Source organism: Macaca mulatta, chromosome X (assembly GCF_049350105.2).
Source record: "Macaca mulatta isolate MMU2019108-1 chromosome X, T2T-MMU8v2.0, whole genome shotgun sequence".
Taxonomy (NCBI): domain Eukaryota; kingdom Metazoa; phylum Chordata; class Mammalia; order Primates; family Cercopithecidae; genus Macaca; species Macaca mulatta.
The window spans coordinates 75127697-75271875 of NC_133426.1; the positions used below are offsets into that span (position 1 = coordinate 75127697).

At 47.3% G+C, this 144179-nt stretch overlaps 2 protein-coding genes across 11 annotated transcripts; both read left to right on the top strand.

Annotated features, from left to right (window-relative positions):
* Window positions 1–31535: 31535 nt before the first annotated feature.
* STARD8 (StAR related lipid transfer domain containing 8) lies at window positions 31536–110993 on the top strand. 10 transcript variants are annotated; one of them, XM_028842495.2, is made up of 15 exons: window positions 31536–31796; window positions 50425–50458; window positions 98092–98163; window positions 100493–100574; window positions 101558–101621; window positions 102400–103805; window positions 104401–104574; window positions 105440–105599; window positions 106100–106298; window positions 106719–106929; window positions 107229–107343; window positions 107604–107828; window positions 108802–109019; window positions 109121–109297; window positions 109480–110993. In XM_028842495.2, exons 1-15 carry the CDS (start codon window positions 31752–31754, stop codon window positions 109595–109597), a joined length of 3300 nt encoding a protein of 1099 aa, XP_028698328.2. In that variant the 5' UTR covers window positions 31536–31751; the 3' UTR covers window positions 109598–110993. The 10 variants fall into 10 exon arrangements, with proteins under 10 accessions (XP_028698328.2, XP_028698327.2, XP_077845820.1 ...); XM_028842494.2 differs by having other exon boundaries at window positions 31546–31796; window positions 102388–103805; XM_077989694.1 differs by lacking the exons at window positions 31536–31796; window positions 50425–50458 and having other exon boundaries at window positions 98131–98163; window positions 100424–100574; window positions 102388–103805.
* RPL6 (ribosomal protein L6) lies at window positions 41546–42420 on the top strand. Its single transcript, NM_001193555.1, has one exon. It carries the CDS (start codon window positions 41546–41548, stop codon window positions 42410–42412), a length of 867 nt encoding a protein of 288 aa, NP_001180484.1. The 3' UTR covers window positions 42413–42420.
* Window positions 110994–144179: the final 33186 nt, after the last annotated feature.

Genomic DNA, 144179 nt, shown 5'->3' on the forward strand with positions numbered 1-144179 from the left:
CAGGGTTTCATTATGTTGGCCAGACAGGTCTTGAACTCCTGACCTCAAGTGATCCACCCGCCTCAACCTCCCAAAGTGCTGGGATTACAGGCATGAGCCACCATGCCCGGCCAAACCTTTCATTTTGAAATAATTATAGATTCACAAGAAGACACAGAGATAGCACATTCAAAAGAAGACGCAAAGATAGTACTGATTTCATTTTACTTAACTATAGAACAACCAGAAAACTGAAATTGGTCAAGACAAGGAAACTGAAATTGGTACAACACTTGTGTATAATTCTGTGTCTCTTTTTTTCTCATGTATATATTTGTGTAACCATCACAGTAATTAAGAGACAGAACTATTTCATCACCACAAAACCTCCTTCATATTATCCTTTATAGTTACATAGAACTCTTTGCCACATCCCTAAACTCTGGCAACCACTAACACTAAACTGTTCTCCATCTATGTAATTTTGTTATTTCAAGAATGTTATATACATGGAATCATGCAGTGTGATCTTTTGATATGGGCCCTTTACATTCAGCACAATATCCTTCAGATCCATTTGAGTTTTTGTGTGTATCAATAGTTCATTCCTTTTCAGTGCTGAATAGTAGTCCCTGGTGTATGTCTTAGTCCATTTTGTGTTGCTATAAAGGAATACCTGAGGCTGGGTAATTTATAAGAGGTTTTATTTGGCTCACAGTTCTGCAGGCTGTACAAGAGGTGTGGTGCCAGCATTCACCTCTACTGAGGACTTCAGGATGTTTCCACTCATGGCAGAAGGTGAAGGGGAACCAGCCTGTACATAAATCACATGGTGACAAAGGAAGAAAGAGAGAAGGTGAACATGCCAGGTTCTTCTTAATAACCAGCTCTTGTGGAACTAATAGTGAGAACTCACCCTCCCTCCCAGAGGGGGCATTAATCTATTCACAAGGGATCTGCCCCCATAATACAAACACCTCCCACTAGGCCCCACTCCCAACAACTGGGATATAATATCAACATGAGATTTGGAGGGGGCAAACATCTCGGGGTGTTCAATCTTTTGGCTTCCCTGAGGCCACACTGGAAGAATTGTCTTGGGCCACACATAAAATACAGTAACACTAACGATAGCTGATTAGCTTTAAAAACATCGCTAAAAAAATCTCATAATGTTTTAAGAAAGTTTATGAATTTCTGTTGGGCTGCATTCAAAGCTGTCCTGGACCTTATGTAGCCCATGGGCCATGGGTTGGACAAACTCGATCTAAACTATAGGAGTATAGACATGCCACAGCTTGATTAACCATTTACCTATTGAAGGACATTTGGTTGTTTCCAGTTTTTGGCTATCATAAATAAAGCCACTATTAACCATCATATGCAGGTTTTGTGTGAATGTAAATGTTCGTTTTTCTGGGATAGATCCCCAGCAGTACAGTGGCTAGGTCATGTGGTAATTATATGTTATACTTTTGAGAAACTGCCAAACTATTTTTCAGAGCAGCTGTACCATATTAAATTTTCACCAGCAATGTTTGAATGATCCAATTTCTCTGCATCCTTTCCAAAATTTGGTATTGTCACTGTTTTTCATTTTGTCTACTCCAATAAGTGTGTAGTGATATCTCGTTGTGATTTTAATTTGCATTTCCCTAATAGCTAGTGAAGTTAAATATATTTTCGTGTAGGATTTTTGCCATCTGCTTACCTTCTTTATTGCAGCATTTGTTCAAATCGTTTGCCCATTTTCAAATTGGATGTTTGTTTTCTTGTTCAGTTTTGAGAGATCTTTATATATCCTACATATGAGATCTTTGCAAGATTGGCATCTTGCAAGCATTTTCTCCTAGTTTTTAACTTCTCTCTTAATCTTCTTAGCAGAATGTCTCTCACAGACTAAAAGTTTTAAATTTTAATGAAGTCCAATTTATACATTTTTAAATAGATTGTGCTTTTGGTGTCATGTCAAAAAATTCTTCATCAGTCACTAGGTCCCAAAGATTACTGATAGCTTTATGTTTTGTATTTAAATCTTGATCTATTTTGATTTCAGTTTTATTTTTTGCCTATGGATATGCAGTTGTTCCAGCATCATTTATTGAAAATGCTATCCTTCTTCCATTAAATTTATTTGCACCTTTTCCAAAAATCAGTTGAGCATAATTTTTCACTTCTATTTATGGGTTCCCTGTTTTGTTCCATTCATCTATATGCATCTCCCTCTGCAAGCACCACACTTTCTTGATTCCTCTAGCTATATTGTAAGCCTTACAATTGGGTAGAATAATTCCTCCTACTTTATTCTTCTTTGTCAAGATTGTTTTAGTTATTCTACGGCTTGTGCCTCTGTGCATAAATTTTAGAATAAGCTTGATTATAAAAAAGTTTTGTTGAGATTTGACAGGAATTGTCAAATCTCAACAAAATTGTCAACTAACCTATAAATCAGTTTAGGGAGAATTGATGTCTTTAGTCTGTTGAATCTTCCAATCCATCAGCACAATATTTCTCTCCATTTATTAAGATATTCCTTAATCTCTTCATCAGTGTTTTCTTTTTTAGAGACAGAGTCTTGCTCTGTTGCCCAGGCTGGAGTGCAGTGGTGCAATCATAGTTCAATGTAACCTTGAACTTCTAGGCTGAAGTTGTCCTCCTGCCTCAGCCTTCCACAGGCACTCACCACCATGCCTGACTTTTTTTTGGGCGGGGGCGTGGGAGTGGTAGAGACAAGGACACACTATGTTGCTTAAGCTGGTTTCAAACTCCTGGCCCCAAGCAGTCCTCCTGCCTCGGCCTCCGAAAGTGCTTGGATTATAGGCATGACCATTGCACTTGGTCTGTTTTGTATTTTTCAGCATATAAATCCTATACATGTACTTTTGCTTGTTTGTTTGAGACAGGGTCTTGCTGTCACCCAGGTTGGAGTGCTATGGTGCAATAACGGCTCACTGCAATCTTGACCTCCTAGGCTCAAGCAATCCTTTTATCTCCCCAGTAGCTGGGACTACGGGGCACGCCACCATGTCTGTCTAATTTTAATTTTTATTATTATTTTTTTAAGTAGAGAGGAGGTCTCATTATGTTGCCCAGGCTGATCTTGAACTCCTGGACTCAAGCAATCTCACCACCTTGGCCTCCCAAAGTGTTGAGTTTATAGGCATGAACCAATGTGTACAGCCTTACATATGTTTTTTTGAACTTATACTTAATAAAATTTGAATACGTGTTTCAAGTTTACTTATCTTAAATTGGCATACACAATTTCAGATATTGCTTCAACATACTTATTTCATTTCTTTTGGAAATGTACCCAAAAGTGGGTTGCTGGATCATATGGTAGTTATAATTTTAATTTTTTGAGGAACCTCCATACTGTTTTCCATATTGGTTGTACTGATTTACATCTCCACTAATAGTATACAAGGTTCTCTTTTCTCTATATCCTTGCCAATATTTTTTAAATCTTTAATTAAAAAATTCTTTCATTTTAGTGTTTGTGAGTACCTAGCAGGTACATGAGATGTTTTGATACAGGTATGCGATGTGTAATCACATCATGTAAAATGAGGTATCCATTCCCTCAAGTATTTATCCTTTGTGTTACAAGCAATCCAAGTATATTATTAGTTATTTAAAAATGTACAATTCGGCTTTCGGAGGCCGAGGCAGGTGGATCATGAGGTCAGGAGATCGAGACCATCCTGGCTAACACGTTGAAACCCCGTCTCTACTAAAAATACAAAAAATTAGCCGGGTATGGTGGCAGGCGCCTGTAGTCCCAGCTACTCGGGAGGCTGAGGCAGGAGAATGGCGTGAACCCTGGAGGCGGAGCTTGCAGTGAGCCGAGATCGCGCCACTGCACTCCAGCCTGGGCGACAGAGTGAGACTCCGTCTCAAAAAAAAAAAAAAAAAAAAAAAAAAAAAAAAAAAAAAAAGAAAAAGAAAAGGAAAATAAAAAATGTACAATTAGGCTGGGCGCAGTGACTCACGCCTGTAATCCCAGCACTTTGGGAGGCCTAGGTGGGTGAATCACTTGAGGCCAGGAGTTTGAGACCAAACTGGGCAACATGGTGAAACCCCATCTCTACTAAAAATACAAAAATTAGCTAGGCATGGTGTTGCGCACTTGTAATCACAGCTACTTGAGAGTTTGAGGCATGAGAATTGCTTGAACCTGGGAGGCGAAGGTTTCAGTGAGCCAAGATTGTGCCACTGCACTCCAGCCTGGGTGACAGAGCAAGACTTGGTCTCAACAACAACAACAAAATAATAAAAAATAAAATAAAATGTACAATTAAATTATTACTGACAATACTCACTTGTGGTGCTTTCATATACTAGGCCTTATTCATTCTTTTTATTATTTTTTACTCATTAACCATCCTCACCTCATCCACAACCCTCCACTACCCTTCCTGGCCTCTGGTAACCATCCTTCTATTCTCCAGCTCCATGAGTTCCATTGTTTTGATTTTCAGACCCCCAAAAGAAGTGAGAACATGTGATGTTTGTCTTTCTGTGTCTGGCTTATTTCACTTAGCATAATGACCTCCAGTTCCATCCAAGTCATTGTAAATGGCTGGATCTCCTTCTTTTTAATGGCGGAATGGTACTCAATTGTGCAAAGTACCACATTTACTTTATTTGTCTGCTGATGGACACTTAAGTTGCTTCTGAATCTTGGCTATTGTGAACAGTGCTGCAACAAACATAGGAGTGCAGATATCTCTGGTATACTGATTTTCTCCCTCCCCACCCCTCCCCTCCCCTTCCCTCCCCTCCCCTTCCCTTCCTGTCCTCTTTTTGAGACAGAATCTTGCTCTGTCACCCAGGCTGGAGTACAGCGGCATGATCTTGGTTCACTACAACCTCCACCTCCCGGGTTCCAGTGATTCTCCTGCCTCAGCCTCCCGAGTAGCTGGGACTACAGGCACCTGCCACCACGCCTAGCTAATTTTTTGTATTTTTAGTAGAGAAGGGGTTTCACCCTGTTAGCCAGGATGGCCTCGATTGTGATCCATCTCCCTCAGCCTCCCAAAGTGCTAGGATTACAGGCGTGAGCCACCACACCTGTCATGGTTTCTTTTCTTTTGGGTATATATCCAGCAGTAGGATTGCTGGATCATATGGTAGCCCAATTTTTAGTTTTTTGAGGAACCTCCAACTGTTCTCCATAGTAGTTGTACTAATTAACATTACCACCAACAGTGTACAAGGGTTCCCTTATCTCCACATCCTCGTCAGCATTTGTTATTGTTTGTCTTTTGGATAAAGCCATTTCAACTGGAGTGATGATGAGATCTCATTGTAGTTTTGATTTGCATTTCTCTGATGATCAGTGATGTTGGACACCTTTACTTATGTCTGTTTGCCATTTGTAAGTCTTCTTTTGAGAAATGTCTATCCAAACCTTTTGCCCAGTTTTTAATCGTATTATTAGGTTTTTTCCTACAGAATTGTTTGAACACATCTATATTCTGTTTATTAATCCCTTATCAGATACATAGTTTGCAAATATTTTCTCCCATTCTGTGGGTTGTCTCTTCACTTTGTTGATTGTACCTTTGGCTGTACAGAAGCTGTTTCACTTGATGTGATCCCATTTGTCTATTTTGCTTTGGTTGCCTGGGCTTGTGGGGTATTACTCAATAAATTTTTGCCCAGACCAATGTTCTGGAGAGTTTCCCCAATGTTTACTTCTAGTAGTTTCATGGTGTGAGGCCTTAGATTTAAGTCTTTAATCCATTTTGATTTGATTTTTGTATATGGTGGGAGATAGGAGTCTAGTTTCATTCTTCTGCATATGGATATCCAGTTTTCCCAGCACCATTTATTGAAGGGACTATCTTTTCCCCAGTGTACATTCTTGGCAACTTTGTCGAAAATGAGTTCACTGTAGGTGTGTGGATATGGTTTTGGGTTCTCTATTCTGTTCCATTTGTCTATGTGTCTGTTTTTATGCCAGTACCATGCTGTTTTGGTTACTTACAGCTCTTCAGTATAATTTGAAGTCAGGTAATGTGATTCCCCCAGTTCTATTCTTTTTGCTCAGGATAACTTAGGCAATTCTGGGTCTTTTGTGGTTCCACATAAATTTTAGGATTGCTTTCTTCTATTTCTGTGAAGAATGTCATTGACATTTTGATAGGGATTGCATTGAATCTGTAGATTGCTTTGAGTAGTATGAACATTTTAACAATATTGATTCTTCCAATCTACGAACACGGAATATCTTTCCATTTGTTTGGTGTCCTCTTCAATTTCTTTCATCAATGCTTCATTATAGAGATCATTTGCCAAAGATGATTAACCAAAGATGATATGATTAGTCATTAACCAAAGATGATATGATTAATCATTAACCAAAGATGATATGATCTTTGGTTAATGACTAGATATTTAATTTTATTTGTGGCTATTGTACATGGATTACTTTTTAAATTTCTTTTTCAGATTGTTTACTATTGTCATACAGAAATGGTACTGATTTTTTATGTTGATTTTGTATCCTGCAACTTTACTGAATTTATCAGTTCTAGTAGTTTTACAGTGGAGTCTTTAGGTTTTTTCAAATGTAAGATGATATGACCTGCAAACAAGGATAATTTGACTTCTTCTTTTCCAGCTTGGATGCCCTTTCTTTCTCTTGTCTCATTGCTCTAGTTAGAACTCCCAGTGCTATGTTGAATAACAGTGGTGAAAGTGGACATTCTTGTTGTGTTCCAGATGTTAGAGGAAAGACTTTCAGTCTTTCCCCATTCAGTATGATACCTACATGTGTGTTTGTCATATATGGCTTTTGTTATGTTGAGATATGTTCCTTCTATTCCCAGTTTTCTGAGGATTTTTTATCATGAAGGAATGTTAAATTTTAATAAATGCTTTTCAGCATCAATTGAAATGATCATATGGTTTTTCTTCTTCATTCTGTTGATATAATGTATTATATTGATTGATATGCTTATGTTGAACCATCCTTGAATCCCAGGGATAAAACCCACTTGATCGTGATAAATGATCTTCTTAATGTATTATTGAATTCAGTTTGCTAGTATTTTGTTGAGGATTTTTGCATCAATATTCATGAGAGATATAGGCCTGTAGTGATCCTTTTTTTGATGTACCCTTGGTTTTGGTATCAGGGTAATACTGGCCTCGTAGGATGAGTTTGGAAGTATTCCCTCCTCCTCTATTTCTTGGAATGGTTTGAGTAGGATTGGTATCAGTTTTTCTTTAAATGTTTGGTAGAATTCAGCCATGAAGCCAACAGGTCCTGGGCTTTTCTCTACCAGGAGACGTTTTATTTCTGCTTTGATCTTGTTACTTGTTATTGGTTTGTTCAGGTTTGGGATTTCTTCCTGGTTCAATCTTGGTAGGTTGTATGTGTGTAGGAATTTGTCCATCTTTTTTTTAGATTTTCCAATTTATTGGCATGTAGTTACCCACAGCAGCCACTAATAATCCCTTGAATTTCTGCAGTATCAGTTTCAATGTCTCCTTTTTCAACTCTGATTTCATTTATTTTCGTCTTCTCTCCTTTTTTCTAAGTCTGGCTAAAATTCATCGATTTTGTTTATCTTTTCAAAAAAAACAACTTTCTGTTTCATTGAGATTTTGTATTCTTTTCTTCCTTTCAAATTCATTTATTTCTGCTCTGATCTTTATTATTTCTTTTCTTCTACTAATTTTGAGTTTGGCTTGCTCTTGCCTTTCTAGTTCTTTAGATGCATTATTAGGTTATTTATTTGAAGTTTTTCTTTTTTGATGTAGGTGCTTGCAGCTATACATTTCCCTCTTAGTATGGCTTTTGCTGTATCCCATAGGGTTTAGTGTGTTATCTTTCTGTTGTCATTAATTTCAACAAATTTTTCAATTTTCTTCTTAATTTCTTTATTGACCCACTGGTCACTCAGGAGCATATTGTTTAATTTCCATGTATCTGTATAGTTTCCAAAATTCCTCTTGTTATTGATTTCTAGTTTTATTCCATTGTGGTCAGAGAAGATACTTCATGTGATTTTCAATTTTTTGAATATGTTAAGACTTGTTTTGTGACCTAACGTATGGCCTATCCTTGAGAATGATTCATGTGTTGAGGAAAAGAATATGTATTCTGCAGCCATGGATGAAATGCTCTGTAAATATCTATTAGGTCCATTTGTTGCATAGTGCAGATTTTCTGGTGTTTCTTTGTTGATCATCTGTCTGGAAGATCTGTCCAATGCTGAAAGTAGGGTGTTGAAGTCTCCAGCTATTATTGTATTGAAGCCTGTCACCTTAGCTCTAACAATATTTGTTTTATATATCTGGGTGCTTCAGTGATGGGTGCATATATATTTAAGATTGTTATATCCTCTTACAGAATTGACACTTTCATCATTATATAATGATCTTCTTTGTCCTTTCTTATAGTTTTTGTCTTGAAATCTATTCTGTCTGGTATAAATACAGCCACTCCTGCTTTCATTTTGGTTTTCTTTGGCATGGAATATCTTTTTTTATCCCTTTATTTTCAGCCTATGTGTGTCTTTATAGGTAAAGTGTATTTCTTGTAGGCAACAGGTCATTGGTTTTGTTTTCGTTTGTTTGGTTTTTTGTTGTTGTTGTTGTTGTTGTTTTTTGAAATGGAGTCTTGCTCTGTCACCCAGGCTGGAGAGTGCAGTGGCATGATCTCGGCTCATTGCAACCTCTGCTTCCCAGGTTCAAGTGATTCTCTTGCCCCAGCCTCTTAAGTAGCTGGGATTACAGGCATGCACCATGATGCCCAGCTATTTTTTGTATTTCTAGTAGAGACGGGGTTTCACCATGTTGGCCAGGCTGGTCTCGAACTCATAACATCAAGTGATCTGCCCATTCTGGCCTTCCAAAGTGCTGGGATTACAGGCGTGAGTCACCACAAGATCTTGGTTTTTATCCTTTCAGCCACTCTATTTCTTTTGATTCAAGAGGTTAGTACATTTTCATTCAGTGTTATTATTGATAAGTAAGGACTTTCTGCCATTTTGTTATTTGTTTTCTGGTTGTTTTGTAGTCTTCTCTTCTTTATTTCCTTTTAGTGAAGGTGACTTTTCTCTGGAGATATGATTTAGTTGCTTGCGTTTTATCTTTTTGTGCATACATTTTATATTTTTTGGTTTGAGGTTTCCATGAGACTTGTAAATACTATCTAATAACACATTATTTAAGCTGATAACAACACTGTTTTTATAAATAAGCAAATAAACAAACGAAGAAAAGTAATGAAGACTTTTTGCTTTTACTTCTTCCCTTGATTTTTAACTTTTTGTTATTTCTATTTATATCTTCTTATCTGTGTCGTGAGAAGTTGTTGTAGTTATTATTTTTATTAGTTCATTGTTTAGTCTTTGTACTTAAGAGTAGTTTACATACCACAGTCACAGTGTCATAATATTCTGTGTTTTTCTGTGTACTCACTATTACCAGTGAGTTTTGTACCTTCAGATGATTTTCTATTGCTCATTAACATCATTTTCTTTCTAATTGATGTACTACCTTTAGCATTTCTTCTACAACAGGTCTGATGATCTTTCATCTTTTTGATAATAGCCATTCTAACAGGTAGGAAGTGATATCTAATTGTGGTTTTAATTTGCATTTTCCTGATGATTAATGATATTGAACATTTTTTTCATATACCTGTTGACCATTTGTACGTCTTCTTTTGAGAAATTTCTATTCAAGTCCTTTGGACATATTTTAATAGGGTTATTTGTGTTCTTACTTCTGAGTTGAGTTTCTTAAATATTTTGGATATTAACCCTTTATCAGATACGTGCTTTACAAATACATTCTCCCAATTTGTAGGTTGTTTCTTCATGCTGTTGATTGTTTCCTTTGCTTCACAGAGGCTTTTTTATTTTATGTTATCCTGCCTATTTTTGCTTTTGTTGTCTGTGCTTTTGGGATCATATCCAAAAAATCATTGTCCAGACCAAGGTCATGGAGGTTTTCTCCTGTTTTCTTATAGGAATTTTATAGTTTCAGGTCTTAGGTTTAAGTCTTTAATCTGAGTTGAGTTTTGTACATGGTGTGAGATGAGGGTCTAATTTCATTCTTCTGGATGTAGCAATTGCACTATTTTACATTCCCACCAACAATATACAAGGATTCCAGTTGCTATTATCTTTTTTTTTTTTTTTTTAGACAGAGTCTCACTGTGACACTCATGCTGGAGTGCAATGGTGTGATCTCAGCTTATTGCAACCTCTGCTTCCCAGGTTCAAGTGATTCTCCTGCCTCAGCCTCCAGAGTAGCACTACCATGCCCGGGTAGTTTTTGTATTTTTAGTAGAGATAGGGTTTCACCATATTGACCAGATGGTGGCTTACACCTGTAATCACAGCACTTTGGGAGGTCGAGGTGGGTGGATCACTTGAGGTCAGGAGCTATTGTCTTTTTTATTCTAGCTCCCCTAGTAGGTGTGAAGAATATCACATAGTAGTTTTGATTTACATTTTCCTAATGACTAGTAATGTTAAGCATCTTTCTATATGTTTATTGGCCATTCATATATTTTCTTTGGGGAAACACCTATCCAAATCCTTTGCCCATTTTTATAGTAGATTATTTGTCTTTTTGTTGTTGAGTTGTAAGAGTTCTTTATATATTCTGGATAGTAGACCTTATCCAATATGATTGGCTAGTATTCTCCATTCTGTGTGTTGTCTTCAGTATCTTGATAGTGTCTTTTGATGCATAAAAGTTTTAAATTTTGATAAAACCAAATTCATTTATGTTTTCCTTTGGTTCCTTGTGCTTTTGGTGTCATATCTAAGAAACTATTGCCTGATCCAAGGACACTCAGATTTACATATATGTATTATTCTGAGAGTTTTATAGTTTTTGCCCTTACATTTAAATCCTTGATTATTTTGATTTAATTTTTGTATAGGTGTGAGCTAAAGATTCAACTTAATTCTTTTGCATGTGGATATCCATTTGCGCCTGCACTATTTGTTGAAAAGACCACTTTTTTTCCATTGAATATTATTGGCACCTTTGCCTAAAAGGTATCTCAATTATATTACATTGGTCTATGTATCTTTCTTTCTTTCTTTCTTTTTTTTTTTTTTAAGACAGGGTCTCACTCTGTCATCCAGCCTGGAGTGCAGTGGTGTGATCATAGCTCACTGCAGCCTTGGCCTTTTGGGCTCAAGTGATCCTTCCACCTCAGCCCCCTGAGTAGCTGGGACTACAGGTGCACAACACCATGCCCAGCTAATTGTTTGTTCTTTTTTGTAGAGACAGGGGTATCGCTATGTTGCTCAGGCTGATCTCATACTACTGGACTCAAGTGATCTGCCTGCCCTGGCCTCCCAAAATGCTGGGATTACAGGCGTGAGCCACGACACCCAGCCTATGTATCTATCTTGATTCCAGTCCTATATTATCCTTTTCTCCAAAATTTGTTTATTTTAAATCAAGACATAAAATTATATGTATTTATCATGTGTAACATGATATTTTGAAGTATATATACATTGTAGAATGATTAAATCTAGCTACTTATAATATGCATTACCTCACATAGTTATCATTTTTGTAGTGAGAACATTTAGCATCCACTCTCTTAGCATTTTTCAAGAATACAATATATCATCATTAACTTGTAGCAGAAATAGAGAGTAGAATGGTGGTTACAAGAGGCTGAGGGAGTTGTGGGGGAAGGTTGGGCAAATGTTAGTCGAAGGATACAAAATTACAGTCTTATACTATCTTTATTACTATAGCTTTGTAGTAAATTTCAAAATCAGGAAGTCAAATTTCTGTAACTTTTTTTTTTCTTTTCTCAAGATTGCTTTGGCTCTTCTGAGTCTTCCATTTTCATATAAATTTTCAAATCAGCTTGTCAATTTCTGCAATAAAGGCAGCCAGGATTTTTATAAGGATCGCATCTAATCTTTAGATCAATAGGGAATATTGCCCTTTTAACATTATTAAATTTTCTAGTTCATAAACATGAGATATCTTTTCATTTATTAGGTACTTAATTTCTATTAATTGATTAATTAATTTATATATTTTAGAGCTGGGGTCTCACTCTGTCACTCAGGCTGGAGTGCAGTGCCACAATTACGGCTCATAGCAGCCTCAACCTCTTGGGCTCAAGCAATCCTTCCAACTCAGCCTCCTGAGTAGCTAGGACTACAAGCATGCACCAACACACCTGGCTATTTTTTTTCTTTTCTTTTTTTTCTTTTCCTTTTTTCTTTTCTTTTTTTTTTTTTTTTTTTTTTGTAGACAGGTTCTTACTATGTTGCCTAGGTTGGTCTTGAACTCCTGGGTTCAAGTAATCCGCCTACTTCAGCCTCTGAAGTGCTGGGATTACAGTTGTGAACCCCTGTGATGAGCCCTTATGTTCCTAATTAGGAATTAATTCCTAATTCCTAATTTAATGATTTTTTTCATGAAAGGGAACTGAATTTTTGTCTAATCTTTTTCTTCAATTTTTTAGATGATCATATGGTTTCTGTTCTTTATTTTATCCATATGGTGTGTTTCATGCACTGATTTTTATATATTAAACCAACCTTACATTCCTGGGATGAATCCCACTTACTCATTCTTTTTGTTGTTTTGTTTTTGAGTTGGGGTCTCACTGTATTGTCCAGTCTGGAGTGAGTGGTGCAATCATGGCTCACTATAACCTTGTCCTCCTGGGCTCAAGCTATCTGCTGGGACCACAGGCTTACACTTCCACGCTGGGCTAACCTTTTGATTTTTTTAGAGACGAGGTCTCACTATGTTGTCCAGACTGGTCTCAAACTCCTGGACTCAAGCAATTCTCTCATCTTAGCCTCCCAAAGTGCTGGGACTACAGGCATGAGCCACTGCACCCATCCATTCATTGTTAATCATCCTTTTTATATGTTGCTGGCTCGGTTTGTTAGTATTTGGTTTGGGATTTTTGCATCTATATCCATAAGGAATATTGTTCTGTAACTTTGTTCTTATGATGTCTTTTTCTGGTTTTGGTATCAGGGTAATACTGGCCTCATAGAATGAGCTGGGAAGCATTACTTCTTCTTTGATTTATTGGAAACATTTTTAAAGGATTCGTGTTAATTTTTCATTAAATATTTGGTAGAATTAACTGTTGAAACAATTTTGGTCCTGAGCTTTTCTTTGTAGAATTTTTTTTATTATTAATTCAATAACTTTGCTTGTTATAGATCCATTCAGATTTTCTCTTTATTTTTTTCAGTTCTTTTTGGTAGTTTGTGTCTTTTTAGAAATTTGTCTAGTTCATCTAAGTTGTCTAATACTTTTGGCATAGAGTTGTTCATAGTATTCCATTATGGTATGGTTAATATTGAGTGTCCACTTGATTGGATTGAAGGATGCAAACTATTGTTCCTGGGTGTGTCTGTAATGGGATTGCCAAAGGAGATTAACATTTGAGTCAGTGGACTGGGAGAGGCAGAACCACCCTCAATCTGGTGGGCACCATCTAATCAGCTGCCAGTACGGCTAGAATACAGCAGTCAGAACAACGTGGAAGGACTTGACTTGCTGAGTCTTCCAGCCTTCATCTCTCTCCCATGCTGGATGCTTCCCGTCCTCGAACACTGGACTCCAAGTTCTTCAGCTTTTGGACTCTTGGACTTACACCAGTGGTTTGCCAGGGTCTCTTGGGTCTTCAACCACAGACTGAAGGCTGCACTGTTGGCTTCCCTACTTTTGGGGTTTTGGGATTCGGATGGGCTTCCTTGCTCTTCAGCTTGCAGACAGCCTACTGTGCGATTTCACCTTGTGATCGTGTGAGTCAATTCTCGTAATAAACTCTCCTTCATATATACATCTATCCTATTAGTTCTGTCCCTCTAGAGAACCCCAATATACCTTATAATCCCTTTTGTTTCTGTAAAGTTGGTAGTAACATCCTCTTTTTTATTTCTGATTTTATTAGTGTTCTCTCTCTGCTTCCCCCTCTCCCTAATCTGTCCAGTTAAAGGTTTGCCATTATTTTTGACCTTCAAAGAACCAACTTTTGGTTTTGCCCCAGGGCACCCTGGAAGGAGGAGCTCTGTGCTGAGCTCAGAGCCCTGGGCTGGCAGTGAGGGACTCTAGAGCACAGGCCCAGCCAGGTCCAGGCCAGAGGAGATTAAGGGGTCACTTAACCTCTCTGCCCTTGCCCTCCCTAAGCTCAGACACAGAGGTGTGGGGCAGCTCATGACTGCCTCCTGGCACTTGGACTGGGCAGGTGGAGCTGGATAACCCAGGCCTGGCTCTTTCCCAGACATGTGGGGGCCTGTCATCTCCCCTGAACCAACACCAGGCAATATGCCAGCCTGATGGAAGGCCGGGCCCCAACATCCACTCTAGACTCCTGGGCCATGACAGTGCCACAGGTCCCATTTCATACCCAGGATGGGCCTCCGGACTGACCTTACTGGCTTATCTCCAAGTGGCCAGAGGTTTTCTGCTACAGGCAGATGGAGCACCCCCCATACGCCTCCGGGAAGTCTGTCTGCCCAGCCCTAACAAATAGGTGGGGTCACCCTGGACAGAGCACTTGGTGACCGTGGTGGCACAGACGCTCAGAGCAGGATGTCCACCCCAGTGCCCCACCGCATTCCTGCCCTCTAGAAGAAGGTCACAACGTGCAGAGGGGAGATGAGCAAAGACAAGACCGCCTCTGACACAACCCCACACCCCACACACAGCAGGCGAGGACAGGAGCACTCCTCTCCGCCCAGCTTAGTCTCAGTCCTCAGACCTGGAGCTTGCTCCTCCCTGGCTAGGCCCACTTTCCTCATCTGGAAAAAACGGGATGGGCCCTGGTTCTAGGGTCCCTTCCTTCCAGAATGCTCTGCTTCTGTGAGCTCCTCTGTGTGTTCCCATGGGGGTGGGGCATCTGCAAGTCCAGCATGCACAGGGCTTCTGCAGAGCATAGGCGTGGGGGTGGCATGAGAGTCCTCTGAGGATGGGGGGTACCTGGGGCCAGGGGAGGAAAGTGAGAAAAAGGAAGGGTGGGGAGCCTGAGGGGAAAGGCAGGAAAAGGGAGGGCTGAGGCTAAGCCATCCCACTCCTGGAGCCCTGGTCTCTGCCCCCAGCATTGCTCCCAGCTCACTCTGGGGCTATGGGTACCCAGAGTCCTTGAACAGCCCTCAGGATCCTGCCTCCTTGCCTGGGATCCTTTCAAGTGTCCCTCCAGGGTTGCAGCTCCCAAGGAAAATACCTGGGAAGGGGGGGAGGATCCGGGGAAGCAGAAAGAGAGGCTCTTCCTTCCCACTCACAGGCTCCATCGTCAGCCCCCGCCAAGGCCTGACCTCACACTGCCACCAGACCTGGCACCCTGGAAGCTGGAGGGCTGCTTGTGGAGAGATGTGTGGCTTTTACACACCCTGTCCCCAGCCTGGCCCAGCTCAGCCCTGCGGAGAGGGGTCTCTAGGGCCTGACAATGTCATTTCAGGCTGGCTGAGCCTGCCCCTGGCAAACCACCCCCCCGTCTCCTGACAGGCCCCAGGATGACATTGGAAAAGGGCATGGGATGTGTTTGGATGGTTGAGGGCCACTCAGCAAAGGGTTTGGCTTAGTCTTGGAACTCCTCTGCCTTCTCAGCAGGCCCTTCCCTAAGCACAGTTCCCCCCATTCCCTTCCATACCCACACACTTACTAAGTAAGAGTTCTGATTCACCCTCAGTCAGGGCTAGAACTTCCCCACACCCATGCATCAGCTGGTCCCGTAACATCAGTAGGCATGGGCATATACCAGGATATGCGGCACATCTCATGGAAGTGTCACTTCTTTATGTTATTCACCACATACTTTTCACGTACACTGTAAGCAGGTCTCCACATGGCACCTTGTGTGTATTTTCACCTTTATTTTGTGGAAACTGAAGCTTAGAGGCATGAATGTGAATGGCAGAGCTGGGCTATGACTCCCAAGGCCACACAAACTTGATTCCAGGCTCAGAGCCAGAGGGAGATAAGGAGCGTATGGTTTGCTGGAGCTGTCTGTGAACCTCTCTTCTCCCTCCGTATGAGATTTCCTCGTCCTGTGGTGTAGATTGGCAGAGAGCCTGGATCTGTGGAGATGGCTCCAGGTTGGGGCTGCAGGACTGTACCCTTCCTCCGTTCTTCTCCTTTTCCTTGATTAGCCCTAGGTCTGGCTCTTACACTCTGATCATGAAAGCAGGATAGAAAAGGTGGAATGGGAAACAAATCATGGAAGAAAGCTGCAAACAGTCCAAAAGGCAGCATTCCTCCACGGGTAAGCAAAATGGAATGATCTGATTATTACACAAGGTGGCCTGTAGTATAAAATAATTTACTGCAAAGTGAAATGCCTTTTTGAAAAGTTCCAGATGAAGAATAAAAACAAAACAGGCTCAAATATGTTCAAAATTCCAAAAAGTTAGAAAGTGGAAGGCTCTGTGAAGTGATTCTCTCTTTCTTTTTCTCCTTCTACCAAGAACTTTCCATCAATCTTCCCTGCAAATTAATGCTGTGCAACAATAAAGGATACTTTTAAAAGTGCTTCTTATAGTATAGGGGGTTCTCCTGTTTTATTTTGAAAAAGAAATGTCTGGGAGACCAGAATGGAATGATAGAATGAGCTGTGTCTTGAATCCATAAGGAAGCCTTAGTTTGAGCTCTAGCTCTGACACTAACCTGCTCTGTTAGCCAGGTCAGTTCCCTCTGGGTCACTGTGAAATGGGAGTGACGGGGGAGATGGTAGACTAAGTGATCCTTAAAGTCTGTTCTGGTTCTGTAGGTGATGCTCAGCCTGTCTCTTCTATCAAGAGTATAGTTTACTTGTTACAAAATTGAAGCATTGGGTTATATTACCTTGAAGGCCTCTGCCAGTTCTTTCATTTGTGGCCTGAGATGAGGAGATATTCCTGGCTCAGCTGTCTCCTTTACCAGCTCCCCACATGAGGCACCATGCTGGATAGCTGGTTCTTGAAGCTGAGGAAGAACTCCAGAAGAATGGGGTGTGGGTGTGTCCAGGCAAGAAAGGGAGGAAGAATTATGGCATGGTGTGGGAACTGCAGAATGCAGAGGAAGACAGACGGGTTCAAAATCTAGCTCCACTACTTTCCAGCTGTTGTGATTTTAAGCAAGTCACATGACCTTTCTTAGCCTTAAACAGCCATGCTCTTCAAACTTTCATGTGCATGGGAAGAACCTGGGGAATCCTGTGAAAATGCAAGTTCTGATTCAAAGGTCTGGTTTGGGACCTGAGATTCCACACTTGTAACAAGCCCCTAGCACATTGAGGAAGAAGTGGCTAGGTGACCTCACTGGGACCATGTACCCTGAGATGATTACTTCTTTCTTGAACAAATGATTGAGTGCTAACCTTTGTTTTTCTTCTTCAACTCAAAGGCAGAGCCTAGTAGTGAGGAGAAAAGGGAAGGGACAAGGGAGTGGTGACGGAGCTGCAATATGAATGGAATGAAGTCCTATCTGTAAAGGCCTCTCCTATCCATAGAATTCTCCCCTTTCCTGATTTTTTTTTTTTTTTTTTGAGACGGAGCCTTGCTCTTCTCACCCATGCTGAAGTGCAGTGGTGCGATCTCGGCTCACTGCAACCTCCACCTCCCAGGTTCAAGCTATTCTCCTGCCTCAGCCTCCTGAGTAGCTGGGACTACAGACGCCCGCCACCATGCCCAGGTAATTTTTGTAGTTTTAGTAGAGATGGGGTTTCGTCATGTTGGCCAGGCTGGTCTCGAGCTCCTGACCTCAGGTAATCCACCCTTTCCCGATCTTTGAGGGTTCCAGCCAGCATGGGGTGAAGCGAGGCACTCAGAGAAATGGGCGTTTACCATCTCCCTACCAGCTGACTTGGTCAGTTCATTCATTTCCTTATTCATTCACTAATCCATTTAACCACCCCCTCCCCCACCCCATATGGCAGATGCACCTGAGAATAATAAATTAAGCATACCCTGAGAATGACCCTATGGTCTAAGAAGAATGTGTGCTCAGAGTTCCAAGCTAAGGAATCCAGGAGTGGCCAACCCGGAGATTCATTCCTTATCTATGAGGAACATCTCTGAACCCCTGGCCCAATTCTTGGAACACAGGACATGCAAGGAACCGAGGCCCTTTGTTTTGGGTTAGACAGAGGTTGCTAGGGGAAGAGTGCAAAGTAAAAATGCTGTATAAACTGCATGCTTTTTACAAACGGTATTGGTTTTCCTGTCAAGCCCACCACTCCTGGACCACCCTGTATGTAAATCTCCAATAAACCCTATGTCTTGTTTACCGGATCCAGCTCTCTTCTGTGGCCTCTCGGACACAGCGCCATCGCTACTGGAGTCAATAGGGGTCTGGCTTGACCCCCACTCAGTAAAAATTTACTAAGTATACTCTATTTCAAGCCGTGTGATGAGCACATTCATTCAGAAATGAATCAGATATAGCCTCATCCCTCAAGAAGCTCACAGACTAACAAATAAGTTGCAATTCAGTATGATACATTTTATAACACAATATTAACAAGATGAAACAGATTCATGAAGGAGGGGGATGTTTACCATTTCTGGGTATAGGATGATGCTTAGAAAGGCTTCATAGGGTAGGAGGTGATACTTAAGATGGGACTTGATGTAAGAGTATTTGTCATGCAGATACAGTGGAAATACATTCCAGGCAGAGAGAGGCACCAGCATACACAAAGGCATTTACTAGTGTGTTAGGCAACCATGAATGGGTGGAATATGGTATGTATTAGTTTGGATGCTTTCAATCGCAAGTGAGTGGATATCCAACTAAAAGTATGATGAACACACGAACACATTGGCTTATTACCTCACATGATAGGTAGTCCAAAGGTAGGTGGTTCCCAGGCAGGTTCAGTGGCTCAGTGATGATGTCATCAAAGATTCAGAGGGTTTCTTATCCTTCTGTTCAATCATCCTTGATTTGTCAATGACATGCCTCTCTTTTTTTTAATTAAAAAAATTTTTTTAGAGATAGGGCCTTGCTCCATCACCCAGACTGGAATGCAGTGGCACAATCTTTGATCTGTCTTTTTGATTGCAAGATGGTTATTGTGTTGCATGCAGGCTCAACCACATACAGTGAAGAATGAGAGGACCCCTTCATTCCATGTGTGTTCTTTTTTTTTTTTTTTTTTTTTTTTTTGAGACGGAGTCTCGCTCTGCCGCCCAGGCTGGAGTGCAGTGGCCGGATCTCAGCTCACTGCAAGCTCCGCCTCCCGGGTTCACGCCATTCTCCTACCTCAGCCTACCGAGTAGCTGGGACTACAGGCGCCCACCACCGCGCCCGGCTAATTTTTTGTATTTTTAGTAGAGACGGGGTTTCACCGTGATAGCCAGGATGGTCTCGATCTCCTGACCTCATGATCCGCCCGTCTCGGCCTCCCAAAGTGCTGGGATTACAGGCTTGAGCCACCGCGCCCGGCCCCATGTGTGTTCTTATAGCAGGCAGGAAAACCTTTCCCGGAAGCTCCCCATCAGACATTCCTTTCCCATGCCCTAAATTCAAGAAAGACTAGAAAGGTAAGTTTATGGCATTTTTAGTCTTTATAGTGGGAAGTGTACCACAAGGAAGGGATGGCAGGACAAAAGTCTGAAGAAGTCAGGTCCCGAAGACCCTGTTTGCCTGGCTAAGAATTTTGCATTTTCTTATGCAGGCTATTGGAGAGAAACTGGATCACAGTAGTAATACAATCAAATCTGCATTTTGGAAAGATCATATTGCTAGATATATACATATGTTTGAAAATATATAGAAAAGGCCTGGATGACCAATGTCAAATGATGATTATCTCTGAGGAGGGGAGTGGGTTGGCAGAGCTGAAGGGGGATGTGCACTTTTTACTCTTTAGCAATTATTCCCAATGGGGGGAAATTTTGCCACCCAGGGGATATTTGCCCATGTCTGTAGATGTTTCTTAGTTATCACAACTGGGAAAGTGCTACTGGCATCTAGTGGGCAGAGACCAGGGATGTTGCTAAACATCCTGCAAGACATTGGACAGCCCTCACAACAAAGAATTATCCAGTCCCAAATGTCAATAGTGCTGAGGACAAAAAAAAAAACCCAGTCTAAAGAAGTCTATAGACTTCTTTATTGTTGATACTATTTGCTACAAAAAAGCTACTCATGTAGTATTTATATTTTTAAAGTGTTTAAAAGCCGAATTGCCTTACCCACAATCTGTAAGCAGTGTTGGAAAGCAGATTGGAGGGGTGGAGGATGGAGGCTGGAGGCAGGGAGAAGAGTTAGCAGGCTGTTGTAATATTTAACTGAATGGCTTATTTTTTATGCTGCCAGATGAAGTCCCTCTCCTCCCAAGAGCCTCTGTGTGGGAGGGCAGTAAGTCCCTCTCCCCACTAGTGGCCCGACCTAGTGCAGCTTGGCCTCCTTCTCTGAGGACCTCGGGTGGACCCAAGGAACCCATCCCATCCCAACACTGTGGCAATATATGCTCACCTTTGATGCCCAAATGACTTGACCTTCCAGACAATTAGGCCCCACTGGAGTGCATAATTCCAAATTACAGGATTCTAGGAGGAAATAACACATTTCCATGGTGTTTTTCAATTTAAAAAAATTAGATGCATTGACTTATTTAGTCCTCAGGATTAAGAACAGCTGAAGACCAGTGAGAACAGTACTGAATTGTACCCAGGTGTTTGTATATTTAAAAGTCAAGTGTGAGTTTCATTTGATTTAAATGTTTAACTTAGTAGAGGCTGATGTTAAAACCAAGCTGCTCTCATAGAGTTCCAGTCTTCTGAAAAAGGTATACATGAGTTGAAAAGCACAACGCTTTCCTTGTCTCAGTTCACCTCTCCCATAGCCAGCTTAGCTACTGGGACTACGATAAATCCCCCCTCCATTTGCATAGCACTCACAGAGCCTCAGTTTCTCTGATATCCTTTTTATCATATCATCATAAAAATAACCACTTAGGAGGTGCACAGGACATAGACTTTTTTCCAGATTTTTCAGAAGAGGAGACCTGGAATGATGCAGCCTGGAGTGATGCAGAGATTTGCCCAAGATTTCCCAGCTATCAGGGGCTGGGCTAGGACTATGAGGTACGCCTACTGCCTCTAAGCCTAGTCTTCCTTCCCTTCTAATATAAGGGTCTGATTTTCTACATATTTACTTTTTGTGTTTATAGTTTGTCTTCCCCACTGGAATGTAAGCTTCAGGAGGGCAGAGGCTGTGTTGGTCTCATTTACTATTGTGTTCTCAGTGAGTAGAACAGTGTCTGGCATATAATGGTAAATATTTGTTTAATGAATGAATGAAATGTATACATGTGAGAATTGAACTCCACAAAGAAGTGCTTTGTCCAAAATCCCATGGCCAGGCTATGTCCTTCTTCCTCCTAACTGCCAGAACAGTGCTTTCCCTGCTCGCATGGGGTCAGGACTTAGCTCTAAAACTACTCTCTGTCGATTTGGGGGCCAGGACACTAGAAGAGGGGCATGAGGCTTGGTGGTCAGGTCCCAGTGCCAACAAGATGATGGCAATTATTGCAGTCTTGAGAAAGGCCACTGTGCCTTTGATAGAGGAAAGCTCTGGTTTTGGCCACAAGCTGAGCCCCAAGGCCACTCAGTAGTCTGGGGAACTGAGGTCATCCATGGAAAGTGTTTAGAGTGGTATCTGGCACACAGTAAGAACTCAATGCATGTTAGCCGTGGTTGTGGTTATTTTGTTAGAATTCATCATTATACTTTCTTCTTATTGTTCTGTTGTTATTTATTTTATTTTCACCATCCTCATCACTGCTCTTATTACTTAGTTTGCTTTTTTCTCCTTCCATGTACTCCATGCATTTTTCTTCCTCCAGCTCTATGGATTGATGGTATATAGAGAAATGGAAGCATATCAGCCTAGCAATGGCTTGTTCCGGGTCTCATGATTCATCAAGTCACCAAGAAGGCCACAGCTTCACAGCTCAGGGCTTGCTTTTGCTGCGGCTGGGCCTCTTGGGAAGCCTTCTTGCCACTACAGCATGGTCTGAGTCAAGCTGTACAAGCTGCGTTGTGTCAAATATGGGGGGGCAGGCACTTTTGGACTGACTTTTGCCCTGTGGGATGTCTACTAACTAACCTTGCCTGGTGCCCGGTTGCTGCTCATCTCCTTCCCCCATTGCTGAGAACTTCTGAGCCCCGCTTCAGGCCTAACTCCATCTCTGGCCCCCATGCTGACACTGGGAAGCCCTGGGCCCACCTGCTGGCCTCCACATCAGACTCTTGCCATGATTTGGCACTGGCCCTATGCCCTGGTTCTAGTCACTGGGCTCTGACCGGAAACAATAGCCAAGTCCCCACCTTGCCCACACCAGCTCTGATCTTTGGGTTCCATCCATGGTAAAGTGATAGCTGAGCTCTAGTTTGCTATTGCCGATCCTCTCACAGACTTAAGTCTGGTCCCTTTTCCTCCAGCAAGGTCTTGCTGCCACCTGCCCCTGCACACACCCCACTCCCTGCCCGCCCCAACTGTCTCCTAGAGTATTTGGCATCACCCATCCCTGGACTCCTCATCAGTTGCTGTGTCCTCCCCAAGACATTGTGTGAGACTGAAAACTTCTGCTGTTCCCTTGGGTGTCCCCACTTCTGGCTATTGCCTCAGCTCTCTAGAGAGCCTGTTCTATCTGTTCTGCCTGCCTGACTGCAAGTATAGCAAAGCCTGCCCAGGTCCTTCCATCTCTCAGGGCATCTGGGCTTGCTTCAGCAAACTGTGGCCATGATAACCCATAATAGGAAATCTGACTACCCACCAAGCCTAGCACAGGCTCCCAGCATTAGCTGACACTAACTCGGGCTCTCCCTGAGCTCTGTTAGGCCTTGAGACATGCCATTGGGCCATCCAGGGGCCCTAAGAGGAGGCCTAGAGTGTCACTGACCCAGACCTTGCTCCAAGCCAGTCTGTTTCTTTCTCCTGCCCCGTTTCTCAGCCCCCCTCTCCCGGTATTTGACTCCTCCCTTCCCCCCACACACCCTGCTCTCTCAGCCCTGCCAGGTTCTGGCTGACCTGTCAGAGCCAAGACGACAGCCCTGATACCAAAGCATTTGGTGCCACCACCTTGTGCAGAAATTGCTCACGTGCTGGGCTGTTGATAACCTACAATCCTACTGACAGATGCTTAGGGGATTCAGCCTCCAGTTGCCACCACTTCCTGTGAGGCCCAGCAGGATTGGCCTGTTGGCAAGTGGGCCTCTTGGAGAGGTAAAGTGGGTTGGCCCACGGTGGAGGCTGCCAGGTCTGGCTAGGAAACATAGCAGAGCCTGGTCTTCGGGGATCTCATATCCCCTGCCCTGACTCTAATTCTCAGTATAACAAGCTGGTTGGAGTAGGAGCCACAGGAGCTATGAGGTGCTGAGTTGACCTACTTATGGGCAGTAGCCACTGTGGCGGGAGGCAGAGGCCTTGTGTTCCTGAGCTGGGAAGTCGACATTTCCCACCTCAGTCCCTGCTGTGGAAGACCAGACTTTCTAACAGCAGTAATTTCACTTCTCCAAGGAGTATCTCATATCTTTTCTAGAGATCATGCTTAGGCCTGCCTCAGTTTCAGGCCGTTGGTCTTGATGGTCCTGTGACACACTGACCACCAGTCTCCATCCCATCCCAAGAAACTCCTACAAGGCAAGGGACATTTTGCACACACACACAAAAATGATCAGCTACCTCCTATCTGCCAGAACTCCCTGTAGTATGGGCATTTGACATGGGGCCTTCTGGAAGCTGGGAGAGGAATGGAAGGGGAGTCCCAAAGTCTTTTATAGAAATGGTTGGGCCTCACTGGTGAGGGAAACTGAGGGAAAGAAGGGACTCAGGGACTTGATAGTATAAAGGTATAGCCTACCTCTCTGGTATGATCACTCTTGAACCAGTCACAAAGAATATTGAAGCTAGAAGGATACTTAGAGCCACCTAGCCCATTGGTTTTCAAACTTAGATGTTCATCAGAATCACCAGAGAACCAGATTCTTCTCCCTAAGGTTCGGATTCAGGAAATTTGGGGAAGAGTCTGGGAATGTACACTTTGGAATATAGTTGTGCACTGGGTTTAGGAATCATTGGTCTAGTCCAGTGCTCTCACATTACAGGTAGGGGAAACTGAGGCTCAGAGAGGCAAGTTTGCAAAATCATCCGGCAATGACCTAACCTGATGTTGAGAGTTCTGTATGATCTGATTTCAATCTGCCCTTTCTCATTCTAGCTTCTCATTTATGCATTCTTGGGGTTGCTGTATAAAATATAGGACCCCAGTTAAAGGTGAGTTTCAGACACACTTGTATTAAAATTTATCTGAAGTCCAACTTTAACTGGGCACCTTGTACTTTTATTTGCTCAGTATTGTGATCCTATGAACCCTATACTGGAGACATCTTGAATGAACTTCTTCATATGTAATTTCTGAATTCCTACTTTTAGACCTTTGCTTATGCTGTTTCTTCTGTCAAGAATACTCACCCCATCACTTCCCCAAAACCTGCTCATCTATCAACACGAATGTCACCTCTTCCCTCAAGCTTTCTTATTCCTTGAGTTGACCCTCATCTAGCTTCCAATAACACTTTCTCTGACTCTCTGCTTCCACCCCCTCATGCTGTATTTTGGATCAAGGCTGTTTGTCTGGTTGGCTTAACTCTCCTGTGGAGCATGAGTCAGCCCTTTGCCAGGGTGGGGGTCATATTTGAACAGTCAGCAAAGTGTAAAAGAATGGGCTCTGGAGTGGGGTGGCTTTTGCTTGAACCCCAGTTCTGTCACCTACCAGCTGTGTGACCTTGAGCAAGATTTCTTACCTCTCTGGGACTCAGTTTTCTCATCCGTGAAATGAAAATTATAAGAGTAATTTCTTCATAATGTTACTGTGAAAACTAAATGAGAGTGCTTAGAATTGAAAGAGTACACAAAAATGCCCAATAAATCTTAGCAATTGTTATAAATCATAATCATCATCATCATCATCATCATCATCATCATCATCATCATCATCTCTGTATCCTCAGCGCCAAGCACAGAGTGCTAATCAGTAAGGTCTACTGAATGAACACATGGGTGAAAGTAAAAGGCCTGGATATAAGATCCTGTGACCTATTAGCAGAAGGCGCTAGATGCTAATGTGTATAGCTCTGCATTGAAAATACACATGCCTTGGAAAATCATGTTCCCTCAGGAGGAAGTTTCTGCCCTTGAGGAGCTGCGTAAAATACCATATTTCTCTCTAGGAGAATAAGCTGTTGTTTGGAGATTGTTACACAAATGTTTGTCTCGTAGGAGCACTTCTATGCTTCTATTCTCTACAGTAATGATTAGAAATGGAAATCAAGACTTACGCCTTTCTCAAGTCCCTGCCTTCCTGTGGAATGCCAAAAACTTTATTTTCTTTCCACCAAGCTTAGCTGTTTCCCTCTGTTATAGTGGAATGCATTAATTAAAAGATTGGCAAATGCTCAGAGACCAGGAAAAAAATGATGAAATACAAACACCAAGTTCTGTCCAAGTTTACTTTTCTGATTCTTCACTATTACTCCTATGATGGTTAATTTTAGGTGTCAACTTGACTGGATTATGGAATACCTAGAAACCTAGTAAAGCACTATTTTTGGATGTTTCTGTAGGAGATCAGGGCATGCGTCTGATGGACTAGGTGGGGAAGATCCACTCTCAATGTGAGCGGGCACCAGCCAGTCTGCTGGGGGCCTGCAGAGAGCAAAAACAGAAAAGGCAGATATGATGAATTACCCGCTGGAGCTAGGATACAGTCTTCCTCTTTTGTCCTTGGACATCAGAATTCCAGGTTCTCCAGCCTTTGAACTCTAGACTTACACCAGCGCTTCCTCCACAACACTGGGGTTCTCAGGCCTTCAACCTCAGACTGAGAGTTACACCTCAGCTTCCCTTGTTCTAAGGCCTTCAGATTTGGACTGAACCATGAACGTTACCAGCATTCTAGGGTCTCCAGCTTGCAGACCTTGCAGACCCTGCAGGCAGCCTGTTGTGGGACTTCTGAGCCTCCGTAATTGCATGAGCCAATTCTCCTGATATATATATATATCCTATATATATAGGATATATATATATATATATATATATATATATATATATCCTATATATATAGGATATATATATATATATATATATATATATCCTATTGGTTCTGTCTGTCTGGAGAACCCTGACTAATATACCCTTAAACACACTCAGTAATCAAGGGTTCATTGGGTTCATGGTACTCACTAAAATGAGCATAAAATAAACAGGTAGAGATTGAAATAAAAGGAGATGAGAAAGGTACTTTTCTAGCGCAATGAGATGTATTATTCTCATCTGAAATCACTTATGATTTTTATTGGAACAAGGCACCCAGCAAATTGCCTGGCATAGAGTAGATGTCAAATAAATATTTGTCAAATGGATGAATGGATATTATTGAATGAAAAGTAGAATGTAAATAGATACATAAATCATTTTTAACAAAATAAATGAGGAAGAATTCTTCTAATCTTTTCCTGCCTACCATGTCCCTGGCTCAATGTGGAAAAGTGACTGATTTGGCCCTGCATGGGAACCCTGCCTGAACTGTGGAGTAAGTACCATTTATAGTCACCTCTCTTAGACTCTTGAACCACCCAAGTGGTTAGCTGAGTCAACCTTTTCCTCATCTGCATCTAGTGACAGGAAACTCACTACCTTATTGGCATCCATGCTATGATTCTTGGATGCTCTAAAAATATATGACTGCTGCATCAATTACTAGCAAGTAATTGCTAGTAATTGTGCTAGGACACAAGCCTCTCTATTATCCAGACTCAGGTACTCTCCAGTGTATCACAACTGACACCCTTAGAATATATAGCTGTATTTTATTCAAAGGTGGTGGGAAAATAACTTTCCTAGGAAGCAGGAAACCTGGATCCAACTCTGAGCTCTGCCACTGACTTGCTGTGTGAATTTGAGTATTCTCCTTCCTTATTTGGGCCTCAGTTTCCTTTTTTTACTCAATGAGGGGGGTTTCAAACAGGATGCTCTGCAAGACCTCCAGTTCAGACATTCCAGGCCAGGACTCTCTAATGAGGTCTAATTAAGATCTTCTAATGCAGTGGTTCTCAAATTGTGGTCCAAGAATCCCTGGAAAGCCTGGGCGACATAATGAGACCCCCATCTCTAAATATATTTATATAAAAAAATACATTAAATATATGCTATATTAGTGCACCTGTAGTCCCAGTTACTTAACAGGCTGAGGTGAAAGAGTTCGAGGCTACAATAAGCTATGATCGTGCCGCTGCACTCCAGCTTGGGTGACAGAGACCCTGTCCAAAAAGAAAAAAAAAAAGAAAAGAAAAGAATCCCTGAAGGTCCCTGAGAATCTTTCCAAAGGTCAAGGAGATCTTTTCAAACTAACATATCCGCAGGAGGCAGAATTTTCTTCATATACTTCAATACATAGCAGAAGCAGCTATGAGAATCCAGCTGCTTCTGAATCCAGCCAAATTATCAAAGAGAATAACAACAAATGTAAAACCTCCCCACTCTTCTCGGTAAATTTATTTTTGTTTTGTAAAATATTGTTATACTTCATAAAATATTAAAAATATATTCTAAAATATGTTATTTATATTAACATGTTTAATTTTTAAGCATGACTTTGACAATGAACAAATCAATCAAGCAATATTCCTTAAATGTTTCCATCTTAATTTCTAATATAGTGAATATGGATAGATGTAACCCACATAAATAAAAACTCCATGAAATCCTTCATAACTTTTAATAGTGTACAGTGGTCCTGTTCTTGTAGGTCTGACTTCCTTTCTCATTCCATATAGTTTTCTGTCTGGTCCCCCAATGGTCACAGATGTGCTCTGCTCAATATCTGGCACAGGAATGGACACAGTAACTTTGGGAGAAAGGCCATTCTTCCTTCCTCATGGGCCTCAGCCATACCGGGCCTGGCCTGTCTTCTCCTTCACCTGGGTTCCTTGGCATAGACCGGTGACTTGGGCCTTAAACAAGGCACCCCCTTGTGGGCAGTGCCAGTTCCCGAGTGGAGAAATCAAGCAGCTGATCAGGCGAGGTTGATGTGCTAGCCTCCCCGCTTGCCTGCGCACAGTTGCCCAGCCCCTCCGGGTTCCAGCTTCCCTGAATGCTACACTCTCCATACCTGCCACCCAAAGAAAGCAGATTTCATGACTGCTATGCCAGTTGTCAGGCCTTGGGTGTGAGGCAAGGGAGAACCTGCCAGATTCAGAGTCCCCATGGGGGTATGTGGGGAGAAGGGAGATAAGGAGGGAGAACTTGTGTTAACTGAGAGAACCACTTCACATCAGGTCCTGCATGTTCCTTCTTTCTTTGTTTGAGACGGAGTTTTGCTCTTGCCGCCCAGGCTGGAGTGCAATGGTGCAATCTCAGCTCACTGCAACCTCCGCCTCCTGGGTTCAAACGATTCTCCCGCCTTAGCCTCCTGAGTAGCTGGGATTACAGGCACCCACCACCACGCCCAGCTAATTTTTTGTATTTTTAGTAGAGACAGGGTTTCACCATATTAGGCTGGTCTCGAACTCCTGACCTCAGGTGATCTGCCCATCTCGGCATCCCAAAGTGCTAGGATTACAGGCATGAGCCACCGCACCTGGCCTGTTCCTTCTTTCTTAATGACAAACCTGGGAGGTGAGCATAGATCTTTATCCTTATTCTCCTGTTATAGCCATGAAAACCGAAGGTTCCAGAGGTAATGTGACTTGGCTAAGGTGGTTACACAACCAAAAAAGTAGCTGGGCTTGGATCTAAATTCACATCTAATAATGTCAAATCAATGCTCCTTCTGCTTTACCAGAAGCAGGGAGAGCCAGGAGCATTCAGGAGAAGACGAGAGAGGAAGGGAGCTAACATTTATTGAATACCTACTATGTGTCAAGCATATGTTATCTCATTAACTCCTAACAGCAGTCCCCTTATGTAAGCAGTGACTCTCAGTTTACAGATGAGGGAACAGGCTTAGGGAAGGGAAGTGGCTTTTGTAAGGGTACACTGCTAGGAGGTAGCAGAACCAGGATTCAAATCTAAGTCTGTCTGGCTCCAAAGCCTCTGCTTCTTTAATAATACCAAAGGAGATTTATTTTTATTTGTTAATTGTTTATGAAGACAAACCATTTCTTAGCCCACATATTCATATTTCATAGTTCAGGAACACAGGTCAGTGACAAACTTCTGTAATTCAACCCAAAGAAATTCTTTATATTCCAAATCACTTTGTACCAGCCTTCCTCATCTCCTCAAAATCTTTTATGGAATCATAATTTCTGCAAAAATTTGCGCATGCCTTCTTCCTTGGTTTGGTCAGAGCAAACACAGAGAGCTGCAACCCTCAGGGAAGCAATAAATGCTCCAATAATATGAAACCCATGCATCTGAGGTTTCATCAAAGCACTGGAAGCCACGGTAGTTATTATCCTTGATAGATATGTCAACCTTAACACCAACATCCTTCCTGGCTGGTGGAGAATGAGCCACAAATAACATTTATTGAGAACTTACTTTATGCCAGACGCTATACTACATGCTTTAATTCATTCTGTTTAAACCTCCCAAAGGAGGTAGGTACTATTATTATTGCCCATTTTACGCATGGGAACACTAAGGCAGTAACAGGCCCAAGGTCACCAGTTAAAGAGCAACAACTAGTTTTTGAATCCAGGCAGTCAACTTCCGAGTTCATGGCTTAAAACCACCTCAAGACTAAACTGTTGTGAGAGACCCAGAACTGAAACTGAAGTCTCCTGGTTTCTTAGCTTAATGTGGTGTGCTGTGCACTAATGCCTCCTGAATGAATGCCCAAGGGCGTGGCTGACACATCTCCCAGGGGCCGGAATGGAAAGAAGGAGGTGAACTCCAGAGAGCGAAAGACTATGAGGCCATCCTAGGAGGGCAGGCAGCTTTTACTGTAATAGTTGCTTCCCAGTTCTCCATCCTCAGGCCTCTGGCTGCAGGGCAGGAGGGCATATGCTCAGAGAAAAGTCTCTGAGCTCTGACTCCTCCCGTTATTCCGCCCCCACATGCAGAGGGCTTCCCCCTTATAAGCCTGTGCTCAGCTGGAGGTGGGTGGGAAGCCACTTATCTTGGCTCTTGCTGACTATCTTCCCGACACAGCCCAACAAAACTCACATCTGAGACACCCTTGAGGTCGGTGCTAGAGAGAGGGTGAGGTCAGTGATTGTAGCCTCCTTGGTATAAACCAGGAAACTGAGGGCCACAGAGTAAGTTGTAAACAGAGCTGGGGGGACCCTCACAGAGCCTCTGGACAAACCTCCAGACAAAGCCACTGATGAAGAAAGGCCTCGAAGGCAGGCAGAGGCTTGCTTAAAGCAGCCTAGGACCTTCCAGGGACCCAGGACCTGGCTGTTTGCCTGACTAACTTGGGTCTCTGAAACAGAAGTGAGGCCAGGGAGAGTAAGTTATTCTGGGCCTCATGATGACATGTGCCTCCAGAGATCCAAGCCTGGCCTTTTGCCATGGGGTCCCTGGGAGCCTTCTGGCCACCAGCCATGGCACCCTGCCTGCTGATGCCTGGGGAGGGGCTGAGAGAGGGGGAGGGTCAGTGCTTCCTAATGGCTTCCTGCCCAGAAAGCCTCTAGAACTTCCTACTGCTAACTTTCTTTCCTCTAAAAGAACCGACTTGAGGGCATCCAGAGGGTTCAAGTTTAGATTCCAGGCTAAACTTCTAGGCTTAGAGGGTCCTGAGCATGGGACTGGATAAAGGAGGGAAGCCATCATCTCTTCAGAAGATGTTTAGAAAAGGGCATACACCCAGTCTATCTGAGCTGGGAGAGAGCTGTTATGTCCTGAGGCAAGGGGATGGATGAAATGGCATTTTAGGGCTCCGATTCTCTTTGGGGCAAGACCTGACTTCCTATGGACTCCCAGGAGCAGCAGGGGAGTTCTGACAAGAACTGTGGTTGTCCAGAGTGAAGTTTCTTTGAGACTTGCCCTGTACCTAACCCCGAACAGATTTGAGACTTAGAGACCTCTAACCAGGCATCTCATTGTACAGCTGGGAAAACTGAGACCCAGGAGGAAGGGGCCTCTCCGAGATGCCACAGTGAGTCAAGAGTCCTCACTTTAGAGGGCTGGAGAATGATCCACTGAGGCAGGGCCAGGGCTCCTGTCTGAGAGGGGCTCCTGAGGCTGCAAGCTTTTCCCCTTCCGTGGACTGCATTCACACCTTGTTCGGTCCTGCTGGGGTCGGGGCTCTCCTTCCTTGCCCCCTTTCCTTGGCATTCTTTCCACAGGCCCTGTGTGGTCTGGGCTCTACCGAGAGGTCCCCAAGGAGAGCTGGCGCGTTAGTCAGCCAAGAAGCAAGCAGGCAGGCAATGCCAGCATGCAGGTGGCGGGGCTGGCAGGGGAGCCGGCAGGAGGGCCGGACACCCGGAGCCGGGGAACTGTAATGTTCAGGGAATTTCAGTTGGCATTGCTGTCCCGTTCCAGCCAACTGGCTAACGGTGCCGAGTTTGAATCAGTGACCCGCCTCCTGGTCCCTCCTCCTTAGCCAGCCTCTCTCTCTCCCTCCCTTTTTCCCTCCCTCAGTGGCCCTCCAGGAGGCGGGAGGCGCCCGCTGTCAAGGCAGCTGAGCCCCGGCAACCGCTGCTCTCCGCTTCTCCCCTCGCGGGGCCGCCTCATGGAGCGCAGGGCCCGGGCTGGCTCTCGCTGAATCCCGGGCCTCTTTTAGCCTCATCCCCAGAGTGGGAGGGGACCGTGCCCGGCACAGCCCTGCCGGCCCTAGCAGCTCCCCACACGCCACCATGCCTCTGCTGGACGTTTTCTGGTCTTGCTTCAGGAAGGTGAAGGTAAGTGACTGCCCAGCCCCAGCCCATCCCGCTGCTCAGGGGGGAAGGAGGCAGACGCGGACCATTGCGCGCCAGCTGGGAAAACGGACCAGATGGGCTTCTGAGACTACCTGAGGCTCTCAGAGTTAAAAGGGATTGGGTTCAAGTCTCACCTTTGTTACTTAACCAGTTCTGTGACCTTCTGTTGCATTCCCATAAAAACAAGTCGGCTAGTTGGTTCTTTTTCATAAAACTTGCCTCTGTTGCTTCCTGGATCTTGCCACAAAGGCAAGATGCTTAACCTCTCTGAACCTCAGTTTCCTCTCAGCTTTAGAATGAGGACCATAGTAACACCAACCTTATGGGGTAATGAGGTTGGTGTTATTGTTTACATAGTAAATGTATGCAAATCCAGGAGATAATGTGTGTAAGGTTCCTAGTAGGATGCCTGGTGAGGAGCATCCACACAAGCAATGGTATCTATTATTATTATTATTATTATTATTATTAATTTCTATCCACATATATCAAAGCACATACTCTGTGCTAGGCACCATTGGAGCTACACAAAGACAAAAAAGGGCTGGACACAGTGGCTTACGTCTATAATCCCAGCATTCTGGGAGGCCGAGGTGGGAGGATCACTTGAGGCCAGGGGTTTGAGAGCAGCTTAGGCAACATAGGGAGACTGCCATCTCCATTTTTTAAAAGAAAGCAAAGAAGGACATGGCTTTTGTCCTCAAAGAGAATATAAGAAAAGTGACAAATATTTACCAGGCACCTACTATATGCCAGACATTGTGCTAAATAGTCAGTTTGTCAGTAAATATTTGTTGAGTGTCTACTATATCCTGGCCATGGGGGATACATGAGCACAGCCGAACTCACAAGGGTGTGTAAAGCATGATTCCACTTTCAAGAACCAAGAAACTAATATTTATTTAGTATCCACTATGTACCAGACCTAGGCACTTTTAATTCATTCATGTGGTGGTGATCTTCAGCACAACCCATTGCTTTCCTGCTTTTATAGATAGGGAAAGAGCACTGTGAATAGTTAAGAAATATTTACAAGGTTGCTCAGATATGACCGGCAGAGCTGGGATCTGAGCTCCTAAGTCCATGCCTTTCTTGACACTGTGTGGTTTCCCACAGTACAACCCAGGAGGAAGACTTTCAAACGACTAGCCTGACTGACTGTAAGACAGGATGAAAGAATGCTGGGACCTTTGGGAAGGAAAGATCCATTCCACCGGGAGGGACTTGGAGAGATTTCACAGGAGGTCACATTTGGGCTGAGTCTGAGGCTTAAAGGAAGAGAAGAGTTTGTCAGTCCAAAAGTGGGGGAAGGGCATTCCAGGCATGCCTGGCAGAGGGAACTTCATGAGCTAGAGTTTGGAGGCAGTCAAATGGTAGTGGGCTGGGGGAAGGGCTTCTTTCGTGATGTGGCTCAAATGTAGGGTTAGAGGGGATAGGAGCTTGAGAAGGGGAAGCAGGGACTACTTCCAAAAGGGTTTGGAATTGGTCTGTGGATTCATGGTCCTCACCTAGTGGGGGTCCCGAATGAGATTTTTCAACCATCTGTGGTGGAATGAGAGAAAAGTAGGGATAATGTCGTGCAGTGTTCATAAAACTAAATTAATTCCACTCAAAGGACTATTCTTTATTTGGAGACTGTTGTGTCCTTCCTGTGGGGGTGGGGATTCAAATGATCTTTCTCCTACAAAATATGAGTGAGAAATTTTTTAAATGTCTGCCCTCAGCAAAATTACAAAGTTTGCAACATGCTGATTGTTTCCCTATTTATTTATTTAAGAACGTTTTCCTCATCCATGAAATCTGAAACTCTGGTGACTACTGTTTTGGGGAATAAGGGGCTGATTTCAGTACAATAGGGATATAATTAAGTGGACGGTTTTAGAAAAAGCACTCCAGCAGTAGTGGGCAGGGATGGTGCGGAAAGGCCCAAGCGGAGGTGCAGAGGCCAGGAAGGAGGCAGCTGCAGTGGAAATGAGGATGGGAGAGGAAGAAATGATGGAGAGCTGGATGGAAGGAGAACGACGGGGGAAGGGAAAATTAAAGCGCCTTTGAGGTTTGATGCCTGAGAGGCACCTCTGTCCCCTACCCCGGTTGACTGTTCTAGGTGCTTGGCATGGATTTAAATCTCTTTGCACTCATTCCCCCAACTTCTCAGATACCCAGCAAACATGTCCTAACCCCTGTCAGCCTCTTAGAAACTGTTGGGCTAGGTTTAGGGCGGTGGCTCATGCCTATAATTCTAGAATTTTGGGAGGCCAATGAGAGAGGACTGATTGAGGCCAGGAGTTCCAGACCAGCCTGGACAATATAGTGAGACCCTTTATGAAAAATAAAAAAATTAGCTGGGCATGGTGATGCATGATGGATACCTGTAGTCCCAGTTACTTGGGAGACTGAATTGGGAGGATTGCTTGAGCCCAGGAGTTCAAGGCTGCAGTGTGCTATGATTGCACCACTACACTCCAGCTTGGACTACAGAGTGAGATCCTAACTCAGAAGGAGGAGGAGGAGGAGGAGGAGGAATAGTAATTATAGGTATGGTGTCACACCTGTAATCCCAGCACTTTGGGATGCTGAGGCAGGTGGATCACTTCAGTTCAGGAGTTCAAGACCAGCCTGGGCAACATAGTAAGACTCTGTCTCTAGAAAAAAAATTTAAAATTAGTCAGGCATGGTGATGCATGCCTGTTTTCTCAGCTACTTGTGGGCTGAGGCAGGAGGATAACTGCAGTGAGCCATGATCTCACCACTGCATTCCAGCCTGGCCATTAGACTGAGACTATGTCTCAAACAAAACAAAATAAAACTGGTGGGCTAGGACAGCCCCAAGAGAAGGTTGAGGATCTCTATCCCGGGTCCCAGACATTTGCACACATTCACTCATGTGCGTGTCCACAGAGGACATACACGTGCATTTGTGCACATTCAGCCCCACACACATATGCACAGGCACACCATTCAAGTGTGCGTACACACATACACACATAGAGACGAACACACATATACCGTGGCACAAGCAGGCAAATGCACATGTACACACAAACAGTGCACATTCCTAGCATGATGTAGACTCACACACATATGCATGCATGCATATACAGAGGTAGGCACACAGGCACATCAGATACATACCCTCCTACGCACAAGCTTGGGGGACACACAGAGACACAGCCAGGCACGTCTCCAAAAAGCCTGTAGACATACAAAAGCATGCACACGGCGTGAAGGCCCATGTGCATGCGCATGCATACACACAGGTCTGTGGTTGCGCATGTCCTTGGCAGATGTGAATCAACACACGGCTGGATCTCAGGGCTAAGAGGCAGCCTGCCAGATCCACACACACACTTGGACTGCGTGCTCCCTTTTCCAATGCTGCTGCTTCAAGGCCCCAGTCAGAAAGGCAGGCTCTCTGGGCTCGGGAGCTCAGTCAAGGGCACAGGCTGCTGTGAGCCACCTTCCCTCTCTGAGCCAGGCCCCCTGAATGTGGGAGACTGAGGGGTTTGAGGGGTGGGGAATGCCCAGGACAGATCCTGTCAGAGCTGAAAGGGCCCTCTCAGATCATCTTATTCAAACTTCTCATGGTCCTGATAGGGAAACCAAGCCCCTTGCCTCCCCCACCATATGGAGCCCCCCATCAGCTGAAGAGGTATGAGGAAGGGTGAAGCAGACAAACTTAGGTTTCAATTCCACCCCACACCCACAGGCACACATACTAGCTGTGGGCCTTTGAGCAAGTCTTCTCCGAGCCTCAATTTCCTTGTTTGCAGAATGACACTAATCAGTGCCTGCCTCATAGAAATGCCACGAACATTTGGTGGGTGGGTTGTGTGTGTGTTGTTTTTTTTTTTTAACTGAGTCTCGCTCTGTTGCCCAGGCTGGAGTGCAGTAGTGTGATGACTGCTCATTGCAACCTCCACCTCCCGGGTTCAAGCAATTCTCCCACCTCAGCCTCCCGAGTAGCTGGAATTACAGGCGCCCGCCATCACCTCCAGCTAATTTTTTTTTTTTTTTTTTTTTTTTGGTATTTTTAGTAGAGACGGGGTTTCACCATGTCGGCCAGGCTGGTCTCAAGCTCCTAACCCTAAGTGATCAGCCCGCCTCGGCTTCCCACAGTGCTGGGATTACGGGCCTAAGTCACCACGCCCAGCAAAGTTGTGTCTTTAAAGTGCCTGACATGGAGTAGGTGGTCAATACACATGATTTGTTGGAAGCTGCTTCCGAAACTGTGTAGTGGAGGCATCACAGCAAAGAACGAGGGTTATTCCATATTTGAAAATTCCAGGGTTAGGGTCTCAGGTCTCGTCTGCTCCTTTGCCACAACTCGTCCTCAGCCCTTTACTTTGACTCTGCCTAGGTCCAGGAACAGAAGTGATCCATTTGGGAGATGAGGACTGACACCTCAGAAGCCAGGGATGGTGGGAAGGTGGCAAGAGGCCAGGTCAAGGCTCAGGATTGCTTTGAGCTGCTCTTGTGTTAGGGGCAGCCAAGGGACAAGACATTTAAGTGTGAGATGAATCCAGTATAAATAGTCCAATATGTGTCTTCTGTGTCTTTCCCTTGAGGCCACTCAGGGCCCAGAAGGTATCCATGGCCGCTTGGTACAACCAAGCATGCATATGAGTCAGTTTCTCACCCGCTCCCCCCCAACACACACACACACCCCACACTCACACTCCACACACACACAGCACACACACCAAATACACACCATACACACACACCATACACATGCCACACACCCCCCACACACCACATCCCACACACACACCCCACACACCACACATACACCACACACACACACCCCACACACCACACACACACCACACACACACCACACACACCACACACACGCCACACACACACACCCCCCACACCCCACACACACAGCACACACACCAAACACACACCACACACACACCATACGCACCACACACACACACCCCACACACCACACACACACCACACACCACACACACACCACACACACACACACACCACACACACACCACACACACCCCACACACCACACACACACCACACACCACACACACACCACACACACACACCATACACACACCCCACACACCACACACACCCCACACACACCCCACACACCACACACACACCACACACCACACACACACCACACACACATCACACACACCCCACACTCCACACACACAGCACACACACCAAACACACACCACACACACACCATACTCACCACACCCCACACACACACCCCACACACCACACACATACCACACACACACACCCCCACACTCCACACACAGCACACACACCAAACACACACCACACACACACACACCATACACACACCTCACACACCACACACACCCCACACACCACACACGCCCCACACACACATCACACACCACACACACATCACACACACACACACCACACACACACCACACAGACACACCACACACACACACCACACCACCCACACACCCCATACATCACACACACACCACACACACACACGCCACACACCACACACACCCCACACACACATCACACACCCCACACACACACCCCACACACACACCACACACACACACCCCACACACCACACACACCCCACACACACCACACACACCACACACACACACCACACACACACACCACACACACCACACACACCACACACACACACCAAACACACACACCACACACACACACCACACACACACACCCCACACACCACACACACCCCAAACACACATCACACACCACACACACACACCACACACACACCCCACACACACACACCCCACACACCACACACACCCCACACACACATCACACACCACATACACATCACACACACACACACCACACACACACCACACACACACACACCACCCACACACACCCCATACATCACACACACACCACACACACACACGCCACACACCACACACACCACACAAACACCGCACACACACACACCACACCACACACACACACACCCCACATACCCCACACACACACCACACACCACACACGCACCACACACACACCCCACACCACACACAAACACCCCACACCACACACACACCACACACACACACCACACACCACACACACACCACACACACCACAAACACACACCACACACACCACAAACGCACACCACACACACACACCACAAACACACACACACACCACAAACACACACCACACACACACACCACACACACACCACACACACACACCACACCACACACACACCACACACATACACACCACACACACACCACACACACACCACACACACACACCACACACACACACCACACACCACACACACACCACACACACACACACACCACACCACACACACACCACACACACACCACACCCACACACCACACCACACACCACACCACACACACACCACACACCACACACGCACCACACACACACCACACACACACACCATACACACCACACACACACCACACACACACACCACACACACCACACACACACACCACACACACACACCACACACACCACACACACACACCACACACACACACCACACACACACACCACACACACCACACACACACCACACACACACACCACACACACACACCACACACACCACACACACACACCACACACACACACCATACACACCACACACACACACCACACACACCACACACACACACCACACACACACACCATACACACCACACACACACACCACACCACACACACACACCACACACACCACACACACACACCACACACACACACCATACACACCACACACACACACACACACACACACAGCACACACACACCACATACATACAGAACCATTTCTTTGATATGTCCTTTGCCCCCTTCCAGCACTTAGCATGGTGTTACGCACATAAGGGGTGCCAGGAACACAAATCCTCCCTCATGTTACTTGGCTTCAGGTGGGCATATCAGGTCCTAGAGGGCACTGACTTGGGAGGTGGGAAATCTACCTGGAGTGCCATCTCAACCACGACCTCTGGATGACCTTGAGAGGGTCAATTCTCTCTCCTGTCCCTCAGTTCCCTCCTCTTATAACATAGGTAGATAATCACACAATATCAGAGATGAAAAGGCCCTTGGAGGTCATCTCTTCCTCCTTCTGTGTTCCTCTCTCCAAACTACCAGTGAGGAAACTGAGGCCCAGAGAGGGAGAAATATGGCCAAGGTCTCAGAGGGCGTCAGGACACAGCAGGATTCCAATGTGGTCTGTGTAATATACCATAATCTCCCTACTCATTCTGTGACAAAATCCAAACACAACTTGTCTCTGGTAAAATCTAAAAGCAGTAGTAGGGGGGATGTCTCTACACATGCCACACACACGCATGCAAACACATATGTGTTAACAACCCTGCCGCACCTACCCATAAAGCTTCTATGGGAGTTAAAGCAAATCATGGACAGACAGTCGTGTGGACTGGGAAGGCTCATAGAGGTGAACCTCCCAGTCGTGGGCCAACGTGGGACCCCATGCTTTTCCCTAGGCACCATACTTACATACTTAGGTCTCACACATGAGTGTGTATGTGCACAAGGGCTTTCCTGAGCTCGCCCAGGCACACATTCTCAAGCACCATCTCCTGTGAATGCTTTCGTCCAAGTATGCATGAGACTTCCATGTGGCTGCTCTTATACCTGGCTTCCCAGGCACCTGTTCATATGAGTGTGAGCTTTCACGACCCCCTGTGCAGGCTCACATTCATGTACACACACGCACACACTTGCAAGTGAGGTGAGCATGCATCCTCCTTATGTGTGCTTGCCCACATCCCAGCCCCTCTCTGCCCCTAGGCCAGCTCTCAGCTTCCCAATCTGCCTAGGAGCAGCCTGGCAGGATATGGGGTGAACGTGTGACGATGATAGGGTGATTCAGCAATTTCACTCCCAGCCTCCAGGATGTCTCTCCTTTTTCATTCCTTTGCCCTTGTCATCCCAAGCAAATCCAATTTGCCACATGCAGTGTATATTTGTTGTGGAAGGGGCAGGGGGAGTATAGAGAATTCAGGGGTGCACATGAATGTATACAAACTCCTGGGGCTGGAAAAGGGACCTCAGAGACTCCTCGATGCCATCACTACAGAGTTGCCTCTATCACATCTTACCAAAAGAATGGCCAGACACTTGCACACCTCCAGTGATGTGGAGCTCACCACTTCCTCAGGTAGTCTCTTTTATCTCAGGACACTGTTGCAGATCCCTTCATCAGTCTGATGTATGTGCGTGTGTGTGTGTGTGTGTGTGTCTGTGAATGGAAGTAGTAACGTACATGGGTACATATGAGACAGTATGTACAGCCAGCCATGTCTTAACTACTTGTTCCAAAGAAATAAATTATGACATAAGACTCTCAGGTCATGGAAAAACCACTTAGAGGGGGAAAGGCAAGGGCCTATACTGCACAGAAGGAAGGTTCACTCGGAGGACCCTCTTGGCAGAGTTCCACAGCCCACTCAAATAACGTGTCAGTTGGGTGATAGGTATTGGCCCCGTATACGTGCGAAAAATTCAGACTGTGGATTGTCCCTGACATGGTTAACTGTAAGATGCCTAGATACTGGACATATGCTGTGTATCTTTGAGGCACAGGCCCATGGACTAGAGCAAAATAATAGGTTGTGGTAAGGTTATTGGCATAGATGGAGCTCAAGAGATTTGTGAGGTGGTTTCTGGGTGATCTAGGAAGCTTTCTGGGAGCAGTTTTTGGGACCAGAGTAGAAGGCAACTTAGTGTTGCCAAAGGAGTACTGGACACAGAGTGAGACTGACCTGGATATTATGTCCACCTCTGCCACATCTAGGCTGAGTGCTCCTGGGCATGTCACCTCTCCTCAGTGGATAAGACTTAATGGAGTTGCCAGCGAGATGATGTCTATAAAAGCCTGTTACAAGGTAGATGCTCCATTGAATCTGAATCTGAAGGAATGACCTTTGGAAGAAAAGGGCAAAGAGTGTTTTCAAGGCAGAATGAGGTTGGAGACATGTGAGGGAAGAGTCACAGATCCAAGGGACTTGTCCTCAGTGGAGGTGTTGGGAGTGAATGGAAATGGGAGGAGAGGGAAGAACAAGAGACTTTGAAATTTGTGTGTGGGACTTTGAACTTTGTGTTCTTGATGCAGTGAAAAGACCAAAACATCTACATGGAGTCAAGCCCTTCACCTATCTGAGCCATGACTTGCTAGCTGTGTTGACCATGAGAAAGTTACTTCACCTTTCTGAGCCTTAGTTTCTTGCTCCCTAAAATGTAGATAATAGTAGTACCAACCTTACAGGGTTATTCAGAGGCTTAAATCAGTTAATATGTATAAAGCTCTTAGAAAAGGGGCACATAGTAAGCACTGACCATTTTTATTATTTGTACACTGGGAAGAATGATAACTCCTACCTTATAGGGCTATAGTAAGGATCAAATGAGATAATGATCCCAAAGCCTGTTGAAATGTTTATTTGTTGTTATCTTGGACAAAATGTGAGGGGGTTTCTTAGGCTGAGAATAACCTTAAGTAATTCATTCCTTCACTAGTTCAACCAAGCAATATTTATTCAGGGCCTACTATGTGCCAGACACTGTGTTAGATCTTAAGGAGATAGGTAATGGTGAGCAAAACTGCTGTAGGTCGGCTTATAGACTGGAAGCCGAGACCTTAGTTCTCTTTCCCATCTTGCAAGATGGCGGGTGAAAAAGTTGAGAAGCCAGATACTAAAGAGAAGAAACCCGAAGCCAAGAAGGCTGATGCTGGTGGCAAGGTGAAAAAGGGTAACCTCAAGGCTAAGAAGCCCAAGAAGGGGAAGCCCCATTGCAGCCGCAACCCTGTCCTTGTCAGAGGAATTGGCAGGTATTCCCGATCCGCCATGTATTCCAGAAAGGCCATGTACAAGAGGAAGTACTCAGCCGCTAAATCCAAGGTTGAAAAGAAAAAGAAGGAGAAGGTTCTTGCAACTCTTACAAAACCAGTTGGTGGTGACAAGAACGGCGGTACCCGGGTGGTTAAACTTCGCAAAATGCCTAGATATTATCCTACTGAAGATGTGCCTCGAAAGCTGTTGAGCCACGGCAAAAAACCCTTCAGTCAGCACGTGAGAAAACTGCGAGCCAGCATTACCCCCGGGACCATTCTGATCATCCTCACTGGACGCCACAGGGGCAAGAGGGTGGTTTTCCTGAAGCAGCTGGCTAGTGGCTTGTTACTTGTGACTGGACCTCTGGTCCTCAATCGAGTTCCTCTACGAAGAACACACCAGAAATTTGTCATTGCCACCTCAACCAAAATCGATATCAGCAGTGTCAAAATCCCAAAACATCTTACCGATGCTTACTTCAAGAAGAAGAAGCTGCGGAAGCCCAGACACCAGGAAGGTGAGATCTTCGACACAGAAAAAGAGAAATACGAGATTACAGAGCAGCGCAAGATTGATCAGAAAGCTGTGGACTCACAAATTCTACCAAAAATCAAAGCTGTTCCTCAGCTCCAGGGCTACCTGCGATCTGTGTTTGCCCTGACGAATGGAATTTATCCTCACAAATTGGTGTTCTAAATGTCTTAAGAACCTCATTAAATAGCTAAGTACAAAAAAAAAAAAAAAAAAAAAAAAAAAAAAAACTGCTGTAGGTCTTCATCTCATGCAGCTTACTGTCTAGTGGATATGAGTTTTTCACACTCAACCCCAAAGTGCCCTGTTGGTGGGCATGATTGATTTAGTACAGAAAATTTCAGTATATGAAACTGTTCAATGCGTTAACAGTTCTAGTTAATCTAGTACCTGTGATTGGAGATGCCACCTAATCCTTAAGGCAAAGGGATAGCCATGCTGAAGTCTGAGTAACTCCTGTAACAGCAAAGTCTGGAACGATCTTAGGCTCAGCCTGGGAATGGGGATGGGGACCCGCTGCCAAATTTGCCTGATCCGAAGCTCCTAACCCTTGCCCCATCATCACAACTGGTGTGTTTTCCTCGAGTCATGTGAGATTGGATAATATTTGTTCTTGGGAGTGGGAGAAATAGGGGCGAGCATTGGGAAGGTGAGATGGGAGCAGGAGGCAAGGCTTCAACTCTGACTTAAGTCTCTTTGGATACAGATTCTTACCTTGCTTTTAGTTTCTTTGATGCCAAAAGGCATACAAGTGGGAGATCCCGGCGGGGTGGAGGATATACCTCCTATGGCTATGGTGGAGGTTGGGGGAAGCAAAAAGGAGTGGAAGGGGCTGCAGATTGGCAATACCAGACTTCTCTTTCATCCCCAAAGACTAGAGGAAGTTAGAACTAATACTAGCTAATATTTGCACTTGATCGTAGCCAAGAGGTCGGGAAGCGATACTAGCTAATATTTGTAGAGCACATACTATGTGGTGTACACTGTTCCAAACCCTCCGCATATATTAACTCATTTCACCATCACAATAATCCTGCAAGGCAAGCTATCATTTTCATCATCCTCATTTTACTGAAACACAGAAAGGTTTAGAAATTTATCCAAGATTACACAGCTATTAAGTGGTGAATTGGGGATTTTTAACCCAGGTAATCTAGTTCCAAAGTCCACTATGTTCATGTAATCTGTGCTGCGTTCCTCCACTTGTAAAATGAGGAGGCTGGATTGGTTTATCTCCGAGAGTCTTTCCAGCTCTGACAGTCTCATTATATTTCACATATACTTCTATGAACTTCCAGGCCAAATGAAAAAAAAAAAATTCTGCTCCCAAATGTCAGTGATTTCCACTAAAGTCCCTCAGGAGAAAAGCGGGGAGCCCAGGCTCAGGGAAAAGAGCCGACACTGGAGCTTGGTCTTCCCAGCAGCCTCCAGGGCCTGAGAACAGCTGGGGGCCTGGGAAGCTCTGGGAGCCAGGGCCTGGCCTGCATTTCCAAGTCACTGGTAACAATAACAAGGAGCAGCAGCTCAGGCAGCCTCTGCTGGGATTTGGGGTCAGAGGTTTCACAGTGGGTGGGGAATAGAGCTCCTCAACTCCATGCCTCTGGGCAACCCTTGAGCTGTTGCTGCTGCTGCTGCTGTCAGGGCCCTTAGAGTCCAGGTCAATCAGTAGTTCCAAGGCTGAGGCTGCCAAGGGGCAGAGGAAAGGAAGTCCTGCACTTGGGGAACGGGAGTTGAGGCCCTGGATATGGATGAGGCTGACTTTCCCTGGCCCTTTCTTCTACCTTGGGTTGGGTGCCTTCTGGGAGCTGGAGAGAAGAATGTAGTACGATGATATAATGTTGTAGATGGAAATAGGACACTGATCTAGCAGCCCAGGTTCTGCCTCTTCTTCTCTTCTCTAAGCCTCAGTTTCCTTACCTACAACATGGGGAGAATATTCCCCATTTCATAATTGATTGTGATGATGACCTATGTGAAAAGGCCTGCCACACAGTGGGTGCTCAGTAAATATGAGTTGAATGTAAAAATAGTTGATTGATTGCTCTAAGTGACGCTGGGCCCATAGGTTGGACCCTGTTTGTTCATCTATAAAATGAGGAAAAATTTTTACCTGCCATTCCCTTCATTCCCTGGCTGAGGAGAGCCTAGAATTGGGGACATCCTGTGGAAGTGAAAGGACAGTAGAAAACAGAGATGCGACTACCCTGAGGTTGACGAAGTGGGTTGTTTAGGCAATTTCCTCATTCCTCCTATTCCGGCCCCTGCTCCCATCCCTGGTCAGACTAGTTCAGACTCTGGAAAAGAAGCTCCATCCCACACTGGAATCCCCATGTCTCTCTCCTCCAGCCGCTTCCTACACTCACCCTATAGGGCGCCTCTCCCGGAAAGACTCCCAAGTTCTGGGCAGGAAGGAGGGTCCCTGTTGGCTGGTGGGAAAGTCAAGTCTTTGGGATATTACATTCCTGAGATTATCCAGAGAACCCCTGGGGGTTGCAGCTGCTGCTGACTCTCCTCCCTGGCCCTACTCTTGGCCTGTGGACAGTAGGGCCCAAGGCAGGAGAAAGATTGGAGGAAAGGCTCAAAGGCAAAGAGTCAGGCCTGGAGCAGCCCTGCAGGCCAGGTGAGGAGTCAGGATGGGGCAGCAGGAAAGGATGTCCTGGCAGCACTGGCAGGAAGGAATTAAGGGGAAAAGCATCCAAGGCAGTAGGAATTTTTGCCAAGGGGTGACTTATAAAACCATCAGCATTCCTGAGGCTATAGGTTGGGGGCCCTTTTGGGGGGTGGATGAGTAGGTATTAAATCACAGTCATCCTGGGGGGTAGAGACGGAAAATCAGGCTTTCTGAGAGGCCTTCTGTGAGGCCCACATACTCCAAGCCAGTGTGGGACAGCTTGCACCCTCGGAGGGAGACAGACGGGAGACAGGCGCTCTGGGGGTTCCTCAGGAGGCTGTCCCAGACTCTGAGTTCTATAAAAGCCTTTTAGAATTTATTCCTTCCATTGCTCTTTCCCAACTGGGAATGTTCCTCATTCTCTTCTTTGTGATGGCAGACTAAGAATCGTCAGGCACCCCCCTCTCATTAGGTAACAAGTCTGAAGCCCAGCAAAGAATTGGTCAAATGTACAGGGTCAAGCCCAGAATACCTGTGTCAGTCAGTCCTTCTTGAAACCAGCTCTCCTCTGCCCTTTTCGGGGACAAGATTGGCATCCTTCAGGGCTGTAGCACTCCATCCCCAGCAGACCTCACATCCCGAACATGAGCACATGTCTCCAGGTCATTGACATGGGGTTTAAAAGTGGCACCATGACACCAGTACTCCCACTTAGGACCTGGAGGTAGGCTCAATTGAGCTCCAACCCACATACCATCCTCCATCTCTACTCAGCTGTCTCTGAACTGTGAGCTGCTCTAAGAAACCAGCCTGGGTCTAATCGACCCCTGTGTCTTGTCACAGTCTGGCTCAACACAGCCCCTATTCTAGGCCTAGCCTAGAGAAAGTTTGCCAAGTGCATAGAACACACATGAACTCTCATGCACGTACAAGTGGCCAAAGCCACTGTACCCACCTTCCAGCTGAGAGACCCCCAAGAGAGAGGAGTCAGCTCCAGAGTGCTCAGGAGAGCCTGCTTTCCACAGTGGCCATGGTCTGTGCTGGCAAAACTCAGGATAGGCCTGGGGGTGGTGAGAGCCCACTATGGAAGAAGGGAGGGCCAGGCTGTGAATAGGGCTCTGTGTAGCCAGGCTGAGAAGGCTGGGGGAGGCTGGAATGTGAAGAACGTGCTCTCATGACTGTGGCCCTAGGCCTGAGTCTATGGCACAGGGCTGGCTAGGAGTGACGGGTGGGGGTGTTGGAGGTGGTTAGGGAAGGAAGGGAGAGGTGGAGCAGAGAAACCAGGCAAGACAAGGACAAAAAGTCTCTCCAGACACACCTCAGATACCAGGGCAAGGGCTGGTCCTAGAGCCTGGAGGCTGAGCGAAAAGGATGCTGGGAAGAGTGAGCTCCATCCCAGCCACTTGTGGCTGAGGATGGCCCAGTTCTGGACAAAGCTTGTCCATAGCCTTTGCAGCTTGTCTCCAAACTACCCCTCTCAGACCTCCCTACTTCTCATCCAGCAACCATCTTTCTGTTTTTATTCTCCTTTTGGCTCTGGTTTTCTCCTTTGCACTCTTTCAATGTGTTTCCCTTTTCTCTGAAAAAACTCATGATCTGCCTTTATTTATTTTTTTTTTTAGCTGGCAACTGTATCTCCCACTAGACTGAGAGCTCCTCCAGGGCAGGAATCACATCTGCTTTTGTTCATGTTTGCATCTGCAGGTCTACCCCAGTGCCTAGTGGACTGCTCAGAGCAGATGCTCCACAGACCTTTTTGAATCCAACAGATCTAAGGGAAAATTCGTTACAACAGAAAGATTCCCCCCGTATACCCACCAAATCACTTTTTCCTCTGTTCCTGACCTCAGTTAATAGCATCACCATCCACCCAGTTGCCAGGCCAGAAGCATTGGGGTCATCCTTGACTCCTCTCTTATCCTCCCACATCCTTTCATTTACTTTGGTTCTACCATGTAAATTGTCCATATATTGGTCCCCTTCTTCCTATCCTAAAGACCACTGCCCCACCCAGAACCTTACCATTAACTCTCGTCTCCCTTTCTTTTCCTTTCTTTCTTTCTTTTTTCTTTTTTTTTTTCTTTTTTAGACGGAGTTTCACTCTTGTTGCCCAGGCTGGAGTGCCATGGCGCGATCTCAGCTCATTGTAACCTCTGCCTCCCAGGTTCAAGTGATTCTCCTGCCTCAGCCTCCTGAGTAGCTGGGATTACAGGCATGTGCCACCACACCTGGCTAATTTTTTGTATCTTTAGTAGAGACAGGGTTTTTCTATGTTGGTCAGGCTGGTCTCGAACTCCTGACCTCAGGTGATCTGCCTGTCTTGGCATAAGTGCTGGGATTACAGACGTGAGCCACCGTGCCAGGTGTCTGGTCTCCCTTTCTCTGGTTTTGCCTGAGCCCCACATTCCCAATCCATCTTTCACTCTACAGTTAGAGTAACATTCTGAAACATAAATCTGACTACATTACCTCTCTGTTTAGGCCCCCTCAATGGCTCCCCATTGGGCTCTAGATAAAGTCCCAAGTTCTTAAGATGACCTACAAGGCCCTTCACGATCTGGCCCCTAAACTGCTGCTTCAGATTCATTTCCCACTCTCTGTCTGGCACTCTGCTCTCCAGCTAGACCAAGGTCCTAAATGTGACAGTTCCGGGAAATTAGGAGATAAACTGATGGGTAGGACAAACCACAGGCTTTGATACCTCCTCATCCTTTTCTAGTCTCCCCCTTCTACCTGCCAGGCTCTTTGCCCCCTTGTCTTCTTGATGAACAACTGCTTAGCTTTCAAGACCTGTTCTAAACGCTACTTCCTTCATGAGGATCCTTATGACAATGTGCCCCCACTCCCAGCAACAACTTACTCCCTCTGCTCAGTTCCATAAAGCTTTATACTTTCCAATAGCACTCACATTGAATTGTGATGATTTGTGCATGTAATCGACTTCCCCTCTGAGCTGTGATTTCCTCAAGGGCAGGGAATATGTCTGATCTATATGAATCCCTGAGTACCTAGCACAGGGCTTAGCCCTGAGGAGGTACCTAGTGAATGAGTGAATAAATAAATGAATATATGAATGAATGACCCACTAGATGAGAAGATTGTCACCACTAATCCTGGTCTTCTTCTAGAGTGGCTGTCTTTGTAACTGTTGGATTTTTGGCTTCTGGGTTCAGAAACTCCAAATCAGAGGGATATGTTCTACAACAAGGAAACAAAAAGGGCCTTCACTTTGTAGCAGAACTCTTTGATGCAAAAGTTCATAAGCTATCTTCCCCTGTAAGTCTTTCAGCTACCAAAATAGCATCAAGATTAAGGTCAAAAGCAGAGTGGGACTCATGGGCCTGATCCAATCCAGGTTATTCTGGACCTCAGAGAGAAAAAAATAGAATGCCATAAAATTGGGAGCCCTATTGACCTCAAGCATAGACTGTTGGTTCTGACACTTACCTTGACCTTGAGCAAATCATTTCACTTCTAGGCCCCATTTGCCTTATGTGTCTCATGAGGATAATAAAATCTACCATGCAGGATGGTTGTAATGGCCAAAGTAGGTCACTAATTTGTAACCTATAAATCCCTAAATTTAAGGCCTAATTATTTCCTGAACTATCTGTAATTCTGCTACAACTATGATGGGTTGGGCTGGTAGGGTGGAGAAGTAGGAGATTTAATATGACTAGAGCATAGAGTACAGTCTGTCCCACCCATCAGTTCATCTCTTAATTTCCAAGAACTGTCACATTTAAGACCTCACAGGGGCCTGCTTTGTCCTTCTCTTCTACCCTCTCATCCTTTCTCATTTTTCTTTCCTCCCCCTTTGTCCACCACTAAGAATTATATTGACTTGCTTAATCATAGTTCCACTTTGTAGCTTTGTAGCAAACTTTCATATCTGTCGCTATTGGTCTTTCTCCTCTAGTCACGCCGATCTCATTCTAGAACTTTTTGTCTCCTTCACACTGACATCCCTCGAGGGTCTTGCCAGTGAACACTTGGGAGGACATCCCCCATCCCTCCTCTCTCCTGTGGCCCATTGTGGGCTACAAGGGTGGATCAGACCTTTAGTCATTTTAGGGTAATCTAAGGCTGAGACAAATCTTTTAGGATTAGGAAGCATTGTGGTCAAGTGTCTGCAGCTGGTATGGCAGTCATTGTGCAGAGGGTAAGAGATAGACACATACTATGGCAACTATTTTCCTGGTAACCACTTGGTTGGTTTAGAGGCTGGCTGTGTAAAAGGAGAACAGGCAAGAAGACCCTTCTACCTCTAAGAGGTACCCTTCTTTCCTTCCTTCTTTCTTTTCTCTCCTCCTTAACTATTGAATGAATGTCTCTACAACTACCATTTTAGCCCAAGCCACTGACATTGTTTGCCTCAACTGCTGCAAAAGCCTCCTAACAGATTTCCCCACTTCCACCCAGGCTCTACAGTCCACTTCCTACCCAACAGCCAGAGTGACCTTTTGAAGGTAGAAATCAGATCTTGCCATTCTCCTGCTCTATATCCCCCAATGGCTGCCTATTATAATTTGAATCAAAGTCCAAATCCTTGCCCAGGCCTTCAAAGCCTCTCATAATTTGGCCTTCGTTTCTCTCTTCACCATCTTCCTGAAATGCTCTTCACCTAGCTCTTCACACTGCTGATAACTTCTTGCCATCTGGGTCTCTGCTCAAAGTTGAGCTCCTTAGAGAGACCCGTCTGGTCACCTCTGTATTCCCCCTACTCAATCACTCTCTACCTCATCCTGTCTTTAAAAGTTTCTCCTTCTTGGTTCTTAGTGATGCCTGAAATTTCTTATTTCTTTGTTTACTTATTTATTGTTTGTCTCTTCCTACTAAGAGTTCAGCCGCATGAGGATCTCATCTGCCTAGATCACTGCTATATCCTTAGCATCTAGCATAGTGCGCCAAAGGGCATTGGTACTGTATAAATATTTGTTGAATGCATGAATTTAGAGTGCTTAATCTTTTTAAAAAGTGTCTTTATGTATGTTAATTTGTCACAAAGCCTGTGAAGGGGGATTATTGCTCTCCTAGTCTTATAAATGCAGACACTGAGGCTAAAGAGGTTACGAGTGATGTTCAATGTCACATAATCAGTAAGCAGGGGAAGGTGGCCCTGAACTTGGGCTCTCCAATTCTAAATACTGCCCTTGCCACCAACACACCCTGCTTCTAGCTTTGTTGATGCTATACCAAGGATGGTATGTGCCAAGCAAAAGTTAACTCATTCTTTGATAATCTTTCTTATCAGGCCTTGGAACGGTACTGTGAGCTGTGGCAGAGTGTCTCCAATCCCCTGACCTGGGGGCCTTCTCCATTCAGGGAGAGTGAAGTGAACCGGCGGGATCAGCAGTGGGGTAGCAGAAAGTACAGTTGTATGGAGTAGGCATCCAGGAGTCTGTGTCTGGGCTCCACTTTGTTCCTTACTTCATTTTCCTTTTCTTTGGACCTCCATGTGTCTTTCCATAAAATGGGTGGATCGAGCTTGCTAACTTTAAGATCCCTTTCAGTTCGGATATTGCATCTCAGCAATGCCTTAACCTCTTCTCTGTTTCTTTTGCAGTGTTTCCCATTGCTGCAGGTGAAGAAGAATGCTGGTAAGTACATGAGGGGGGCATCACAAGTGGCATACAAAGAGACTGAGCTTCTCAGTAGTCCTCATGGGGCAGCCGATCAGGTCCCTGGGCAGCAGAGCCAACAGCTGAGATGCAAAAGCCGGAGACATCCTCTCTGTCTCCCTCCACTGGGCATTTGCTGTCTTCCTCGGGCCCTGCTTTTTGGCTCATGTGCAGAGCCTCTTCATTTCTCAGCTGGAGGTTTTGCTCTTGTCAGAGAGCCAGGGGAGGACTTCCCTCCAGAGCTTTCAGCAAGTGGCAGCCACCCATATACTTCTCTTGTTCTCAAATGCCTTATTTCCACTGGGAAATGTATTAGGGGTGGGAGATGCCTCAGAAGAGAAAACAGGTAAGTGGAGGGTAAAGGAAGGAGACTTGGCATTTGGGGTTCAGTGTCTGTTATACTCCCAGCACTTGCTTTATCTAGAAGGCTTCCAACAGGAGGTAGGCTTTGGAGTTCATTAGACTGAGGGGATATATGTAGCTTTTTCCTTTTGCTCTCTCACAAGTTTCTTTGAGCCCAACTTCCTATCTGCCTGGTGCCTCTGGTGTCCTACTTGGGTGTGGATAAGTGAACGGCATACTGGGAGCACCTACCTTCCATTGAGAAGGACACAGTTTTCTAGAGAGGGATAACAGCTTTGTGGAGGAAGAGAAAGAAGGCTACTGGCCAGGGAAGAGTTTGGTGCTGGAGCCTGAACTCCTGTATCAGCTGGGCTTTGCTGAGGTCATCAAGGCCATCCTCCTGGCTCTAGCCTGACTTCAGTCATTCCCATTGGCTCCAATTTTTCATCAGGATGAGCTCATGACTTGAATGAGCATAGCTGCTGGTGACAGGATTGGGGCTGCCAAAACAGAAAGGCATCAGTTAACAAGTGTCATGCTAAGGGTCTGTGCAAGCCATCATGGGAAGACGTTGGAAGAGAAAACCAGAACCCTTACTAATAAGGACCTTCCAAAGTATTTGGAGCTGGTTTGGGCAAATCACACCAGGATAGAGAGAGGGGATTCTAGTGACTTCCCAAGGACGTTTCCATCTTATGACTCTGAGTTTTTGGGTGGTGGCTGCTACAAAACAAGAACTGATAGGGTGGGGGGTTTATTTGCATTGCCATGACAGCAGATAAGAGAAGATTTATTTTGAAACAGGAACACTGCTTTGATCAGCATACAACATACATCTGCTTCTCCACTTCCCCACCCTGCCTTTCCCCGTCATCATCATTCCAAGGCTTCTTGCTGGGCAGTTTCTGCTTTGCAACAGAGACTTCTGGGGGCACAAGGTCTGTGCACTGCCCATACTAGGGGAAGGGCACACTTCTCCATTTCAGAGACACCAGCTGCAAAGGCTAAAAAGAAACCCCTCAGGCCTTGAAATAGTGACCCCCTCAGACGAATGCACTCACAGCTGCCAAGTTACCTCTTTAGAATGTCTGTGCCAGGCAGAGGTGCCAGCACTGAGCTCTGGGAGGGTGGGCACCAAGTGGCTGAGTGGTCTGTGGCTTCCAGAGGAGACAGGAGTATCTTTTAGGGGGTGGGGTCAGGCAGAGGAGGTTGCCATCTACGAAGTTGAGATGGGACTGGTCTTCCTGCTATTTCTTAGGTTAAAGTTTGAAAATGTCTATTTAAAGGCAAATGGGAACACGTTGTCTCAGGCTGATTCAAAAACAATCTGGCATAAATTATGAGTTTATGTGGATGTGGAAATGGTAGCAGCAAGGCACTGGGAATCAAGGCACCTGGATTTTAGCCCAAATTTCATTATAGATTCACTGTGTGAGCCCAGGAAAGTAGCTTCCTCTGTCTGGACTGGTGTCCACATCTACAAAATGGAGCTTATTGCATGGGACTCTCGTATGGATCACAATAGACAGCACATTAAAAATGCCAAAGTGCTGAACAAATGTGATTGATTGTTTCTGAAATTTAGGTCGTGGGGTGAGCAGAATGCTTCATTGTTTTGTTCCGTATTATTTGAGACATAGGTAATATCTTCACAGGTTTCAAAATTCAAGAGGTACAAAAATACAAAGTCTCTTCTCACCCCAAGTCCCCAGCCACCGAGCAAGCCTCTTAGAGGTGATCAGTGTTAGCAGCTTCTTGGCCCTCGATGAGTTTAGAAGGTCTGAATCAAGTGAGCTGTGTTAGATGGGACTGCGATGGGAGCTGGCACTGCCTGACTGGCCTGGGGGTGGGGCTGAGGGGAGCTGCAGAAAAGGTCATGGAGCAGGAATCCTGGGGCAGGAAATATGGGCTGGTAGAATCAGCATTCTTTTGGGACCCAGTCTTGACTGTGCCACTCATGGTGGAATGATACCAAGTAAGGGCCTTCCCCTTTCTGAACCTCAATGTTCTCATCTATACATTGAGCCTGTCCCATTCTCCTATGCCATTTCTCCCAAGTGCCACCAGAGCAGAACAGAAGTGGTAGAGGAGAGGACTAGCCAGGGACTTCTTAGTGACAAAAAAGCCAAAATACTGACTCCAGGCTGAGAGTTGTATATAATTTCTTTCTTTCTTTCTTTCTTTCTTTCTTTCTTTCTTTCTTTCTTTCTTTCTTTCTTTCTTTCTTTCTTTCTTTCTTTCTTTCTTTCTTCTTTCTCTTTCTTTTCTTTCTTTCTTCTCTCTTTCTCTCTTTATCTTTCTTTCTTTCTTCTTCTCTTTCTCCTTCCTTCCTACCTACCCTTCCTTCCTTCCTTCCTTCCTTCCTTCCTTCCTTCCTTCTTTCCTTCCTTCCTCCTCCATCTTTTCTTTCTTTCTTTCTTTCTTTCGCCTTCCTTCCTTCCTTCTTTTCTTTTTCTTTTTTTCTTTGAGACAGGGTCTCTGTCACTCAGGCTGAAGTGCAGTGGTGCAACATAGCTCACTGCAACCTTTATCTCCTGGGCTTAAGGAATCCTCTCACTTCAGCCTCCTCAATAGCTGGGACTACAAGGCTGCATCGCCATGCCCAGCTCATCTTCCTTCTATTAGGATGAATCAAGCAAAGATTTATCTGACACATCATTGCTTTTGTTCTAGTGATCCCACTGATAGAGGAAACCTTGTAAGGGCTGTCATAGGATCACTTGGTACCACCTTATAGGAGAGCATTAGGAATATCCAACTGGCTTCAACACATGTGGTGCTGCCCAGGCCCAAGAGAATGACTTTCAAAGGTGAATTACCTTTGAAGTCCCTGCTATGACAGTCCAAGAAGCCACTAGTACAGTGTTTCCCAAATGTCACTTATTTGTGAGCCAACTTCAGAATTTTTGCCATCACATCATCCATGCCATTAAGTACTTAATATTTTTCTTTAAATCAACCTGATTTTAAATAATAACCTCACCCTAAGCCATAAAATCTATAAAATTAGGTTTTGAGGCACTAGTTACATTTTTCCTGATATGTAGTAAATTAAATATATATCTATCATGATGCAGATGCCAATGTACCACCCCAAATCATCCTATGTCAACATATATATCAAACACTGAGAAACACAGAGCTAGCGGTAGTAAAACCAGCAGCTCAGGAGGAGGTTCAGGCCTTAGTGACTCACTCTAAGATGTGCTACATGCTCTCAGGCTCCCATCTTCACTTCATATTTCTTTTAGGCCTTCACACCCTGTTGCTTGAGCGCAAATTGCTCCTAAGATGGAAAGGTCCTGGAGCCTAAAAGGAACCCGTTTCCTCCAAATAAAACCCACAATTCAAAACTGCCTCTTAAGTGCTGAAGTGAGAATACTTGACTGGGGCCCGAAGCTCTAGGTTCCAGTTTTGGCTGTGACCTTTGCCAGCTGTGTGTCCTTGGGCCTGTCCCTTTCCCTCTCTGGGCCTTAGTGACTCTAACTATAAACTGAATAGCTTGCTTTAAATGACCTCTAAGGTATCTTGCTGCTCTGAAATTCAATGACTCCTTGACTTACAAACCCCATACTCCGCGAAGTTCATTAGCTCGCTTCCCAGCAGCCCACAGAGGTGAGGAGGCTGCTGACCTTCCCTCCCACCGCCTTTGCGCCAAATCTTCCCCAAGGTCCCCTGCTCCCAGTGCACAAAGCTCCTTTTGTTGCCTGGAGCCATTTGAGGCTTCACTCCAGGCTCCTGCTGAAGTGGCTGAGGTGGCCTGGTGGGGTAATAGTTTGCCTGTAACAAGAGCCCCTGCTCGCAACCCAACTGGCTCCAGTCTGGCTGCAGGCTTGGCCTCAGCATCAGACTCATCCATCAGCTGCCCCAGACCCCTCCCCCAAGCTCTGAGGGAGCGGGGAGACAGATTTGAACAGTAGAAAATAGAAACAAATACATTTATTTAACATGCTATTGGGTGTCTGTCACCTCCAAGGCTCAGAAGGGCAGTAGAAAAAAATACTAAGCATATGAAAGTCATCAGAATAATAATAATTCAATCCACATCCTTTCTTTTGAAAATGACCAAATCATTTTGATAACTAAGTCTTGACAGATCTGGTCATTTAACATTTGTTATTTTACAAAGAACAGTTGCAGGGCATGGCTTATCTAACATTTGACAGATATTTTACCCAGCAACTTGGAATAGTATAAAGATCTACTTAGTTAGGGAGCATCTGGAATTTATTATCATTTGAGACAGGAAATCTTTTAACCATGATCTACAGTGAATTCAGCCAAGGTAAAAATGCTGGACTGTGACTTGAGACACCTAGGATCTAGTCTCATGTCCATCATTAACTCCTTCTGTGACCTTGAGTTAGTCACCTCTGCTCCCTGGGCCTCAGTTTCCTCGTCTGCAAAATGAGAATGTTGAACTAGAAGGTCTCAAGATTTTGATTTTGCGCCCCGGCCCCCTCTCTTCCAGAAGTCAGGCTGAAAGGAAAGGGAGGTGGGGGTAGGGTCAGTGGAAAGGGCAATTTCAAGATGTTCTTTGGCATGGGGGAAGGGTTTCCAGGCCTGTGGAGGAGTGTAAGGGCTTCCTTTGTGGCCCAAGGGGCTGGGAAGCCCAGGTTCTCAGTTGCTTCAAGAGTGCAAGACAGAATTAGAGAGGCAGGTCAGGTATATCTCTCGAGGTATAGCCTAGATGACCATTTTCACAGTGTAGGCCACTCCAAATCAGGGGCTGGAGAGGGCGTGGGAACTTCAGGTGGAAAGACAGTTCTGAAAAGGACCTGGGAAGTGTTATTGGACTCTTCCACCAGAAGGTCCTGTGGATCCTTCAAACTCAACACTAAAGATCATAGTTCTTTATAATTTCTCTGGAAACCTCCTCTTTCTCCAGAATCTGCTTTCTTGGTTAAAGCAGCCCCATGCACCCAGCCACTCGAGCAAGAATCACGGGCGTTACCTGGACTCCATCTTTCTAATTTGCTGCCATTTAGTTGTGTGCATGGGACCTCTTTATAAGGCTTCCTAAATCTACCCCTTTTTTTTGTCACTCACACTAACATAGCCCTCCATCTGGGCCCTAGCAACTCTGGCCTTGATGGTTGCGACCACTACCTAACTGGTCTTCCTGCCACCATGCTCGCCCGTCCAGTTCACCCTCCATACTGCTGCCAAAGTTCTCTCTTTAAAAGAAAAACGTAGGTATCCTCAAAAATCTTTGGTTGTTTCCTACCTTTGGTCAAAGTCCAACTTCTTTGCTCTGACATTCAAGGTCTCTCAAGCTTAGGCAGCCTATCTTTCTTGCTTCCTCTCCCACCTCGTTCCTATATTTCTGAGCTCCATGGGACAACTCGCTATTTCCTAGACAGACAGTGAATTCTCGTATTGGACTCTCCCCTGAGTGTGTTGTTGCCAGCCCCCTTCTTGGCCTGTCTAACCATGCTCTGGCCTCCCTTCCCATCTTGTCCGTAGCTATTATATTATAAAACATCACACTGTTCTGCATTGGCCTCTTTTCTTTCCTGTCTCTCCCATAGACCATGAGCTCTTGGTGTACAATGGCTACATCTGACTGACCCCTGGATTCCCAGAACTAAGCATAAGGTCTCACATAAACAATGAGTCTGCCAAGAACTGGCTTTTATTTTTGATGGCATAGCAAAAGAACTTCTGGTAATCAGACTGGTGACTTCTTCCTTTCAGCAGACTTTCTTCCCTATCATTTCAGCTCTGAACTAGCTATTACAGATCAACATAGAGCCCCACTGGCTCCAGATGACAAAACCTCTTGAGACAGGGCCTTGAGGATCCAGTGGTTCCAGCCAATGGTGCAGATCCATGTAAAACACATTTTCACCAAACTCTCGAAATTTGGAGGTCGCCCACATCTCAAGGCAGGAAGGACACTTAAGGACTATATTAACCTGTGCTTTTGAAACTGAGTACTAAGGAACCCTAGTGTCCCCAGAGGTTCCTTAGGGGACATGAGAGAAAGACAGAGTTATGGGATATCTCATTCCTGCTCCATTCAACTTAATCTATTTCACTTTTCGAAGGTTCCATGAACATTTCATTTGGAGACTGTAGTTGACTGCATTAAAGTTTCATTTGGAGACTGTAGTTGGCTGCATTAAATGTTGGCAATCATAGCTCAAATCTGGTGTTCAATTTTCCCTTTTTTACCTTTCCTGCTACATGCCCAACTTGGGCTTTGACCAAACTCTTCAGGTATGGTGAAGCATCCTTTTTCATTCTATACTGTTAAAAGTTCTTTATATTGAGCCAGAATCTGCCTTACAACAACTTCCACCCAGTAGCCCTATTTTCACCCCTTGAAGTCCCTTGGAAGTAGTGTGTTCCTTCTTCCTTAAGGCCAATCTGCTGGCATTTAGAATCTCCCAAAATCTAAGGTAGGAGGGATCTTATAGCTCATACAGTCCAATGTTCTCGTTGCAGTTGGGGAATGAAGCCCAGATAAGCTAAGTGATCTGCACAACAGCATAGAGCTAGTTGGCAGCAAAACTGAGACTAGAACCCAAGACTCTACTCATCTATAATGTGCTCCCCAGAATCTGTCCTTTCCTAGCTCCTAAAATCATTTCTCAGAGTCCTGGTCACTCTTCCCTACACGTACTCCTGACTGACAGTGACCAATGACTGAACATCAGCAGCTGAGTTTGTGAAAGCTCCATGGCTCCCAAGCCTTGGTCTGCCTGGGGAGAGGGCAGAGGCAAAGAAGAACAAACTGGTGTCAGAAGCAGAGCCATTCCCTCACCACAGCCTGAAAGTCATTCTCCTCATCCTCCTCTTCTTTCCATAAAACTAAATTCCATTCCAACAGCCCTCCCTCAATGGCAGGGCAGCCAAGGGGCAGCTTTCAGAGGCCCCTTCTGACCTGTTTGCTAAAGGGTTCCTGCTGTGTGACCTTCCACATCCCAAGCCCAGAAACAGGAAGAGTTAGTTTGGTTTGCGTTTTGAGAAGAAAAATGAAAACATAGGAAGTAGGGCTCCTGAGAACAGAGGCTTCCAACTCTGTGTCCATTTGTCCCTGGAGCAGGATATTTCAGGGAATACATTCCACAGGGGAAGGGAACAGCCTCCCTTACTAAAAACAAAACACAAAACCCTTCAAGGTTTGGAAAAAGAAAAAGGCCAAAAGGAGACTCTTAAGGAGGGGAGGGGGTAATTGTTTTATAATCCCCAGCCCTTCACCCCCTTGGCCACTTGGAGCTGTCATACTTTGATCTCACTACCGTTATCAGCACATCTGGCCCCCAGAGATGTCCTGCTCCCTTTAACTTATGGCCCAAGAAAGAGTCCAAGTCTCCTTTCTTGTTTCCCTGAGGATGGCCAAAGTAGGCCAGCACTCAGAGCCTTCAATTAAAACCAAGAAAAAACAGACAGAAATTAATTACACAATGCGCAAACAGCAGAACAACATTCAGGCCTTACCAAGTACGTGCTTTTTGTTTTAAGAAGCCCAGCAAAAGCAGAGAAGTGCTTTGTCAGTCCCCAAATATCTCCCAGGATAACCACTTCATTGCCCCAGATGCACTGCAGTAAGTTTGCCTGACCTTCTCCCGTCTCAGCTGTCAGTCACTGGGAGGCAGGTGCCATCTTGTTTCCCTACCACTGTTGCTAGAAGGACCAATACAACAGGTCTTTTACCAGCAACAACAACAACAAAACAACCTTCCAGGACCCCTACGGTTCTTTTCAGTTCTAGTTTCTGGGCTGAGGAACATGGCTAGTTCACAGATAGTTGCCAGGGTAAAAGTGTGGATCATTTTGTGGTGCCAAAGAAACATATAGCCCTGCAAGGAAACCAGCTCTGCCTACAATCTGGAGCTTCTACAGGTACACATGTACATGTGTCACATGTGTAGTGTGCAAACACACACATAGTCTATTTGCCAAAATTTTAGTTTCATGAAATAACAAGGCCTTCACCATACGCAAACATACCATTGTCTCCCCTGAGGTTATGGGTAAGCAAAACCTCTTTCTAGAGGATGGTTCCAAGAGCATCTGCCTGGAATGGCTTGTTTTTTCTATAAGATCTGGGGGCGAAATTTTCATATTAAAACAAGCATATAATTGTTGTGGAATAGCATAAAAAGTTCACATGAATTAGCTGGGCACGATGGCTCACACCTGTAATCCCAGCACTTTGGGAGGCCAAGGCGAGTGGATCACCTGAGGTCAGGAGTTCAAGACCAGCCTGACCAACATGGTGAAACCCCGTCTCTACTAAAAAAACAAAAATTAGCTAGGTGTGGTGGTGGGCACCTGTAATCCCAGCTACTCGGGAGGCTGAGGCAGGAGAATCGCTTGAACACAGAGGCGGAGGGTGCAGTGAGCCAAGACTGCACCATTGCACTCCAGCCTGGGCAACAAGAGCAAAACTCCATCTCAAAAACAAAACAAAACAAAACAAAACATTCACATGAATTCATAAGATAAAGGTGGAGACTTGAAAAAAAATTCTCACTTGTGGTTGGCTGTGTGAGATTCTCCTCCAGCTCCTCGGGCCTGTGTGGGGAATAAATTCTTTGTGTTCATTGGAGGTACTTTGGGGATGCAAAAGTCTGAGAGTCGCAAAGTAAAACAGTAGGCTCCTTGAGGGTAGAAATGTCTCATTTTTCTCTGTATCCTGACGTCTGAAACAGAGCCAGCCACAAACAGAGTGCTTGGGAACTATTTGCTCCATCCATGCATCCACCTATCCATTCATCCATCTATCCATCCTTACCAAGAAACAAGCTAAAAAGGTAGCCTTAGAATGGTGGAAAGAACACAGTTTCTGGAAAATTCATAAACCTCTGGGTCTGAATTCTGACTTTGTCACTTATTAGCTGTGTCATCACATCTCTAAGCCTCAGTTGTCTCAGGGTTTTGTGTGTGTGTGTGTGTGGTTTTTTTTTTTTTTGAGACGGAGTCTTGCTCTGTTGACCAGGCTGGAGTGCAGTGGTGCAATCTTGGCTCCCTGCAACCTCCACCTCCTGAGTGCAGTAGATTCTCCCACCTTAGCCTCCCAAATAGCTAGGATTACAGGCGTGCACCACCATGCCCGGCTATTTTTTTTTTTTTTTTTTTTTGAGATGGAGTTTCACTCTTGTTGCCCAGGCTGGAGTGCAATAATGCGATCTCGGCTCACTGCAATCTCCGCCTCCCAGGTTCAAGCGATTCTCCTGCCTCAGCCTCCCAAGTAGTTAGGATTACATGCATGCACCACCATGCCTGGCTAATTTTTGTATTTTTAGTTAAGACAGGGTTTCGCCATGTTGGTCAGGCTGATCTTGAACTCCTGACCTCAGGTGATCCACCTGCCTAGGCCTCCCAAAGTGCTGGGATTATAGGCATGAGCCACTGCTCCCAGCCAAATTTTTGTATTTTTAGTAGAGACAGGGTTTTGCCGTGTTGGCCAGGCTGGTCTCGAACTCCTAACCTCAGGTGATCCACCTGCCTAGGCCTCCCAAAGTGCTGGGATTGCAGGCATGAGCCACTGTGCCTGGCCCTAGTTTTCTCAGTTTTAAAATAAGAATCCAAATACCCAACTCCTGGGTTGTTGTGGAACCTTAAGTGTGATAACGGGAGTGGGAGTGCTCTATAAGATCCCAGACAGTACAGAAATTACAGTTATTTCATGACTATCAAATTACCACCATGACTAGCCCAGGCAGTAGGGTGATGGGAGGGGAAGATGTTTTCTCCAGCCAGAAGTCTGATTTGAGATTAAGAAAGCAGGAACTGAGACCTCAGGAATGAGCCCCCGGGCCTCTGGGATGGAGAGGGCAGATGTTGAATCCTGGCTTCAGCTCCACCCCCACTCCAGGAAGGCAGTATGCAGGCCAGAGGGGAACTTGGGGTGGAGTGATGGAAGGATCAGATGTGCCTCATACACTTCAGGTCTCCAAAGACCAGATGTGCTTTTCTTCTCGTGTCTGCCAATGAGCCCCTTTGAGGCCCAGTTTGCAGCAAGGGTCATTCATCACTGGGGCTGAAATACAACCAGGCATAATGTGTTGACTTGGCTGCTAACAGACTCTGCGTCCTTGGGTAAGCCCCTTTTCCTCTCTGGGCCCCAATTACCCTATCATTAAAATGAAGGGATTGGATTGGGTTGTCCCTCAGGTCCTTTGAGCTCCTACACATTATGTTTAAGACTTTTTCTGGCCTTGATTTTCTAAAAATGTGAACAATGTGATTTGCCAAAAATATAATTGGTCTGATCATCTGATAGTTGGACACTGAATCATGGATGGGTGAAAAAGTTCAAAGCAATTGTGGGGCAGGGGATAGGCCTGGCTGGGGCTCTCTTCTGTTTTTAAGTCTGCTGGTTCCTGTGGCTCCTTCTGTACGTGTCTGTGTCTGGCCAAACTGGCCCATCTCGGCTGGACATCTCAGAGCAAGCCAAGGTTGTAGCCCAGGTAGACGGCTTATGGATACAGCAGGTGTTTCCTAAGCCCCGGGATCTGGCTCAGGTACCTCACAATATAAAATGAGGCAAGGAAAGAAAACAGGAAATCCTACCCACTATATGCAACTAATTGTTCAGGAAGAATTCCTTCTAGGCAAGCCTGTTGTCTCAGAAGTCAGCAACAGCTGCTGGGTTGGAATGGCTAACTTGTGCGGTCTCTGAGATCCTCAGGCTCCCTCCAAACCCCATCTCAATCTATTTAGACCTCTGCCATTCTCTGAAGCTCAGCTCAAATACTGTTCCCTCCCTCTTTCAAATCCCCATCATACTGTGTATGTCTTACAGCATGAATCATCCTTGTATTTTGAGCTATTTCCTTTCACATATGGATTAAAAGTAAAATACATGTTCTGAGTGAAAATTCCAACCCATAATCTTTCATTCTCACTTTCCAGAGTTAGCCACTCTGAAAAGGTTGTTGTTTTTTTTGTTTGTTTGTTTGTTTTAGCTTTCCAGAAATCTTCTATTGCCAAAGGTATTGAAAATGTGAGGTTGGGCGTGGTGACTTATGCCTGTAATCCCAGCAATTTGGGAGGCCAAGGTGGGAGGATCATTTGTGTCCAGGAGTTTGAGACCAGCCTGTGTAACATAGGGAGACCCCGTTCCTACCAAAAAAACAAAAAAAAAATTAGCCAGGTGTGGTGGTACATGCCTGTAGTCCCAGGTACTCAGGAAGCTGCAGTGGGAGGATGGCTTGAGCCCGGGAGGTTGAGGCTGCAGTGGGCCGTGATTGTGGCACTGCACTCCAGCCTGGGTGACAGAGTGAGACTCTGTCTCAAAAATAATAATAAAAAAAATGTTTTGAACAGAGCGTTGGTTCTGGAGTCTAAGCACTTAGATTTAAGTCTCAGCTTTCCGCTTGCTGGTCAGATCAGCTTCAGCAAATTCTATCACCCCTTTAACCCTCAGTTGTCTACTCTGTAAATGGGATAAACATGTCCTCTCCTCCTGTCTCACAGGGTTGGTATAAGGGCCAAATGAGAAAAGAGATTGAAGGCACCTTGGAAACTGTAAGGTGGGCCCTATTTATCTCTATGCTTGTCACTGCAACTTGACTGTAAGCACCTTTGAAACAGAAACTTGGCCCCTCGGGGGCAGTGTCCCCATTGCCTTTTGTTCCAGTTTGTCCAGAATGGGAAGGTGGTGATGCCAGGAGTATGGAACTGAATCCCCAGGGTCGTGCTACACCTGGAGGTGCTGATGCTCTGCTCCTGCCCTGGTTCTGGGCACACACCTCCTTGACCTTCCTTTGAAGCCAAACCCAGCTGAGAGGACCATTTTTCTAAAGTTACTTGGCTTGCAAAATACTGCTCCTCCACCAAGTGGGCATTGGCCCAGCCTCACTGCCCCAGTGTGCTTTAATTACTTTGAAAATTCTGCAACTCTTGTTTCACCCCCTCTACCTCCTTCAGCTCCTAGTTCCTCAGATTCTGGCTGCAAGTAACGATTTCAAAGTTCCCCGTGCCCCCTACCCACCCCGCAATGTATTATACATATATAGAGAGAGAGGAAGTAGAAAGATGTGGCCAAGAAAATTCAATATTCTCAATGGATCAGATGTAAAAGTGTTGGAAATTACAGCTGGAAAGCTCCACAGATAGCATTTAGTCCAACCTCCATCACTCCCCTTCAACCTTTGACAGACGGGAAACTGAGACCCAGAAAAGGGAAGGGACTTATGCAGGGCGTCTGTGGCTCTGACCTCCAACTAAAGGTAGGAAAGGCAAGACTCTGCAGTTTGCCAATGCACTGCTGAAAAGGTTAAAGTCAAGGAAACTAGCCTGGGGAAGGTGGGTGGGGTCCAAGAAGAGATGAGTGTGGCCAGAGAAGAGAGGATCAATCAGGAGAAACAGTCGGGACCAGCTGCAAAATTCCCCTGGAAAGTGGAAATAGAAGAAATATGAGGGTTGTGGTTTAACAAGTTATTATGAATCTCACTGAGCAAAGAGAGGGAATAGAGAGGAAGAGAAAAGTAGAGGAGGCTGAAAGAGGAGTAAAAAGGGAAGGAGGAAAGCCAAACCAGACGAATGGAGATTGAGAGTGATAGGGTCAGTGAGTGCTTAAACGCAGCAAATCAGTAGAGTCCTGTCCCATGTGGGGCATCCAGCTACCTTATAAGTTACCACAAGCTCTGCTGCCTGGTTTCTTCTTCTAGGCTCCGAGCACATGAGCCAGTCCTTACTTTCTTAGCAAACTCAGCCCTTTTTCACTGTCCACTGTTTGGAGAGGCAGTTCCAGATGGTAGGCTTTTTACCTCAGTAGAGTTGGCACATCAACACAAGGGCACCGTGCAGCCCGGCCTGGCCGCCAGAGCAGGCTCTAGATCGCCCACTCCACAGTCATAACCTGATTTTAGTCACACAGTCATACTGTGAGTTGAACTCAGCCCATTTTCGGATGAGAGGTACAATAATTTTCATATGAAAACAACAGCAATAAGAATAAACCTAGATATATATTGGCAAATAATACATGTACCGATTAAGAATGAGAGCGCTAGGGCCAAATAGCCTGTATTCAGATCCCCATTGTGCCCCTCATTAGTTGTGTGATCTTGGACAGGTTGCCAAATTTCTCTGTGCAGGTTTGAAAGGATCAAATGAGTTGATCCAAGTATATAGCCTTTGAACAATGCCTGGCACATAGTCAGTGCTCAATAAATGGTGGCTATTCTTGTCATTGTCATTAGTATGTGCCAGATGCTGTTCTAAGTGTTTTACCTGTATTATGTTATGCAGTCACCACTCAGAAGGTAACTGAGGCTCAGGTGCAAGAAGAATATATCTGGTTCATTGGCTTTTAAAACTTCATTAAATGCAGACTTCTACCTCCAAAATTAAATCCTATGTGACACCCCAATATATAAAACAAATAAAAACAGCATGGCTCTGATTGAAGCAAGGTGGGGTAGAAGTGGGGCCTGGAGACTCCTGGCTCAGTGTTCCCTGTTCTCCCCTCCCCCAGCCTCCCTATGATAGGCTTTGAGGCTCTTCCCCAGCCACTGATCTAGTCCATCTAACCTTTTTATGCTCAGATAAAGATATTGTAACTCTGAGAGGGCAAATAACATGCCCAAGGTTAAACAACAAGTCGAAGGCAGAGTAGGGTACCAGGCATGAAGGGACAATCACTTGGTCAAAGAGAACAGTCCCCTTGGTTAAATTAGAACACAGAACATCCTGAGCTTGGGCAAAGAAGAGCTAGGAAAGGAGAGTGAGCAGGAGGGAAGGGAGGTCCCCGATGTGAGCAGCCCCACTGACTATTCATATGCTGCTGAGGCCACCCCAGACGTCAAGATAAGACAAAGCCCTATCCACATGGGGCCTCTCACTGCACAGGGTTTGGGGTTCTGTTGTGACAAGGCATGTAGCCTACTCTCCCTTAGGTGTCCGTTCTGTGGGATGCAGCTGACTGGGGCCAAATCCCACCGTCCAGGCCTTCTGATTGGGCTCCTGGCCTGAGCTGGCATTATCACAACTCTCCTTCTCCTCCAGGGTTCTGGGATGGCAGCCTGACTTCCAACCCATTGTTGTTGGCGTGGGGGAGGTAAAATGGGGAGACTTGACGCTCCACCCTTTTCACAGCTTCCATGTATGTGTGCCCCTATCTGTTCAAGGCACGCCACTGCCAACGCTGTTTATCTAAGAACCTGTGCGTCGCCAACTTTTGTTTCCAGGACTTTGGCACGGGTTACCTGGGGACACCGCCCTGAGGAGAAATTATAGGATAAATTTTTCCAGAGAACTTCTTCGGGAACTCAGGACTTCTCTGGAATCCCTTCTTCTGACTTGATCCTTTGAGCTACTCAGGTTCCGAGCAAGCCTTGGAAGACAATCTGCAGGGCCGAGAAGGGGAGGGGCAAATGCTGGAGGACAAAGCTCAAATGCAAGGCCCTGAGTTCCTTGCTTCTGTTTGGATGGGCTTCAGGATCTCCATCTGTCCCATGTGGGGCGGGCATGGATCAAGATGCTCTCTGAGGAGCCACCAGCTCCAGGCTGGGCTTGCGTGGAAGCCCTGACCACTCGGTGCTCTCTCAGGCACTGGCCTAGAATCCGAGAGGGACACACCAAGTGATGGAAACAAACAGGGCCCCCTGGCTAGTCACAAGAGGGCAAGGATGAGGACACAGGAGGCAGAGTACTGACCTCCAAGCTGCAAAATGCTCCTCTGACACCAAAGTAGCTTTTCTTTCTGGCAAGGCCAGTTTGCATGAATGGACAGAGCCCTGGAATCCTGAGCCAGACTGCAAGGCATGTGTTACCGTGTGTTGGTGCTATGCCCTGCCAGGTGACAGGAAGAGGAAAAGGGGCTTATGCAAGTTCTGACTGAGGGGAAGGTGTGTGTACTAAGGCCAGGAAGTGGGGGTGGGGACAGTTGTGGGTGGGTACTGTGACTACTTCCCAGATAAAGGCAAAAGGACTTAGTGAGCATCAGATCTGAGCGGCCTACGTGATACAAGGGCAAGAAGAAAGCAGCGAGGCAGGGTGAAGGGGTAAGTGGTGACTTTTCTGTTGACAAACACTTCTTTCCACCTAACAGTTCAGGGAGCTAGGTGTTACTGTCACCATTTAACAGGTGAGGAAACTGAGGCTCAGAGGAGTTCTATGTCATGTCATCTAGAAAGTGTTGAAGCTGATGTTCACATTGAAGGCTGCTTTGAGAGTTGCAGTTCTTAGGGGCCCCTTCTGTGAAGCTGGTAAAATGTGCACACATGTACACTGTTTCTGCCATCCAGCAACCTAAGACTTGGCTGCAAAGGGCTAGGAATTATTCTTCCCATTTTACTAAAGCCCTGAAAAGGTGAATGATTGGGCCATAGTCATCCATAGCAAGGTAGAGACAGGCAAAAGGCTGAGACTGGGGGCCCTCTGTTGGAAAGCTGCTGTACACTGCTAGAAGTAGCACTCCCACTGTGGTTCCGCCTGTGTCTGGTCATTTTTCACTTACGAAGTGCTCTAAGATCCGTTATCTTGAAGTTTACAGGGCAGAAAAAATAATCTTCCATTTTCTAGGTGAAGAAACTGAGCATCAGTTACTTGCCAAAGGTTACACAGCTACTGAATGGCAGACTCAGGACTTGAGACCAGAGTTGTGTCCAAACTCCCCTTTACTTTTCTGCCAAGTGCATGTGGCCAGCAACGGAAGGACAGAGTAAGTTCACTGAAACATAATGTTTGAGACCAAAAGCAACAAACCCCAACTCCCTGGGGGAGATATCTAAGCCCTTCTCTCTTTTCCATATGAACCTCTGAATTGCAGAGGCAGGCTTGCGGCCTTTGAGGGGGAAACAGAGAAGCCAGTGAGCTCAGTTCTCCAGAGCAGACCCCAAGAATTGCTATTGCTGGCTTTCGTCGCTAACTAGATGCCTCATCGGCCCAATGGTTTTGTGGTCAGGGTGCCAGGGTTGGTCCAGCCACACCAATGGTGGGACTGGGGGAGGTCTTCTCTCTCTTCCCCTCTCATCACCTGTGGTTGCATTTCATGCTTGGTCATTGAATCATTTTTATGCTTCTTTCCTCAGTAACATGGGGGAAAGAAAACCTCAAATCTCTCAGCCACCATTTGGTCTGGTCAAGGTTGCTCCTGGGCTTTCCACTCACCCACCCACCTACTCACTCACCCTTCAATTTTTTTTTTTTTTTTTCAAACAGAGTCTTGCTCTGTCACCCAGGCTGGAGTGCAGTGGCATGATCTCGGCTCACTGCAACATTCGCCTCCCAGGTTCAAGCGATTCTCCTGCGTCAGACTCCCGAGTAGCTGGGATTACAGGCACACGCCACCACGCCCGGCTAATTTTTGTATTTTTAGTAGAGACGGGGTTTCACCATGTTGGCCAGTCTGGTCTCAAACTCCTGACCTCAAGTGATCCACCCATCTCAGCTTCCCAAAGTGCCGGGATTACAGGGGTGAGGCACTGCGCCCAGTGCATTCAATCTTTTAATGAATATCCTCTCAAGTACTAACGCTGTGCCAAATCCCTTCCTGAGCAATGGATATGCCATTAATAATAAAATACAGCCCCTGGCTGACAGAATTCAAACCCTTATTGGGCAGGAAGACATAGATAATTAAACTCAATATAGAATGATTGCTGATGTAACTGAGCTGTGGAGTCACCCAGAAAGGGAACAGCTTATGCTATTCATAGGAGATACTGTACTAAAAGGGTATGTTGGACTTTACCAAGTACAGGAGATACGGCAAATAATTTAATCTCTTCGTGTCTTCGTTTCCTCATCTGTAAAATGGGATAATAGTACCTACAGGGTTTCTGTAAGGACTTTATGAGTTAAAATGTGCAAAAAGCTTAGAATAGTGTCAGGCACATTGAAAGCACCATATAAATGTTTGTGAAATATGTAAAGGAAATAAGGATGAGCATTCTTGTGAGAGAGAAGCACACATGTAACACATTTGGTGGGTTAAGGAGGTGTGTTCTGGGAACGCCACCTGCGTTAACCAGGCAGGCTTGTGTGGTGCTTTGAATGCCAATCTCAGAAGTGTGGACTTGTCCCTGTAGATGATGGACAGCCATTTCTAAAGCTAGATCTTTGCCACAGAGGGTGGCAGAGGACTCCTGTGTGAAATGCTAGTGCTGTATCCACCAGCTCAACAGGTGCTAGGCCCAAGAGACTGCCACCAGCCAGGAAACAGTCAGTTGCCAAATCTGAATGCTGGACCAGCCCTGTGCATGGCCCAGTCCCAGGCTTAGCACTGATATGGGGAAAGGGGCAGTAGGGAGCCCCCTTGTCTCTGCCCTCAAGGAGCTGATCTTCTAATTGGAATCAGGCCTGCTTCTGCCAAGAATCAAATCAATCATCCTGGTGGGAAGTGGTGGAGGTAGGTAGGTAAGAGAAACTCTCATGTGACCTGAGAGGCAGTGTGTATAGTGGTTACTAGCTAAAGCTGACAGTTCAAACTGTATGACCTTGGGCAAATTATTTAACCTCTCTATGCTACAGTTTTCCCATTGAAAATGGTAGCAGTGGCCGGGCGCGGTGGCTCAAGCCTGTAATCCCAGCACTTTGGGAGGCCGAGACGGGCGGATCACGAGGTCAGGAGATCAAGACCATCCTGGCTAACACGGTGAAACCCCGTCTCTACTAAAAAGTACAAAAAACTAGCCGGGCGAGGTGGCGGGCGCCTGTAGTCCCAGCTACTCGGGAGGCTGAGGCAGGAGAATGGCGGGAACCCGGGAGGCGGAGCTTGCAGTGAGCTGAGATCTGGCCACTGCACCCCAGCCTGGGCGACAGAGCGAGACTCCGTCTCAAAAAAAAAAAAAAAAAAAAAAAAAAAAGAAAATGGTAGCAGTAATAATTCAGCCTATCATAGAGTTATATACGATGATTAAATCATATGTAGAAAGTGCTTAGAATGCTGGCTCACATGACAAACACTCCATAAACCTTAGCTATTCTCAGTGACTAAGGGCCTATCTTTTACTGAACCAGGTGCCTGCTACCCCTGGGGTGCAAGGCCATGGCCTGGAGGCATATGAAGGTACTAGACTGGTATGTGCCCTCTTCCTGGAGTGTACATTTTCCTCAAAGGCTTAAGGAAGAAAAAGATGAATTTTAATATGAAAACAAGGATGCATACGAGAGTTAACTGAAAATTCAAGTGGATGTTTAAGATAAGAGTTGGACTTCAAAGACGTTCCCACTTGGAGCCAACACTTCAGGTTTACATCATCAGCCCCCCAAGGTTTCACCACATTCTTCCCTCGCAGCCCTTAAGGGTACTTGAATACAAAAGTTACAGTAACACAAACACTTGTGAATTCAAGTAACTCTCAAGGGGGTCAATCATTCTCTGGGGGTAAGGATGATTATTACCATTATATATGGGTGAAGATGGAGGTTCAAGGTCCCAATCCTGCCACTGCCACTTATGAGCAATTTGGATTACCTTTGCTGCTCCTGAGTTTCTCCATCTGTAAACTGGGGTGATGATGATGATATATATACTTCAGAGCATTGTGGTAAGAATTAAATAAGCACTTAGAACAATGTCTGGTATAGCTTGTGCTCAATCCACATCAGCTTTTATTCGATCCATTCCTGCATCCCCTCTCACAGCACCATTGTCAACTCTGTGTCATATTATGTCCATTATCTGGAGGAGAAACTTGAAGCTGTGAAGGTTTAGTAAGGTGCCCCCTCTCCTCCTCTTTGCTAACAGCAGGCACTCCTGCCTGGAGTGGGGAGGAGGCGGGAATAAATAACCTCGAAGTTCCTTCCCAGCTCCAGGGCTCTGTGATTCAAGTGAATCTTCGGAGCTCTGGCTGGAGCTGAAGCAGCAGAACTCAGGAAATAGGAGCAGAACTGGACAGGGCGGGAGATGCCTTAGCAGGGTGGGAAGTGACTGCTGCCGCCCTTCCTTCTAGGCTGCCGCCGCCGCTGCCTGGGGCTGTGTCCCACACTCCCGCCCAACCGGAGAGCAAAAGGGAAACTCCTCTGCCTGGAGGAAGCTGACTGAGGCCTCCTTTTTCGTGGGCAGAGCGGGGGGCGGGGAGGTGGGGCTGCCCCTGTGACAGGCGCAGTGCCACGAGTCAACAGAGTGGCAGCAGAAAGTTGGACCCAGAGAGGGGCATCCCGGTGACTGTTTGTCCTGCCCGGGCTAGTCCAGAATGGGGACTGCTGATAGGCCAGAGGGTGCTGGGAGAGAGAAATGGGCTTCCCATTGATTTATGGTCATTTGAAGGAAAAAGAAAAATAATTCCGTGAAGTAGAAATGACCTAGTGGAAGGAGGAGCAGAGTCAGATATGCCTTGGTTCTGAAACAACTCACTGTGCGACCTTGGACAAGTCTTCTTCCCACATGAAGAATGCATTCATTCAGACAGTAAATATTTTGTGAACACCTACTATATGCCACCATTGCCGTGGGGAAAAGGGATGCACGACATGAAGATCAACATGTTAACCGCTAATTTCCTTCCAGCTCTGACACTGAGTTCATGAAAAGTGGGTGCAAATATCATGCAAATAAGCACAAATCAACTGGAAACTGCACTCCCTTTTTCTAGCTTATCCCTCACAAATGGATTAGCTTAGCTCTAGATTCCAGGAACAAGGTATGGAGACAGTAGAGGGGAGGGGCTGTGACCTTCACCCATGTACCCCTTTATCGTTCACAATGCACATTCATTATTCCCATCGTGTCATAGGAATATTACCCTCATTTTACAGATGAGGAAACTGAGACTCAGAGAGGAGAAATCACCCAGGTTATGCCACAGTTAGTGCAGAGGCCCTATTAGAATCTTGGTCCCTTTACTGGCCACCAACAGAAGTAGAATGGAAATGACCTGGTCTGAGAGCTGTTGGTAACTTTTGGCCTTATCTCCATTGTAAACAAATTTAGACAGGACCCCCCACCATCCCCAAGTCAGGTAATGCAAGTTTGCTTGCTGTAGTGGGGATTACCTATTAGAGAAAAGGTTATGTACCTTAGAGTCCTGGTCCAGGCTTTTTTTGTGGTACATGCCCGGAGGCTAAACTCTTTGAGAACAAAAGCTAATCTTTCTTGACGGAGACTATACTCCGTGCCAGACACCATGATCAATCCTTCAGATCCTTACAACAGTCCTGCAACACAGAGATAACTGCCCCAGCCTAGATGAAGGCCAAGTCATTTGCATTCTTGGGCCTCAGTTTTCCATCTGTAACATAAGGGAGTCTATAAGGACTGTTTCCACTTCAGGATATTCTTGGTACTAGAAAGATTTCAAAGTGTCGTTGGTGGAATCCAGCTGGTCAGTTGCTCAGGCCAGCCAGTCAGAAAACGGGGTTGCGGGGAGGAGTGAAAAGCAGGGGGCGGTAAGGGACGCCGAGGAGTGAGTCAGTCTGCCAAGATGGCCAGAGCCATTGTTTCCTTCTCCATCTGGCTGTTGCACAAGGCCTTCCTCCACGTCACATGGTTGGTGAGATTTGGGGGCAGACAGGAGGTGGAGGGGCTGACCCCATAACTAGGAAGACACCCGCACTATCTTGCACTGAGGTATGAGAACAGAAAGGGGAGTAATCAGTGGAGAGCCAACTCTCGAATGGGGGCCAAGTTGGAAAAGGCTGGAAAGAAGGTGACTCCAACCTGGAAGAAGGCGTCCAATGGTGATGGGGAGGCGGAACCGCTAAGTAGATGACTGGAGGCTAGAGAAGGGGGAGTTCCTGCTCAAGGTGGGGGCATGGAACTTTCTAGTCGCGACTGAGGGGGCGGGGAAACACAGCCATCATCCGCTCAGCCCCTCCCTCCCCGGGCTCCCCGCGGGTTCGCTCAGTTCTGGCGCAAAACTACTCGAGGCGCCAGCGCTCCGGTTCGCCAGCTCGCTCTTGGGCTGCTGAGTCGCCTGTCGCCGCGCGGCGCCCGCGGACACATGGCCCAGGCGCGGGGTTGGGGTCCGGTGTTGCGGCTCCCGAAGCCATGGACGTGGACTCAGTGGGGTGTGAAGGGCACCCAGTGGGACGCGCCGCGCTGGAATCCAGGTGAACTGAGAGCCAGGCAGCCCCGGGCGGGGAGGTCAGGGCTGCGCTGCGCTTCGCGGAGAGCTTCCCGCACTGGCTCTTCGAAGCTCCCTGCTCCCCTCTGCCTTCTTGTTTGGTTCCAGCCCGGTTTTCATCGTTGAGTCCTATGTCCGTTTGTCTAAAACCTCACTCCTGGCCGGTAGTGCCCCCTTTTGAGGCTTTCCACCCCGCACGCCTTCTTTCTTCTAACTCTTAGGCAGCTCTTGCCCCGCCCTATGGGTGCCCCATCCTCTTATCCCAGTAGTCTATCAGGTTTCGTCCCCACACGCCTCTGTCTACATCCTCTGCTCAAAAAGAACACCACTTTGGTTACTAACACATGGTAGGCGTTTAGTAAACAGTATGTCCCTTTACATCCATTCCTCCCGCACCTTTGTCTCTGCCTTTGGTATCTGCCTGTTCCCCCTCCTGTCTTCCTGTCCCACTATATGTCTAACCCTCAGCCTATATTTTTTCCTTGTCATTGAGTTGTCCGTCTGTCCTTTCATCTCTTATTTATTTATTTATTTATTTATTTATTTTTGATCTCCAGATCCTTAAGTGTTATCACCTACACAGTACCTCCCTCCCTACATCCCCCTATCACTCCAAAGGCCCCTTAGGTTCCTACTCTGTACCCCAGGTGCAGGACACAGCCCAGAAACCCTGGCAGCACCTTTATAACCAACTCGCATTGCCTGAGAGCTCCATCCCAAGGAATGGGACTCTGAGGGATCTCCCAAAGTCTCCGGCACTTTGTCTTTTTAAAATTGAAAAAAAAAGTTTTGGGGTACTTATATTTCCAGGCTCTGCCCACTACTTCTGAGTAATTCTCATACTCACTGTCTCTCTCTTGAGATTCGAACGTCTGAACTCAAGCAACCCTCCTCAGTCTCCAAAGTAGCTGGGATTATCGCATACAGCTCTAATTTACTCTTGATTCCACTCAAAGGGCAGGGAGGAAATAGCGAACTGGGTTGGGTTTCTCATAGATTTAACATGGAATTGAGCACGCTGAAACACAGGACCCTTGGAGATTCTGAGAACACTCTCTCTGATTGTACTTATGTGGACACAGAGAGCCAGAGAGGGCAAGACTCTCAGCCAGGTCACACAGCTCCTCCGTGGTAGAAACAAAGTAGAAGCCAGAGTGACAGCTGCCTGGCCCTGACCCAGGAGCCTTGGGTGTCGGGGGCTAGGACCGTTTCCTTGGGGGCCTGTTGGTATAGAGTCATCAGGTCCCATCCACCCTGGGAGCCTGGCTGCCCATCCCTCCCTGTCCTCTGGGAACTGACCTGGCTACCCACCTGCCTGGGATGGGTGTTCTGTGTCAGGGGCTGCCATTGCCTCCCCCACTGACATGGGAGCTCCAGGAAGGCAGGGACCCAGGCTGTGGGCCTCCCCGCCCCACTCTCTGACCCTGTCCCTTGCCCAGTGCCTAGCACAGACAAGGTCTGGGTAACCATGTTACGGGAATGGCTGATGCATGTGTATGGGGAAGTTCCAGCCCTGGCTGAGGGCAAATCAGAACTCTTGCTTAGTAAGTGTGTGTGTGTGTGTATGGAGGGGAAGGGGGGGAGTTGCGCTTTGAGGAAAGGCCTTTTGAGAGGGTAGATGGGCTCCAAGGCCAAGCTGAGCCCAGAGCCCTTTGCTGAGTGGCCCTCAACCATCCAAACACATCCCATGCCCTCTCCGATGTCATCCTGGGGCCTCTGAGGGCTGCCCTTCACTGTCAGGAGACAGGGGTGTGGTTTGCCAGGGGCAGGCTCAGCCAGCCTGAATTGACATTGTCAAGCCCTAGAGACCCCTCTTCACAGGGCTGGGCCAGGCCAGGCTGGGGGCAGGGTGTATAAAAGCCACACACCTCTCCACAAGCAGCCCTCCAGCTTCTAGGGCGCCAGGTCTGGTGGCAGTGTGGGGTCAGGCCTTGGCGGGGGCTGACGATGGAGCCTGTGAGTGGGAAGGAAGAGTCTCTCTTTCTGCTTCCCCGGATCCTCCTCCCCTTCCCAGGTATTTTCCTTGGGAGCTGCAGCCCTGGAGGGACACTTGAAAGGATCCCAGGCAAGGAGGCAGGATCCTGAGGGCTGTTCAAGGACTCTGGGTACCCATAGCCCCAGAGTGAGCTGGGAGCAATGCTGGGGGCAGAGACCAGGGCTCCAGGAGTGGGATGGCTTAGCCTCAGCCCTCCCTTTTCCTGCCTTTCCCCTCAGGCTCCCCACCCTTCCTTTTTCTCACTTTCCTCCCCTGGCCCCAGGTACCCCCCATCCTCAGAGGACTCTCATGCCACCCCCACCCCTATGCTCTGCAGAAGCCCTGTGCATGCTGGACTTGCAGATGCCCCACCCCCATGGGAACACACAGAGGAGCTCATAGAGGCAGAGCATTCTGGAAGGAAGGGACCCTAGAACCAGGGCCCACCCCGTTTTTTTCCAGATGAGGAAAGTGGGCCTAGCCAGGGAGGAGCAAGCTCCAGGGCTGAGGACTGAGACTAAGCTGGGCGGAGAGGAGCGCTCCTGTCCTCGCCTGCTGTGTGTGGGGTGCGGGGTTGTGTCAGAGGCGGTCTTGTCTTTGCTCATCTCCCCTCTGCACGTTGTGACCTTCTTCTAGAGGGCAGGAATGCGGTGGGGCACTGGGGTGGACATCCTGCTCTGAGCGTCTGTGCCACCACGGTCACCAAGTGCTCTGTCCAGGGTGACCCCACCTATTTGTTAGGGCTGGGCAGACAGACTTCCCGGAGGCGTATGGGGGGTGCTCCATCTGCCTGTAGCAGAAAACCTCTGGCCCCTTGGAGACAGGCCAGTAAGGTCAGTCTGGAGGCCCATCCTGGGTGTGAAATGGGACCTGTGGCACTGTCATGGCCCAGGGGGTCTACCGAGTGGATGCTGGCGCCCAGCCTTCCATCAGACTGGCACACTGCCTGGTGTTGGTTGAGGGGAGATGACAGGCCCCTCATGTCTGGGAGAGAGCCAGGCCTGGGTTATCCAACTCCACCTGCCCGGTCTAAGTGCCTGGAGGCAGTCATGAGCCGCCCCGCACCTCTGTGTCTGAGCTTAGGGAGGGCGAGGGCAGAGAGGTTAAGTGACCCTTGAATCTCACCTGGTCTGGGCCTGGCTTGGCCTGTGCTCCAGAGTCCCTCACTGCCAGCCCAGGGCTCTGAGCTCAGCACAGAGCTCCTCCTTCCAGGGTGCTCCGGGGTGAGGGTGGAGGCAACCGTGAGAGTCCCCTAGGCTGTGGGCTGCGAAGGGGTGCTCCTTCCAGGATGTAGCTTTCTGTCTCCCATCCACACTCGGCAATGTATAGACAGTGAGGTGTCTGTGTGGCCCTCACCTTTTCAAACCCTTCCCCACCACTGTATGCCCTCTGTCCACATCTGCCCCTGCTTGGGCTGTCTTCTTAGTGTAAATCTCCCTCCTATGGCTACAGCTCCTCAGGAAGGTTTTTTTGTTTTGTTTGTTTTGTTTTATTTGTTTGTTTGTTTTAATGAACCATGAGTATCCTATGTTGTGGGACCTGATCAATAGCCCCCTTTCATGAAGCTGGCCGGGGGCCCCGAGCCACCAGGGAGCAGGCTTCGGTGAGGCATGCAGGAATGCGCGTACAAGTGTCAGAGCCTGTGTGTGAGGCCACCCGTGCTGATGTGCTGGGTGGGGCTGGTCTGAGTGTAATTCATTTTCCCCTCACTGCTCTAACCCCTTTTCTAAAAACTTCCCAGCTGAATTCCCTGAAGTGATTGGCTGCCGTTTCTTTAGCTCCTATGGAAAAGAGTAGTAGAAGAGTCTATCTGGTTCCTTCTGGATGTTAACCGAGCCATTCCAGAGTGGGGGCATGGGTCTGCTGGCAACAGCTTGAGCAACTCCCATTCCCAGGCAGGGAGGGGGTGGGGACTGCTGGGAGTCCTTAGGTAGGCCCTTATTGGGACCCAAGCGTCTCAGAGTGAGGCTCAGGGGAATGGTATATGGAACTGCTCTTTGTCATAGCCTAGGATAAAAGGGCTGATAGGTCCCCCAAAGGTTAGCTCTATAGCACCTTCAGTGCCATCCTGCCACCTGCCACAGTCCTTTAAGGTATACTTTCACATGTATTGTCTCTACTCTACCCTGTGGGTATTATACTCTAGTCTTGTTATTTATAGGTGAAAAAACTGATGGCTGGAGTAGTACAATGACTCGTCTTGGGTGGCATAACAAGAAAGTGGTAGAACTGGGGCCAGCATTTAGCTCTACTACTTCCTAACCCAGGGTTCATTCTACTATTGCTCAGTGCTTCTCACCATATCTGACGCTTATAAGCACTTACTACGTGCCAGCCATCATTCTAAGTGTTTATTTAGCCTAGTGGATCTGCTCTGCAGCGATTTAAGGTCAGTGTTGTGATGATCATCTACACTTTCCAGATGAGGAAACTGAGGCAGAGTCACACAGCTAGTATGTAGCAGAGGCCATTTGTACCCAGGCCATCTGGCTCCAGAGTCCATTATACTCCCTCCTGTGGGACTTACGTAGTCTGTGGTGGTGGTAGAATGAGGAAAGCCCCATGCCTCAGGCATAGAAATACACACACAAAAACACACACACAGATACTTTTTTTTGCCAGTCCTTGACCTGCTTCAAGCACTCTACATTCCCCTGCCTGATGACTGAGCTGGCATCCAAGGCAGCAGCAGTAATGGTACTGTAGGACACACAGGCAAGAGTGAGGTCTTGAGGAAAAGGGGAAGTCAAGAACCTAAAGCTTCCAGTTACCTCCACAGTCACTCAGGTTGCAACCTAGAAATGGGCCTGTGAAAAGGTACTCTTTTTCTCATCCATTCCAGGCATGATTAATCCTTGCAAGACTCAGGGACAGGGAGCAGGGGTTGGCAGGGGTATTGAGGGGGATGAGCTATCTTTGCCCTGCTGAACAGGCTGAGCTCTCCTGGCCAGAATAAAAGAGGGAGATCAAAAAAGACCAAAAGAAATAGCCCTGATATCGCTTGGGCCATTTCAAAATGTCACAGTGTGTGTGGCAAATATTATGATTGTAGCTTTCCCTGACAGTTGTGTTCACTGTCATTCGACAAGCATTTTTATTGAGCATCTACTCTATGCCAGGCACTGCAAAATTCTCCTTCTAAGTATTTATAGCAGTGCCCCATTGTTTGGTAGTTTTTGTGCTATACTCCCCTCCTTTTTTGTTTCCTGGTTTGATGGCTTTAAAAAAAAACAGCTGGTGTCTCAGAACCCATGATATCTGATTCAGTTAAATGTATCTACTAAAAGATAAGTTGACTTTGCTTATTAGTCATATGATTGTCATTTATTTTTGGTTGTGCTTTGAATATCTTTCAACATTTGTTCATTCATTAGCAAACAATAGTGAGGAAAGTACTGTAAGCACTGTGCTTGGTGCCTTGGAGTGGATGGAATTGACTTTGACAGGGTTTCTTGCCCTTAGGAAAATGATAAAATCATTGCAGGACCCCACTTTTTGTCCTTTTTAGCACTGTGCACAGGCCAGATGCCTTTGGCTGCAACTCAGAGCCTTAAGGATGCTTATAATTGTTAAAGCCTAGCCTCAGGAAGGAGGTCATATCCCTTCCCACCCACCAGAAGGATTTCGTTTCTGGGACTAACTTCTGGTGTACAGGCCTCATCCACAGATCCACAGGGACTTGGCTCACCTTGAACAAATTGCTAGAGGATACGAGCGGCAGTCCTGCCATCAAGAGGAAAAGAGGGATACATGGGATACACACAGTGGTGGTAGTGTCACTTTATCATTGCTCCTCTGACTCTCATCAGGGCCAGCAGGGAAGGAATGTGGGAGAATTTCAGTTTGGCCTAGTGAACTGAAGGCTAGACAGCAGAGGGGCACTTGGAGCTGGGTTAGGTCTGGCTCTGTCTTTGCCTGGGTGACCTTGATAAAGTTGCTGCCCTCAGAGACAGATATTTTTGCTCTCATCTGTATTGGATACTCTAACAAGCAAGTTAGATGGACGCAGTTCCTGCCTTCTAGGAATGGTATGGAGAAAATAACCAGTGTACACGTATTGACCCTGCCATGGATTTTCTGGGTAAATCATTTGAGACCAGGAGTGTGAGACCAGCCTGGGCAACATAGCAAGACCTCAGCTCTACAAAAAAAAATTTAAAAATTATCTGAGCATGGTGGCACGCACCTGTTATCCTAGCTACTCAGGAAGTTTAGGCAGGAGATTTTCTTGACCCCAGGAGTTCCAGGCTGGGTAGCTTTAAGTGAGTTATCTCTGCTCAGTTTCTGTCTTTGTAAATGTGAGGGATAGCAGTTGAACTGCATGAGGTCCTGGATACTCTCAGTCCTGACTAATAGGAATCCTCAGTTCAACAATGAAATCAAGGTTGTGAACTTGTGTTGGACCCTTGCGATGAAAGGCCAGAGAGAAATCAAAGCTGAAGGCTCTTGTTTCTTACTGAATTTGAATGGGCTTTCTGGTGGTGCTTACTATCAGAACTCCTGGAAGCCCTCCCCTGCCACGATTAATGTTCATGCCCCAAGTTTTCCATGCATTTCTCTGCGGAGGTAGAGTTTGGACTTGGGGTAGGGGACAGAAGCCTGGGGTATTGGAGAAGTTGCAGAGCCACTGGGGCCTGAGCAAGGTAGGAATGGCAGCTTCCTGCTCAAATTCCTAATCATCGGGTTTTCCACTACCAGCTGGAGATTTCACCGAAGTTAAGTCTTCTGGACATCCCATAAACTATCGAGCAAGTCACTGAATTCTCCCAGGCACATGGCATATGTGTTTAAATCCCCCAAACAGTGCCAGACTCATTCATAACTCAATAAATATTAGCCTGTATGCCTGGCCAAGTCGCTCCTTGAGCCTCAGTCGTTGGGCTTGCACCTCCTCCCTGGCAGCGGTGTGACCCCAGGGAAAGGCAGCGGCGAGGGCATTGGAGGACCGGTAGGCAGTGACCCGCCCACCCAGATTTGGGGGACTTTCTGGCGAGTCCGGTGGGCCAGACTGCGCCCCCATTGGCCGAGGGGAGGTGGGCGGGGCGTCCCTACAGCCCTGCTCGCCCACGCTCCCTCCCCACCTGCGCTGAGTGGACTCGGGTTGATAACGGCTTAAGCAGCCGCGGCAGCTGCTCTTCTGGCTGGCACCGTTACCCCTGCCCGACCCCAGGCCCCGCGTGTGCCCCGGACGGAGCAGTCCCTCCTGGGCTCGCCTCCTGCCGGTTTGCTCTGAGTCAGCTCCCGAACCCAAAGGGGTGGACGCGGCCTCCAGGTAGGAGTAGAGGCGACGGCAGAGGGAGATCCGGACAAACTAGGGCGCCTGGGCTCCCTCTCCCCGCCTTGCCTCTCTGGCGCGCTCCGGCTCGGCCCCTCTCCTAGCGGTTCCGCCGGGCGGCGTACGCAGGACACAGGGAGGAAGCGAGCTGAACCACCTCCGCCCCTGGGATTGGGGGGTCAGAATCGCCGAAATTGGGGGACCCCCGAGCGCGCCAGCCGAGCGTCTTCCAGCGAAGCCTCGCGAGTGGGGCGGTGGAAGGCAGCTGTCCGCCTGTTACCGCCGGGCCCGTGGGTCTCGCAGCAGTTGCTTTGGGGCTTTGGAGGAGGGTTGCAGCTGGGCGGGGGCGGCAGGACTTCAGGCCCTGTGGCCGGGTCGCGCCGGGTCGCCTGCCCTCTCCTTTCTCTGCTTTCCGGGGCATTTCCAGGAAGCCCCCGTCCGGCTGTATGGGTTTTCCCGTCGGCCACTGCCTCATTGCTTTCCCTTCTGAGAAACGCCCAGGACTTCTTGGTATTAAGGTAGCTGCGGGGACCAAGCGAAAACGTTTGGACACGTCTCATCTTCATAGGTCTCATTTTCCCATAAAGTCCAAACTGGGTTTGGATTAGAGGAAAGGCTTTTCAGTGGAATTTTTGGGATTTCCAAATTAGGTAGTGTGGGGTTCACGTTCCTCCTGACACTTGTAAAAGTTGCTCGCTGAATTACGACTCAGAAAACTGGGGTTCAGCCAGTCCATGTGACCTTAGGCGAGTCATACTACTGTGTGGGCCATAATGTTTTAAGCCACACCTCGGGTGGCAGCTTGATTTCAGTATCTAAAGGGCCCGGTCTCTTTCACCCTGACATTTGGTTACTTGGTACCTGGGGTCAGGCTCCTAATTGGCAGGTAAAAAGTTGTCTCTGAGACGCTCCGGGTGGCAGCAGCTATGCACACGGGGAGCTTTGTGGTGAGTATGCAGCTAAGCCAGCTGGAAAACTAGAGTGTGTGTGGAGGGGTGGGCGACAGCAGCCAGACCAAGGTAGGGAGAGGTGGGAGTTTTCTTCCAGAGCCTGGGGCCACAGAGGTTGGGGTCCTCAGAGATTGGGCTGGCTTGGAGCCTATGCTTACCCCCAAGTCCCAGGGCCCTGGCTTCTCTCCCAGTCAGAGCCTAAGCGGGGAGGAGGAGTTAATGAATCACACTCAGGGCTATTTTCAAACCCTGACTCCTCGGGTGCGACCTGCTCCCTCCCCACTCCTCGGTTTGCCGCCCCCTCTCCTCCCCCCACCCCCGCACACCTGTATTATTGCCCTCTGAGTTTTCCTCTCATTTTCATCCTCCTGGAATGAAAGGGGGACAAATCTTGTCTGCGGATGGGATGGGAAGGTGGGCAGCCCAAAGGCGTGGAGAAGGCGGCTGCAGGTGATTTCTGGGTGGCTTTCACAGCGGGAAGAGTGTGATGGGAAGGGTGGTGTTTCGCTATGAGAGTATAGGGGTCGGTAGTGAAACTTTTTCACTCTAAAGGTACAGCTGCCATCTAGCTGGACATTCTGGGCTGGTTTTCATTTTAGGGACGTGACTTTTTGTTAATGTGCTGGACTTTGGATTTTGGATTTCTGCTCCCTAGACCTCTATATTTAGTGCTAGGAAACACCACACTGGACACTGCCTCTCCTGTTTTTGAAGTATGCTAAACCTCTCTGTGCATCTACAGCTCCCCTCTCCCACCTGGAGAGGAGAGGCTGCCTAGAGATGATATCTGGAGGTGTTTAGAGCAAGAAGAGGGGCTGAACTGAAGGTGTGCAAAGCAAAGGGGCTGTGTGCCCTATGTGCTTGCTTGAGACAGGGTTTGCAGTGAGTCATGTGGGGAGGATGGCAGAGCCTTCCTTATTCAAACACAATACCTCCTGAGTTCCAGCAGAGAAGCAAAGAAGTGGCACCAAGAAGGCTTGAATGTTGTCCCTCTCTGTCCTCTTGAAGTTTTAAAATTCCATTATTGGGACTACAGATTGGAGAGGGAGCAGAGGACCCCTATGTCCAGGTTTAGAGGATAGCAACAGGGACACAAAGGCAAGAAGGTCCCAAAGGGAGGAGGGGATGGAGTCTCCAATTGGGAAGCTGTCACAGCTGCAGCTGCTTTGCTGCTAGGAGACTCCTGGAGTTCCTTATTTGAGCCATGGAAAGTTCAGGTTCAACAGATGGCAGGTTTATCACATGCAGGCTGTGCCCTCACCTCTTTTCTGGCTAGAAGAAAGAGTTGCCTCTGCCATGAAAAGAAGAGAACGACCTTTTCCCTCAGGCTCCCAGTTTGGGTAGGATCAGGTGTCATGGCCATGAGCTTTAGGAAAGCTGTTCAGCAGATAAAATAGGGACAGCAGATTTCAAAGATGCAAGGGCTTTAGGGTGGGAAGTATGAGCTCTCGGAGATCTAGGTGAGTTTTCCGTTGTTCCCCACCCCACAACAGGGTAGTTGAGCACTGGGCTGGGCACACAGTTGCTGGTGTCAACTGTTTATTAAGGGGTCTTGGTTTTGTGTGTGCACACTTGTGCATGGGCATGCATTCGGGAAGGGTCCTGGTAGATAGGAATCAGTGGACTGGAGGCCACAGCCTGGGCCCTTGTCACAAGTCTGAAGTGCTGTGTTTGTGGGTGGAGTTTCCTTTTCCCCAGTCCTGCAGGTTGGTAACTTGCATGCTAAACAGTTGCTGTTCCTGTTTACATCGACCACACACAGGAATTTTAGAACTGAATGTTAAGTTCCCTAGGAGTCCAGGGTGGCATGGAGCAAAGAACAGGGGACTGGGAGTTGGACATGGGGAGCTTTAACTCCAGGCTCTGCTGCCCCCTCAAATTCTCCGACTCTGGGTTTCTCCTCATTTTTTCCACTTCACTGGATTAAACTAGGGGATCCATGGCTAAGTGCTTTGTAAACTACCACGTGCTGTATAAATTATTAGTCATTAGGTTTCAGCTTGGTGCTAGGTCTTGTGGAGGACACGGAGTTAAAACCCCCAGCTCCAGGGAATCTACCATCTAGTTTGGGGGTTAGTGGCATAAATAATACATGCCACTAATTATTTATGTATTAAATAATAATACCTTGGTGATGGCTTTTAAAAAATTATTAGGAATAATTTCAAACATATATAAAAATAGAGACAATTAGTGTCCTAAGACCCCATGTACCCATCACCCAGTTTCAACAGCCATTAGCCCACGGCCAATCCTGCCCTGTCCGCACTCCTATCTACATCATGCCCTTGTCATTTTGAAACAAATCCCAGATACCTTATCAGTTCATGTATACATATTTCAATACGTATTTCTAAAAGATAAGGATTCATAAAAACAGCCATTATCACACCTAAAATAATTTCTTAATATTATCAAATAACCGGTAAGTGTTCATATTTCCAATTGTTGAGAAGGACTTATTTGCCCTGGGCGTCCATTCTGCCCTGGGAATCCATTCCAGGGAGTGATTGCTTTTGCCTGAGGGGAAGGTGACAGATCGAGGCAGTGACATTTGAGCTGAACCTTGGACGAGAGGCCCAGGAAAGGTCCCAGTCCAGATGTTAGCCGCCTCTAGGGCTCCAGATCTGGAGGCTGACCCATGGAGGCTTCTTGCGGAGACTTCCTGCCTTTGTTTCTCTAGCAGTAAATGACATTCTCACTCTCACACTTGCTTCCCCAGTCCAGGGCACCCAGGAGTTTGGGGTCCGCAGGTCTAGGAGAATTCTGGGAGGCTGCTCTCCACCTAGGCCCCTCCCCTGTGCCTGACCCCCGAGGCCAGTTCAGAGCAAAACAGGATGTATTCAGGATGAACGTCTTTCCCAGCTTGTCATCTAATCACCAAGGCCCAGCTTGGAGCTTCCTCTCTCATTCATGATAAAAACCCTCACTGTCTCTCTTTTCCCTTCCGCCCCAGTAAGGGTGTGCTGACTTCCTCCATATCCGGGCCAGCCCTCTACCCTCATGCGGGGCTGAGGGAGAGATTCCCTCAGTGCAGGCCTCTGCCCCCACCCACCTCACCGCAGCCTGTCGGAGAAAGAGAGAGAAAGACCCCAGGAATGTTCTCCCTGACTGCAGGTTCCTGCTCTTGGGCTGTCCTTGGGAAAAGAGCGGCCTCCTTCCAACAAGCCTGGGGTCCTGCCACTGCTTGGTTAATCATTGAGCCACATAATAACCACCTTGGAAAGTCATCTTTAGGGGATGGTCATTAACTCACTCCCTGTCCACCCCAGGCCTTAAAGAGACCGTGTCCTGAACCCTCACCTTCCCCCAAGGGAACATTGACAAACATTCAGTCACGGGACCTTCTGGGGCCAGTTAAAAGTCTGCCCCTTCGTCCTTTACTTGGGCAAACAGAAGCAATTATTCACAGCATTTGAAGGACATGGGTTCAGCTTGGATGGTATTGAGAAGGGAAGGGGAGTGAATTGATGGGGATTTGGATGGGCAGTGGGGTCCAGGATCAGAGTTAAAAAGGGGTAGGGGTGTTTCTAGGAGTAGTTGATGCCCTCATCTCAATTTGAAAGTCTAAAAGAGCAAGAAATGCCCACCCAAAGGGTCTGCCGATGCTGGGGATGGAGTTAGGCTGTCTGAATGTGTGTCTGTTTTCAGTACAGCTGTGGGTCCCTCCACACCAGGCTGCAGTGGGAATGGGGACAGCCAACCACATGGTTGCTGCTGAGAGGCCGAGGGGCTCTGTAAGTGGAGGAGGATGCCTTCCTCTGGGAGCCTGTATCTAGACAAGCAGTGGTACCTGGGAAGGGTTGGGCCAGGACCCAGACCCAGACCCAATTTAGAAAGCTCCAGACCACATGCAGTTTTCTGCAGTTTCAGTAGGAAGAGAAGGAACCACCCCGTGGGCCTGCTACAGAGTTAGGAAACGGCTTCTGGTTCTGCCCCCTTTATAGCTTTCTCTCAGTGAGTGATTTTTGCTTTCTCTGGGCCTCAGTTTCCACGACTATAAAGTGGGTAGGGCAGGTGGCAGGCAGACTCAGTGGTCTGTCAGCCTTCCTTTCAGCTATGCAAGTATGCCTCCCCACTCGAGACCCTTTTCTTGTCTTCTGGGCAATGGTGAGCTGGCTTCAAATTCATCCAGGCCCAGACACTGAATGTTCTCAGCCAGCTGGGTCAGTTTGAGCTGGCCAAGCCCTGAATTGCCACAGCTTGGGTTCTCCTTGTGCATGGGCTTTTCTGCAGTTTGCTCTCTGGCCCCTCCCCAAGCCTGTGTCTGTCCCAAGCGGCCAGCCACTCTCTGACCCATTCAGCACAAGTTAATGAGTGAACTGCTCCCCCTCGGTCATACCAGCCCACGGTGCTCCTGGGATCCCAGGTCCCTGTGGGAAGCAGCCAAGGGCCTAGCCAGCTCCAGTCACCTTTATGCTCTCTCCCACAACCCCTCTAGAGGTAGGTATGCAGGCAGAGCTCAGGGGAGAAGGACCTTTAGAGGGTACTAGGTCCAACTTTCCTTCTGAAACTTGGGGCTTCCCGACAGGTACTCGTGCAGTTCCTGCTCATTCATGTTCAGTACGTGGGAATGTGGTATGTTTCAAGCAAGTTGCTTTCGTCTTTGGAATGTCTGAAAGCTTTTCTCATGTTGAACTTAACTGTGCCTCCCTGAGGCTTCTAACCCTGGGTCCCGACTGTGCCCCTTGGGACCACCTGGACCCTGTCTGCTCTCTCTGACCTTCAGGAGTCTGAGGACGGAACCCAAGTGCACCTGTGTCTTCTCTAGGCCAAACAGCCTTCAAGCATCTGTGCTGCTCCTCAGACCTGGAGCAGCACCCTTCCCAGCCTCATCATTGTCCTCTGTCCTCCCTGCCTGCTACTGTTTATGGCCCCCTTAACATGTGGAGACAGGAAATGGGGCACTGGAAACCCCTCACTCCCCTTAGTTTATTTATAGTCTGAACTTGTTCAGATGACTTCTCCATAATCCTTTTCTAGTTACCCCAGCGGGTAGACTCCTAACCCCTAGAATCTTGGGTGCAAATACCTTAGACAATGCTGATTTGTTTATTGTTCAGGTCCAGCCAGCTCTCATGATTGGAGAGCCCTTGGAAGGTAGGGCCTTCTAATTGGTGCCCCCGTAGTGGAGGACAAGCCTGGTGTTAGTAGGTGTTCCCCTTGATTAGTTGAATACTATGTAATATGTGGGGGGCTTCCAGCGTACCCTGCTTTCCTGCCACTCGGTTTTATCTTTGGAGTTGGTGAGGGGTGGAGGGAAGGGGATATTTTAGGGAGTACTGAAGCCGGAAATGAGTATGAGCCATGCCCACAGTGGGGCCTAGAAGAGTGAATCAGACAGGGAGAAATACCAACTTAGCCATTCCTTCCCCTAGCAGTTGATGATGACGACTATGAGTCCTCCCATTTCTTCAGTTTTCAAGGCACTTTCACTTCCATGATCCCACTGTGTTCTTTGAGCAGCCCTGTAAAGTAAATGGTATGATTTCCCCAGAGTGATCTGTGGTGGTCTCCACCTGAGGCCCAGGGAAGGGAGAAACAGTCTCCAGTGAGGGAGGATTTGGAGCCCAGGTCTCCTGACCCTCAGCCCTCCCTGTTTTCCCCAAACCACACCCAGCAGCCATGGCAGCCGGGGCTGACTCGGCAGCTTCCCCACCACAGAGGAACTCCTGCCCTGGCTGCAACTCTGTTCCTGTGAGAGAGTGAGCTCCAGGGGAGGTGGCCTAGGATTTCCTGTCCTTTATCTGGGCTGGCCAAAGGCTGGCCTGTCTGAGGTGTGAGATAGGCACCTGCAGCCAGCCTTTCTGCTCCAGACTGAGGTCAAGTCAGGCTGTGGCAGAGGCTGTTGAGCTTGTGGGAAGAGCTTGTCCCCAAACATCTGTCCTGAGCAGTGCCCACACCAGCAGGGCCTTCTAAATGGGAAAAACAAAGAGGAGAATGTGGAAAAGGGGTCAGAGTGGAGCAGAAGTAAAATACATCCTGAGCTGTACACAAGCTCTCATGTTCACAGTGCTGGGAGACTTTGGGCAAATTACTTAACTTCTCTGAGCCTTCATTTTGTCAGCTCTGAAATGGAGATATGTACCCACCTCATGGGGTTGTTGAATATTAAATCCAACAATATAAATAAAATTATTGCCATGATTGTTGCTTGGTAGTACCTTCTGCAGTCCTGTCATTTTGCTGTTTTTCACTGACCTGGGGTTGTGCAGTCCTCAAACCTGCCACCTCCTGGGCATTCGGTCTGGACTTTGCAATCATTTCAGAGTCCACCTTACCCAGAAAAGCCCCTTTGGCCATGCCCACCCACAGGGCTCCCTTCCTCTGGCCTTCTTTAGTGGCATTCACGACACTGCAACAGTTTTCAAGGCTGTGTCAATAATTTAGAAGAGTTCACTATTATTATTGGTGTCACCAATAATAAATTAACTTCTTTAGCATTCATGGCAATTCTGTAAGGTAGGTACTGCTATCTTTGTCTCTATTTTACTTGTGAAGCAACTGAGGTAAGTAGAGGTTAGATAAACTTGCCCAAGGTCACATATCCAGGGAGTGATGAAGCTGGGATCAGGACCCAGCTGGTCTGACTCTACCTCCTGACATCTTTAATGACTGGGCCATGCCTCTCTCCAGATGCCTGGCCAGGAGGCAAGAGCTGAAGTTCGGGTCTCCTTCCCCTCCTGAGTGCTCATCACACCCACCAGTGATTAGTCACTTCTGGACAGGCAGTCCCCAGGTCCTTGCCTGTCTGCTCTGTGCACTTCCCCTCACCCTCCATCACCAAGGTGGACAGATGAATAGGAGGGAGGACATGGAGGAGTGGGTATTTATGCTCTAAAACAGAGCCGCATTGGGTTGGGGAGGGTGTATAGGAGGGAGTTGGGCGGTGGGGGTGGCAGTGTGGTTCTGACATCAGCACCAGGCCTGCCTGATTAGCACCTTCTAGTACTGGGGGTGGAGAGCAGGGTGCTGGGTGGCATCGGGGAAGAAGAGACATTTGAATATGCCCTCTTGACAACCAAGCTGCATTATTTAGAAGGCGTGGGTGGTTGGGGCAGGCAGGAGGCTGGCTGGATTAGCTCCTATGATCACTAGCTGGCGTGTCCCATGCTAGAATTGGGTGGCAGGAGGTTGTCCGGAAGCTCTAGCCCTCCCCGAAGTGCTTCCATCTCAGGGTCCTGGGGGCTGCAACCTTCCTTCCCTTAGGCTGTACTAGCTGTCAGCTCCATTGCTTCGGGGCTTATGCCCCTTTATCTTGCTTCCAAAGCAAGCTCCAGAGAGTGCTACGAAGGCCAGTCCATGTGAGCCTCTGTCTCCTGAGAAGGATGGGCCTGGCAGCAGCTCTGGCCAAGTGCTGCAGGAGAGTTCAACTTTTTTTCTCTTTTCAGACCTTAGTACCCAGTGTAGGGCTTGGCACCAAGTAGGTGCTTGGGTATTATTAGTTGAATAAATTCACAGTTCATGGGGAGTGGATTCTAAGGGGAGAGCCGAGGGAGGGAACAGGTCAGCAGGAGGGCTGTGGGTGTTTAGGTAGGCTTCTGGCCCAATCTGTAGTCCAACAGAAGCTACTTGACCTAGTGTAGCCTCAGTTCCCCATTTGTACCATAGGCATTACCTGCTTTGGACGAGTTCTTGCGGGGACCAAATGACATACAGGATGATCAAGTGCTTTCCCGGCTGATGGGAAGTTAAATTCAGGCTAACCACTCATACTGCAAAAACCCTGGTAAATGATTTTGTGTCTGCTGTGTGCCAGGCCCCAGCCTAGACAATTTCTTTTCTTTAATGAGGAAGATTCTAACTTGGTAGCTCTGACTCTAGAGCCAAACTGCTTGGATTTGCATCCTGGCTCACCACTTCTTAGTTGCTGACCTTGGGCAAGTTACTCCCTATCTCTGGGTCTCAGTTTCCTCCTCTGTAAAATAGAGATATTATTGGAGCACTTAGCTCACAGGTTTGTTGTGAAGATTCGATGTGAATACACATTAAAAAAAAAAACCTAAAGAAATGCCTGGGACATAATAATGGCTCAGTACAAAGTCCGTGGCCCAGGGCACGTAGTTAGTACTGTATAACTATTAGTGTCTGCTATATTTTATTAATAATTACATTCTGTATCACAAATATTGCTGTGAGTAAGAAGTATAGAGCCAAGACCAGGGGCGGTGGTGGCTCACACCTATAATCCAGCAATTTGGAAGGCTGAGGCAGAAGGATTGCCTGAGCCAAGGAGTTTGAGACCAGCCTGGGAAATATAGGGAGACACCTATCTCTACAAAAAATAAAAAAATACAAAAATTAGTTGGGCGTCATGGTGTGTGCCTGTAGTCCCAGCTACTCTGGAGGCTGAGGTGGGAGGATTGCTTGAGCCCAGGAGGTCGAGGCTGCAGTGAGCTGTGATCATGCTACTACACTACAGCCCTGGTGACAGAGTGAGACCTCATTTTAAAAAAAGAAAAGGAAGAGGTACAGAGCCGTGACTAATAGGCTACGTCTTCAGGTGACTAGCCTGTTAACTCCTCTCACTGTACCCTGTAACCTCTATGCCCATAGGCCTTACAGAGCTGTAAGACCACCGTTTGGGGTTCTCCTTCCCTTGGCCCTGCCATGACCTGAGCATGCACATCATCACCCTTGCCCCCAGAGCCATAGGCTCCGCCCCTTGCTATGTGCTCAGCATCACAGCCCTCCCTCTGACTCTCCTTGGGGCTGGGGGAGGCGTTGTGTCTGCTCCCTTCCCAGGGAGGCCACTTGTCTCAGGCCCATTTCCTTTCTATCAGAGACAATTTTCTGTGGATCTCAGGGTGGGGCCAGGCTCCTTCAAGGCATTTCCTGTCCAGGAGTTTATATTTGGCCTGAGCAAAAGGAAAGGGAAGTAGGCAAGGGGGTGGGATGCAGACGTGATGGCACAGGGTCAAAACAGACAAGCGCCAAGACTTTCCAGGCCAAGAGAGGGAGGCAGGAGGTGGGCACGCCCCTTCTCTCAGGTGAACGTGGATTCCCTCCCCTGAGCTCGGCGGAGTGAAGTGCTCCTTCAGGTCATAATGCCTCCACCATCGAGCAGAGTTCATTTTCTGTTCTCACATCTCTGAGCCTTCATTCCTGGCTATGTGGTTTCTGTCCTAGGGCAAGGCTTTGAGGTAAAGAGGTGCTCAATTCCATTTCTAGTGCTGTGGTGATACCAGACAAGGGAGCAGAGTCAGAGGCCTGTATTCTGTGTAGTGGGAAGTAGGGCTTCCTGTCTGTGTGTTGCCAGAACATTCGGTAGCCCTTAACACACTTCAGTGGCAACACAAAGACCAAAAGTACCCAGTGCAGAGAAGTCCCCAGTTGAATGGGGGATAGACTCACATGCTGCTGAGATGATCATGGAAATGTGTTAGGGGACTGCTTAATTGAACTGAGCCACTGGGTGTTAGGGGGTTGGTGAGAGGTCAGGGGAGGCTTCGTGGGAGGGGGTGTTTGATCTCCAGCTTGATGAATAAATAGTAGTTTAAAGCTTCAAATCAGGCTGTGTCTAGATTGTGCAGAGTCTTGAGTGCCAGGGAGCAGTCAAGGCTATCTGCCCCAGGCTGTGGAAGCTCTTTAGGTTGTAGAGTAGGGGAGCGGCCAGGTTAGAACTGGGCTCTTAGAAGAAGCAGCTGGCAGGATGGCCCCTTGAAAGGAGAAGCTAGAGGCTGGGAACTTGGAGGGCTGAAATAATCCAGGCAGAAGAACCTAGAGCACAGTTGGGCAGGAAAAAAGCCCAACCATTTGATGGAAAAGTTGGTAGAACTTGGTGACTAAATACATGTGGCGAGAAGAGAGCAAGAATGACTTGAGGTTTAAGCCTAGGCAGTGGGCACACTGGGAGGCAGAAACATACGGAGAGCTGGTTTGTGGGGAAAGATGGGTTTGGTGTGCGTTACACTGAGGATCCTCACTTGGGTCCTCAGAAAAGAATGTGAAGGAAGAAAGCTCCCCCCACTAAGACAGCCACTACCCATCACACACACCTCTGCTGCAGCTCTAGATTTTGGGGAATGGTCATTAGGAGATGGGGAAACTGAGGTTCAGACAGAGGTAATGGCTTGCCTGAGGTTATGCAAGATGCTAGTGGAGCTAAGGCCAGAAGGTAGTTCACCTGACCGTTAGTTCAATACTTTCCACTCAAACCAAAGTGGAGAGCAGTCACCACTGACCTGATATCTGCCCCAGACCGGTTAGGCTGGCATCATTTACCTCTAGGCCAGGGACTGGAGATGACGGAGTAGCACATGGCTCATTAAAACAAGTCTCTCTTTCCTAGGCACCATGACCTTGTCAGAGCACCTGGGACTGGGTTGGGGGCAGGAGGCCCTTGGGGGCAAGAAAACTAATGGAGCAACTGCAGCAGAGCAGGTGGCAGCTTTGACCTTCCTTGTCATAGGGAAACCCAGTGCCGGGGAGGAATGTCAGCTGCCTACTTTGGTCCTGCCATACCAAGCTCAAGCCCAGGAGCCTACAGGCTGGGCTGCCTCTGGACCCAAAATCTCCAGCAGCCTCAGTGGGCCTGAGGTCTGGTTTAACCTCAGGGTGCTCATGATTCTCCCTCATTTATAACTGCACACAGGAGCTAAGGCCACTGCTTTGCGGAGAGGAGTGGGGAACCACAATTGGGGGTTTCTTGTGTAACTTCCATTTTTAAATAAAATGCCAAACCAGAATTGCCGCCTCTTCCTGGCCGATCCTGCAAGGTGTCCACAATGTGCAAAGGCTAGGGACTGCCACTGAATGTTGCACCCATTCTTCACTTCAGCCCCCAGGACATCCTGGCGGGAGGGTGGGCTGCCCAGAGGGGCCCGAGGCCCCAGATAAGGCAGAGGCTAACCCTCAGGGTCTCATGCTTCAGATCTGGGGTCAACCTTTCTTTGTCTGGGGCTGTCTGGTGCAGTGTATGATGTTTAGCAGCATCCCTGGCCTCTACTGAGTAGATGCTAGTAGCATTTCCCCCTTAACCCCCGCCAGTCGAGATGACCAAAAATGTCTCCAGACGTTGCCAAATGTCCCCTGGGGTAAAAATTGTCCCTGGTTGAGAATCCCTGTGGTAGAGACTATAAATTTTTTCTGGGGTGTGCAGTGTTGCGAGAGGGATGTTATATAGAAGGTAGAACCACACTCCTGAACTTACCACTGGCCAGCTAAAAGATTCAGTGACTTGTTTTTCCTGCCATCCTGTCCTAGGGGCCCCTCCTGGGCTGTTTGCTTTAGTGGTGCCTCATTTGTGACAGGGAGGCTCCAGAAGTGTTGCTTGTATGGGCCCAGAACTTGGCATCCAGCTGTAGCCCCAACCGAGACCGAGACTGGCATCTGAACAGGTGCAGCAGGGCGCTGAGTTCTGCCCGGTGACCTAACAAGCCAGAGGCCAGCCAGGGTCCAGCACTGCCAACCTAGGCTGGGTGAAATACAGAGGCCCTTCCTGTGGTGCCCCTCCTGTGAGGTTTGGAATGTGGGATGAGAGCTATTTTGGTCCTGTCTCCTTTCCTCCCTGTGCCGCCTCCTGTAAGAATCAAGTTAGAGTTGTGATTTCAGTGAAGAGCAGCAGGAGCAGAGAGAGGCGCCAGTGAACTGGACCACCCCATAGATAGGGCATTGCAGACCCCCTTGCATGTCTGCTTCAAGGTCAGGAGGGAAAGTCTTGGTGGCCCTGTAATCCCTGACAGCTCTTAGTACAGGTCCCTCTCCCACTGTCCCCCAGGGAGAGAGGTGGCAGAGCCAGTCAGCCACTCATTGCAGCACTTCTGCTAGGGGCACTGCCAACCTAGAGGGTAGCTTTGTGCAAATTCAAATGAAACAGCGCCCCTGAGGGATGCAGCCCTGTGCCAGGGCTCAAGGCTTGGTGGGCAAGCTTATTTTGGCCTGGGTCCCTTAGTGTTTCCTTAAGGGAGGGTATAAGGAGCTGCTCAGAGCAGTTGGGGCCACATGCTGAGGATGGTAGCTTCTGAGATACAAGCCCTCTGCCAAAAGGCCAGCACCTTCTCCTTGAGAGAGGTCCCCCTCTAGGGTTGGAGAGCAGGCAAAGGAAATGCGCCTTGTAGCAACCAAAGGAAATGGGCCTTGTAGCAACCAAAAGAAATGATCTGAGAAGCGGTTTGCCGGGTCCTAGCGTTTCTGAGCAGCAGTAGCAGGGCCTGCAGTGGTAGGCGACCCCCTGCCTGCCTCCTAGCCCTGCCTTGAGGGACCAGCCTCACAGAGCCTGCCTTGGGACCTGGGGTTGTCACGTAGATAGTGGCATCCCAGGTCTTTCTCCACCACTCAGGACACTGGCTTTTCCTCCTGCACTCAGTGAAGGTGGGAAAGACCGACATGGAGACAGATCCAGATCCTGTTTTGGAGGCCCCTGTCCTCTGGTGAGCGCCATGGAGGCGATGCTTTTCCAAACAGGAAGCTAAGTCAGGTAAAGGAGGCCACCGCATGTTTAAAGTCACCTTAGGGAGCAGGTCAGCTAACTGAATGACCTTCACAAACACCCACTGCCTGCCTTCCCTCAGTCATCATAGGCATTCACATTGATGCTGGTCACTCTCTCCTGCTCCTGCACTCAGGTCTAGAGAGAACATGGGCCTGTGAGCAGAACAGGCCTGTGACTCGGCTCTGGGTAGAATTTTCCAGGGACCTATACCTGTGGCTTTCTAGCAGGCCTTTTCTGTGTAGGGTGGTGGTCTTTATCACAGGCTGTACTTTAGAAGCACCGGGAGAGCTCTCAAAAATAAGCAAACAAAAATGAACCCTATCCCCAGAGTGTTTAATTTAACTAGTCATGGGTGGGGCCTATTAGTAAAAGCTCCCCAGGAGATTTTAACGTGCAGCCAGATTTGAGAGGTGAGGGAGGAATGGGACGGGACACCCAACAGCTCCAGCAGTAATAAGGGATGCTTTCATCTGTGTCCCTGTGACATCCATCCATTACTTGTCTTGAGCCTGTGTCTTCCTGCCTGGTCCCCATGCCTGATATTGTCTTTATGGTTAGGCATGAGTAGGCTGAACCCAGGGCCGGGGCAGCTGTCTTATAACCCACTGAGTGACCAGAAGATACAAGGACTGGGGTTGCCTAGTAGTGGTGTGAAGAGGGGATACCCAGCCCGAGAGTGGGGTTGGTGACACTGGCTGGCTGAGGCCTTACTTCCTGTAGTCTAGATTAGATGCCTGTTGCCTTCTCTCTTCCTCCTGGCTCTTTTCTCTCACCTCTTTGCAACTGGTACACAATCTGAACTGTGTCTTAAAGACTAGATGGGTACAAAGTTCAGCTCATCTTAATAAAAATAGCCTTCGTTAATGAGAACTTTTATATAGCCACTTTCAAAACCAGCAAAAGCCTGATCAAATCTATAAGGTAACCACAGTGGTAGACAGGAAAGTCGTTAGTCCCCACTGTATAAATTTGGAAACCAAAGCTTAGAGAATGACATGAGTTGTTTCAGATGACTCAGTGGCAAGCATGGAAGCTGGCTTGATTGGAAAAAAGCTCGTTTTCCAACTTAGTGATCATCTGCGGGCATTATTGCATCTCCCAGTGAGAAATGTTGCTGCCTCTTTCCTGGGTGCATAAGCCCTATGCTTGAGTGTTTCTCAAGACCAGAAGGTCTGCTTTTTTCCTGGTTGCATCCTTCTCAGCATAGAAAACTGCTCTGTGCTGTCTCTGGGAACGTGGCCTGTGTAAATGTAGGTGCGGATACCATCATTGACCTCAGAAAGCATGTGCTGCTGCTCAGCCTTTCCTACTTTGACGCTCCCTCCAGGAGACCTGTGGGTTTGGCTCTGAGGCCTGATTGGACTCTGGAGCTTTCTAGTATGCCCTCTCCCCTGACTCTCCCAGCCTGGATCTGGGAGATCTGGGCCCCTCCCCCAGGGAGAGTCTGGGCATAAGTCTCAGTGGAATCCAGTTTGTGCCAGCTGACTGCTGTTACTGACCTACCCTGGCACATCACCTAAGCTTTGGCCAGAGCATACACCGCATGCAGAATATAGCCTTTAGAACTGCTGGTGGCCATGCCTTGGAATCTGCACATCTGGATATAGAGATAAGGCAAGGGACCACAAACATTCCTACCTCACCTCAGCCTGCCCGTTGTCACTCTCCCCGCCAGATACATAAGCCAATCCTCAGTCTGGGCCACCTGGCTTCAGCCCCAGGTGAATTGACTCTACTAGGGGTGGAGGTGGGGTCGCTCCTGGCCTCAGCCTGGGCAGGCTGAGACGAGTGGGAGGGACAAGGCAGAGCAGCGCAGTTCAGCCCTTAATCACCAAGACATATGTCCCTGACTGATCCGTCTGGGAGGGAGCCTCAGGGCCTCCCAGCCCTCCATGAGATGGTGTATTGTGGGGAGCCAATGTCCCTGACATCCTGTTTGGTAATAACCCATTACATTCTCTAGATTCCTGTTAAGGAGAGGTGGTGGGGAATTCAGTCTGCAGCCCTACTCCAAACTTCTTTGCTCCTTTGTCTTTGGAGCAATTGCAACCTCTTTGAAACTTCTGCCTCCTTACCTCACTTCCCCCAACCATTTGGCCTCAATTCTGACAGTGGTCTGGGCAAAGCCATTGTCCAGACCCACAAGGGAATGCAGTAGCTGGGCTTCTTTCTCTAATTTCCTCTTTTTCTTTGGGACCTTTCAGAGTCAGAGTTGGGGTGGAACACATTTGTTGAGTGCTTGGTATTATGTGCCAGGGGCTTTCGCTTTCTCCAGTCTTTTATTTAATGCTGTCAGTAGCTATAAGATGTGGATGCTGACTGGGTGTGGTGGCTCACACCTGTAATCCTAGCACTTTGGGAGGCTGAGACAGGGAGACAGGAGGATCACTGGAGGCCAGGAGATGGAGACCAGCCTGGGCAATGTAGTGAGACCCCGTCTCTACAAAAAATAAAAAGAAAAGTAGCCGGGTGTGGTGTGGTGGCTGCTATTGTAGTCCTAGCTAGTCAGGAGGCTGAGATGGGAGGATCACACAAACCCAGGAGTTTGAGCCTGCAGTGAGCTGTGATAGCACCACTGCAGTCCAGCTTGGGTGACAGAGTGAGACCCTGTCTCAAAAAGAAAAAAAAAATCCAAAAACATGAAAAATAAATAAAATAAAAATTGAAAAAAGATGTGGATGCCGTGGCTCCTGTTTTACAGAGGAGGAAATGGAAACCTGGAGAGGTTATACAACTTGCCCAAAGTCGAAGAGCTAGTGACTGACAGCATCAGGATTTGAACCCTGGGTTGTGACTCCACTAGACCGGAAGGAGCAGGAAAACAGCCTGGGGGGCTGGGGTTGGTTCCTGAGTCTGAGCTCCTTGCTTGGCTGGCATGAGGGCAGGTGGCATAATGCAATGGCCAAGAGCGCTGAACATGGAGTGAAAAGATCAGGGTTATAGTCTCACCTGTGATACTTTACCCTGTATGACCTTGGAAAAGTCTCTTGGACCTCAGTAGGCTTTATACTGTAACTTTTTAAAAAATACCAATGTGGAGAGTCCTACCACAGATCAGTTAAGCCAGCCTTCTGGGCACTGGTATTTTTAAAAATAACACTTCCTAGCTGATTCTTATGTGCATCCAGGGGTGAGAATCACTGAGCAATGTGATTCAGACCAAGACTTTTCAAACTTTAATGTGTTTGCCTGAGGGTCTTCTTAAATAAAGTGGTTCTGGGTGTAGGGCTTGGGATTCTGCATTTCTAACAAGCTCCCCTGTGATGTTGATACTGCTAGTCTGGGACTACACTTTGAGTAGCGAGGGGCTACAGGGCTCTAGGTAGTCATGAAAGAACTTGGCATTGGCCTGAGTGAGATGGTCCTCTTCTGCCAACCCCCAGCTAGGGCCGATGCCTAGCATCAGGGGAGGGAGGTGCCTCTCCTATCCTCTCCATTAGCCATGAGTAACTGAGGGCTGCAGTGGGATTTTAAGGGTGTGTTCCTGGCATGCAGGCCTACCCTAGAGATTTGCTCCCTTTCCTGGGGTGGCCATACATGTGACCCTTTAGGGGCCGCTGTCTGCTCCTGTGCCCGCCTCTCTGGAAGTCCTAACCTGGTCCATCTTCTGGTACCTCCCTTTTGTCCTAATAACAGGAAAGCAGAGCTGGCTGCCAGGATAGGTGCTGAGATGGGGAAAGGGTCTCATCCCAGGGGCATGACAGGAACAGGGACAGGGAAGTGGCTGTGGCAGCCAGCTCAGCTGTCCTAGCAGCAGAACCATGTTCCTCAAAGGCTCCCTGGGCCGCTGTGCAGTCCCTTTGGACTGGTCTTACATCACCTAGACTACCACTGGCCTGGAGCACAGGATCCTTTTTCAGGCTTGCATTGCCCCCTGCCAGACAGGTGGAGGTACTGCTAGCAGGGCTCTGTCAGACACTTTTCAGGGACCCCTCAGAGGTCCTGGCGATTCCTAGATCTGTATCTTAGGTTAGGAAGTTGCAGTAACATAAAACATACATACACACACACACACGGAGAGAAAGAGATGAGAGAGAGAGACAGAGAGAGAGGCGGGTGCATGCACAGACTGAGGTGCTTGTGGGTATATACAGGTGCACAGTCCCACAGTGATCCTCATGAGTTGTGGACATGAGCACATTTGGCTACAGCTACGTGTAGAGACAGATGCTGTGGTGGACACTGACCTGTTGCATGCACTCACAGAAATGCACAGATGTTCATCCTTGCCCTTACCCCCATTTGCCCCCAAAACCTGCAGGGGCTCCAGGGGCTGCAGAGCCCTCTCTTCTTTCCCTCGAATCCTCATCAGTATGTGACCCTTGAGGAACCCATTACTTTTTCTGACTGACTTCTAACTTCCCTCACTCTTCCCTCCACTGTCTACTCACCTAGCATCTCTGAAATACTGTTTTGTCCTTCATCTTATCTGTCCCAGCCACTAGGATTTCATCCTGGGTTTCCTTGTGAGTGAGCACTGGGAAGAGAGAGCTCTTCCTGTCTTGGAAAAACCTCACCAGCCTCCTTAGAGTCCTCTGGTCAGGGGGGCCAGGTGAGACTGTGGCCACAGGTGCTGAGGAAGTGGAGGACGTGTTGAGGGCAGGACTCCGTGGCCGGATCAGCTCTGCTAAAACCAGCTGACTTCCCCCACCATCCCTGCAATGCCAGGTCCCATGGCCCCAGCCCCACTCATCTTGGCATCACCTGGGTGGAAAGCAAATAACCGCCTGGGCAGGCGCAGGGCTTTACTGCTGGTATTTGGCCTACCCTGACTAGAAGTGCCTCCTCTGTGGCTTCAGTCCAGCTGCACATCTCCGCTGGCGCTGGCAGGGGTGCCCAGCTCTGTGCCAGAACTCCCAGAGCAGAGGTGACAGGCTGACCTAGCCATGTTCTTCCCCCAAGACCCCAACAGGCCAGTACTGTGTCTTCATGACACTCAGCACTGCACTAGGACACAAATAGGCCAAGAGAGCTGGGGCAGTACTGGGAAGCTCCCTGAGGAGGGAGGACTGGAATGAGCATGGGGATGCTGCTGTCAGACTCAGCTGGGATTCCAACCCTGGCACTGCTGCTTTGTCCACTGTGAGACCGTAGGCTGAGCCTGTTGGTATGTCTGTAAAATGGGGATAGCAAAGCCATCACCGGTTATTGTGTGTGTGAAATGAGATTTGGCTGTCAAAGTGCTGAAGAATGTTACATGTGATGATGAGAAAGAGAATGATAGGAATGGTTGAGCATTCCTATTTCCTGCCTGGACTGGGCTGGTCTACCCAGGGCCTTGGAAGGGGGTAGGTTCCTCAGAAAGGCTTGGGGGGTGGACACAGCTGTGACTTCTTATCCCAGCAGGCCTCCTTGACCCCAGATGATCCTGGTTCCTGGGCAGGGGGTGGGAGAGTGGGAGGGGTTTGGAAGAGGCAGGGAATGAGACTCAAGAAAGCCAGGGCCAGGATGCCCAGACAGTAGGGTTTGGGGAGCAGAGGGCCTCCTGGTTGGCTATGACTTGGAGCAAATGTGCTAGGACCTCTGGCCTTCTCTTGCCATTTCTGGATCACCAGAATGAGATATGCCTGCCTGCTGGGGTTGGGCAGCATACACCTAGGGCCCTGGCATCAGCACCCTCCTAACCCCATTTCTTTGCCTGTTTCTTTCCCTTGTTCTGTTTCAGAAGCCGAGGCCAAAAGAGCATGTGAGTGGCTTCGAGCAACAGGATTCCCTCAGTATGTGCAGCTTTTTGAAGGTAAGGCCACTCAATTGTTTACCCTCCCCCGTTACATACTTCCCCTAGCCCTCAGTTTTTTGTCTGTTAAATGGGGCAAGTCAGATTCTCTCTCCAACTACACACAAGCAGTGTCTCCTGGCCTTGCTCCGATTTTTTTCTGACTTTGCTCCTGCAGTTGTACCTTTCTCTCCCGCATCATCTCTACGAGATTGCTCTCACAACTGCCGCAAACTCTGCTGTTGCCCATGCCTTTAAGGTACCTTGTCTTGACCAGGGTCACCACGTGGTACCAATCCTGAGGATGCCATGTCGGTACACACGGTGTGAAGAATGCCGCCTGGAGTTGTACACCCTGGTGGCCCAGCCTTGGCCTCACTTGCCCCACAGTGATGGCCTCATTTCTCTGTTTTCCTTCATTTCTCTTTTGTGTTTTTCTAGAGTTCTTCATATTTGCTGTTTCCCTTCCCCTTTTCTGCCCACACCCCTACTGCACCCTGGCTTCACATCCACCTCGCCTGGTCAACTTGCCTGGTCAGTTCACCAGTGACGTCCATGTGGTCACACTCAGTGGTCACTTCCCAGTCCTCATCTTGCTCCATTTCTCAGCAGCATTCAGTGCCACTGGCCACTTCTTCCTTTGGCTTCTGGAACACCCCCCTCTCCTGGCTGCCTTTCTGACTGGGTTCTGTCTCCTTAGCTGACTCTGCTTCCTCTAACTGATATCTAAAGGTTAGGATATCCCAGGGCTCGGTCCGGGGCCCTCTTCTCTCTCAACATTTCTTTCTCATGAGATCTTTCTCTAAATACCATCCATATTCTGATGACTTCCAAATGTCCAGACCTCATCCCCAAGCTCCAGATTCATATATTCACAGCTGCCAATTCAATCTCTCTACTCTGATGTCTGATGGGTGTCTCAGATTAAACAGGTCTAAAACCAACTCCTGATGGTACCACCATTTACCCGCTTACTCAAGCGCCATACCCAGGAGTCATCCTTAATTTAATTCCTCCTTGTTCCCATCTCCTATGTTTAACCTTTCAGCAAGACCTTTTCCCTCCAGAACGTATCTTGAATCAATCCACTTCTTACTACCTCCACTGCCACAGCCTGGTGTGACCCAGTGTCACGGCTCACCTGGGCTAGTACAGCAGCTTCCTGTGCTCTTGCACTCTCATCTCTACACTGCAGCTGGAGGGCTCTTGTTGGCCATAGGCCTGACTGTCAGTCCTGCTCCAAGCCCTCCGATGGCCTTCCAGCACACTCAGAATGAAATACACACAGACGCTCTGTTCTGGCCTGTCACACTGCATTCTCCAACCTCCATTGATTACTCTTACCTTTGTTCACAGGGCTCCTCTCTACACTTGCTCACACCAAGCTTTTTCCCTCTTCAGAGCCTTGATGCTGATGTTCCTCCTGCCTGGAACTCTCTTTGCAGTTTCCTTGCACAGCTGGCTGCTTCTCATCTTTCAAGACTCAGCTCAGATGTCACTGCTTCAGAAAGCTCTCTGCTGACCACCTCTCTACAAGCAGCCGCCACCCCTACCAGCCTCCCTTTACACTATCATGCTGGCTGATGTCTTCCATGACATTTGTAACTGCACCATCTTGGTTTTAAGTATCGTTGCTTATCTGTTTCCTTTAAGAGCGTAAACTCCATGAAGGCAGGAACCATTTTTGTTGTGTTCACTGTTGTATGCTGTATGGTTTGCTCAAGTGCCTAGCACAAAGTAGATGCTCAATTGGATACTCATTAGTTGAATGAGTAAAGGAACAAATGGGCTTGCTTCACCAGTAAGGTAGAGAGCTGTGAGACTTCTCAGATTCTCTCTTCCATTCCCCCAACTCCTTTCTTTCCCCTCTCCCCTCCCTAAGTCCCAGGGAGTGGGCTCCTACTGCTCTGGGACACAGGGGGATGCAAGGTATTGTTTGGCTACTGTGCTGTCCTGTCCCTTCTGTCCTTGCTCCTGCCCTACTCCCCCAGGTTCACCTTGGGCCAAGGAGAAGTTTCCCTGCCTGAGCAGCCCAGGATTCAAAGGGGAATGGGGGAACCCATATTGGGCTCTTGGCAGTCACCTGGGGTCTTGGGCCTGCTATCCCCCATAGACCTGCCTCACTGACTGACAGAATTCTTGGGTCCAGCTCAGCCCTCTAGGCCTCTCCCAGACCTTTCCCCTGAACTCCCTGGGCACCCTCCTTTATTCCTGACGTTTTTCCCTTCTGCTTTGCCTCTTGTCTTCCTGCTCCCCCTCCTTCCTGGCCGTTCCCCTCCAGCTCAAGGGCTGCTGAGGCTGAGTTTGTGATATACTACTGGACTCATCTTTGCTTCTCTCTGCCGTACAGAAGGTTTGTTTCCCCTGGATATTGGCTCTGTGAAGAAAAACCACGGTTTTCTGGACGAGGACTCTTTGGGGGCCCTGTGTAGGTAGGTGGGCTGAGGGTCAGGCCTGGGAAACCAAAGGCCCGGCTTGAAGCTTCCTGGTGGGAAAAAAACATCCCTTGTACCCTCTAACAGAGGAGGAGCCCAGCTTACTAACAAAGCTTATCTTCTGCGGTCACATTGCTCATTCTGTTCTTTGTGTTTGTGACACCCTCAACCACCCAGTCACTCTAGCTAGAAAGCCAAGATCTGGCCTTGTTTCTTTTCTCCTAAAGTTATAGCCTCCAAATATTCCTCTGCTTCAGTCCCTCTCTACTTACAAGAGCTTGGCCCTTGTTTGAGGCCAAACCATGGCTTCTCCTTGGATCGATCACAAGGCTTCAGCCTAACTGGCTTTAGTCTTGATAACCCATCTCTCCCCTCCCCTCTCCCCCTTCCCTCACCCCACTCCCAGATCCATCTAGATCCACCAGCCTCAGCATTGTAACAGCTCCAAATGGTGGTTCTTTCTGCTTAAAATTTGTCACTGCCTAAGGATAAAAATGCAGACTTTTTAGCATACAACCCAAAGCCCTTTGCAAGCTGGTTCATTAGCCTTAGCCCCACTGGTCTCATGCCCACTGATCTGTTTGCTGACTATATACCTACAATGTCCTGTGTAAGCTTGGGTAAGAGTCCCTGTTTCTCTCACTCTCAAAATCCCATTTGCGTCCTCCAGGGATTCTCTGACTGCATCCCTCCTTCATGGAGGTTGCTTGTCTCTCCCTGTGTTTGTCTGCTGTGCCTTCTGTCTGCTCTGTCTTTGAACATGTCCCATTTCTGTAGGGTTTATTTCCACTCTCTGTAAGCTCCTGGAGGGCAGAGGCCATAATCTTGCCAGCATTGTCTCTGGTTCTTAAACCTTAGGAATATTGGAGTTTGCGAGAAGTTTTGATGGCTTGGGCATGTGAAGTGGTGGGTGCATCTTGGTAGGCTCTGCCAGGCTTTGGGGATGTCCACCTTGGGTGGACACTTCCACTTTATTACAGGAGGCTGATGACCTTGAACAATTGTGCCTCGATGAAACTGGAGGTTCATTTTCAAAGCAAGCAGGTGAGTCATGGCAAAGAACGGGTCTGTGGTCTTGTGGCGCCATAAGGAAACCCAGGGCGTATGTAAACCATTTGTAAAACTAGCTCTAGTATCCCAGGAGTCTGAGATGTCCAGAGCAGTACCTTTCCCCAGCTAGGGGTAGAGATGGAGGAGATCTATGACCCCATTCTTTCCTGGGAACTCACTTTCTTGCTTTTTTTTTCTGGGGCTTTCTATACCAGAGACCTGTAGTCAGGTGGGGCAGCCAAGTTACCAAAGCCCTGGGCTGTGAGACAGGAGGCCCATGGGGCCTGGTCTCAGCTCTGCCACTGATTGCTGAGGGATCTCAGGGAAACCTCTTCCCTTCTGGGCCTCAGTTTCCCCATTTTGCAAAGAAGGAGATGAACTAGAAAATCTCAAATTCCGTCCACCTCTGTTGCGATTCTAATCTAAGACTGCAGCCCAGAGCTTGGGAAGGTCTGTCACTGACTTAATGTATGTCATTGACCTTGGGCAAGTGGCTTCTGGTTTGTGGGTTTGTTCCCTATCTGTAAAATTGGAAGGGGGGTTAGATTAGTTACTTGACCATTACCATTACCATACATCTGGGCTCTGTCTGTGACTCCTGGCTTCCTCTGGCACTCCCAGAGCTAGCTCTACCCACCTAGGCCATGTTCTCAGCCAGAAAGCAGGGCCCTTCATCTCAGAGTCCCCCAAGAGTTTGGAAGCAGAGAGTGGAGTACAAGCAAGGACTTGTGGCCTGGGCTTCTCTGACCTGACCCTGCAGTGCCTTTCCCAGAATGAAGACTCAGAAGAGGAAGAGCAGTGTACCATCAGTAGCCACTGGGCCTTCCAGCAGGAAAGTAAGTGCTGGTCTCCTATGGGGTCCTCTGATCTGTTGGCCCCACCGAGCCCTGGCCTGCCAGTGACCTCAAGCTGTGAGAGCGTTCTCACCGAGCTTAGTGCCACCTCTCTGCCAGTCATCACCGTGAGCCTACCACCCGAGCCAGCAGACTTGCCCTTGCCAGGCTGTGCCCCCAGCTTGAGTGACCGGCCCTTCCTCAGCCCCACCCAGGGCCAGGAGGGTCCCCAGGACAAAGCCAAGAAGCGCCATCGTAACCGTAGCTTCCTCAAGCACCTTGAGTCTCTGAGGCGGAAGGAAAAGAGTGGCAGCCAGCAAGCAGAGCCCGAACGTAGTCCAGCCGCCTCAGAGAAGGTCTCCAAAGCGTCATCTTTCCGCAGTTGTCGTGGCTTCCTCTCAGCCGGATTTTACAGGGCCAAGAACTGGGCCGCCACCTCAGCCGGTGGCAGTGGTGCCAACACTCGGAAGGCCTGGGAGGCTTGGCCAGTGGCCTTGTTCCGGCATCCTCAGCGGATACACCGGGGTGATTGCCTGGTGCATGTGCCTGGGGACCACAAACCAGGCACATTCCCTCGCTCCCTGTCCATTGAGAGCCTGTGTCCTGAGGACGGACACCGCCTGGCAGACTGGCAGTCAGGTAGGCGGTGGGGCTGTGAGGGGCGCCGGGGCTCCTGTGGCTCAACGGGCAGCCATGCCAGCACGTATGACAACTTACCTGAGCTGTACCCAGCTGAGCCTGTAATGGTTGGGGTCGAGGCTGAAGATGAAGATGATGAGGACAGTGGGGGCAGCTATGCTCACCTAGACGACATCCTCCAGCACGTGTGGGGGCTACAGCAACGAGTAGAGCTGTGGTCTCGGGCCATGTACTCAGACCTGGGGCCTGGAGATGAGGAAGAGGAGGAGGCCACTTCATCAGTACAAATAGCCACAGTTGAGGTCAAATGCCAAGCTGAGGCTCTCAGCCAGATGGAGGTTCTGGCCCACGGAGAGTCCCCAGCCTGGGCTCAGGCTGAAGTCCAGCCAGCAGTCCTGGCTCCGGCTCAGGCTCCAGCTGAGGCTGAGCCACTGGCACAGGAAGAGACTGAGGCCCTGGCCCCGGCTCCAGCCCAGGACAATGAGCAGGAGGCACATTCAGGCGGGGAACCCACCTTTGCCTCTAGCCTGTCTGTGGAGGAAGGACACTCCATTTCTGATACTGTGGCCTCCTCCAGCGAACTTGACAGTAGTGGGAACTCCATGAATGAGGCTGAGGCTGCGGGGCCCCTGGCTGGACTCCAGGCATCAATGCCCCGTGAACGGCGCGATTCAGGTGTTGGGGCCTCACTTACCAGACCCTGCAGGTGAGAGTTTGGGTTGGGATGGGGCGGACGCAGGGACTCCTGTTCTCTGTCTCTGAAGCTGATTTCTCAGTCATGAGGCCCAGGGCTAAGTGCTTGGGGGCTGCGTTATCCCCTCACAGCCAGCTCAGGAGAATAGAGTACAGGAGTTGGGAATCCAGAAAGTTAAGTCCAGAACCTGCCTCTGCTGTGGCCTTGAGGAAATGATGCTCTCCTCATTGGACCTCAGTTTCCTCATCTGTAAAGTGAGGGAGGGTGCTAGAGGAGATGGTCTCTGGTCCCCAGGTTTGCCCATTCAGAGTTTCTTGGAGCAGCCCCTCCACGGTAGTTTTGGAATGGGCAGGGGGCTTCACTGCTTATTGGCACTAGATGGGCCTGAGCTCTGTGCCATCCTCCCCAAGAACTTCCTGGCCCCTAAGAAGCTGAGTCCAAGCTTTTTCCACCCTGGGGCCTCAGCAGCAGCCCTGAAAGTGGTCCCAACTCCCTGCATGTTTTCTTTGGAGAGAAAAAAGGGGACCAGAATAACACACACCTTTTCTAAGGTTTAGCCAAACCTGCTCCTCTGGGCCTCTCCACCCCTCTCACCGCCCCCCACCAGGAAGCTCCGTTGGCATAGCTTCCAGAACTCCCATCGGCCCAGCCTCAACTCAGAGTCGCTGGAGATCAACCGGCAGTTTGCAGGCCAGATCAACCTCCTGCACAAGGGCTCACTGCTGCGGCTTACTGCCTTCATGGAGAAGTACACTGTGCCCCACAAGCAGAGCTGGGTCTGGTGAGTGGCTCCTGGGCCACGGAGGGTGGGAAACTGCCGACTCAGGTCCACGGCCCCAGGTAGGGTCAGCCCAGGAGGTGGGTGCAGGCAGGCAGGGCCCACAGTCCAGGGGGGCAGTGTGATATGCCAGGAGGCTGGAGGGGCTTGGTAAGGCTGGGTATGGGGCAGAGGACCTGAAGTCCTCCAGCTGTGTCTTCTCCATCCCAACCTCCGTACTGCAACTAGTGAGATTGTCCTAAAATGCAGGTGTGGTTGTCATTCTCCAGATAAACACTTTTCTCTGGCTTCCCATTGTCCAGATTCCCTCCCACCATGACTGCTTCCTGTTCTGGTCCCGCTCCATCCTTCTGGCTCTTTAGCCTACCCCTCCTAAGCAACCCCACCTTACAGACCAGTGGGACCAGTCATCCTTCCGTGAACGTGCTATGATCCTTTTCCTGCCTCTTTGCCTTTGTTTGTGCTGTGCTCTCTGCCTGTAATGCATTTTCCCCATTTCTCCTCTGGGACAATGCCTTCCTATCCCTCAAGAGCCTGCTGAGTTACCACATCCTCTCTGAAGCCTTCCCTAACTCACTAGGTACAGTTCCCCTCCCTCAATGGGTCTTCCCCTAAGTTCTTGGCCTCCTACTGGCCACATGAGTTGTTACTGCCTATTGACACAGTTATCTCCTTGGCCAGACTGAGAGCTCTCAGTGTTCCTCTGTGACTCCCTGGGGCTGCGCCCAAAGCAGGTGCTCAATGAGTGTTGACTCTGGGACAGTGGTGTGTGCCTTACCCTCTTCACCCCACCTGATCCTCTAAGACTGCAGGCAGAGTCTCCAAACTGTGTTCTCCCTATCTGATCACTTGTCATTCTCCCAAACAGGTCAATGCCCAAGTTCATGAGGAGAAACAAGACCCCAGACTACCGGGGACAGCACGTATTTGGGGTGCCACCCCTCATCCATGTGCAGCGCACGGGCCAGCCACTGCCACAGAGCATTCAGCAAGCCATGCGCTACTTGCGCAGCCAGTGCCTGGACCAAGTGAGCCCTTGTGGGGCAGCCTGTGGGGAGATGGTGCAGGGGTGGGGTGCTGGTGGGCATTGGGCCGAAGGCTGAGGAGCTGGGGAGAGGAACTGCTCTGGCCTTCCCCCTCACTTGGGCTGGTCCACCAGAGGGCTTTGCTGTTCTCAGCAAGGACCAGCAAGGATGAAACTCCTTTCTACTCCTTAGGCCCAGCTCTGTGCTACCTTCTTTCCGGCCCAGGCTCCATAGGCCTTATCTTCTGGGAGCCTGAATTTGCCTAGATCCACCTTTTCCTACTCATCTCCACAAAAGCATCTTTTCTTTTTTGTCCTGAAGCTGTAAAATTCCTTCTCTTTGGTTTTCCCATTTGTCTCCTACCCTGCCCCTCAGGAGGCCTGATAGGCTTTGAAGTCTCTGGGGTGGCCTAAGCTCCTGACACCCAGTCCAGGAGTGGCGTCACATTCTCCCTCCTACTCACGCATGTCTTCTTCCCTCCCTCCCTCCCTTGCATGGACCAGGTAGGCATCTTCCGCAAGTCTGGGGTCAAGTCCAGGATCCAGAACCTGCGCCAAATGAATGAGACCTCGCCTGACAACGTCTGCTATGAGGGCCAGTCAGCCTACGACGTGGCTGACCTGCTAAAGCAGTATTTCCGGGACCTGCCCGAGCCCATCTTCACCAGCAAGCTCACCACCACTTTCCTCCAGATCTACCAGCGTGAGTCACCCACTCCTATCCCCAACAACCTGCCCCATTCTCAGCCTCCCTGAATCCCAGGCCTTGTGGAAGATAAGCCTGGTGCAGGCAAATGTAGCTGGACCTGTGAGCTGATTGGAGCAGTTACTGTCTGGAGTTGAAAAGGCCCTTGCAGAGAGACCATTCTGCTTCCCCAAACCCATTATATGGAAGGGTAGACTGAGGCCCTGAGGGGAGAAAGGGAAACTACCTAAGGTTACACTGTACGTTAGTAATAAAGCTAGATCAAGCACCCAGAGACCTCACAGAACTGAACTTTTCCCTTCCCTCTCGCCGCTCCCCTCGGGACTTCTGTGCCTTTTGCCCCCTTGGAAGCAGGAGGCTGGCTGCTAAGGCCTCTGGGGAAGTAAGGAAGGCTCTTCTTCCATTGCTTCCTCACAGTCCTCCCCAAGGATCAGTGGTTGGCAGCAGCACAAGCCGCCACCTTGCTGCTCCCCGATGAGAACCGAGAGGTGCTACAGACTCTGCTCTACTTCTTAAGTGACATTGCCTCTGCCGAGGAAAACCAGATGACAGCAGGCAACCTGGCAGTGTGCCTGGCGCCCTCCATCTTCCACCTCAATGTCTCTAAGAAGGAGAGCCCCTCTCCCAGGTGAAATGGGGCACGGCATGTCAGGGCCGGGCCAGGTCCAGACAATTTGGGCCCCATTGGACTTTTGGCTTTTGATGACTGGCACTGCTGTGTCTCGTCCTCACCGCAAGGAGTGAGCCTGACTCCTCAGGGACCCTGGGCTGGTGGGATCTGTGGAGCAGGGCCTTCCAAAAGGCAGCAGGTTGCTTTGTGGCCAAGTTTGGCAAAGTGGCTTCCTGGCAGCTACAAGGCAGCCTGTCTGTCATCTTGTCTTGTGCCCTTGTGCCATCTCTCCTCTCACCACCTCCTGCCCCATCTAGGATCAAGAGCAAACGCAGCCTCGTTGGTAGGCCAGGCCCTAGGGACCTGAGTGACAACATGGCAGCCACCCAGGGCCTGTCGCACATGATCAGTGACTGCAAGAAACTTTTCCAGGTGAGTAACCCCAGGCCATGGTGCCTACTTACCAGACCTGGGGGAAGCATCAGGCCTGACCTCGGTGCCCCAAGTCAGGGATAGGACCCAATTTGACACATACCCCTCAAGCTTATACCCCCAACTCTTCCTCCACAATGGTTCTCATCTACCTTGCTGTGGTAGCTGCACCTCTCTACTGCCCTTAACGTGAACCTGACAGACCCCATGGGGTCTCCTGCTCTCTGGAGCTGCAGCCCAGTGTGTGTGTGCCCTCTCAGGTGCCCCAGGACATGGTGCTGCAGCTGTGCAGCTCCTACAGTGCAGCTGAGCTCAGCCCTCCCGGCCCAGCCCTGGCTGAGCTGCGTCAGGCCCAAGCTGCAGGGGTAAGCCTGAGCCTCTACATGGAGGAGAGCATCCAGGACCTGCTGCGTGATGCTGCTGAGCGCTTCAAGGGCTGGATGAGCGTGCCAGGGCCCCAGCACACGGAACTGGCTTGCAGGAAGGTGAGTACCACACCACGGGTGGCTGCTATGGGGCTGGGAGAGCATGGTGCAGGCAAGGGGAGTCAGGGAACCCAAAGGAAGGAGCCGGGGAGGAGCTGTCCCCCAAGTCTCACTGTGCCTCGGCCTTGTCCTTGGAGAATGTCAGAGAGTCAAGAAAGTACCTTAAGGAATCAAGAACCAAATGAGACCGAGGGAACTCTCTCAGGAACCACCTGCCAGAATGACCTTCCAAAAGCCCCATTCCAGATACGATGCTGCTTTGATAGCCTCAACTCCCATCTCTCCCTGCCCCGCAGTCCAGCTGAATCCTTGCATTTTGCACCTTCGTGCCGTCCTGCTGCCTGGACTGCCCTGACCCTGAGCATTACATTTTCCGAGGCACCTTTAGCGACAATGCAATGTGTTCCTCCTCCATTCAGAACCTTCTGTCATGCCCCAGGATGGAGGGGATTTCTCTCTGTTCCCCTCTGGGCACTGGTCATGCTCTTTCTTGGACGTGGATTCTGAGTAAGATTGCAAGCCTGAAGTGTCCTGTGTAAAAAACGGTCATAACAAAACCTCCTATGTAGGATCAGGGTGAGTGCCTGGTACATACAAAAGGCTCTGTAAGTGGCAGCTTTTGTTGTGCATGTGTTTTACTGCCTGTGCTAGATGGCGAGCTCCTTGACAATCACCATCTTCCTGCACCTCCACGCACTGTGCCCATCATGGTAGGGCCTGAGAGGCCTCTGGGAATGTGTGCCCCATCATCTCTTTATGCTGTCTAACAGACTGAAAAGCAGACATCCAGAAAAGAGAGAGAGAGGGCAGGGAGCATGGGAGCACTGTCTCAGTCTGGCCAGGGTTAGCAGAGGAGCTCTGCAGCCTACCCTATTAAACCTCAGGCGCTGCGGTTTGAGGCCCGGACTTAGGGCTGGAGTCAGAGTTCTCCAGCCCTGACAGCTACCCCCATCCCCACTCCTGTGGCTCACAGGCACCGGACGGGCACCCCCTGCGGCTGTGGAAGGCGTCCACAGAGGTGGCAGCCCCCCCAGCTGTGGTGCTGCATCGTGTTCTCCGGGAGCGGGCCCTCTGGGATGAGGATCTGCTGCGGGCCCAGGTGCTGGAAGCCCTGATGCCGGGTGTGGAGCTGTACCACTATGTCACCGACAGCATGGCACCCCATCCCTGCCGCGACTTTGTGGTGCTTCGGTGAGGGGCCGCAGCTGCTACCCTGCTGTGCTTGGGGGGCCCGAGAAGTGGGGTGGAAACCAGCAGTAGGAATCTGAGCCTATGTGTCCTTTCTCCAATAGGATGTGGCGCTCTGACCTGCCTCGTGGGGGTTGCCTGCTTGTCTCCCAGTCCCTGGATCCTGAGCAACCTGTGCCAGAGTCGGGTGTGCGGGCCCTCATGCTCACGTCCCAGTACCTCATGGAGCCTTGTGGCTTGGGCCGCTCTCGGCTCACACACATCTGCCGGGCTGACCTCAGGTACCAGGCCTGGGACAGCCTGCTCGACCCCCTTGGCCTTGACCCGTTCCCCTGCCTCTGCCCCTCCTTTTTGCCCCATGCTGTTGATCCCTGGGGCTGGGACAAGTCCTTTCTTCCTTCTCCCTGGTGAGGGTTCCAGGGAAAAACACATTGCTCATGCCTGGTTTCTTCTACTTCCCTAGGGGCCGTTCTCCTGATTGGTACAACAAAGTCTTTGGGCACCTGTGTGCCATGGAAGTGGCAAAGATCCGGGACTCCTTCCCCACCCTGCAGGCAGTGGGCCCTGAGACAAAACTGTGAGCCTTGGGCTGGTCCCAGGGTGGCACCACTCAGGCCCCCTGGGCACCAAAGGAGTGAGGGGGAATAAGAGCAGAGCAGCCCCCTGGGTGCTGCTGTCAGGAGCAGAGCCAGGCCCAGGTGGCTCCAGCTGCCTGTCCTGTCCGCTTTCCTAAAGCTCCTCTGCACGTAGAGGGGAGAAAAAGAGAATTTAGGCAACTCTACTCCCCCTTCACCCCCAACCCTGTATTCTACTCTCCCGAAAAGAGAAGAGAATCACATGAGTAGCAAGACTACTGCCGCCAGCCACCTGCCTGTGAGGCCGCCACTTGGTCTGAAGCCTCCACAGCTCCCCACCTGCAGGGGCAAAGAGGTCGACAACAGTGTGTGATCCCAGCTCTCTGCCAGACTGAGAGGGCAAGCCGTCTTGTTTCCTGCAAGGGTGCTTTTGAGATTGGACAGGAGGTTCTGGTCCTGCCTTTGGGGCCAACACTGGCCCTGAAGTGTCTTTTTCAGAGGAATTGGACTGGAGTGAATGGGCACAGGGGTGGAGCGCAGGGCAGCCCCAATCACCATGAGCTGTTTCATTTGTGTAAATATGATGCTGAATTTTAAGAGGCTGAGTTAAGAGTGGGCACTGACAGGCCCCTAATAAGCGACATGACGATTTGGCATAGATTGGGATGTGAGGGTGGAGAAGCTTCCTTTCTCAAGTCTCAAGATGCCAATGAAACCAGTTTTCCCTGACTTGGGTTTCACACTTTATCTGCCACCCCATGGGGTCCTGTGTAGCCTTTGTCCACACACTGCCACTGCCCAGGCCAAGCAAAAGCAGAGTGTGGTTAAGAGACAAGGGTCTGTGTCATCGTCTCTTTTGCTTATGGTAGTGGGCTAACATAACAGCCCCTTTCTCAAGCAGAGACCTGGCCCGTGGGCCAGACAGATGGAAGGGCCTATCTTAGCCAGCTGGAGCTTAAGCCAAACCTGTTCTGTCCCACTGGCCAGCCATCTTTGCTCACATGGAAATTCAAATGCCATTCAAAGGCCACTGGTGCTTTATTTTTCAATCTGCTGAGTAAACTGAAATGAGATGGGTCCCAACCACCACTGTAATTTTCAAGCCTATTTTATTTGTACCTGTAAATACTGTACAGTTTATATATATATATATATATATATGTGTGTGTGTATCTATGTGTTTATATAGATACACACACACGTGTGTATATATACACATAGATACACACACACACACGCATTTGCACAGACACACATATATATCAATTCTCATGAGTGTATTATAATCTCTGGTGGGGGCAAGGGTCTGGAAGGCCTGAGGGGCATTTCAGATGAGAATGGAGAGGTAGAGAGCCAGGTGCAGCAGGATCCCTCAGATCAATAAAGCATTACCAGAGATGCACTTTGACTGTGGCTGTCTTTGCTGACAATGGGCTAGGGACTGGGGACTGGGGTTGTGACTGAGGCTTCAGTGTTAGGGCTCAGAGCATTGAGCATTCACCCCACCCTCTGCTGAGTCCCAGCTTACTGGCAACAGGTCTTGGGTGAGTCCACAGGAAGAACGGGGAGGGCGTCAGCTCTTCTCTTTGGAGAGGGATTTGTGGCCAGGCATGGTGGGGTGGGGTGGCGGGTGCGCGGAGAAGGGGTGGAAAGTTAGCCAGAACTTGAGCAGAAGCTGCAAACCCCATCTCATGACCTGGCCACAAGCATGAATGACCTCAGGCATCCTAGGGAGAGATGAGCCTGGCTAAGCGGCCATTCCTTCCCCTTCTAAACAGCTTGAATGAAGAGTGAAGTCCCAGCCCCAGGAGGCTTAGGGGGCCCTGTGCCACCCGTAAGCCAACCTAAGAGGTCTGAGTGCCTCAAGGCAGCCTCTGGTATGGCCCCAGTGACCAGCAAAGCCCAGGGGCCTAGAGAAACTCTTTCGTCTTGACTTTCCCAAAGGAAGGGGCTTTCCTCTGCCATATTACATGGCCATAAAATCCCAGGCTCCGAAGAGCAGGTAGAGAGAAAGTCCAGGCTTTGGACTTTTGCATCCCTGAAGTGCTCTCAGTAGCCTGGGCAAGCAAGCCCTGCTCTCTGGGTACCTCAACCTCCTCATGGGTCAAACGAGGCCAGTCATACCTTGCCACAAGCCTGTCTCGGTAAGTGTTCAGGTTGCACCACCCAAGTCTGCACTCCGACCCGGCCTGAACAGTGAGGTGCCTGTCCAGTCCCACTGCTCTGTCACCTTCTTCATTCTGTCTTGGGCTCAGTTGTCCCTACATGCCTTGGCCTTTCTTCACTGCTGCCACCTAGGGGTCTTGGCTAGCCCTGGAAGTGAGTGAGGTAGAGCAGAGGACCCAGTCAGCCCCCTGCCTTTGGGAAAACTAAATGGAGGCCCCTTGTGTCTGAGTATGGGCTGGGAGATCACTCCGGCAGTGCTGGGCTTAAGGGATACCAGCGTGATGCTCTGGCCAGTAGTTCTTGAGGAAGGCATTGGGGCCTTCTGGCCCAGGCACTGCCCACCTTCTCTTGGAAGGAGGCTGGTGGTAGGGTACAGAGGATGAGACTCAGCACTCAGATGATGGTTGCTAGGAGACGGATAAAGAGGAGGGATCCTCTTGGAAGGGCCAGAGAGTTCCCCCAACCTTGCACCTCTGGACTCTGCTACCCTGACCCAGTCGCCCAGTGTCTGGCAGTGTGGAAGGGGTAGCTCCAAGTAGGAGAGCTTCTGTTGGGCCTTAGCATCCTCATGTGTAAAGCAGGGCTCCCATCCCTCATCTCTGCCTACTCCACCGTGCCTCTAGATGTAGGAATGAGTTTCATGATGAGGCTGCCCAGGCCTCTCGTTCCCACCCACAAAGCAAGCACCACCCCTGGCCATTTCTAGCCCTGAGTCGTGTACCTCTGCCAACCCTGAGTAGGCTTCATTTCCCTGGTGCCAGAGAATGTGCCTTCAAATTCCCAGTCCCACTGCCCGTAGTCTCTACTCTTGTGCTTTCCCTGACCCACTGTCTCAAAGAAACCAGGTCTCAGGGGAATCCTGCATAGAAATCGAACAATCTGCCTATGAGCTTTGATTATTGTTTCCTAGTCTCCAGCGCCCTGTTGCCAGAGTGACTGAGGGTAGTGGTCAGACCCAGGCTCAAATCTAGCTATATCATTTCCTGGCTGTGTGACCTTAAGTGGCACATTTAACATTTCTGATTTCTTTTCCCTCTCTGAAAATAAGGGTAAGAATCATTTATATCTTGTAAGGTTGTTGTCAAGGTTAAATGAGCCAAGAGTCGTGAAAGTGGTTGCACAGTACCTTGGACATAGCAGACATCAAAATATGGTAACCCCCTGCCTGCCCTGTGTCTTTCCTGCCAGTCAGACTCCATAGGGAGAACTTGGTCCCCTCATCTGGGATCTCCAGCTCCAAGATGGGGAGGAGTGGGTGGGCTTTTCTCCCATCAGGAGAAAGATGAGCAGCCAGCATCTGCCTGTTGTCAGTGAAGACAATGTCAAATCAAAAGAAAGTCAAATCAAAAGAAACATGTTGCAATGGAGACTTCATGAGGGGATGGCACCATGCAAGTGGGCCCCAGTAGTGTGGATGGAGCAGAACATACTGGTAAAGACAAAGATGATGGCAAGGACTGCCAGGAGCTTTACACCTGTATGTAACAAAGCTTCTGAGCTCCTTGCTCAAGGCCTGGGGGTGTGGAGATGGGTGGAAGAAAGCCCAAGGCAGTCTGACATAAAGCTACACAGGGGATAGGGTTGGGGCTATGGAGATCTAGGGAACTTCAATAGCTTATGGCCTTCACCCAGTGATGGAGAGGAGTCAGCAGTCAGGGCTATCAACAACGAAGGCAAACAGTAGAACTCAGAGACGGGCATGGGGGCTCCATTGCATGAAGCTGCAGCCAATAGGGAAAAAAGTCTCAGAAAGTGGCTTGGGGCTGGCAACCAATGCAATGCTTTCTGGGGAGAGAGTCACTTGTGAGCCAATCAGTAGCATGGTCTGAATATTAGCTACCCACCAGGTGCCAAGGAGGGAATCAAATCAACACTTTTCCCTTCATCTAGGGCCAGATGAACTGGTCAGGAAGCTGGCAGCTTGGCCCCTGCCCATTATGTCCCCATCCTCACTCAAGAAACAGAATGGAATAGCTCGGGGCAGCTGAACTTGCATGTGCATCAAGGTGGAGAGGAAAGCAGATGCCATTGTTGCCATGGCAGTTGACCAAGGGGTCACAGCACCAATGGAACAGAATAGAGAATGCAGAAACAAATCCACACATCTACAATGAACTCATTTTTGACAAAGGTGCCAAGGACATACACTTGGGAAAAGACAGTCTCTTCAATAAATGCTACTGTGAAAACTGGATCTCCATATGCGGAATGAAATGAGACCCCTATCTCTTTCCATATACAAAAGTCAAATCAAAATGGATTAAAGATGAAAATCTAAGGTCTCAAACTGTGAAACTACTACAAGAAAACATTGGGGAAATTCTCCAGGACATTGGTCTGGGCAAAGATTTCTTCAGTAATAACCCACAAGCCCAGGTAACCAAAGCAAAAATGGACAAATGGGATAACATCAAGTTAAAAAGCTTCTGCACAGCAAAGGAAACAATCAACAAAGTGAAAACACAACCGACAGAATGGGAGAAAATATTTGCAAACTACCCATCTGATAAGGGAGTAATAAACAGAGTCTACAAGGAGCCGAAACAAATCTATAGGAAAAAAATCAAAATGGGCAAAAGATTTGAATATACATTTCTCAAAAGAAGACATAAAAACGGCAAACAGGCATATGAAAAAGTGCTCAACATCACTGATCATCAGAGAAACGCAAATCAAAACTAGAATGAGATACCATCTCACCCCGATTAAAATGGCTTATATATAAAAGACAGGCAATAACAAATGCTGGTGATGATGTGGAGAAAAGGGAACCCTCGTACACTGTTGGTGGGAATGTAATTAAGTACAACCACTATGGAGGGCAGTTTGGAGGTTCCTCAAAAAACTAAAAATAGAGCTACCATATGATTCCGCAATCCCCCTGCTAGGTATATACCCAAAAGAAAGGAAATCAGTGTATTGAAGAGATATATGGACTCCCGTAATTGCTGCAACACTATTAACAACAGCTAAGATTTGGAAGTAACCTAAGTGTCCGTCAACAGATGAATAGATAAAGAAAATGTGGTACCTATACACAATGGAGTACTACTCAGCCATAAAAAAGAATGAGATCCAGTCACTTACAACAACGTGGATGGGACTGGAGATCATTACGTTAACTGAAATAAGCAAGGCACAAAAAGACAAACATCACACGTTCTCACTTATTTGTGGGATCTAAAAATCAAAACAATTGAACTCATGGATATAGGGAGTAGAAAGATGGTTACTGTTACCAGAAGCTGGAAAGGGTAGTAAGGGGGTGGGTGGGGGGAGGTAGAGATGGCTAATGGGTACCAAAAAAAAAAAAAAAAAAAAAAAAATAGAAAGAGTGAATAAGACCTCTATTTGGTAGCACAACACGGTGACTATAGTCAATAACAACTAAATTGTACATTTAAAAATAACTAAAAGAGTATAACTGGATTGTTTGTAACACAAAGGATCAAAACTTGAGGTGATGGATACCCCATTTATCCTCATGCAATTACTATGCCATGCATGCCTGTATCGAAACATCTCAATTACTCCATAAATATATATACCTACTATGTACCTACAAAAGTTTTTTAAAAAATTTAAAGAATGTTTTTGTTTGTTTTATTGATGGGATCACTTAAAACCTGGGGTCGGTGGGGAGAGAGCAAAATTCAAAGGCGCCCTTGGGAATTCATTACATGAAACAATCAGAATTTGTTATCTGGGGCAGTTGCAGGCACCGGACATAAACCCTGCTTTCCTTTAGGCATTTGAAAATTAAAAAAAAAAAAAAAAAAAATTGGCTTGCAGACCACTACCTTTGCCACATCTCAGGAATCAGGAAGCCCAGGTTAGGAATCATCACATCAGGAGAGTATAGGATGGGCTCTGGAGCCAGACTGCCTGGATTCAAACTCAGCACCATTACTTACTATCTCTGTGACTCTGTCATCTTCTCAAGGAGTCATGTAGCTAGTAATCCAAGTGACCATATAGCTAGTTACCCAGTCTGCCTCATACCAGAGTGTGTGCTCATAACTCCTCCAGTGGGCTTCAAACTTCAGTGAGCATCAGCATCACCCTGGTGGACTGTCAAAACATGGGCTGCTAGGCCCCACACCCAGAGTTTCTGATTCAACCGGTCTGGGGAGAAGCCTGAGAATTTGCATTTCTAACAAGATGTCAGGTGATGGTGATGCTGCTGGTTCAGGCACCACACTTTGAAAACCAGTGATCTATAAAGTGAGGAGGTTAATTATGATGACATAAGTTTCATTCAACTGAATTCAAATCAGAAGATGTTTGAACTCCCCCTCAGTCCCTGCAGACCAAGGACTCAGGGCTCAAAGGCATTACCACTTTCTATTATAGCTGCAGGGCTTACTTATACTCACTGAACTTCAGTTTTCTTATCTTTAAAATGGGAATGATACTACCTTATGAGGAGGTTATGAGTAGTCAACTTGATTGTTTCTAGCATTTGGTGGGTACTTTCAAAGTGGCAAATCACCTGCTATTTGTCTTGTTAGTAATACTGCACATCTTCTTTTGTTACGCAGTACAGCGCCCACTGCTACGTTTAGGCAGAGATGATCTCGGGAAGAAGGGTCTGTGGAAGAGGACAGAAAGGTTGCCTGTTCTGCCATACCTTCCTCTGGCTCCAAGCTATATCACTACTTGGTCTCTGACTTTAAGGCTCTTCCCCTCTGAGACTCTCCTTTCAAGATCTTCCACTGCTCAGACCCTGATGGCTTGTGTTTCATTTTAACAATGTTGTCCATTCTCTTCGTGAAAACTATGGGAATCTCAAACTGAAATTCCTACAGGAACCAGGCAGTTAGCACAGATAAGCAAAGCATACTGGGTAAAGACCATAATGATTGCAGAGTTCATACCCCATCCAAAGAGGGCAGCAGCTATTCCCTTCTCATCTGTTATGGATAGGTGGGAATGTGGGTCCAGATGTGGATAGCTACATCTTCTGATTTTTCCAGGGAATCTAGAAATCCAGATTTGGTTTTGGGAATTTTTTTTTTTTTTTGAGGTAGGGTCTGGCTCTGTCACCCAGGCCAGAGTGCAGTGGTATGATCTCGATTCACTGCAACCTTTGCCTCCTGGGCTCAGGTGATCCTCCCACCTCAGCCTCCTGTAGCTAGGACTACAGGCTCACACCACCACACCCAGCTAATTTTTGTATTTTTTGTAGAAATGGGATTTCACCATGTTTCCCAGGCTAGCTTCGAATTCCTGAGCTTAAGCAATCTTCTCACCTTGGCCTCTCAAAGTGCTGGGACTATAGGCATGAACGACCACGTTTGCCCAAATCCAGATTTTTATGTGAAATCTACCCTTTTAAAATATTGGTGGCCAGGTGTGATGGCTCACGCCTGTAATCTCAACACTTTGGGAGGCTGAAGTGGGAAGATTGCTCGAGACCAGGAGTTCGAGACCAGACTGGGCAACACAGTGAGACTCCGTCTCCACAAAAAATAAAAAAATTAGCCGGGTATGGTGGCATGTGCCTGTAGTCCCAGCTACTCAGGAGGCTGAGGCAAGAGGATCGCTTGAGCCTGGGAGTAGGATCACACTACTACACTCCAGCCTGGACAAGAGAGAGAGATTCTGTCTCTGAAAAAAAAAAAAAAAGATAAAAAGTAAAATGTTGGTGAAAAAATTTTAACATAACATGCAGCAGGCTCAACAGGCACACATGAATAGCCCACTGGTTTGCACCCTCTACTCTAGAACGTTTTCAAAATGTGACTTTCCCTCCAGGGTTATGGCCAGGGATCCCGTCCCTTTTGGGCTCAGTCCCTACATAGGCCAGCCCCTCCCACCCCACCCAGTGCTGCCCCTGCCATCACAGCATAGGCACTGAAGACCATGGCATGGGGGCTGTGCTCAGACGCAAAGCAGGTGTGCATGCACACCTGAGAAAGGTTCCCAGGTAGGTGGCTGTATTAGTCTGCTTTCACACTGCTATAATGATGTACCTGAGACTGGGTAATTTATAAAGAAAAGAGGTTTAATTGACTCACAGTTCCGCATGGCTAGAGAGGCCTCAGGAAACTTACAATCATGGCAGAAGAGGAAAATGCATCTACAATCACGGCAGAAGGGGAAGACGCATGTCTTACATGGCAGGTGAGAGAGAATGAGCAAGAGCAGGGAAACCTGCCTTATAAAACCATCATATCTCGTGAGAATTCACTCACTATCATGAGAACAGCATGGGGGAAACTGCCTCCATGATCCAATCACCTCCCACCAGGTCTCTCCCCAAACACCTGGGGATTACAATTCAGGATGAGATTTGGGTGGGGACACAAAGTCTAACTATATCAGTGGCACAGGCAATAACCCAGACACAGATGTGAAGCAGCAGGTTCTCAAAGGAGGAGATGCTGTCTATGTTGGGCTTGCTGTTGTGCACAGTTTTGGAAGCACTAGAAGAAATTGTTGGAATAAAGAAAGCCCTTGTGAAAGCTGGCGCTAGAGTGTGGAGGGGAAGCGTCAACCCCAAAACAGCCAGGTCCTGGCAGGGCCCACAAGGGGGCACTGCTGTTCTGTGTGGGAAGGTGGGCCACAGGCAACAGGAAGCTGCTGGGACTCAACCCCAGCATCTGCTCCCGCCTCCAAGTCTTCTCAGTGTTCTCCGGTTTCTGCCCCTTTTCCTTCACACGGTTTTCCAGATCTTGTTCCTTCCCCCGTTCCCTCAGTTTCCCCATCCCTCAGATCTTGCCATTCTCCACTACAGAGCCCTAAAAATTCTGTCTCCTTTCCTCCTCCCACTGGTCCCTTAGGGTTGGAGAATTTCTCTCCAAGTTGAGATTCACTATCTAGTTCATCTCCTGATTGAACAAATGAAGACGGGGATGTGACCAGGCACAGTGGCTCACTCCTGTAATCCCAGAGCTTTGGGAGACAAGAGGCTCGCTTGAGCCTAGGAGTTTGAGACCAACCTGGGCAACAAAACGAGACCCCATCTCTACAAAACATAAAATAAATTAACAGGCATGGTGGCGGGCACCTGTAGTCCTAGCTACTAAGGTTAAGGCTGCAGTGAGCCATGATTGCACCACTGTACTCTGGCCTGTGTGACAGAATGAGACCCTGTCTCAAAGAAAAAAAAAAAAAAAGGAAAAGAAAGAAGGAAAGAAGGAAAGAAAGAAGAAAAGAAAAGAAAATAGACATAGACCATCAGTGAGAACTGCCCAAGGTCACTAGGAGGGAAGAGGCAGTTCTAAGATGGAATCCAGGTCTGTTGAGATCCAAGGGTGTCCTTTCTAATGGGCCAGTTATTGGTTCAACAAATATTTACTGAGTGTTTATTATGTGCTAGGCACTATTATAGATACCAGGGATAGAGCAGTGAACAAAATAAATAAGAATCCCTACCCTCATTGAGCTGGCATTCTAGAGGGATGAGCAAACGTAATTCAATGACATAGTGTGTTTCAAGGTGACAAGTGCTTTAGAAAAAAATTAAGCAGGGAAGGGGGATTGGGAGTGCTCTCCGTCATTTTAATAGGGTGATTATAGAGAAAGTGACATTTGACACAGGTGAAGTAGGTGAAGACATGAGCTGTGTGAAGACAGAATATGTCAGGCCTTGGAAGGCCAGATGTAAAGAAAATCATCCTAGTGAACAGAAACCGAGAGGCAGTGCTCAACTGCCAGGAAGAAGTCAGCCTCAATAAAACTAGCATAGGCCAAGGGTAGTGGCTCATGCCTGTAATCACAACGATTTGGGAGACTGGGGCAGCAAGATCACCAGAGTCCAGGAGTTTGAGACCAGCCTGGGCAACACAGTGAGACCCTGTCTCTACAAAAAAAAAAAAAAAAAAAAAAAAATTTAATTAGCTACATGTGGTGCACACACCCATAGTCCTAGCTGGGTGGCCGAGGTGAGAAGATTGTTTGAGTCCAGGAGTTCGAGGATGCAGTGAGCTATAACTGTCCCATTGCACTCCAGTCTGTTGCTATTTTATTTTATTTTTATTTTTATTTTTATTTTTGAGACAGAGTGTTGCTCTGTCACCCAGGCTTGAGTGCAGTGGCACGATCTCAGCTCGCTAAGACCTCAGCTCCCCGGCTTCAAATGATTCTCCTGCCTCAGCCTCCTGAGTAACTGCGATTACAGGCATGTGCCACTGTGCCCGGCTAATTTTTGTATTTTTAGTAGAGACGGGGTTTTGCCATGTTGGCCAGGCTGGTCTAGAACTCCTGACCTTAGGTGATTCCCCTGCCTTAGCCTCCCAAAGTGCTAGGATTACAGGCATGAGCCACCACGCCTGGCTAGCCTGTTTCTATTTTTAATAAAAAAGCTGGAGCAGTTTACACAGGTGCATGACATGGATGAAACCTTCATGTCCTTCCAACACACTCAGTGCGAGTTATGCGAATACAGCTGCAAATGGATTGGCTTATCTGACTCCAAAGTTTGCTATAATATGTAATCCAGCTCCTGGTCTTCTGGGAAGTGTGATGAGGTCCCATGGATGGGATGGAAATAGGGAAGGCAGGTTAGGGGACAGAAGACTGGATGTAGAAGTCATAGCCAGAGCAATCAGGCAAGAGAAAGAAATAAAGAGCATCCAAATTGGAAAAGAGGAAGTCAAACTATCTCTGTTTGCTGATAATATGATTTTATACCTAGAACACCCTAAAGACTCTTCCAAAAGACTCCTAGAGTTGATAAATGAATTCAGTAAACTCTCAGGTTACAAAATCAATGTATACAAACCAGTAGCACTGCTATACACCAACAATGACCAAGCTGAGAGTCAAATTAAGAACTAAAACTACAGAAAATACCTAGAAATATATGAACCAATGAAGTGAAAGATATCTATAAGGAGAACTACAAAACACGGCTGAAAGAAATCATAGATGACAAAAACAAATGGAGATACAGTCTATGCTCCTGGATTGGAAGAATCAATATAGTGAAAATGACTATGCTGTCCAAAGCAATCTACAGATTGTAATTCCTATCAAAATAAAATACTAACATTATTTTTCACAGAATAGAAAAAACTATCCTAAAATTTATATGGGATCAGAAAAGAGTCCAAATAGCCAACGCAATGCTAAACAAACAGAATAAATCTGGAGGTATCAGAATACTACACTTCAAATTATGCTACAAGGCTATAGTAACAAAAACAGCATGGTACTGGCATAAAAGCAGTTACATAGATCAATGGAATAGAACAAGAAAAAAGAAATAAAGCCAAATACTTACAACCAACTAATCTTTGACTAAGCATACAAAAACATAAATTGGGGAAAGGACATCATATTCAATAAATGTAGCTGGGAAAACTGGCAAGCCACATGTAGAAGAATGAAGGCGGATCCTTATCTCCCATCTTATAAAAACAATCAACTCAAGATGGATCAAGGATTTAAATCTGACCTGAAACCATAAATATTCTAGAAGAAAACCTAGGAAAAACTCTTCTTGACATTAACTTAGGCAAATAATTTGTGATGAAGACCCCAAATGCAAATGTAACAATAACAAAAATAAATAAATGAGACCTATTAAACTACAAAGTTTCTGCACAGCAAAAGAAATAATCATTAGAGTAAACAGACAACCCACAGAATGGGAGAGAAAATATTTGCAAACTGTGTATCTGACAAAGGACTAGTATCCCAAATCTACAAGAAACTCAACCAAATCAGCAAGAAAAAAAATCCAGACTAATAAAGAAGAAAAGAGAGAAGAATCAAATCGACGCAATTAAAAATGATAAAGGGGATATCACCACCGACCCCACAGAAATACAAACTACCATCAGAGAATACTATAAACACCTCTACGCAAATAAACTGGAAAATCTAGAAGAAATGGATAATTTCCTGGACACTTACACTCTTCCAAGACTAAACCAGGAAGAAGTTGAATCCCTGAATAGACCAATAGCAGGCTCTGAAATTGAGGCAACAATTAATAGCCTACCACCCAAAAAAAGTCCAGGACCAGATGGATTCACAGCTGAATTCTACCAGAGGTACAAGGAGGAGTTGGTACCATTCCTTCTGAAACTATTCCAATCAATAGAAAAAGAGGGAATCCTCCCTAACTCATTTTATGAGGCCAACATCATCCTGATACCAAAGCCTGGCAGAGACACAACAAAAAAAGAGAATTTTAGACCAATATCCCTGATGAACATCAATGCAAAAATCCTCAATAAAATACTAGCAAACCGGATTCAGCAACACATCAAAAAGCTTATCCACCATGATCAAGTGGGCTTCATCCCTGGGATGCAAGGCTGGTTCAACATTCGCAAATCAATAAACATAATCCAGCATAGAAACAGAACCAAAGACAAGAACCACATGATTATCTCAATAGATGCAGAAAAGGCTTTTGACAAAATTCAACAGCCCTTCATGCTAAAAACGCTCAATAAATTCGGTATTGATGGAACGTACCTCAAAATAATAACAGCTATTTATGACAAACCCACAGCCAATATCATACTGAATGGGCAAAAAGTGGAAAAATTCCCTTTGAAAACTGGCACAAGACAGGGATGCCCTCTCTCACCACTCCTATTCAACATAGTGTTGGAAGTTCTGGCTAGGGCAATCAGGCAAGAGAAAGAAATCAAGGGTATTCAGTTAGGAAAAGAAGAAGTCAAATTGTCCCTGTTTGCAGATGACATGATTGTATATTTAGAAAACCCCATTGTCTCAGCCCAAAATCTCCTTAAGCTGATAAGCAACTTCAGCAAAGTCTCAGGATACAAAATTAATGTGCAAAAATCACAAGCATTCTTATACACCAGTAGCAGACAAACAGAGAGCCAAATCAGGAATGAACTTCCATTCACAATTGCTTCAAAGAGAATAAAATACCTAGGAATCCAACTTACAAGGGATGTAAAGGACCTCTTCAAGGAGAACTACAAACCACTGCTCAGTGAAATAAAAGAGGACACAAACAAATGGAAGAACACACCATGCTCATGGATAGGAAGAATCAATATCGTGAAAATGGCCATACTGCCCAAGGTTATTTATAGATTCAATGCCATCCCCATCAAGCTACCAATGAGTTTCTTCACAGAATTGGAAAAAACTGATTTAAAGTTCATATGGAACCAAAAAAGAGCCCGCATCTCCAAGACAATCCTAAGTCAAAAGAACAAAGCTGGAGGCATCACGCTACCTGACTTCAAACTATACTACAAGGCTACAGTAACCAAAACAGCATGGTACTGGTACCAAAACAGAGATATAGACCAATGGAACAGAATAGAGTCCTCAGAAATAATACCACACATCTACAGCCATTTGATCTTTGACAAACCTGAGAGAAACAAGAAATGGGGAAAGGATTCCCTATTTAATAAATGGTGCTGGGAAAATTGGCTAGCCGTAAGTAGAAAGCTGAAACTGGATCCTTTCCTTACTCCTTATACGAAAATTAATTCAAGATGGATTAGAGACTTAAATGTTAGACCTAATACCATAAAAATCCTAGAGGAAAACCTAGGTAGTACCATTCAGGACATAGGCATGGGCAAAGACTTCATGTCTAAAACACCAAAAGCAACGGCAGCAAAAGCCAAAATTGACAAATGGGATCTCATTAAACTAAAGAGCTTCTGCACAGCAAAAGACACTACCATCAGAGTGAACAGGCAACCCACAGAATGGGAGAAAATTTTTGCAATCTACTCATCTGACAAAGGGCTAATATCCAGAACCTACAAAGAACTCAAACAAATTTACAAGAAAAAAACAAACAACCCCATCAAAAAGTGGGCAAAGGATATGAACAGACATTTCTCAAAAGAGGACATTCATACAGCCAACAGACACATGAAAAAATGCTCATCATCACTGGCCATCAGAGAAATGCAAATCAAAACCACAATGAGATACCATCTCACACCAGTTAGAATGGCAATCATTAAAAAGTCAGGAGACAACAGGTGCTGGAGAGGATGTGGAGAAATAGGAACACTTTTACACTGTTGGTGGGATTGTAAACTAGTTCAACCATTATGGAAAACAGTATGGCGATTCCTCAAGGATCTAGAACTAGATGTACCATATGACCCAGCCATCCCATTACTGGGTATATACCCAAAGGATTATAAATTATGCTGCTATAAAGACACATGCACACGTATGTTTATTGCAGCACTATTCACAATAGCAAAGACTTGGAATCAACCCAAATGTCCATCAGTGACAGATTGGATTAAGAAAATGTGGCACATATACACCATGGAATACTATGCAGCCATAAAAAAGGATGAGTTTGAGTCTTTTGTAGGGACTTGGATGCAGCTGGAATCCATCATTCTTAGCAAACTATCACAAGAACAGAAAATCAAACACCGCATGTTCTCACTCATAGGTGGGAACTGAACAACGAGATCACTCGGACTCAGGAAGGGGAACATCACACACCGGGGGCTATCATGGGGAGGGGGGCGGGGGGAGGGATTGCACTGGGAGTTATACCTGATGTAAATGACGAGTTGATGGGTGCAGCACAGCAACATGGCACAAGTATACATATGTAACAAACCTGCACATTATGCACATGTACCCTACAACTTAAAGTATAATAATAATAAATAAATTTAAAAAAAATGTGGGCAAAGGACATAAATAAAGGTTTCTCAAAAAAAACAAAAAAGATATACAAATGGCCAACAAACATATTTAAAAAGTCTATGTTACTAATAATCAGGGAAATGCAAATTCAAACCACAGTGAGATACCACCTTACTCCTTACTCCTGCAAGAACGGCCATTACTGAAAAGACAAAAAAACAATAGATGTTGGAGTGGCTGTGGTGAAAAAGAAACATTTATACACTGCTGGTGGGAAGGTACATTAGTACAACCTCTGTAGAAAACAGTATGGAGATTTCTCAAAGAACTAATAGTAGATCTACCATTCCATCCAGCAATTCCACTACTGGGTATCTACCCAAAGGAAAAGAAGTCATTATAACAAAAAGACATCTGCACATGTATGTATATCACAGCACAATTCACAATTGCAAAGATATGGAACCAACGTAAATGCCCACCAACCAATGAATAGATAAAGAAAAATAAAAGAAAAAAATATATATATATAATGGAATACTATGCAGCCATAAAAAGGAATGAAATAAATTCTTTTGTGGCAACTTGGATAGAACTGGAGGCCATTATTCTAAGTGAAGTAACTCAGGAATGGAAAACCAAATGCCACATGTTCTCACTTATAAGTGGGAGCTAAGCTATGATATGCAAAGGCATACAGATTGGTAAAATAGACATTGAAGACTCAGAGATAGGGAGAGTGGAATGAGTGAGCAATGAAAAACCACCTATTGGGTACAATGTACACCACTTGGGTGATCAGTGCACTAAAACCCTAGATTTCACCACTATAAAATTCATCCATGTAACAAAAAAAACATGTGTATTCCTAAAGCTATTGAAATAAAAAATATTTTTTTAAAAAGAGTGGGTGTTCAAAGAAAAGCATGGCTTAGGGTGTGCACTCCCACTTTGGGTGTGTAACTATGTATATCATTTTATGCTTGGCATCCAAGGTTCCATCTACCCTCTTGTCCCCCAGACCCCCACAGCCTCAGCCTCCACCATACTGGACATACCTACCTCTTCCCCAGCCCTGAGACATCCCAGTGGCCTCTTTGCACCCTAACTAATGAATTGTTTTTCACTTTACTTCCTCCTTGAGAATTTAGCCCCATGGCCATATCTTCTTTCTTGAACCCTTCCTTCCTCCACGCTCCAAGACCTTGTCTCAATTCTTTGATCACAACCCCATTGGTCTTCTTTCCTTGCCTCCTGTCACTTCTCTTCTCCTTCAGCCTTGCCCCAACCTCAGGAATTCCTCAAAGTTCTTCTTTATTGTTCTCCTCCCTGCTTCACCTTGGTCATTAAGGACTTTGTTGATAGTCATTGTTTCAGTTTTACGCCTCTGTGCTGATGCCTCCCACATCATTACCCAGAGTCTCCATCTCTTTGAGCTCAGGCCAGTATTTCCCACTACATGAGTGGGCAGTTCCATCTGGAGGCCCCACATGCATACCAAGCTCAACAGACCCAAGCCAAGCTCATCCCACACACAATTTGCTCCCCTGCTCTGTCTCTGTTGGTGGTGCCCTTATCTCTCCAGCTGCTCAGCTGAGATCCCCAAATCAACCATAACTCCTCACTCCCTCTTGCCTTCCCCTACAACCTATGCATGCATGCTTCCATCCATTTTTCCATTCCACAAGTAATTATTGCATGTTTTCTATATGTCGGACTCTGTGTTGAGATGCTGAGAATACAGGGGTGAACAAGACAGACAAGGCTCCTACCTTTTTTTCAAGTCCCCTCTAGTAGATGGATGAGTTGGGGAGGTATGTGATAAATAAACACACATACAAGCTACCTTCCACTATTCCCAGAGCTCCGAAGGCAACAAAGCAGGATGAAGTAGTAGTGACTGAGTGGTTATTCAATCAGGTGGTTAGGGAGGCCTTCTCTGAGTAACATTTGAGCTAAGGCCTGAATGAGAAGAAGACATCAGCTATGCAAAGATCTAAATAGTGAGCATGTGCAATGGCACTGGAGTGGGAACATGATTAGTATTTTCAAGGGTGAGCAGTCAGTGTGCTTGAAGTGCAGGGAACAAGTGAAGAGCAGTAGCAGACGGGGTGGAAGAGGTAGGTAGGACCAGACCATGTAGGCCCTGATGAGGAACTGGTCAAGTCCTGTCTACTCCATCTCTGCAGCATCTCCTCTACCCAGCCTCTGCCCCAGTGTCTCCAGCACCCTAGTTCCCATTTCATTCCTTTCCACTCGGATGTCAGGGAGAGGCCCTCACCTCCTTTCTCTCTTTTCCTGCTCATTTCCAGCTATACTGGTACCAGGTGAATCTCTCTAATGATAAGTATCATTGTATGTCTTTCTGCTTAAAGCCCATCAATGTCCCCACCTCCCCCAACTGGCTACTAAATTGTGGCGTTCAGGACCCCATTATGTGGCCTTGGCCTATCCACCAAGTTTCTCTTCTTCATATTCCTTCTCCAGCCATGTCCTGAATATGCTCCTTTAGGTCCCTCTGCCAGGAGTGGAGGTAGGACGGCTCTTGGGCTCAGAGAACCCTGGTTCCATGTCCCAGCTCTGCCAGTTCTTGTCTATGGGGCTGTGGGCAAATTATTTAATCTTTAGGGGCCTCAGTTTCCCCATACATAAAATGAGGCTCAGAGAGATGTGTGGATTACTTAGCAATGTAGGTTATTTATTGCAAAGTGCTATCACCCTACCCAGGGCTTACTATATTTTAAACCCCCACTGGTCTGGCAACACTCAACTCAAATATGCCCCCACCATGAAATCACTCATCCTGAAAGCTTCCAGCAAGATATCATTTGTCTCTCTGAGTTATCATTGTGCTTGGCATCTCTTTCAAGGCCTCCATTTTGTTTATGCCTCATCTTAGGTTCCTTTGGGTAGCAATCACATTACCAGCATTTCCATTACTCTGTGAGCATCTGGGGTCACGACCCTCACAGGGTTCATCTCTGAGCCCTTCTTAGTGCTCAGCTCAGGGAGGTAGGGAGGCCTAATGAAAAGCAACTGGAGTCACACAGAGGTGGGTTCAAATCCTGGCTCTGCCACTTCTTAGCAGTATGATCTTGAGCAAACCACTTCAATCTTGGAGTCCCAGTGTTTTCATCTGTAAAATGGGTGCAGGGTTGGTGACATGGTTTGGCTCTGTCCCCACAGAAATGTCATCTTGAATTGTAGTTTCCATAATCCCCATGTATGATGAGAGGAACCTGGTGGGAGGTAATTAAATCATGGGGGTAGTTTCCCCCATGCTATTCTCATGATAGTCAATAAGTTCTCACGAGATCTGATGGTTTTCTAATGGGTTTCCCCCTTCGCTCAGTTCTCATTCTTCTCCCTGCTGCCATGTGAAGAAGGACGTGTTTGCTTCCCCTTCTGTCATAATTGTAAGTTTCCTGAGGCCTCCCTAGCTATGCTGAACTGTGAGTCAATTAAACCTTTTTCTTTTATAAATTACCCAGTCTCAGGTATGTCTTTGTTAGCAGCATGAAAACAGACTAATACAGGTGCCTACCTTGCTAGAGTGTTGAGAAGATCCTGTAAAATGTGTGTTATGCATTTATCACAGTGCCCAGTAGAGTCATAGGCATAATGTGAGTGTTTAATCACTGTTCATCATGTTGGATCATTTTCTCCAGAGCCCCACTTGGCATGCTCTCCTTTCCCTTCTTCGGGTTAATTCACATCTTTCAAGCCTCAACCACCCTTCCCTAACTAACCACCCCCCTGCCCAGAGCTCCTGAAGCATTTTTTTTTAAGAGACAAAGCTTCCCCCTGTTGCCCAGGCTGGAGTGCAGTGGCACGATCATAGCTCACGCAGCCTCAAGCTCCTGGGCTCAAGAGTTCCTCCTGAGTGGCTAGGACTATAGGTGTGCACCACCCATGCTCGGCTAGTTAAAAAAAAAAAAAAAAAAAAAAAAAACTGTGTGTAGAAACAGGGTCTTGCTATGTTGCCCAGATTTGTCTTGAACTCTTGGGCTCAAGCTATCCTCCCACCTTGGGCTCCCAAAGCAATGAAATTACATGTTTGAGCCACTGTGCCTGACCTTGTGAAGCACTTTTTCAAGTGGATTTTTGTCACATCAAACTAATCTCAAATATATAAACCAGTCTCTAGGCCTAAGCTATGACATTAAGGACAGAGCCAGGTGAGAGTCATCTCTTTGGCCCCAGTGTACATCACAGGGTCTGGTCTACAAGAGCCACTTCTTAGGGAGGTCAAGGAGTGCACACTGTATGCAATTAAATATTTGTGCGTAGGAGCAGGGAGACATGAGAGGACATGAGGCAGAGGTTGTAGAGATGGAAAGGGGCACTGGAACTCCAAGGAAACTGGGGAAGGGTGGGTGAGGACGACATCAAAAACCCTTCCGTTCCCTGGGGACGAGGGATTGAGCATAGATACTGAGTGTACACTGTAAACCAGGCACCATGCCATGTACTTTCCCAGACAAGATGTCATTTGAACCTCAAAAATCCCCCATAAAGTGTTAGCACCACTTTTTCCTCGATGGAGATCTGAGAGCCCAAGAGGCAAAGGACTGGGACTTCAACCCAGACTCCCAAGCCTGTCTTCTTTCCACAGCAGCCCAATGCAAAGGGAGAGGCGACTCTTACCTCCTGCTGGTGGTAGGAGTAGAGGAGAGAGTCTGGAGGGAAGCAGGAGTGGTAGGTGTGAGAGCTGTTGAACAAACGAGGAAATGCTTTTGAATAAGGGCTCTGGAGGAAAGCTGGCTGAAGAGAAGTGAGAGCTGGAGGCAGGAAGTGGGGCAGGGCTGCTAGGATCCACAACAGTCCATAGAGGCTGCTTTCATCCACCTCACCCCACCCTGATGGCCTGCTGGGAGTCAGTCTTCTCTGTCCTGCCTCTGGGGTTCTGGCCATGGTCAGGAATTGCCCTAGGGTAGCCCTGGGCTGCTGCAGCACCTGTAAAACAGGCCGATGGTGATAAGCCTGGGACTGAGCAGAAATCAGGGCTGCATATGAATTTTCTTAAGCCCTAAGTACTTTTGCTTTAGTGGGCCCCTTCCTGCATAAACGGTATTAAAATTGTATTATATGACTGCATTGATATAATGACAAAAGTTGTCCAGACTGTACCAATCATCGTATATTTTTATTATATTCATTTTTTCTTCTTCCAATATTAAAATAAATTAAAATTAAAACACTTCTGTGAGCCCTAGGTGTTGGGCCTACTATGCCTAATGATGATAAATCAGCCCTGGCAGAGGCCAGCACAGAGACTGCAAAAGAGTGAAAACTTTCCTGCCCAGGGGAGAGAGGCACTAAGGCCTGGGCAGCTGGAAGTCTGTCTCTCCACTCAGCACAGCTCACACTTGTGACCACAGCAATACTTGCTGCCTCCCTTGATGGAGTGAGTATAGAGACTCCTCATTTCTCAACTCCACCGCAGCCAAACCTTCTAGTCCAGAGAGGTAAGTGGGTTCCTGCTAGACCCTCTAACTGGCTCTTATGACCTTGGACAAGCTTATCACTGTCAAATGAGAGCCATTTATGGCACAGGGCTACTGACTGGGAAAGGATGGAGCAAGGCCTCAGGTGGTTCTAGGGAGAGAGAGCCCCAAGGCTCCCAGACTCCTTTCTTCTCAGGGGAAGAAGAAGAGTTGAGCCCAGCCTGAGGCTGGCCTCTTTCAATCAGCACCCCCCGGGTGGGGGTGGAGAGATAGGCAGCTGAATCTGTGGCTCCACTTTGTCCATAGAGTGGAACACATTGTCCAGGCCACAGAAAAACACCAGAATAAATAACCCCTGCTTGTGTAGGCGCAGGAAATTGCCATGTCCTGGCTTGTGACAACTTTATGACGAGGGGAAGCAGAGGAGGTAGAGATGGGGAATGAGATAGGGGGTAAGAGGGCAAGGTGCTAAGGAGGGAGGCAGGGCGCTGGGCCCAGGAAAAGGAGGAGGAATCACAAATAAAAACTCTCCAAAGTGGTTGATACAGTTCTCCCACCTGTTTTCTCATTAGATACTCACAAAACCTTGCAGGTGGGTAGACTTTTGAATTCCCCATTTAGAGGTGCAGAAACAGGCTCCAAGAGGTGAAGGAAGGATCTTGCTTAATGTTATACTCAGCTAGTTAGTGATGAAGCTAGATTTAAGCAAATTAGGTCTGTGTGACTTGAAAGTATTGGGTGGGTGGGAAAAGACCAGTCAGTGAGGTGATGGTGGCGAGGTCAGAGGTGAGTGAGATGAGAGTGCCTTTTCTCACGGTTTCACCCATCTTGGGAGCCAGGTCAGTCTCTGCACTGCCTCCAAAAAAGTGCACTTGATTTATTTCCAAAAGACCCTGGGGTGGGTATCAGCATAATAGCTAACATTTATTTAGTGCCTACAATATACCAATCACTGCTTACCAACTTTACATGCCTTTCCTCCTCTAATGCAGGGGTCCCCTACCCCCAGGCCACAGACCAGTAGGGGTCCATGCCCTGTTAGGAACTGGGCCACACAGCAGGAGGTGAGCAGCGAGTGAGCATTACCGACCTAGCTCTGCCTCCTGTCAGATCAGTGGCGGCATTAGATTCCCATAGGAGCATGAACCCTATTGTGAACTATGCATGCGAGGGATCTAGGTTGCATGTTCGTTATGTGAATCTAATGCTGATGATCTTCTGAAGTGGATCAGTTTCATCTCGAAACCACCCCTCTTTCTCCCACCTCCAGGCCTCATCTGTGGAAAAATGATCTTCCAAGAAACTTGTCCCTAGTGCCAAAAGGGTTTGGGGACCACTGCTCTAACACTTACTGTGCACTTATTATGCCAGGCATAGATTGAGTGCCTTATATTCGTCAGCTTGTTTCCTTTTGCAACAACCCTGTTATTTATTTATTTATTTTTTTTTTTGAGACGGTGTCTCGCTGTGTCACCCAGGCTGGAGTGCAGTGGCCGGATCTCGGCTCACTGCAAGCTCCGCCTCCCGGGTTTACGCCATTCTCCTGCCTCAGCCTCCGAGTAGCTGGGACTACAGGCGCCCGCCACCACGCCCGGCTAGTTTTTTGTATTTTTAGTAAAGACGGGGTTTCACCATGTTAGCCAGGATGGTCTCGATCTCCTGACTTCGTGATCCACCCGCCTCGGCCTCCCAAAGTACTGGGATTACAGGCTTGAGCCACCGCGCCCGGCCACAACCCTGTTATTAACACAGTCATGTACCACATATCAACATTTCAGTCAATGATGGACCTCATATGTGACGGTGGTCCCATAAGATTACAATACCATATTTATACTGTACCTTTTCTATGTTTAGATACACAAATACTTACCACTGTGTTACAGTTGCCTGTAGTATTCAGTACACATGCTGTGTAGGTTTGTAGCCTAGGAGCAACAGGCTATACCACAGGGCCTAGATATATAGTAAGCTATCTAGGTTTGTGTATGTATACTCCCTGTTGTTCACATGATGACAAAATCGCCTAATGACACATTTCTCAGAACGTATCCCTGTGGTTAAGTGACACGTGATTGTATTTCCATTTTATGGATGAGAAAAACTGAAACCCATAGAGATGAGGGGACCTACCTTCGCAGAGCTAGCAAATGAGGGAGGCTGCATTTGAAGCTTGGTCTGGCAGACTCCAAAGACCAAAGAAAGATTGGGATTGGGCAGGATGCTGGGCATTGGAACCAGCGGGATAAACTCAACAGAGTTAGAGGAACTGAAAATGGAGCATAGTCAGAGACATAGAAACAAAAGACTGAACTTAGTCTTCATCCAGAGGTTGTTGAGAAGTGGTTTTCCATGTCCATGGAGGAAAGAGAAAAGGTAGGTTTAGGGAGCCGCTGGAGAAATTGATGTAAACATTAGGAAGAACTTCCTTATTCTATGGATCACTAAAGCACTAACTTATCTGGCAGCATCTTGCTTGAACGCAAGGGGCTGTCTAAAATAACTCCCATAAGGCCAGGAGGTAGCACCAAAATTTGGAGAGAACATGCAAAGACTCAAATTCCCTGGCAAACAGCAGTGCTGAGCTCCTCTTCTAGGGAATAGTCCATGGGTACAGGTGCCCAGGTTTAAAAACCCTGGTCTAACTCAAATCCTGCCAGTTGCAGTTGAAATTAACTGGCCAAGACCAATAGGACCAAGGTCCCTCAAGCCAGGGATCGAAGGTGAGAAGGCAAGGGAAGAAGAAACAAGGAATATAAGGAACTATGTACACTACAGCCATATTCACAGAGCTCTGAAGGAGAGGCCCTCACTGCCAGTTCAGCTTGGGCATCTGGATGCAGACAGACAAGGCAGGCATGTGGCTGAGAGCATTGTTCAGCAGGCACTCAGAGGGTGGCAAGCAAGCAGGTAGGACTGAGCTCCCTCCAGGGGTTCAACATTATGCCAGCCATGCCAATGAGGCAAAATATCGAAGAATCATTTCTCACTGCCACATGGCCCTTTACACCCAACCAAGCATCGCTCTGTTTATTGGCTTACATGGGCTTCCCGAATGCTCCATGAGAGGCAGGATGAAGGTTCTCCTCTCTTCTCTAAGGCACTAGGAAAAATACTTATCTGAGAATCAGGAGCCATGGGATCTTGTCTCAACTCTATTGCTTGTGAACTCTAAGAGCAAAATCCCCCACCCTGCTCTTCCCCAAAGTCCATCAGTGGAAGTGGAGACATGGTTTAGGGAGTGGAACTAGTGCCGTTGTCCACATCCCACATCAGTCCCAAGGGGTGGACTTGGGGACTTCTTGGCCCCTGTTGTCTGGGAGGAAAGCCCTGTCCCTGTCCTGTGTGCAAGTAGGCCTATGCATACACACACCTACCCATAGACATGTGCACCATATATGCATGCCCATGTGTGCACAGAGGAGCACATACGGAGACAGGCATAGAGCTCAGATCCTTTGCTCCCTGGCTGGAGCAAATGTGAGGAGAAGAGAAGAGAGGACAGAGTCAAGAAATCACAGAAAGTACAAGGAATTCAGACCCCAGTAAGGGGTCCAGCAGATGAGATTATTGTTGTCCAGCACCCTGTGAGAAGACTACTCAGCAAAGAGGGAACAGCAGGTGGGAACTTACCCAGGCAAGAGCCGTAGCTCTGTGATGGGGAGTGACCAGAGGTATGGTCTCCAATCTGCTTTTTCCCAGACTCTTGCCCTCATCCTGGACAGCCTTCAGGAAGGTGTCACAGAGTTGCCCCAACAATGGGGCCAAAAAGTTTGTGAACATCCAAGGTAAAGTCTCTTTTCAAGGATGGGCCTTACCAGCCCTTCAATCTTGCATTATTCTCATTTATTCAAATACAAAGGTTGACTCCCAGCAACTGCTGTGTGAATTGGTCTCATTGTTTTACCATTCACTGAGTAATCAGGCTGCATGACCAAGGTTAAAAGTCATATAAGTACCCCCGACAGAAGAGACCAGTGCATGAGTCAAGGTGGTGAGAACAGACAACATGTTCATCAAGCTCTAGTGGCACAGTGTTTACCTACAGCAAGACAGAGAGTGTGTGCACAAGATCCAGGCTCTGGATTAGCACCTCATACAAGGGCTTCAGGTTGAAAAGAGTGCCCCCTTGCCCTTCCACCCTTTCTACCATATGAAGATGTGGGCTGGTTCCTCCCCTTGGGAGGATGCAGCAACGAGGCGCCATCTTGGAAGCAGAGAGCAGCCCTCGCCAGACACCAGTCTTGCTGGCACTTGATCTTGTATTGCTCAGCCTCCAAAACTGTGAGAAATAAATTTTTATTATTTATACATTCCCCAGTCTGTAGTATTTTGTTATGGCAACACAATTGGACTAAGATGCTCAGAGTCCCTTTCTTGACTCCCCTTCGTCTCCACTGCACCCCCAGAGGGAAAGAAGTCACTTACAGCCACTCCATGCAGGAAAGGTCTTGAAAGAGCTGTGGAGTCAGTGAGCAGATGGAGTTGTGGAAGCTGCGGGAGCAGAAAGGCCCAAAAGGAAAGAGCAGAGTTAGGGGCATGGACAGGGCTGGGCCTGGAGTTTACCCGGGCAGTGGGTGCTCTGGAGATTCCAGGAGGGCTGGCTTGAGTGGAAAAGCAACCTCTGAAGAGTGAATTTAACTTAGGAGAGAAACACACGGTAAATTCCCAGTTAGTCACGAAAGGCACAGACCTCTTTCTCTGGTGAGTCCTTCTGTGAAACATTTGTTTTTGTAAAAGTTCCCTTTGCCTTAAAGTGTCTGCTCCTTGGTGAGCAGGTCTATGCAAACCTAAGCCCAAAGGCCAAGGAAGCTAAGAGGCTGATAAATTCAGTTTTTCAGAAATAAATATTTAATAGAGACTGAAGAACAGAAGCTATGTCTCAGACAGCTGTGAGTTGAGATGCTAGATGCCCCGCCCATACACATTCCTTGTTGTTACTGTTGCCCCCTCAGCCTCAGGGCTCATAAACCATAGGAAAATGGTAAGCGTGCTTCAAATGGATATGTAGGACAATTGCTTCAGGGCAGAATTTATGGCAAGTACAATAACATCAGGGTTGTTTTGACTTAAGCGAAGATTTGGTAAGTACATGCTCTTACATCAGGAACAGAAGATAAAATAGAAATGTCAGAGGCATTCCTGGAACTGGGGTTAGTGAGAAGTCAACATGGTGGATTAGACTCCTAGATGAAGTTGCTTTAGCCTCTACAGTGTCCTACTGCCTTCTCACAAGAACAACTCCCCCAGAGGGGCCAGCCAACTCACTGGTGCCCAGGATTGCCAGGCCAGCAGGTGAGAGGGTGGAGATAGTTCTGGCAACATATTCTCTTGCTGGAGACACAACTCACAGTCATGGTCCTTAGAGCAACAGTGGGGACTAACGCCTTCGCCATCTTTGTTAAGGAAGGACTTGGTAAGATCTGGGGTAGAGAGAGATGATAGATGTCACTACAGGCCTGACCAGTGATCTCTGGGACTGGACACAAGTGTAACTCTTGGATACAGGGTCATTTACAACTGGGAGCTGAACAACCCCCAACCAGACCTGATACCCAGTGGCCAACAGGCATGGGTTCCAAAGAAAATACCAAGGTCACCTCAAACTCTAGTTCTTTCTGGGCTGGGTGCTCATTCTATCAATGGCTATTGGTTCTTTGGTAAATGGGCCCCATCTGTCCTACTCCCCAGCCAAAAAGCTGAGCACTTCCAAGTTTATCTATCCTCCAAACCCTCAGCCTCATCTCTACGCCCCAACCACCAGCCCCAGGCTCCTTCCAGAAAACCTAGCCCTCACGGCTTTCTCAGTTCCCACAAGCCCTCTAAAGCCTTGGAAGTGATGGAATGGATTGAATTGTCTAAAGGAAGCTATGAGCACAGAAGGGTGCTGAGGCACCTCATAGTGTCCCATACTCTCTGGCCTCAGAGAAGCCCAGGACCCAAGAAAAGAACCAGGTCTCCCAAAGCTGTCCTAGGCCCCACTGACTCTCCCAAGTTCCAGACTTTCTACCTGGGCCCGCCAGAGACCTCATTTCCTGCTTTCCAGCAAAACACATTGGGCTTCTCCAAGTCAAGTGGGACCTGCACTGGGGGTCTGCAAAGAGGAGGGGGCAGTTAATTAACTTTGGAGGAACTTGGTCAGTCTTTTCCTTGCTGTGAAGCTTGGGTCTGATCATCTGTGGTGTCTAACAGTAAGTGGCAACTGCATCCTTCCAGTTGCACAAGCCAAAGGCCTTGGAGCCATCCTTGACTTCTATTTTTCCTTCAAACCACACATCCTACCTGGATTCTATTGGTTCACCCTTCAAAATACACCCAGAACCTTACCAATCCTTCCACTTCCATTGCTCCTATCTTAGTCCTTGCTAATATCATCTCTCACCTGGATGATTGCAGTGGCTTCTTGACTGACCCCCCTGCTTCCATGCTGGCCTCTCGCAATCTGTGCTGAAAATAGGGGTCAGAAAAATCCTCAGCTCAAAACTTTTCAATGGCTTCTGGTTTCACTTAAGTTCTTATGACTGTCTCCAAGGCCCTACCCAACTTCGCCCCTTGCCACCTCTTTGACTACATCTCCTACCACTCTCCTCCCTCATACTGTCAACTTTGGCCACACTAGCTGTTCTTGGGACATGCCAGGCATATTCCTGCCTCAGGGTCTTTGCACTGCCTATCTCCTCATGTAGTTGCACAGCTTGCTCCCTAATCTCCTTAAGGTTCTTAATCAAAAGTCAGTGAGGCTTTTTCCCTGACCATCTATTTAGAATGGCAGCATATACTCCCATCCCTGGCCCCGCATTCCCTATGCCATCTTCCTACTTTATCACCCTCTGGCCTACTATGTAATGTATGTATTTTTTTAAAAAATTATACTTTAAGTTCTAGGGTACATGTGCATAACGTGCAGGTTTGTTACATATGTATACTTGTGCCATGTTGGTGTGCTGCACCCATCAACTCGTCAGCACCCATCAACTCATCATTTACATCAGGTATAACTCCCAGTGCAATCCCTCCCCCCTCTCCCCCCCTGTGATAGGCCCCAGTGTGTGATGTTCCCCTTCCCGAGTCCAAGTGATCTCATTGTTCAGTTCCCACCTATAAGTGAGAACATGCGGTGTTTGGTTTTCTGTTCTTGTGATAGTTTGCTGAGAACAATGGTTTCCAGCTGCATCCATGTCCCTACAAAGGACACAAACTCATCCTTTTTTATGGCTGCATAGTATTCCATGGTGTATATGTGCCACATTTTCTTAATCCAGTCTGTCACTGATGGACATTTGGGTTGATTCCAAGTCTTTGCTATTGTGAATAGTGCCGCAATAAACATACATGTGCATGTGTCTTTATAGCAGCATGATTTATAATCCTTTGGGTATATACCCAGTAATGGGATGGCTGGGTCATATGGTACTTCTAGTTCTAGATCCTTGAGGAATCACCATACTGTTTTCCATAATGGTTGAACTAGTTTACAATCCCACCAACAGTGTAAAAGTGTTCCTATTTCTCCACATCCTTTCCAGCATCTGTTGTTTCCTGACTTTTTAATGATTGCCATTCTAACTGGTGTGAGATGGTATCTCATTGTGGTTTTGATTTGCATTTCTCTGATGACCAGTGATCATGAGCATGTTTTCATGTGTCTGTTGGCTGTATGAATGTCCTCTTTTGAGAAATGTCTGTTCATATCCTTTGCCCACTTTTTGATGGGGTTGTTTGTTTTTTTCTTGTAAATTTGTTTGAGTTCTTTGTAGGTTCTGGATATTAGCCCTTTGTCAGATGAGTAGATTGCAAAAATTTTCTCCCATTCTGTAGGTTGCCTGTTCACTGTGATGGTAGTTTCTTTTGCTGTGCAGAAGCTCTTTAGTTTAATTAGATCCCATTTGTCAATTTTGGCTTTTGTTGCTGTTGCTTTTGGTGTTTTAGACATGAAGTCCTTGCCCATGCCTATGTCCTGAATGGTGTTACCTAGGTTTTCTTCTAGGGTTTTTATGGTATTAGGTCTAACATTTAAGTCTCTAATCCATCTTGAATTAATTTTCGTATAAGGAGTAAGGAAAGGATCCAGTTTCAGCTTTCTACTTACGGCTAGCCAATTTTCCCAGCACCATTTATTAAATAGGGAATCCTTTCCCCATTTCTTGTTTCTCTCAGGTTTGTCAAAGATCAGATGGCTGTAGATGTGTGGTATTATTTCTGAGGACTCTATTCTGTTCCATTGGTCTATATCTCTGTTTTGGTACCAGTACCATGCTGTTTTGGTTACTGTAGCCTTGTAGTATAGTTTGAAGTCAGGTAGCGTGATGCCTCCAGCTTTGTTCTTTTGACTTAGGATTGTCTTGGAGATGCGGGCTCTTTTTTGGTTCCATATGAACTTTAAATCAGTTTTTTCCAATTCTGTGAAGAAACTCATTGGTAGCTTGATGGGGATGGCATTGAATCTATAAATAACCTTGGGCAGTATGGCCATTTTCACGATATTGATTCTTCCTATCCATGAGCATGGTGTGTTCTTCCATTTGTTTGTGTCCTCTTTTATTTCACTGAGCAGTGGTTTGTAGTTCTCCTTGAAGAGGTCCTTTACATCCCTTGTAAGTTGGATTCCTAGGTATTTTCTTCTCTTTGAAGCAATTGTGAATGGAAGTTCATTCCTGATTTGGCTCTCTGTTTGTCTGTTACTGGTGTATAAGAATGCTTGTGATTTTTGCACATTAATTTTGTATCCTGAGACTTTGCTGAAGTTGCTTATCAGCTTAAGGAGATTTTGGGCTGAGACAATGGGGTTTTCTAAATATACAATCATGTCATCTGCAAACAGGGACAGTTTGACTTCTTCTTTTCCTAACTGAATACCCTTGATTTCTTTCTCTTGCCTGATTGCCCTAGCCAGAACTTCCAACACTATGTTGAATAGGAGTGGTGAGAGAGGGCATCCCTGTCTTGTGCCAGTTTTCAAAGGGAATTTTTCCACTTTTTGCCCATTCAGTATGATATTGGCTGTGGGTTTGTCACAAATAGCTCTTATTATTTTGAGATATGTTCCATCAATACCGAATTAATTGAGAGTTTTTAGCATGAAGGGCTGTTGAATTTTGTCAAAGGTCTTTTCTGCATCTGTTGAGATAATCATGTGGTTTTTGTCTTTGGTTCTGTTTATATGCTGGATTACGTTTATTGATTTGCATATGTTGAACCAGCCTTCCATCCCAGGGATGAAGCCCACTTGATCCTGGTGGATAAGCTTTTTGATGTGCTGCTGGATCCGGTTTGCCAGTATTTTATTGAGGATTTTTGCATCAATGTTCATCAGGGATATTGGTCTAAAATTCTCTTTTTTTATTGTGTCTCTGCCAGGCTTCGGTATCAGGATGATGTTGGCCTCATAAAATGAGTTAGGGAGGATTCCCTCTTTTTTATTGATTGGAATAGTTTCAGAAGGAATGGTACCAGCTCCTCCTTGTACCTCTGGTAGAATTCGGCTGTGAATCCATCTGGTCCTGGGCTTTTTTTGGTTGGTAGGCTATTAATTATTGCCTCAATTTCAGAGCCTGCTATTGGTCTGTTCAGGGATTCAACTTCTTCCTGGTTTAGTCTTGGGAGAGTGTAAGTGTCCAGGAAATTATCCGTTACTTCTAGATTTTCTAGTTTATTTGCGTAGAGGTGTTTATAGTATTCTCTGGTGGTAGTTTGCATTTCTGTGGGGTCGGTGGTGATATCCCCTTTACCATTTTTTATTGCGTCTATTTGATTCTTCTCTCTTTTCTTCTTTATTAGTCTTGCTAGCGGTCTATGAATTTTGTTGATCTTTTCAAAAATGCAACTCCTGGAATCATTGATTTTTTGGAGGGTTTTTTGTTTCTCTATCTCCTTCAGTTCTGCTCTGATCTTAGTTATTTCTTGCCTTCTGCTAGCTTTTGAATGTGTTTGCTCTTGCTTCTCTAGTTCTTTTAATTGTGATGTTAGAGTGTCAATTTTAGATCTTTCCTGCTTTCTCTTGTGGACATTTAGTGCTATAAATTTCCCTCTACACACTGCTTTAAATGTGTCCCAGAGATTCTGGTATGTTGTATCTTTGTTCTCATTGGTTTCAAAGAACATCTTTATTTCTGCCTTCATTTCGTTATGTACCCAGTAGTCATTCAGGAGCAGGTTATTCAGTTTCCATGTAGTTGAGCGGTTTTGAATGAGTTTCTTAGTCCTGAGTTCTAGTTTGATTGCACTGTGGTCTGAGAGACAGTTTGTTATAATTTCTGTTATTGTACATTTGCTGAGGAGTGCTTTACTTCCAATTATGTGGTCAATTTTGGAATAAGTGTGATGTGGTCCTGAGAAGAATGTATATTCTGTTGATTTGGGGTGGAGAGTTCTGTAGATGTCTATTAGGTCTGCTTGCTGCAGAGATGAGTTCGATTCCTGGATATCCTTGTTAACTTTCTGTCTCATTGATCTGTCTAATGTTGACAGTGGTGTGTTGAAGTCTCCCATTATTATTGTATGGGAGTCTAAGTCTCTTTGTAAGTCTCTAAGGACTTGCTTTATGAATCTGGGTGCTCCTGTATTGGGTGCATATATATATATATATATTTAGGATAGTTAGCTCTTCCTGTTGAATTGATCCCTTTACCATTATGTAATGGCCTTCTTTGTCTCTTTTGATCTTTGATGGTTTAAAGTCTGTTTTATCAGAGACTAGGATTGCAACCCTTGCTTTTTTTTTTTTTTGTTCTCCATTTGCTTGGTAGATCTTCCTCCATCCCTTTATTTTGAGCCTATGTATGTCTCTGCATGTGTGATGAGTCTCCTGAATACAGCAGACTGATGGGTCTTGACTCTTTATCCAGTTTGCCAGTCTGTGTCTTTTAATTGGAGCATTTAACCCATTTACATTTAAGGTTAATATTGTTATGTGTGAACTTGATCCTGCCATTATGATATTAACTGGTTATTTTGCTCATTAGTTGATGCAGTTTCTTCCTAGCCTCGATGGTCTTTACATTTTGGCAGGTTTTTGCAATGGCTGGTACCAGTTGTTCCTTTCCATATTTAGTGCTTCCTTCAGGGTCTCTTGTAAGGCATGCCTGGTGGTGACAAAATCTCTAAGCATTTGCTTATCTGTAAAGGATTTTATTTCTCCTTCACTTATGAAACTTAGTTTGGCTGGATATGAAATTCTGGGTTTAAAATTCTTTTCTTTAAGAATGTTGAATATTGGCCCCCACTCTCTTCTGACTTGTAGAGTTTCTGCCGAGAGATCTGCTGTTAGTCTGATGGGCTTCCCTTTGTGGGTAACCCGACCTTTCTCTCTGGCTGCCCTTAAGATTTTTTCCTTCATTTCAACTTTGGTGAATCTGGCAATTATGTGTCTTGGAGTTGCTCTTCTTGAGGAGTATCTTTGTGGCGTTCTCTGTATTTCCTGGATTTGAATGTTGGCCTGCCCTACTAGGTTGGGGAAGTTCTCCTGGATGATATCCTGAAGAGTGTTTTCCAACTTGGTTCCATTTTCCCCCTCACTTTCAGGCACCCCAATCAGACATAGATTTGGTCTTTTTATGTAATCCCATACTTCTTGCAGGCTTTGTTCATTTCTTTTTCTTCTTTTTTCTTTAGATTTCTCTTCTTGCTTCATTTCATTCATTTGATCCTCAATCGCTGATACTCTTTCTTCCAGTTGATCGAGCCAGTTACTGAAGCTTGTGCATTTGTCACGTATTTCTCGTGTCATGGTTTTCATCTCTGTCCATTCGTTTATAGCCTTCTCTGCATTAATTATTCTGGTTATCAATTCTTCCACTCTTTCTTCAAGATTTTTAGTTTCTTTGCGCAGGGTACGTAATTCCTCCTTTAGCTCTGAGAAGTTTGATGGACTGAAGCCTTCTTCTCTCATCTCGTCAAAGTCATTCTCCATCCAGCTTTGATCCGTTGCTGGCAACGAGCTGCATTCCTTTGGAGGGGGAGATGTGCTCTTATTTTTTGAATTTCCAGTTTTTCTGCCCTGCTTTTTCCCCATCTTTGTGGTTTTATCTGCCTCTGGTCTTTGATGATGGTGACGTACTGATGGGGTTTTGGTGTGGGTGTCCTTCCTGCTTGTTTGTTTTCCTTCTAATAGTCAGGACCCTCAGCTGTAGGTCTGTTGGAGATTGCTTGAGGTCCACTCCAGACCCTGTTTGCCTGGGTGTCAGCAGCAGAGGCTGCAGAAGATAGAATACTGCTGAACAGCGAGTGTACCTGTCTGATTCTTGCTTTGGAAGCTTCCTCTCAGGGGTGTACTCCACCCTGTGAGGTGTGGGGTGTGGGTCTGCCCCTAGTGGAGGATGTCTCCCAGTTAGGCTACTCAGGGTCAGGGACCCACTTGAGCAGGCAGTCTGTCCGTTCTCAGATCTCAACGTCCGTGTTGGGAGATCCACTGCTCTCTTGAAAGCTGTCAGACAGAGTCGCTTGCGTCTGCAGAGGTTTCTGCTGCTTTTTGTTGTTGTTGTTGTTGTTGTTGTTTAGCTGTGCCCTGTCCCCAGAGGTGGAGTCTACAGAGACTGGCAGGCCTCCTTGAGCTGATGTGAGCTCCACCCAGTTTGATCTTCCCAGGGCTTTGTTTACCTACTTAAGCCTCAGCAATGGCGGGCGCCCCTCCCCCAGCCTCGCTGCTGCCTTGCGGTTAGATCGCAGACTGCTGTGCTAGCAATGAGGAAGGCTCCGTGGGCGTGGGACCCTCCTGGCCAGGTGTGGGATATAATCTCCTGGTGTGCCCGTTTGCTTAAAGCGCAGTATTGGGGTGGGAGTTACCCGATTTTCCAGGTGTTGTGTGTCTCAGTTCCCCTGGCTAGGAAAAGGGATTCCCTTCCCCCTTGCACTTCCCAGGTGAGGCGATGGCTCGCCCTGCTTCAGCTCTCGCTGGTCAGGCTGCAACAGCTGACCAGCACCGATTGTCCGGCACTCCCCAGTGAGATGAACCGAGTACCTCAGTTGAAAATGCAGAAATCACCTGTCTTCTGTGTCACTCATGCTGGGAGCTGGAGACTGGAGCTGTTCCTATTCGGCCATCTTGCTCCGCCCTCAATGTATGTATTTATGATCATTATCTGCATCTCCTGCATTAGACCAGAAGCCCCACGAGTGCAGGGATTCATGACAAGTTTAGTCTCTGCTGTATCTCCAGCATCTAAAACACAGTGGGTAACACCTAGTACACACTCAGTGAATAAACGTTGAATGAGTCAGCCTGGAAAGCCTGCCAATCATTCTGGGAAACTCTACCCCCTCTTCAGTTAGGCTGGTGCCGAGGTGGGAGAATCTCCAACATAGGCCACGAGTCCAACAGGGCAAGGGGCTGTCCCCAACTGAGGAAGGGTCTGGCAATTCATAGGTGTCAGTGTTTGTTCAATAAACAGACACTAGGGCGAGGTGGTAGACACATACAAGGTGACCAAATACTGGCTTCTCCTTAGTGGTCCAATGTTTGCATTTCAAATGAGTCCCCTGAAGATGCAGTGCTTCAACCCCAAAGATGAAACTGCGTTGATGAAAATTCAGGGCATGCAACAGGCTCTGAGAGCTACTCTTTCGGAACGAGTAGGGCTGTAAGGACCACTTGAGTCACACTCCAGCCCCCAAGCTCACCCTCCCTACCCCAAGTTCCTTTATTCAACAAATATTTATTGAGCACTTATTATATGCCAGGTTCAATGCTGAGTGCCAGGATTTTTCCCTCAAAGAAGCCCATCCAAACCTTACCCTTGGCCTTTCTCTCTAGTTTCTTTCTTTTCTCGATTTCCCAACTCTGAGCATCAGAGGGAAGAAGAAAACAGATTCAGAGAAACAAGAGGTGCATCATCCAGGTGGAGGCTGACCAGGGCTAGGACACCCCAGCACCCTCCTGTGGACATGGGTGAGTCCCCAGGACTTTACCTCCCAGTTTGACCCCATGGGCAGGGCCCAGTGGAGTATAATAGAACCCTGACACTCCACATGCTGCATGAGGGCCACAGGAGGGCCACCTGGCTTGGAGGTTGGGCCATCTGAGCGTTTTAGCACATTGTTTCTATCAAATTAGGGAGCACTTCTGAATGGGAAGCTGGCCTGGCCCAGTGTGTCTGCCTCACTGTTGTGTGTGGGCTACAGCCTGTATGCCAACAATCCAAGAGCTCAGCCATTCCTACTGAAGCTATATAGAGTATCTTGCATAATATACAGCTGTTCAATTTCAAGTTCATAGCTCGACACTTAGAACCTAGGCCATTCTAAGAGATACCTGACAAAAGCCTCCATATACTTACTTTTCTCTTTCACTCCTTCTTTCTATATCCCTCTCTTTCTTAAGTTCTTTTTCTCCTTCTTTCTTTCCTACTCTTTCTTTTCCATCTCTCCATCTAGCATTCACTAAGAACTGACAGGCCCAGTCCTGG

Coding starts and splice junctions, on each gene's coding strand:
- STARD8 (XM_028842494.2), top strand. CDS start 31,752: ATGCCTCTGCTGGACGTTTTCTGGTCTTGCTTCAGGAAGGTGAAG. Junction 106,299..106,718: donor TTTCCTCCAGATCTACCAGC/GTGAGTCACCCA, acceptor GCTTCCTCACAG/TCCTCCCCAAGGATCAGTGG. Junction 107,829..108,801: donor CGGAACTGGCTTGCAGGAAG/GTGAGTACCACA, acceptor TGTGGCTCACAG/GCACCGGACGGGCACCCCCT.
- RPL6 (NM_001193555.1), top strand. CDS start 41,546: ATGGCGGGTGAAAAAGTTGAGAAGCCAGATACTAAAGAGAAGAAACCC.